The sequence below is a fragment of the Cryptomeria japonica genome, chromosome 5, assembly GCF_030272615.1.
Source record: "Cryptomeria japonica chromosome 5, Sugi_1.0, whole genome shotgun sequence".
Lineage (NCBI taxonomy): Eukaryota > Viridiplantae > Streptophyta > Pinopsida > Cupressales > Cupressaceae > Cryptomeria > Cryptomeria japonica.
Window position 1 is genome coordinate 785,108,203 of NC_081409.1, and position 144,179 is coordinate 785,252,381.

A 144,179-nucleotide genomic window follows, 5' to 3' on the forward strand; every position below is an offset into this window, starting at 1 on the left:
GAAGTCACAATCAATTCCATGGCTATGATATATTAGCTACCACACCCATTCTGTGACACGATTGGATTAAAATATGGCAAATGTTTCAGTTGTTAAATAATTGGTTGCATGACAGTATTAACATTTGCATGTAAATTTTGCACTATTTCTATCACGACAATTGCATATTAGTGTTGCACGTTAAAATTCAAAATTGCATCCCTTGGCTATTTCCTTCTCCTCCACACTTATTAGCTACCACATCCATTGGCTATGTCAATAGGTGGAAATGAACTTGATGAAGGAATGACAGTTTCTACACACTTGAAGTTTCTTAATGACTCAGATAAGTCTCTCGACAGTATGTTGGTGTAAACAGTGTAAGTACTTGCTATGTGAGCAGAAATGTTTTTCTTTCTGCAAATATTGTACTAAATATATAGCTTGCCTCCTCCATTTGGACTAAAAATTTATCATTATTTTTTAAGTATTTGATTTTTTTTTCTGAGGTCGATTTTCAAGATCAGGATTTTGAAAAATGTAACCGAAATTTAAAGAGATATTTTTGTGTATATGAATGGCTGACCTGATTTGAATTATTTCGTCAATTCAGAGGACAATACCCAAAGCAGAATTTGTGGTATTGTAAACACATAACAAATCATATAAAATTTCATTTCATTGAAAATATGTAAGAACCATACAATTTTTGGCACACTCTGTGAAAGAGAGTTGTGTGCCCTTGAATCTATCCCATTTGGGAAAACTCTGTGAAAGAGAGTTGTATGCCTGGAATCTATCCAATTTGAAAAAACTCTGTAAAAGAGAGTTGTATGCCTGAGCCTATACAATCTAGGCAATCTTGTGAAGGAGCGTATGCCTATAACTCTGTAACTCTATAACTCTCCAACTCCTTGCAATTGGATTTGAATTGGGCTTATTTATAATCTTTCAAAGAAGCTGAACAACCACCACATTTATGTCCTCATCGGAAGTTGAAAAGACAATCCACTATTGAAAGGCCATTACATTTATATGAGGACAAAATTTAATTAAAGATTAAAATATTTAATACTCTGATTCATTTATGATCATTACTCCCTTCTTGAAAGGCAATGGGCCCCATTGCTTGATCATCTTCCAAATAAAATTCTACATGTAACTTGAAAGTGCATGGGGAATAATTGCTTCTTCCTGATCTATTGTAGTAGCAGCAACCTGGTCAACTTGAGGCGTAGCAGCTACTAGTTCCTTGGTAGATGCTATAGTAGCTTCCTCGTTTCCTTCTGCTGAAGATGAAGACAAGGAAGAGTTTGGTGTAGTATGGGCAGTGGCTCATTAGCTGTAGATGCACCTACGATCGAAAATGGCTTTGATACCATTGATCTGAATTATTTTGTCAAATCAGAGGACAATACCCAAAGCAGAATTTGTGGTATTGTAAACACATAACAAATCATATAAAATTTTATTTCATTGAAAATATGTAAGAACCATACAATTTTTCACAAACTCTGTGAAAGAGAGTTGTGTGCCCTGGAATCTATCCAATTTGGAGAAACTTTGTAAAAGAGAGTTGTATGCCTGAAATCTATCCAATTTGGGAAAACTCTATAAAAGAGAGTTGTATGCTTGGAATCTATCCAATTTGGGTAAACTCTGTAAAAGAGAGTTGTATGCCCGAGCCTGTACAATTTAGGCAATCTTGTGAAGGAGTGTATGCCTATAACTCTATAACTCTATAACTCTCCAACTCCTTGCACTTGGATTCGAATTGGGCTTATTTATAAGCTTTCAAAGAAGTTGAACAACCACCACATTTATGTCCTCATCAGAAGTCGAAAAGACAATCCAGTATTGAAAGGTTATTACATTTATATGAGGACAAAATTAATTAAAGATTAAAACATTTAATATTCTGACTTATTTATGATCATGACCTTCATAATGTGAGAAGCCTCTTGGTCTAATAATAATAATAAAATTACTTAGATAGAATCCATATCCTACTAGAAGGTTTATATAGTTGTAATTTGAAGCATCATAAATCAATATATGCATCATTAGTCACAATACCAAACTAGGAATAAATAAGATAGAGATTTATAGTGAGTGGTAGTGTATAGAGCAATATATGAGAACAAAACTCTATTAATACAATTGTATTCTGATTATGAATAGATTGTATTGTAATTACCAAAGCAAATGAGTTTGTTTAATTATGCACAAGTATCCCAAATTAGCTCAAGAATCTCCAAGTAGCCAAAATATAGGGTACATATTTATGGGTTCTCATCTAGCCAAGTCATTAAGAAGGAGCACACAATGGAATCTTTGTCGCAAGTGCGCACACAAATATTGTTGGTCATGGAACAAACACCAAGACATGTGAAAGGTGCAGAGTAAGAAGAAGGAAGAATGCAGACAAAGGGAGTATGAATATCTAAAGCATTACACAATGAAAGAGATTGTGCAATGTGCAAGGGTAGAGATCACATGGAGAAGGAGAGTTCTATTGTAGAGATAAACAAGTACATAAGTAAGCCTACACATGAGTGCCAATGCAAGGCATGCTTACTTAGCTTGCATAAATGTGATGGCATAAGGAGGATAGAACAACAAAAGCACAAGATATTGATGATCTTTGAATACAAACAAATTATATGAGATAGTAGTCATTAGAGACTAGATTGACTTTGGATCTCAATGTTAGAAGAGGAAGACAAAAGCAATGAGATTTATATTGTTGATGTATTTTTTTAGGAAACTTCGAACATAGAATAAAATACCAATTATTCTATCCTCTCTTGAACAAATAATCCTCATATGCTAAATAATGTGATCAAATAAGGAAACTCCAATATTTTCAATGTGAACAATTGACTTTATATTCTTGATAGACTCAGTTTCTATGATATGATAATACTAGTAATCACAAAGGCACTTATTCTTTCATGGAACTTGGAATCTAACTTAACTCGCGTGGAAAATAAAAGACATAAGAATAAAGGGGTGAGAAATATAATCTAAACCTAAGGAAAATAATGATAATGAATGATGCTTTGATAAATAGATTCCATAATCAATCCTTGCTTCAACATGGGAAAACAAATACATAAAATCAATGCAATCTTCCAAATGATAACAAAGGATTTTCATATTGTAAGCTTTCATTCAAATACCAAATATTGGAATTGAACTAGACTTGTGTGGTATGCATGGATATGTGTTGTGATAAGGACAAGTAAGAACTAGAGTGTGAAGTGTGATTTGTGGTTAGTGAAGCAATTGGAGCAGAGCTAGAGTGTAGTTAGTTTTGCAGTATTCCTTCACTGGATTTGCTGCAAGCAATCGGTTTGGCAGAGTAGTGCAGTAATCTTTCACTAGTTTGATGCAGGTGTTCGTAGATAGTGACACAAAGATTCTTTACTGGATCTGCTGTAATTTTTGTGTTGAGACCTAAACTTAACTTGAAACTGATTTCATGCATTTAGAGATGCAACTTTTCTCAATTCATTTATATCTTTTGTAGTGAGCATTTTGGTAGTGAGCCATCTAGTAGTGAGCCACCCATATTGTAACCACCATATCAATAGTTATATTATTTTGAGAGTTAACCCTCTCCATGGTTTTTTACATTTGGGTTTTCCACATATAAAATCTGATGTTCAATTTGTGGCTGTGTTTTAATGTTCATTCCTCATTTCCCATTTCATGTTTGATGTGCTTAATTGGTGAATTTGGTATAGCTGTAAAAGGTTTAGAAATTGGAGAAAATTTTAAATATGTAGGAATACTGATTCATCCCCCCTCTTAGTATTCTAGTCCCTTCAACTAATACAACAATAGATATTAGAGCCTTGTTCCCTTGCTTGAAAGATTAACCACTTGAGGGAGATCCTTGTTGGTTGAATCATGACACTTATGTGTATGACTAGAGAATTTCGGTTGCTTGAAGAATTGCAGACAACTCTGGAAGGTCTGAAATGTGTTGAATCAAAGAATGAGGGATTAAAAGAGAATGTGAAAGTAGCGAATGAATGTGTGGGGAAGTTGAGAGAGCGAATTCGGAAATTCATACATTTAATATAAACACAATGATCCTCTTTTCTTCTAACATAACCTAACTTCAATGCAACGTCATGAAACTTTAGGTGGCACATAATAGGTAACTATTTGAGACCATACAGTGATTGATTTAACCTACAAACCAAGTGTTTTTCCTTTTACAACAAAATCATTAGGCTATCACATATAAATATCTTATTAAAGATCCTCATGTAAGAAAATAGTTTTAATACCTATTTTCTTTATCTCAAAATCACAAGCAACATCAGTAGATAAAAGGAATCTAATAGAGGTTAACTTAACAAGAAGAGAATTTTTTTAATGGAAATCAACTCCCTCTCTTTAGGGGTAGCCCTTGGCCACCATTTTGGACTTCTACCACTATATTTACATTAAATCGTCCTTCGTGTGATGAAACCCAACATGCATCACCTCTAGATTTATCAACTAGACGATCTCAAAATAACCATAAATAAAAGAATGTATAACATGATTTTTATATACAATTATTTATATAATAAAAATTATATTACTATTAATATTATCAAAATTAATTAATTTATTAATTAATTAATAATAATAATAAAAATAAATTATTAAAATAATTTTTAAATATTAATTAATAATATATTCAAAATAACTTAAAATTATTTAAAATTAATTATATGTAGAAAGAGTATGGATATTTTATAAATATTGAAACATAAGGGAATCTTTAAAAAAAAAAAATTGCTTATTTGTAGAATTGATATTTTATTAAAAATCAAATATATAAGAACTTTTTAATAACAATCAAGATATAAAACAGAAATGATTGAATTAAAAATCGAGGCAAACATTTATTTATCTCAAGCGTGCAATGCTTGCATCGCCCATTTTAATAGAAGATTACATTAGTTCTAATTAAAGGTCTTAATTTTGAATGATCCAACATTTATTTAACCGTTCTGAATTTACAATTCTTATTCCTGTGTAGCCATGAAAATATCATTCATAATATTCTGAAACGAAGGGAAAATAATTCTTAAACTTTTGCACATCATGAAAGGGAAATAATTCTTGAATAGGACAATATGTTACATAGTTTGTAGTTGCAACATCGTACTTTCTCAAACTAGTGTAATGAAAACACATAAATTGGAATAACTAACAAGCTCAAACAACTACAATTCATAGGTTAAACGCCAAACTAGAATATACATGGGCATTTGAGAATTTACATGATAGATAGGTGGAATTGACAGGAAAGAAGACAAACTTTGAAACTCTCAAACATAAAGGACTAAAACTTGTGGATGGGAGTTAAATAAACATAAAAAATATAGAACTTTGACTGTCGGATGCTAATATTCTTGTTCCTGTGGGATTGGTATTATCCAGGAGTTATGATGTGGTGGCTCTAATTAAATTGGAAGCAGCTGCACTTCCTATCAAAGATGTCTTCAGCCTCTCAAAGGCATTGCCTACATCTATTATGGAAGGCCTTTCTCTTGGTGATTCACTACTACAAAGTAAACCAACATGAATGAAAGAAATAAGACATTTATTGTCTTCTATGTTATTATTCACATCTCTCCATAGCTCGCTGTCAAGAATTTCTGCCAATCTGTCTGGAAAAGCGGACCTTACCCACTTTTGCAGCCTCATGTCTCCCCCAAACATGTCATCGCTTGGCCTCTTCCTTGTAACCATATTTAAGAGCATGTTCCCATGCAGCTGCTTAGTTTATTTTGTTGAGCAGTTGGTCACATGAATATTTTTCTTTGCTGCTTATTTTTAAACAAAACATTTTAATTTCTTATTAATAGTATTAATACTAATTTGTGCACTTAAAATTAAAAAAACAAATAGAAATAAAATCTTAAGAAAAAGAGGGAGAACAAATTGTGGAGCCACGTGGCACTTTTGTTAATAAGCAGTCATACTTATTTCTAGCCCCCCTTTTCTTCCATGGCCTATTTTTAATTCCTAAACAATAGCTGCTCCACCAAAGTAGGGAGTGATTCTAAATTATCCTTTTTAAACAGAAAATAGAGTTAAGCAGCCACATGAGAACATGCCCTTGATAGAAACATTCCCACCCAATCCATACTCTGCAATCAAATTTTATTCATTAAATTATTAAAAAAGCTAATAAAGAAAATGGTAATGTCAATATAAGGAAAACTCAAAAATTTTACCTGGAGCAATATATCCAATAGATCCTCTGAGTGCAAATGTTGTTGTACTCAATGAATCTACGGAGTTTGTAGTAGTTAAACCTGATATACCAAAATCAGTGACAAGGGCTGTCATGTTGGCATCCAAGACCACATTGCTAGGTTTTAAATCGCAGTGCACAATTTGTAGAGGACAATCATGATGTAAATATTCCATACCATGTGCTACATCTACAGCAACGATCAAACTCTCACTCAATCCCAATTTACAAAAGCCTTCATCATCCCTGTCAGGGTGCAAATGTTTTTCCAAGCTTCCATTACATGCAAATTCAAGAACCAAACCTTTCAAGTCAGGGTAGAAAAATGCATTTGTGATTCTGATCAGGTTACGGTGCCGAATCCTCCCTAACAATTTGCACTCTTTCTTAAAACTCTTCTGAGCCTCTTCATTTTGCAAATCAAGAGTCTTGATGGCAACAATCTTACCATCCGTCAAAATGCCTTTGTAGACAGATCCAAAGTTACCCACTCCAAGCAAGTTTGACTCATCAAATCCAGATGTCGCAATGACAAGATCTTGATGAGAGAATTTTGGATAGCCGAGCCTTTGAAAAATAACGCTTGAGGGACTGACTAGTTGCCTTGAAAGTTTATCCCTCCATACAATTCCTAGAATGAAGCAGGATAATACAAATCGGATGCTTCCAAAAACTGATAAGACTACTTTTCTGAGCGAGGAATGTTCTCGCTGGGTCAGATTTGGGCATGGAGGCAATGAATAATATTTTTGGGCCGCATAGTCCAGGGTTCCCCATTAACACTGTTCCAACAGTTCTATTCGAAAATAACCTCCGTTCTGGAATCTGCCCTGACAAATTATTGAAAGAAATATCCACCTCTAGGAGATTTCACAATTTAGAGAGTGACTCTGGTATTTGACCTGCAAAGGAGTTGTGGGACAGATCAATTTATTAGACGCTCTAATACTGTGCAATCTCCTAGAGAAATCGGAATGACGCCAGTAAATCTATTTCCAGATACATCTATGGCTTGAGCCATTACAATTTTACTCATCTCCCATGGCAAAGACCAGTTGCAGAAGTGGTGAAGGGGAGTTCTGCCCGGCAGAGAAGAGGTGTTGTTTGAAATGGTAGCTTTGAATTGCAAGAGCAATTCTTGTTGATGATGATGATGATGAGAGAGAATGAGGAAGAGCCGAGATTGAAAAAATGGAAAGCATTAAATGTAACAAGAAAAGAGCAGCCATGGTAGAGCAAACTAGTGTGAGGCAGGGAAAACACAACAAGGTAAACAATTGAAGAATATGGAATGGAGGACAAATAAATGGACAAGGAAAATCAACAAATACATTATTAAATGAAGATGGTTATTTTCTTTAATTTTGAAGGAGTTATGTTTGTTTTTTAGTGTCAATATTAAATAATTATTATTTTTTATAAGAAGTATGTTAATTTTAAAAAATATTATTAATAGAGATTTTTCATAAAGATTTTTTTTAATGATAATATTATATTAAGTAAAAAATCTATTGCATTAAACAAAAGCAATTTAATTTTTTATTCAAAATTTATCAATTTCAAAAGAAAATATTTTTGATATTTAATAATAATAGAGTTTTGTTTTTAATATATTTGGTTTGTTTTCCCCTCCTTTTTGTAATGTGATGTTACATTATGTGAATAAATAAATAAATGAATGTTTTGAATTTAAATTTATTAGTTTTCTCAATTAAAAATTAAATTAAAATATTTGTTATATTAAATTAAAAAATTAATCTTCAAATTAACAATGCTTTCTTCTATTATTATCATAAAATTTAAATGTATTCTTACGTTAACAAGTTTTACCATAGATAAAAAAGACTAAATGAACTCATATAAGAAATTACCGTCTACATATTGAAATGGGGATCAGTCACTTTCCCAATATGAAACACAAACCAACATAAGGAAGTTCTTGCCAAATGGTGGTAGGATAAAATTAAAAATTATATTAGGGATACAATTAAACAATGTAGACAATAAGATTTTGTTACTGCATATGTAGATAAGTAGAGTAAGGCATCAAATCATTGCCCAGTTTAAGTCCTTGCCAATAAGATGTGAAATGAGTCTAGCTCAATTGTTCTTTAAGGTAAAGATTTAAAAATAAGTTATGTTTGATAGTTTGAAATTTAATGGAATTTGAAACATAATTTAATGGTCATTAATGCATACATACTATTTGGTAATATAGTGATAGTATAAAACAAATGAAAAGAATACAACTTTACACAAATAGAAATGAAAATAAAATAGCAAATATAATAATTAGGCAATGGAATGTGTCAAACAAAATGAATCATACTTGGGTATAAAATCATAGTTATTATGAGAAATAAATGTTACACATATCGATCATGTCAAATAGTTTTTACTTTATAAATTGTAATGGATGATACTTATAATGAAATATATTCACTTGTGAAGTAATATATAAATATACATGTATTGTTAGTACAAAAATGAAAAATATACAACACACTACTACTATAAATGATAATAAAAGGAGAATAAAATGAAAAATTTCTATACATATTTTCCATGTAAAATGATTTATACTCTATTAATTGTAATGGTTGATAATTAAGATGATATGTATTGAAAGTGTAAGTAGTATATGTAAAATTTTGAAATGTTTTGTACTTAAATGGGGAATTATATGAAATTTATTTACACCTTTTGAAATATTTTGCAAGTTTGAAAAACAAGTCAGTAATACCATAAATTTCAATTTTATAATAATTTGATTTATTATTAATATAAATTAAAATACTTATATTATTTATAATATTTAAATTTTAAATTTCATTGAAAAAATTAATTTAAAGGTTTCTTAGTAAAATATTTTAGCATATGATGCATGAAAAGAACAAATGATAATGATTGGAATGTATTGAATTATGATAGTGATTATGATGTTATTGCTTATGTTGATAGTTTAAGTAACTCCATATGACCATATGACCCCTTAAAATACCATATGAGGTCATAGGACACCATATGACCTCTTAGGTTACCATACAACCCATAACGATGCCATATGGTGTCCTAAGTGGTCATAGGACACCATATGACCCCTTAGGACACCATACGACCCATAATGACACCATATGGTATCCTTATGGGTCATAGGACACCATATGACCCCTTAGGACACCATTCAACCCATAACGACACCATATGACCACTTAGGTAGAGGTCATATTGTGTCCTATGACCACTTAGGACACCATATGACCCCTTAGTACACCATATGGTGTTGGTATGGTCCGTATGGTGTCCTATAACACCTTAGAACACTGTATGACCCCCTAGTATAGCATATGGTGTCAGTATGGTCCTATAGTGTCTTATGATCCCTTAGGACACCATATGACCCCATAGGACACCATACGACCCATAATGATAACAAAAGGTATCCTAAGGGGTCATATTATGTCTTAAGGGGTCATAACACACCATATGACCCGTTAGGATACAATGTGATCCCTAACGACACCTAATAGGTCATATGGTGTCCTAAGGGGTCATAGGACACCATATGACCCATTAGGACACCATACGACCCATAACAACAACATATTGTGTCCTAAAGGGTCATGTGGTACCCTATGGGGTCATAGCACACCATATGACCCCTTAGGACACCATATTGTATCCTAAGGGGTCATATGGTGTCTTAAGTGGTCATAGGACAATATTACCCCTTATGGTACTATGACCCTTAACAACCCCATATTGTGTCCTAAGGGGTCATATGGTGTCCTAGGGGGTCATAGGACACTAGATGACCCTTGAGGACACCATATGACCCATATTTAAACCATATGGTGTGCTAAGGAGTCATATGGTGTCATGAGGGGTCATAGGACACCATATGACCCTTTAGAACACAATATGACCCCTAACGACATGTAAGGGGTCATATAGTATCCTAAGGGGTCATAGGACACCATATGACGCCTTAGGACACATATGAACCCTAAAAACATGTAAGGGGTTATATGGTGTCCTAAAGGGTCATACAACACTATATGACCCCTCAGGACACCATATGACCCATCACGACACTATATGGTGTCCTAAGGGGTCACATGGTGTCCTAAGGGGTCATAAGAACCTTAATGACTACTTAGGACACCATACAATCCACAATGGCACCATATGGTGTCCTAAGGGGTCATATCATGTCCTAAAGGGTCATATGTTGTCCTATGACCCCTTAAGACATGATATGGCCCCTTAGGACACCATATGGTGTTATTTTAGGTCATATGGTGTCCTAAGCGGTCATTAGATGTCTTATGACTCCTTATGACACCATGTGGCCCCTTAGGACACCATATAGTTGTGTTATGGGTAATATGATGTCGTAAGGGGTGATATAATATCCTATGACCCCTTAGGAGACCATATAACCCCTTACATGTCATTAGAGTTCATATTGTGTCCTAAGGGGTCATATGGTGTCCCATGACCCCTTAGGACACTATATGATGCCTTAGGACACCATATGGTTTCATTATGTGCCGTATGGTGTCCTAAGTGGTCATTAGGTGTCTTATGACCGCTTAGCACCCCATATGGCCCCTTAGGTATTGTTAGGGGTCATATTGTGTTTTCAAGGGTCATATGGTGTCTTATGAACCCTTTGGACACCATATGACCCCTTAGGTGTTGTTAAAGGTCATATTTTGTCCCGAGGAGCCATAGGGTGTCCTATGACCCCTTAGGACAATATATGATCACATAGGACATGATATGGTATCGTTATGGGTCATATGGTGTCCTAAAGAGTCATATGGTGTGAGATGAAGGACACCATATGGTGTCCTTATGGGTCGTATGGTGTGCTAAGGGGTCATATGGTGTTGTATGACCCCTTAGGACACCATATGGTGTTGTTATGGGCTATATGGTGTTTTAAGGGGTCATATGGTGTCCTATGACCCCCTAAGGGGTCATTAGAGGTCATATTGTCTCCTATGACCCCTTAGGACACCATATGACCCCTTAGGATACAATATGGTGTTGTTATGGGTCGTACGGTGTCCGACGACCCCTTAGTACACCATATGACACCTTAGGATACAATATAGTGTCATTATGGGTTGTATGGTGTCCTAAGGGATCATATGGTGTAGGACACCATATGAGACCTCATATGGTGTTTTTATGGGTTGTATGGTATCCTAAAGGGTCATCTAGTGTCCTCTGACCCCTTAAGATGCCATATGGTGTTAGTATGGGTCTTACGGTGTGCTAAGGGGTCATATCATGTTACATGACCCATTAGGACACCATATGACCCTATAGAACACCATATGGTGTCTTTATAGGTCATATAGAGTGCTAAGGGGTCATATGGTGTCATATAACACCCTAAGGGGTTGTTAGGGGTCATCTTGTCTCTTAAGGGGTCATATTGTGTCCTATGATCCCTTAGGACACCATATGACCCCTTACGACACAATATGATGTTGTTATGCATCATATAGTGTCTTATGATCCCATAGAACACCATATGACCACTTAGGCATCATTGAGTGTCATATTGTGTACTAATGGGTCATATGGTATCCTATGACCCCTTAGGACACCATATGGTGTCATTATGGGTTGTATGGTGTCTTAAGGGGTCATATGGTGTCCTATGATCTCTTAGGACACCATCTGACCCCTTAGGAAACCATATAGTTTTTTTATGGGTCATATGGTGTCCTAAGGGGCCATATAGTGTCCTATGACCCCTTAGGACACCATATAACCCCTTACATGTTGTTAGGGTTCATATTGTGTCCTAAGGGATCATATGGTGTCAATATGGGTCATATGTTGTCCTCAGGGGTAATCTGGTGTCCTATGACCCCTTAGGACACCATATGACCCCTTAGGACACCATACGACCCATAAAGACACGATTTTGTGTCTTAAGGGGTCATATGGTATCCTAAGGGGTCATAGGACACCAGATTACCCCTGAGGACAACATATGACCCATATTGACACCATATGGTGTGCTAAGGGGTCATATGACACCATATAGCCCTTTAGAAAACAATATGATCCCTAGAGACATCTAAGGGGTCATATAGTGTCCTAAGAGGTCATAGGACACCATATGCCCCCTTCGGACACAATGTGAACCCTAACAATATGTAAGGGGTTATATGGTGTCCTAAGGGGTCATAGGATACTATATGACCCCTTAAGACACCATATGACACATAACGACACTATATGGAGTCCTAAGGGGTCACATGGTGTCCTAATGGACCATATGACCCCTTAGGACACCATAAAACCCATAACGACACCATGTGGTGTCCTAAGGGATCATAGAATACCATATAAACCATTAGTACAAAATATGACCCCTAATGACACCTAAGGGGTCATATGGTGTCCTATGGGATCATAGGACACCATATGACCCCTTAGGACACCATACAATACATAACAACACCATATTGTGTCCTAAGGGGTCATATTGTTTCCTAAGGGTCATATGGTGTCATATAACCTCCTAAGGGGTTTTTAGGGGTCATATTGTGTCCTAAGGGGTACCCCTTAGGACACAATATGACCCCTAAAAACCCCTTAGGAGGTTATATGACACCATATGATCCCTTAGCACACTATAAGACCTATAACTACACCATATGGTGTCCTAAGGGGTCATATGGTGTCCTAAGGGGTCATATGGTGTCCTAATGGGTCATATAACACCATAGGACCCCTTAGCACACCATAAGACCCATAATGACACCATATGGCACCCTAAGGGGTCATAGGATGCCATATGAGCTCTCATATGGTGTCCTACACCATATGATTCCTTAGGACACTATATGACCCCTAACGACACCATATTGTATCCTAAGGGTTCATATGGTGCCCTAAGGGGTCAATGGACACCATATGACCCCTTAGGACACCATACGACCCATAACAACACCATATTGTATCCTAAGTAGTCATATGGTGTCCTGAGGGGTCATAGGACATAATATGACCTCTAACAATCCCTTCAGGGGTCATAGGATACCATATGACCCCTTAAAACACCATATAGACCATAACAAAACCATATAGTGTCCTTCATCTAATGCCATATAACTCCTTAGGAGACCATATGACCTATAATAACACCATTTTTAGGTCCCAGTGACAACTAAGAGGCGGGGGGGTGAATCAGTTGTCTTAATAAATTTAAACCAAAAACAACTTAATCAAATTACTGCTTTCTATCAGTGAGACAGTCTGTTATACCAGTGGAAAGATTTAATGGATAAATGCAATACTGGTAAAGATTAATGCATGAAAATAAAAGATAAAGTCATCCACAACACATAACACCAATATTTGTACGTAGAAACCCTGTAAGGGGAAAAACCATGGTGGGAAACCTTACCCACAATTAGATGATACTACTGTAGATAGTAAGTGTACATAAATGGGGTCTGCACATGCAAAAAGGCCAAGCGCGTAGAGCTCATTGCTCAAACACAAATGGGTGTCACACTGACTACAATTGGATGATTAAATCCAATAAGTGTACTGCTCAAAATATCATCTTCATATGCTCGATTCAGTACCGATGTAGTTTTTATATACTATCACAAAAACCTAGCTTCACCTTCAAATGATGTCTGTGTGTATAGCTCTACTTAATCTCACACATACCTTCACAAAATCCTTCTTCACATTCCCTCTATGATCTTACAATTAAGACCTTACATTTATACCATAACCTAAGACCAATTTTAGTAGGTTGGCTCTACAAGATATTACAATAAAATCATTTTACAAATAATACAATATCTAATGAAATAGCCGATTGAACATGTCAGCTTAATGCATTTACAACAATAATTAATCATCTCCATAGCGTGCCATGCTGATTTGGAAAAGATACACCTGCCGGTCTAACCCTGGACCTATTTGGCAGTAACAGGCAAATATGCAAATATGAATATATCAATAACCAATTCTTCAAGACAAGATGTCCACATGATGTCTTCAACATTACCAAGTGTCTTCCATGCCATTCCAAGTGTCAGTGATCATTATATCCTGCCGGTGTACCATATACCAGTGACTGTGCAATAGTTCCTTGCTTGCGGGTGAATGTTACTGGATCTTCAAAGTAGGTGTTGACATCAATGACAAAACCATACCAAAATACCAACAATCTCCCCCTGTGGCATTGATGGCAACACAAGATGGAAAATCCATCAGAGTGCTAAAACAGAAATGCCAAGTATAAAAACTAATAATCTCTCCAAAGTAACAATCTCTCCCCCTAAGAGTAACATGAGTTTCCTTATGATTTTCTATACCAATCTCTTCCAAAAGATAATGTCTTTTTCCATAGATGTCTCTCCCCCTTTGACATCAAATGCCAAAGTTACAACAAAATACCAATTGTTAAATGCATATACAAAATACCAACCAATTACAATATACCAACTACTCCCCCTGAGAAGTAGCTTCCTCATCAAAGCCGGAGTAAAAATATATCTCTATTAATTCTGCCGGTTGATGACAAACATCAACTTTCTAAGTATCTATTGGTGGGGGTATGAGCCCAAGCTATTCTCTAAGATATTCAAAAGTCTCCTTAGGCAAAGGTTTAGTAAAAATATCTGCAAGGTTATTAGAAATAAAGCAAGACTAGTGTGCAAAGGTTTCATTATAGTCAACTCCTTCTTTTTGAGAATATCCCTTACACACTAGTCTTGCTTTATTTCTAATAACCTTACCATCTTCATTAAGTTTGTTTCTAAACACCCATTTTGTTCCAATTACATTTTTATCTTTAGGTCGGGGAACTAATGTCCAAGTCTTGTTTTTCTCAATTTGCTCTAATTCTTCTTCCATAGCTTTAGTCCAATATTTATCTTTACATGCCTCATTAATTGATGATGGTTCAATTTGAGAAATAAGACATACCTCTTCATTTGCCAATCTTCCTCTTGTCATAACTCCTTTGTGCTTGTTTCCAATTATCTGATTCAATCTTACATACCGGGGTGTCTTTGTTTGCTGTTGTTCCTCAATCATAGTGGAATTTTTAGATGATACCGGTGTAATTGGATCTTCATTCTGTACAGATGGATTTGGTGTAGTTTCATTCACAATTTCTGTTGTCGGTTCATAATCTATATACCTTGAAGTTCCTCTAAATTGTTCATCAATCTTTACATTTGTACTCTCAACAATTTTCTGCAATCTCTTGTTAAAACATCTATATGCTTTACTCTTAGATGAATAACTAGGAAATATTCCTTCATCACTTCTAGGATCAAATTTTCCAATATACTCATCTCTTCTAATGTAACATTTGATAGTTTTAATACTTAATATAAGTACAGATCCAATAGCCAACAAGATGAGAGGGGGGGGGGGGGGGGTGAATCATACAAACTAATTCATCCATAAAAACATCAAATTCAACCTCAGTAACATATATCAGTCATAGAATAAAAACTATCAAACATGCAAACTCAAAATCATATGAACAATATAAACCTCATACCACTAGATTTAACGTGGAAACCCAAATAGGGAAAAACCACTGTGGGATTTCGGACCCACTAAGAAATATACTCTTCTAGAGTATGCTCAGTTAAAAGCCAATCCTATTAAAGATTACAAAACACATTGCTAGATGTGAGCTGGTTAAGGGATTTCCCTTAGATCTGTTAGGATCTTCACTTTGTTAGAAGTGACCTTGTCAAAGGATTTCAAACACTCATTTAGAATGTCACCTTGTTAGAGGATTTACTTATAAGACTGCTAAGTCCACTCGGTTAAGAGATTTCCTGTTACTTTCACAAGATAACAGTAATATAATCTATCTGCAACTTTACATCTAAAATGCTAAAGTAGATTCTTATTTGTTCAATACAATCTAGACATAGAACTAATGTTGTCTATCTACTGGGCATCAATACTCTGTTATTCTAACAGGTCTTCAAGCTTCTATGCTCGGTGATCACTATGTAGCATCCCTGTGCATACACTTGCCCACATACACAGTTTATCAACAGTTCCTTATTTATAAACAATCATCTAACCACTTAATCTCCTTGATCACATTTCCCATCATCAGTCATAGCCATCAGATCTTCAATCTTGTCCAAGTTCATTGTATCTTACGATCTGAAAAATATTTTACCCTACCTTGGAACTTGCACAATCATCTTGGAACTTGTGTTAGGGTAATGCGGTTCAATCTGAGCTATAGATCTTCTTGCCAACTTTCTATTGCCTTATATTTGTTAACAAACTTCTTCCACGACTTGGCAATCATTGATCTGCTCCAGCTCATCAGCTTCTTTCATTAAATATCACATGTAATCATTTAATGCATTCTATTATAGCTCGGTTACAACTCGGTGAATACTAAACTTTACTCGGTAGACATTCTATCTTCATTAACCGACTGCGATAACCTTAGGGTTTACCGACTAGGTTCCTTAGGGTTTACCGACTAGATTCTTTGGCTGATAACATAGTGTAGTATTAACCTTTACTTTTTACAACATATGTATGATGTTAAAACAATCTAAAACATCAAGATCTCATCATTGTCTGACTCGGTAGAGTTGCCCATTGAATAACTTATCCTTTTATTCATCATATTCTTTCCTATGTCTTTACCAACTTCTTTATAATCTTCATATCATATTTTTTAAGATATGGGAACATCATACTGAATTAGAAAATCAATTTCTTCACATCAATGAAAAAATAATAATATCAAGATAGTAAAACATCTTTAATCAGTTATGTCCGTAACCATCAACAACCTTCTCAATATCCTTGTTATATTGCCAATAATCTCCCCCTTTGGCATTGATGGCAAAACCAATTGATTTGACCGTTAAGAATTCGGATTGCTGTGATTCTGAAATGCTAAAATGCTCTCCCCCATACATCAGACTTCTCTTCTATTTTTCTCTCAATCTTCTCAGGTCTTCTCCTCCTTTAGTCTTCTCCCCCTTGGGTAGTCTTCTCCCCCTTTAACAACAACACCAAAAAAAGACCTAACATAAGTTGTTTCTGTAAGAAGTTATTCCCTTCTCTTGTGTATTAACTGAGTCTTGGTCAGAGCATCTGTTTACAATTCCTGTCCCCTGTATCATTGTCTATATTATCTCAATATTGTTCCAGTACACTTTCAGAAAAGCATTCTTAAAGTGTATCACTCCAGCATCATCTCCCTAAAAGATATTCAACAAATTCATCGAAGCATGCTTTCACCAAACTCAGTCAATGAGTAAGAGATAGGGGTAGGACCCCTAACTTACTTCTAAGATATTCAAAAGTGTCCTTTGGTAGTGGCTTGGTGAAGATATCAGCTATTTGTTCCTTTGTGTTAACATATTCCAACACCACTTTCTTTTCACAAGCTTCTTCTCTAAGATAATGATATTTGATAGATATGTGCTTTGTCTTAGAGTGCATAACAGGGTTCTTTGAAATATTAATTGCACTAGTATTGTCACAGAATATAGTTACTGGCTCAATAACTTTCTCATTTATACCTTCCAACAATTGTTTGATCCATGCAATGTTGGTACAATTCATTGCTGTAGCAACATATTTAGCTTTGGCTATTGACTGAGAAACACATCCTTGTTTCTTGCTAAGCCAACTCACTAGTCTTTCTCCTAAGAAGAAAGATTCTCCACTTGTGCTTTTTCTGTCATCAATGTTGCCTACCCAATCAACATCAGTATAGACTTTCAAATCAAAATCATTTCCTTTCTAATATACTAAGCCATAATCTTCAGTGCCTTTCAAGTATCTGAAAATTCTTTTGATTGTTGTCATGTGTATTTCCTTAGGATCTACAGAGAATCGTGCAACAATACCTACTACATGTGCTATATTAGGCCTCCTGTGAACAACATATTGTAGTTTTCCAATCATGGATCGGTAGAGTGTCTCATCAACAGATGCAGATTCATCATTCTTTGATAGTTTATAGTTTGTAGTCATAGGAGTACTTACTGGCTTTGATTCCTCCATTCCAAATTTCTTCAAGATTTCCTTTATGTATTTGGATTGAGTAATGAAAATTTTATTTTTCATTTGCAGTATCTGTAAACCTATAAAATACTTTATCTCACCGATCAATGACATCTCAAATTCTTTGCTCATTTCATTTCCAAAGTTCTTGCATAGAGAGTCATTTCCACAAAATATAATATCATCAACAAATATGGCTGAGATTAGTATTCCATTTTCATCATTCTTCATGTACATGTTGTTGTTCTCACTTGTCCTTATAAAACCAATCTTAATCACATAAGAGTGTATTCTTTCATACCATGCTCTAGGTGCTTCTTTCAGACCATATAAAGCTTTGTTCAATTTACATACCTGATCTTTATTATTGTCTTCAACAAATCCTTCAGGTTGTTCAATGAAAACTTCTTCTAATATTCCATTCAGAAATGCAGATTTGACATCCATTTGATATACCTTGAAGTTTTTGAAAGTAGCATATGCCAATAGTGTTCTAACTCCTTCAAGTTTGGCAACAGGTGAAAAAGTCTCACCATAATCAATTCCTTCTTCTTGGGCATAACCTTTGCAAACCAATCTTTCTTTGTTCCGAATGACCTCTCCTTTCTCATTTAGCTTGTTTCTGAAGATCCACTTTGTACCGATTACATTTTTGTCCTTAGGTCTTGGGACTAAAATCCATGTGTCATTCTTCTTGATTTGATTAATCTCTTCAGTCATAGCATTTATCCAATCTTCACTATTGAATGCCTCTTTCACTATTCTTGGTTCAAATTTAGATATCAAACATGTGCTCTGTCTCAGTTTGTTCCTTGTCATCACTGGATCATCCTTATCTCCTATAATTTTACTTGGTGCATGATTTCTTTTGACATATTTGGCTAATACATGCTCGGTAGGCTCTGTATGATCCTCTTCATCACTCGGTAACTAGATATCTTCCTCATTTCATTCAACAATTATCTCGGTAGGACTTTTCAGTTGCACATAGACAAATTCATCATAGTCTTCTGGTTCTTTGGAATTCCTGTCATCAGTTCTTTCTACAAATTCATCAATTTTCACATTTGCATTTTCTACTATTTTGTTAGATGATTTGATCAGACATTTAAATGCTTTGCTTCTAGAGGAATATCCTAGAAATGTTCCTTCTTCACTTTTCTGATCAAACTTACCATTTCTATCATCTTTATGAACATAGCATTTGCTTCGAAAGATCTTAAAATAACTTACATTAGGTTTCTTGCCATACCAGATTTCATAAGGTGTCTTCAAAGTACCTTTCTTCAATTGAGCTTGGTTAAAGGTGTAAACAGCTGTGCTTATTGCTTCTCTCCAAAATGTTTGTGGAACCTTCTTCTCAATCATCAGTGTTCTAGCACAATCCACAATAGATCTATTTCTTCTTTCAGCTATTCCATTCTGCTATGGAGTCCTCGGTGTAGAGACTTGTCTTTTAATACCATGATCATTGTAAAATAGGTTGAACTCATCAGATGTGAACTCTCCTCCTCTATCTGATCTAAGACATTTCAGTTGTCTTCCTATTTCATTTTCAACTCTTGCCTTGTACCATTTAAACATTTTAAAAGCTTCCGATTTTTCTTTTAAAAACATTACTAACATCATCCTTGAATAATCATCCACAAATAATATGAAATACTTATCACCATAATAACTTTTAACTTTCATAGGACCACAAAGATCAGTGTGCACAAGATCTAAAATTCCCTTACAAGTGTAGGACTTACTTGTAAAGCTAGATCTTGTCATCTTGCCCATTTGGCATCCTCGGCATATAGAATTCTTAGGTTTTTCAAGACTCGGTAGACCTCTTACTCTGTGCTTCTTACTTATCTTGATCAGATTATCAAAATTAACATGACAAAACCTTTTATGCCATAACCAGGTGTTATCAATCTTTGCATGCAAGCACTTGTTGTGAGTAGAGTCAAGGTGAAATGTATTACCTTTTGTTTGTGTCCCGATAGCAGCTAACTTTCCATTTTTGTCATGAACTTTGACAATTCCTTTCTGAAATTCTATTCGGTAACTTGTGTTGTTTAGCTGTGCTACACTCAATAAATTATATTTCAAACCTTCAACCCAATAAACATCATTGAATCTTACTTTATCAAGAAGTGTTATGGATCCTTTACCTCTTACTGGACATGGTGCATCATTACCAAATCTAACATAGCCTCCGTCATAATCTTCTAACATAACAAACTTGTGTTTATCTCCTGTCATATGATGTGAGCATCCACTATCTATAATCCAATAATCATTAGTTTTTATGTGAGATATTAGGGTTATTTGTTCATATCTTTCTTCATCTGATCCATCCTTGATAGCCACATAAACAACTTCCTTTGTATCAGTCTCATCTAAATTTATCATCTTCAGATTCCTCATCAACAATTAAGCAGGTCTTTCTATCTCTTCTTTTGAAGTCTCGGTGACCTCTGAAATCATTATCTTTTTGTCTGTCATCTCTGTAATCTCTCTTTTCAATGAAATCTTTGTCAAGATAGTTAGAAGCCATATGTCTAATCTTATCACAATTGAAACATTTCAAGGGTAGTTTTCCCTTATACTTACCTTTGCCTCTTGGTAACCTTTTGGCCAATAGTGCTTCAAACTCTTCTTGCTTTCTGATTTCTTCATACAGCTTGTGTACCTCCTCCATGTTCTTCTGAAATCTTTCACTTGCTCCACTATGATCTCCTCTAGAGTACTTATACTTTCTTTCATTGTAATCATTAGATTCATTCAGATGAAAAGAACTAAATGCAAATTCAACTTTATTTACCAATGACCCACTGTTATCAAAATTACTTAACTCAAATGCATGTAGCTTACCAATAGTAGCATCCAAGGAAACTGACATATTTGGTATAGATCTCAATTCATTGATTGCAGAGACTCGGATTGCATAAGTAGGTAGAAGGGTTCTTAACAACTTACTTCTAACATCCTTTTCTTCAACAATTCCTCCTACTCCCTTGTTTTGATTTACAATCTCCTTTAGTCTTGTACTGTACTGGGTTATGTTCTCACCTTCATTCATCCTCATAGATTCAAGTTGTCCTCTTAGACTATCAACTTTTTCTCTTTGAACATGTTCATCTCCTCCATATACAGATATGAGCTTAGTCCACATAGCCTTTGCATCATTGCAGCCTTCTAGATCATTAAACTTAGAATCGGTCAATGCAGATGTTATTTCAATCATTGCTTGAATGTGTTCTTGCTTTGCCTTTATCTCTTCCATAGTCAATGGATAGGTGCTCGGTGTAACAAAATCATTCTCCAGATAGTATATAGCATATTCTCCAACTCATGATAGATGTAGCTTCATCCTTTTCTGCCATGTAGAGAAACTTGACTTATTTAGCTTAGGTGCATCCCTCTTATACATCTTTGGATCTTTAACTCAAGTGCCTTTAAACTTTCCTTTCGGAGTCCAAAGCTCTGATAGCAATTGATAGTTCTGATACTTAATATAAGTATAGATCCAATAGCCAACAAGACGAGAGGGGGGGGGGGGGTGAATCATACAAACTTATTCATCCATAAAAATATTAGATTCAACCTCGGTAACATATATCAGTCATAGAATAAAAACTGTCAAACATGCAAACTCAAAAGCATATGAATAATATAAACCTCATAACACCAGATTTAACGTGGAAACCCAAATAGGGAAAAACCACTGTAGGATTTTGGACCCACTAAGAAATATACTCTTCTAGAGTATGTTCGGTTAAAAGCCAATCCTATTAAAGATTACAAAACACATTGCTAGATGTGAGCCGGTTAAGGGATTTCCCTTAGATCTATTAGGAACTTCACTTTGTTAGAAGTGACCTTGTCAAAGGATTTCAAACACTCATTTAGAATGTCACCTTGTTAGAGGATTTACTTATAAGACTGCTAAGTCCACTCGGTTAAGAGATTTCCTGTTACTTTCACAAGCTAACAGTAATACAATCTATCTAAAACCTTACATCTAAAATGTTAAAGCAGATTCTTATTTGTTCAATACAATCTAGACATAGAACTAATCTTGTCTATCTGATGGGCATCAATACTCTATTATTATAATAGGTCTTCAAGCTTCTATGCTTGGTGATCACTATGTAGCATCCCTGTGCGTACACTTGCCCACATACACTGTTTATCAGCAGTTCCTTATTTATAAACAATCAACTAACCACTTAATCTCCTTGATCACATCTCCCATGATCAATCATAGCCATCAGATCTTCAATCTTGTCCACGTTCATTGTATCTTATGATCTGAAAAATATTTTACCTTGCATCGGAACTTGCACAATCATCTTGGAACTTGTGTTAGGGTAATGCGGTTCAATCTAAGCTATAGATCTTCTTGCTGACTTTCCATTGCCTTAGATTTGTTAACAAACTTCTTCCATGACTTGCCAATCATTGATCTACTCCAGCTCATTAGCTTCTTTCATTAAATATCATATGTAATCATTTAATGCACTCTGTTATAGCTCGGTTACAACTCGGTGAATACTAAACTTTACTCGGTAGACATTCTGTCTTCATTAACCGACTGTGATAACCTTAGGGTTTACCGACTAGGTTCCTTAGGGTTTACCAACTAGATTCTTTGGCTGATAACATATTGTAGTATTAACCTTTACTTTTTACAACATATATATGATGTTAAAACAATCTGAAACATCAAGATCTCATCATTGTTTGACTCAGTAGAGTTGCCCATTGAATAACTTATCCCTTTATTCATCATATTCTTTCCTGTGTCTTTACCAACTTCTTTATAATCTTCATATCATATTTCTTAAGATATGGCAACATCATACTGAATTAGAAAATCAATTTCTTCACATCAATGACAAAATAATAATATCAAGTCAGTAAAACATCTTTAATTAGTTATGTCTATAATCATCAACAACCTTCTCAATATCCTTGTTATATTGCCAACAACATTTGCTTCCAAATATTCTGAAATATTTAAGTAGGAGTAACACCAAACCATAGTTCATGAGGGGTCTTACCAGTTTCACCTTTGATGCAAACTTTATTGAATGTATAGACTGTTGTACTTACTGCTTCTCTCCAGTATACATGTGGTAAATTTTCTTCTGATAACATACTTCTAGTTGCATCCAAGATAGTTCTATTTTTTCTTTCAACAAGTCCATTCTGCTGAGGTGTTCGAGGTGCTGATAGTTGTCTTCTAATTCCATTTACTTCACATAATGCATTAAGTTCCTTAGATGTAAATTCACCTCCTTGATCTGATCTTAAACATTTGATTTTCTTACCGGTTTCATTTTCAACAATTGCTTTGAATAATTTAAACTTTCCAAGTGCTTCTGATTTTTCTCTAACAAAAGTAACCCAACACATTCTAGAATAGTCATCAATGATTAGCATGAAATATCTATCACCTTGTAAGTTTTAGTTCTAGCTGGACCACATAAATCAGTATGAATTAAATCAAGAGCATTATTAGATTTTTCTAGAATACTTTTGAAACTAGCTCTATAAAAATATTCCTAAATGAATATTTTATGTTCATTTCTCTATTTAATTAAATCCAATTTAATTGAATCACTCACATTCCTGTATTTAATTAAGTAAATTACTCAATTTATTTAAATTAAATTCACTAAACCCCTTTTACCATTTAATGGAATAAATCACTTTAGTCAATTAAATCCTTTCTATCCACTTTTAATTAAATTCAAATTTAATTAATAGTTTACCCTAAATTGAATAAATCTAATTCATTCAATTTCCCCAATTGTAACCAAATTGAATTAAATTTACTTTATTTCAATTAAATCCTATTATCTCTCCATCCACTTGCAAAATCCTACATCTCCCACTTGCCTCCTAAACCCTATTCCTAACCCCCTTCTAGAATCTTCTAATCACTTCTAAATTAGCCTAACCCATCTCCTAAATATTGTCACATCCCTAAGCAAGGGGAAGTCACTTCTCAAACCCTCAAAGCCTTTGAAAACCCTTAAAGGCTTCAACAACTTAACTTTGTGTAAAGCGGAAAATCGCGATCGAACCCTAGTTTTTCTCCCCTCTTCCAACTCCGAGGAGAGAGAAGGGAGGTTCACTAGGATTCAATGGTTTTCACTTAGGGGAGAGACTTTACATTCAAAAGAGGGGTTGAAACCCACTAGATCCAATCCCACGCAACGCAAGATTGGATGCTAAATGTGTTTCAAGGGTTAAGAAAGAAAGGCTACCCTCTTTTGTAAAGAATGTGCATAGGAGAATTAAGCTAGGAATGCATAGAAAGTGACAAAGATTTGCTTATAAACTGAGTTCGGATTATAGGATGAAGCTGCGGACCTGGAATTAGCAGTAAAATGTCGATACGGCGCTGTCCTGCAATTTTGAGCAAAAGTTGTCGGGACGATGGCGCCCGGCGCCATGGTCCTCCGAAAAATCCGCGAAACGAAGGGGGATCTGTTCGTCTCTGCACAAGGATTCCAGATCTTCAATTTCAGCTGCGTACCTGCAACCTACACACAGAAAAGCGAAGATGATTGGGGGGTTAGGGATTAGGGGTTTGCCTTTAGGTCAAACCCCGGTTTTGGAATTAACCAAGAAATGAGCAAGAGCTGTAAATGTAAATGTATGTAAAACAAGTACTAATACCTTGTTCTAAGGATGTTTGTATCCTTATGTGCGAAGGTTTAGATGTTGTATGTTGTATGTTGTATGTAGCATGTAATATGTAATCTCCTCTTCAATGGTTGAATCCTTGTCTTGAATGCAACACTTAGCCTTGAATGGAGACTTGAAATGATCAATTGCTTGAAGGAATGCTTGAATGCTTGAATGCTTGAGTATAGTTTCCACGCCTTTTCCATCATCTTGAATGAAAGAGGAAAATGTAGTTTATATACTTGTCAATTAGGGCTGATAGACTGATTTTCCCGACCTTAGGTTGACTAGGAAAGTTAATTTCCAAATTGCAAACAAAAAGACCTGAGCCCCTTAGGAGACCGGGCCCAAAATAGGACCCAGGGACCAGGGCACTGGGTGCCATGGTCCTGGGGACCAAGGCGCTGGGTGCCATGGTCCTGGGGACCAAGGCGCTGGGCGCCCTGGTCTTGAGGGACCAGGGCACTGGGCGCTCTGGTCCCACCTCCCGGGACAGCAGGGTGCAAGGAGGTTCAGGCCAGGGTGCTTGAAAAATGCAGTTTTCAGTGTCGTGAGCAAGTTTCAGGGTCTCCATTCAGGTTGCGTGTTGCGTCACCATCGTGAAGACCGAAATGCAGTCGAAATTGCAAGTGTCGCAATTTTAGGACGCTACATTTAGCCCCCACTTTAGCGGGAGTATGTATGCTCATACTTCCGGTAAAGTACAAGGAAACAACATTGAAAGACTTTCACCACGTCAAGGAGACAAGATACACCAAGCCCCCAGTGGACTAAGGATCTTACGACTTCGATTGACAAAGTAAAAGGGAAGATCACGAGGGAGAACCATGACTGTCAGTAGTAAGGTTCCCTCACTATGAGTCATGCAAGAAAGATATCAAAAATTTTCAAGGCAAGGCTAAATTTACCAAGAAATTTTCAAGTATCTTGAAAAGATATGAACGGGATGTATGCCCCCCTACATTAAAGCGATCGCACACGCCTCACCGGGGGTGATTGTTTTAACGTAGTGATACACATAAGAAATGAGAAAAGAAAAGGAGCACGTTATCACAAGGATTTAGCCCCCAAGTGTGAGATAAACCTAGGGATAATAGACACAAAACACAAAGCACGAGGTGACTTCGCTTTCCTCGGGGTCTGTATGCTATATGATAATTCATGTATATCATATGTATGTATGCATAATTGTTCTTCATTCCCCAATCAAGGAAGGTCACCTAGAAGAAGGGAACACATGTGTCTTTTGAGTCAACATGAGAAATCGAGAGATCTCAATGCTTTGCATCGTCCTCAAGTAGACAACACTAAGGACAACAAATAGAAGAATGAGAATAACGTATAGAAGAAGTGACAAAAGAGAGGAGGAGAGAATCTGCTATGCTAATGTAACTAGTCTAGCACGTCATCTACCCCCCGATCTTGCTGATCAACGTTTCGGGAAGGCAGGGAACACGCTAGAGGAGGAACATCCAACACAGCAGATGGAGCTATCACAAGATCCAAACAAGGGCTATGTTCATGTTCCAAGCCACATTGTTCTTGTCTAGGAGCTAGGATAAGTGCTTTAGAAAATTCATTAGATAATAGGAGAAGGAGAAGGTCTCTTCTCTCTATAAAAAGAAGGAGGAGGAACTGCTCCATATAAAGGAGGAATTTTTGGTTTAGGAAGGAGAAGACCAAGTCCATCATGACGAGGAGGTATAGGTCTACTCTTAGGAAGTTTATTAGGCATAGACATAGTCACATCCATAGGATGGGTTGGGAATCTTCTTGAGGAAAGACATTAGTTTTATCTTTCAAAGGAAGAACTTCCTTCTCAAGAATGATAGGAATGTCAAGTTTAGGTGTTCTAGGTTCACTTAGAGATAAGATCATATCTGTTTTCCACTTTTGATAAGATTTGAAAAGATGATCACTTCACGGAGGAAGAGATTGGAATTGTTTAGGCCAAAAGTAATCAATAGGAACGCTAGAAGTTCTTTCAGCTGGTTTAAAGAGACTATGATTGACAGTAACAACTTCACCATTATGGGGAAATCTCAAACACTTGTGAATAGGAGAAGCAATAGCTTTCATGGAAGATAGCCAAGGATAGCCAAGCTTCACACGAAATTGTTCGGAAGATGGAATAATAGAAAAGTTCACATCAAGAGATTTGTTATGGACCTCAATAGGCAATGTAATAGAACCAATTGTAGGAGAAGAAAATGCATCAAATAGTTTCACAATCACATCTGTTTTGTCATAGATCACTTGATTCAATTGCAAAGTAAAAAGGAATTCTTCAGTAATAACATTAATCATGCACGAAGGATCAATAAGCACTCCACGGCAAGGTGTATTCTTGACTTTTGCAACTATGTATAAAGGACCATCAGGTGCCCTAATGGTTTCATTGGAATCAAATGTGATGGAAGGTTCTTTAGGGATTTCTTGCTGCTCTACAAAGTTAATCACATTCGGAGTCATAGACACAAGACCATCAGATAAGAGAGAGGAATCATTAGCCTCAATTGTATTAGAGGTATGAGAAGGCAATGGATCAGTGAAAATTTGAAGATTTTGGTTAGGAGGAGCTACAGATGTGTTGCCTTTATCATTCACTCCAGAAACAAAGATAGTATTGTTATCAATCAAATCTTGAATTTTACCCTTTAAAGAAAAACATTTTTCAGTATCATGCCCAGGCTGACGGTGAAATTGACAAAAAGATTTGTTATCAAAATAAGGTGAAGTAATCTTTGCAGGATCAATTTGTCTTATAGGAGGAAGAGTAAGCACATTTTGTTCCAATAATTTATTCATAATACTATGCAATGATTCATTCAAAGGAGTATACTTTCTTTCTTTCTTGAAAAATTTAGAAATAGGAGGCACACCTAATGCTGCATTCACATTGTTGTTGATGATGTTTTCATTGAATTTGATGGAATCTCTGTTTGGTTTAAACTTCCCAAATGGTTGTTGACTGCTATCACCCTTATCACTCGGAGCCATAGGATGTGATTGTTCCATTTGACTCACAGTCAGTTGATAATTGTGAAGAGTTGCACACAACTGTTGGAAAGAAGTAAACTCAGAAAAAAGAAGTTTGTCTTGAATATCTTTTTGTAAATTAGAAATAAAGATTCTTTGAATATCATTGTCAGGCACTGGAAAAGAAATTTGAGCATACAAATGCTTATATCTACCAATGAAATCAGTCACTTTTTCTTTAACACCTTGTTTACAATGCATTAAATCAATCAAAGTAACCTTAGGACTTATATTGTTTTGAAATTGTTGAATGAAAGCATTTGCAAGTTGTTTGAAAGAAGTAATAGAATAGGAAGGCAACGAGCAATACCATTGTAGGGCTTTGTCTCTTAATGTTCTAGTAAACAGTTTTGCAAGCAACCTTTGGTCATAAGCAAAATCAGTACAAATTGTTTGAAAAGTCTTAACATGTGTTAGAGGATCTCCTTTACCATTATAAAGTTCCAAATGTGGGATTTCAACATGTTTAGGAGGGATAGCTCGAACAATGTCAAGAGAAAGTGGGCTCGCAACATCAAATGTGGGCACACTAAACTTAGATTGATTCATAGAGGCAATTTGTTGCTATAAAGAAGAGACAGTTTGTGCTAGATTGTTAATGGTCGCTTCAATCGAAGAATTCATATTGGATGTGTTAGATTGAGATGGAGGTGTTATGTTATTGAAAGAGGGTAAAGAGTAAGGTGGTGGGACCCTATGATAATTAGTCATAGGAGATGATTGGGCAGGAGGAACACTACAAGGAGGAATGGATTGGTTAAACGAATTGCCCCCTTGCATCATGTTCATTTGTGGTGATATAATAGGCACACTCATTGAAGGAATGAATGAAGAAGTCAGATTTAATGAAGGAAGAGGGTTAATTGAAGAAGAAGGGTTTGCCCCCATGACTAGTGATCATAGGAGGAATATCTTGTGTTGAAGTAGTCATTATGTTTGATGTAGAGGTAGGTATTCTAGCAATAGGAGTCATCAAAGGAATAGAATGATTGACTTGAGTAGGAGGTTGTGTATAACCTAAAGTTTTGGCACAACTCTTCATAGGCATCACATTCGAATCCACGATGTGTGCAATACCACGCAAAATATCAATTCCATTCTTATCACTTTGAAGCATATGTTTTAGACCCTCAATTAAAGGAAGAGCTTGACTATCAGGGTATTCTTGAGACATCCATTGTCGAAAATCGTTAAATTGGTTATCCAATTTCGAAAGTTGTTCTTCAGAAACCTCATGGAGAGCTTCTTCATCATTAAGAGGATTAGAGGAATTACCCATGTCCTCGTTAAAAAGGCTATTCAAATTAGGTTCCATCTCCTCAGTAGTTAAACTTCGGAAAGACTTAATTCTACAGCTTCGTCTAACGGGAATAGTGTAAGTAGGGCTTATTGTTGTAAAACTCATGCACTAGAGAAGGAGAGAAAATTTTGAATTTAGAGGTAGCAATTTTCAGTAAAATCAGCCAATCTTCTGGATTTAAGCTGTTAAATGCAATCACGACAGTCTCCCGAAATTTCGGAAAAAATGTCTGGGACCGTGGTGCTCGGAGTGCAACACGGTCCTTGCAACTTTTTTCAAAATTTGCAGGGATGAAAGTTATGATGATTTTAGAGCTAATCTGAAAAAATTGAGTGATTTTACGATCTATAGATAGGCCAAATTAAAGTTGCAATCTCAAAATTGAACCCTACCCAGATTGTTGAAAAATGCAAAATTTGAATTTTGAAAAAGAGAGGGAAACTGAAATTTTGAATTTTATGATTTTAGAGGGAATGTCAAGAGCAATGCAAATTTTGAAATTTAAAAGTTGACTCAATTTCACGCAAAATTCAATTTTGAAAGCAGAAATCAAAGTTGTTGTAATTAAGCACTTAATTTCAAAAGTCACAAAATGCAAGAATTTGAATAAAGCACTGAAATTTCGAATGAATGCAAACACACTTTTCAGATTTAGGACAGTAAGAACACAATTTTGACACAAAATTTCAATTTCAATGATTTTTGAATGTTTAAAAGCCTTAATCCAAGCAATCACAAGACCAACTTTGACTGTAATTTTGAAGGTGTTATAATTGATAAAATCAGCCAAAATTCTGGATTTTAGCAGAAAAATATAGTAAGATCTCGCTCCCAAAATTTCGGAAAAAATGTCGGGGACGATGGCGCTCGGCGCCACGGTCCTCGCAACTTTTTTCCAAATTTTCAGGGATGAAAGATGTTGTCATTTTATTGCGGAATCCAAAGTTACAGCTGATTTGGAGATGTTTTGATCAGTGAAATTGTCGAACAAAGGTTGAATCACGAGGGTTTCAAAAATTAGGGTTTTGACACTTAACCACTTAATTTTCAAAATTAAAGCACAAATATGAATTGATAATTTGTAATAGAAGGGCAGATCTGAAACAAGCATTAACATTTAGACATTTCGCAAGCTTAATTACTAAAAAGAAATTTTAGGGTTTTTATGCAATCACCTCTAAAATTTTGCAAAAGATCAAACATGGAAATGTAATCAATTTTTTCAGATCTAAGCATGAAAAATCAGAAAGGATGTTCACGTCGGGTTCACCAAAATGTAAAGCGGAAAATCGCGATCGAACCCTAGTTGTTCTCCCCTCTTCCAACTCCGAGGAGAGAGAAGGGAGGTTCGCTAGGATTCGATGGTTTTCACTTAGGGGAGAGACTTTACATTCAAAAGAGGGGTTGAAACCCACTAGATCCAATCCCACGCAACGCAAGATTGGATGCTAAATGTGTTTCAAGGGTTAAGAAAGCAAGGCTACCCTCTTTTGTAAAGAATGTGCATAGGAGAATTAAGCTAGGAATGCATAGAAAGTGACAAAGATTTGCTTATAAACTGAGTTCAGATTATAGGATGAAGCTGCGGACCTGGAATTAGCAGTAAAATGTCGATACAGCGCTGTCCTGCAATTTCGAGCAAAATTTGTTAGGACGATGGCGCCCGGCGCCACGGTCCTCCGAAAAATCCGCGAAACGAAGGGGGATCTGTTCGTCTCTGCACAAGGATTCCAGATCTTCAATTTCAGCCGCGTACCTGCAACCTACACACAGAAAAGCGAAGACGATTGGGGGGTTAGGGATTAGGGGTTTGCCTTTAGGTCAAACCCCGGTTTTGGAATTAACCAAGAAATGAGCAAGAGCTGTAAATGTAAATGTATGTAAAACAAGTACTAATACCTTGTTCTAAGGATGTTTGTATCCTTATGTGCGAAGGTTTAGATGTTGTATGTTGTATGTTGTATGTAGCATGTAATATGTGATGTTCTCTTCAATGGTTGAATCCTTGTCTTGAATGCAACACTTAGCCTTGAATGGAGACTTGAAATGATCAATTGCTTGAAGGAATGCTTGAATTCTTGAATGCTTGAGTATAGTTTCCACGCCTTTTCCATCATCTCGAATGAAAGAGGAAAATGTAGTTTATATACTTGTCAATTAGGGCTGATAGACTGATTTTCCCGACCTTAGGCCGACTAGGAAAGTTAATTTCCAAATTGCAAACAAAAAGACCCGAGCCCCTTAGGAGACCGGGCCCAAAATAGGACCCAGGGACCAGGGCGCTGGGCGCCATGGTCCTGGGGACCAGGGCGCTGGGCGCCTTGGTCCTGAGGGACCAGGGCGCTGGGTGCTCTGGTCCCACCTCCCGGGATAGTAGGGTGCAAGGAGGTTCAGGCCAGGGTGCTTGAAAAATGCAGTTTTCAGTGTCGTGAGCAAGTTTCAGGGTCTCCATTTAGGTTGCGTGTTGCGTCGCCATCGTGAAGACCGAAATGCAGTCGAAATTGCAAGTGTCACAATTTTAGGACGCTACACTTTGAAAGTCTCCCAAACCATTAAAGGTTAACTCAACCATCTAGCATGATTAAAAAATTTCTCTAAACTCAACCTCCATGTAACCCAAGGATCTTATCAAGCATTTATTGCTTTGACCATGGTTATTCCTTAATCCTTTACATAAGAGTTTATCCTTTGGGTAAAAGCTTTATCCAATGGGTAATCCTAACCTAACCTTAACCCTTATCCCCTAAGGTAACCATAAGGTATTCTCAAGCATTTAATGCTTCTTACATCTCCTCTCAACCAACCCTATGTTGCCAATTGTCACCATTTTATTTGTGAAAATTGTGAACATGGATTGAGCAACTTTCAAACTCAGCCCTTGATTATCTCTTTCAATCCTGGCCATCCATTGCCCTATTTTTGCTATAAACAGAGCTCTCATTCCTCCATTTTTATATGCAAGTTCTTAGTACCATACTTATGCTCAATTTTTAACACATCTAGTCTCTCTTTGCAAATAAGAATTAATCTAATACTCATTTTAGATTGCTTCTTTTATCAAAAGTTTAAACATATAGCTAGTATATCATGTTAGGATAGTATTGCTACTAATCTTGTCATCTTATAATCTAGTTCATTTCATTTGTAGGATCATGCATAGATAGGTTGCATTTTCATGTTAAAATCAATCAAAGGATCCCTTGTTCTTACATTTGTCATCGCTAAACCACTTTGCTCAATGATCTGAGAGTAGATAAATTAGTTTGAGGGACCTTGTGAGATAGAGAACTATGGAACCAACCTTGGGAAGCTGAGTCATCCTTCATGACTCCATAGCTTGCACCAAGAAGTCATATGGGTGTGTTGACAAGTCTCCTAGAGCTTCATTTTTCACATTTTAAGTTCTATTGACCTGCATTTCCAGTATACATTTCTGGTGCCCACCGTGGGGCATGTCCCCAAAAATAACATCATTTTTCATGCAGGTAGAAGACAACAATCACACCAAAATACCAGATTAGTGCATCCGAAACTTTCTCTAGTGCATTTGTGCTAAACCTTAGCGCATCCATGGCACACATTAGTGCATAGAAACCATCTTTTAACGCACTTGATCTTTCTTTTAGCGCATATCCCTCTCTGTTATTTCAGCGCATAAGAGTACTATTTTAGCACATTCAGGCCACATAATAGCACATAGGTGCTTTTTCTTAGCGCACAAACATCATTTCTTAGCATATCTGTGCAATACTTTAGTGCATAAAGCTGGCAGAGACAAAAGTTTGTAGCAGAGTCAAAAATTAGGCTTGTGGGAGGCAGAATATATATGGAATATAACATTTCGTCTTCTCTTTTCTCTTTCTTATACTTTAAGTTATATTCCATATATATTGTCAGGTTGTTTGAGAGTGGTTTTGGACCTTTAGGAGTTATAATGCAAAATCTAGTTTTTGGAAGATCCTCCAAATTTTAGACTTAGTCAAATTTTAGGGCATTTCAGGATCTGGATTGTAAAATTTGTAACCAAGATCGGAATTTAGGCTTGTGTAAGCCCACACTAACATTTCATCATTGACTATGTGCAGGTTCTAATCTTTTTTATGCAAGGGAAGGAGTTAGTTAAGAGGCTTTAAGTTCCTTTTTTTTACTTTCTTTCAACAAAAGTTGGTTAAAAATAATCCACTCTCCTTTTTTTCAAAAGTTAAAATAAACCTCATCATTTCATTTGGATGCATAAAATGAACTTCATGCCTTCCTTTTTGGTGTTTTAAAATAAAAATTCATCTTTTCCTTATTGCATGGTAAAAAGAACAACAAAGAAAACCTTTCATTCCTGCAAGTTAGGAAAAACTATTCATTTTGGAAGCTCTAAAAAGAACAAGCAAATTTACTTTTAGCAAGGTTAAAACAAACTTCACCTTCCTTTGGTGCCTAAAAGGATCAATCTCAATTCATTGCAAAAGGAAAAAGAACCTCATCTTCATTTTATGCAAAGCAAAGAGGGAAAACTTTCCCCTATCGACTTTAATTTTGTTGACCAACATCACGATTTACTTTGTTGACCAGACTTATTTTTCAAAGGTTTTGGAAATACACACTTTGCTATGAAAGGGTAAAAAGAGCACCATGCTTTTTGAAGCAACATCTCCAAATAGAAGTTAGGAAATCATTGTCTTGAAACCTAAAAAGAAACTTGATTGCCTTGTCTTGAAAGTGGAAGGTATATGCTCTCCCCTTAACTGGGTGATAAAAAAGCAAAACCACTCTTATGCTTTTTGTACTTCAAGTAATAAATCCTTTAGCAGGCCTGCCTTCCCGAGGGGTTGAAAACTCTTAAAGCCATTCTTTGGTCAGTGTGAAGGGAACGACCTAAGTGGGGAATGATTTTGAAGCCAAGTGTTCCAACCCACTATAATCAAAAGTGGAAAGTGATGAAAGTCCTTTTCAACGGTTGCATGCAATAATTAGCCTTCCCCCAGTATCCTTGAGATACATAAAGCCTTTATTTTAAATGTTGGGAAGCCTCCTAAGGGAGTTTATCATTGACGGTTGAACAGGAAGCCTGATTAATATCCTTAGCATTAGAAACTTTGAACTGAGTCAGTCGCCAAACATTGGCAATATCATAGTGCAAGGGTGGGGAAGAATCCGCCCCCAAGATTACTCACCATATATCTCCCAAGATAACTACTCAATTGTGAAGAAATTCACTTTGAGTTAATTTCTGGCAAAAGGCAAAAAAATGGGTACCGCCTAGGAGGTGACAAGGCTGTTTGAGCTGACGAAGTATCGAGACTAGTGGGCTATGATATTGTCAATGACCTTTGAATAAAGAGTTTATCTGATTTGTCTTTTGTTGTAAATCAAACCAGTGATAACATCGGAGATTTGAAAACATCCTCAAAAGAACATACACTCAATGTTTAGCATTAGGATGACCATTGTCTTCATGTGTGCTATGTATTCTTGTCACAAATGTTAAAATATCTTGCAAAGTATCCAACAATCAAACTCAAAAGTTAGTTCAAACAAGGAAAAATCATAGTGGGGAAGATTTCCAAATCCAACAAAGCATCTTTTGAGATGGTTATCAACATTTCAACTATCTTTAAGAAAGACATTCATCCAACAAGATTAGGGGAATATCAAACCAAGTGATCAAGATTTTATCTATTCAACTTAGTAAGCTTGAGTATCCAAAACAAAATCATCCATCAAAATTACAAAGTGTTAAAAATTCAAAAAATCGCAAAAAAACAACCAAGTCAAAATATATCAGGGTAGTTTAGTGCATGAGAGAAACTTCTTAGCACGTAGGGACCATCTTTTAGCGCATTAGACCTTCACCCTAGCACATTAAGTCTTAACATTAATACTTCATAGAAATCCAATTCTAGTAGTTTCAAGTAGCATGTTTTGAAAATAGTTTAGCGCATTGAAGCATTAGCTTAGCACGTGGAAGCCAAACTTTAGCACATAGGGTTTAACAATTAGCGCATTGGCGACCCATATTGGTGCATGACCTTTTTGAACCAAGGGAAAATCAAAATAAACTAGTTAGCATGTATCAGGGGGTAGTGTAGCGTGTGGAGTCTTTTCTCTAGCACGTTGAGAATTTTTTTTTAGCACATCTAGTCTCTGGCTTAGCACATGGTCAAAACTCAGAAAACCAGAGAGCAAAACAAGCCTTTTTGGAAAAAGTTTTCAAACTTCTTGAGTATCCTTTCAAGTCCAATATCAAAAGTGGTCATAAGAAATCAAATCAAAACACAAGAGAAATCATTTCCAAATCAAACAAATCAGTCTTAGAACAAAAGCTGTCAAATCCAAAACTAGCTAAAGGTAACACTTTTTCCTATCTAAATCAGGTTACATCATTACATTGATCAAAGGTTCTACCATCTAATAGATTCTATCAAACAAACAACATACCAAGTTTAAACCTTAAGTTGTCAAATCAAGTTTCCATATCGGGAGACTTTATCCATATCATTTGACACACTTTGTCATGAGGGGGCATCTAAACCTTCATTTGATAAAAGTAGACTTAACTTTCCAAATGAAGTATCTCAATCCAAACAGCGAAGGAAACCATTGATCATTTGTGTATGACCACTCCTCATATTTTGAGAAGAACAAGTCTTCATCACAAAACTAAGTTAAAGAAGAGACAACCTAGTCCTAGGGCCCTTATCAAAAGGGGTAAATTTCTCTACATCAACCGATCAAAAACATCAAATTTGATCATTTGTATGACCATTCATCATCAAACCAAGAAAAATAAAACTCACTCAAAGGAAATGAGTCCTAACATAAATCAAGATCACAATATCATGACTTCCCAATCTAATACCATTTTTTATCAAGATCCCACCTATCAAGAATCTTATGATGATCCCCTAAGATTTTGCTATTCCATCCACAATGATCCCCTTTTATCTCAAGAGAAGAGTCCCATTCAACATCCACCTCCTAAGCAAGAGCATGATATCCCTTCCATCTCCTCCACTAGTCTAATTCCAAATCAAGAGGAAAGTACAAAGTCAAATGTTCCTACTCCAAGTCAAGATCAAGATCAAGAAATATCTTCATCCTCCAAATCTATCTTAGGTCCTTTCATTCCAAAGTCAATCTCTTCATCCTCCAAATCTATCTGTTATCACTGATTAAAAATGGGTTTTTCTCTTCCCATGATTGGTTATGGTTTGTTAAAATTTTGAATAGGGTGCAGTTTCAAATGCTTCAGCTTTGTTTTAGACCTCAAGGGTTTAAGGGTTATTGATTTTAGATCCTCTTGTGTTTGTTTTAAACCCTCTGGTTTCTAATCTTTCGTTACTTTATTCACTTAAGTAATGGGTCATGGGGTCGTAGGAAGTGTCCCCCCTTGTTGTTTGCCTAGGCGGTTATGTTAATTTATCAAAAAATTTATGTCTTATATGTTTTTCTCTTAAAAGTTGTCGGGCCTAGTAACTAGTGTGCATCTCGTGGGTGGATCCACAGCTTGCGTTATTTCGCTAGGCAAAGTTGCACGTAATTTAAAACCAACGAAGTTGCAAAAATGACATGGCATGCCACATAGACGGTCCAGCTAGTTGATGATAGCGAGTAAAATGGCGACATGCGGTAGAAGTCACAATGGTCAGTGGGTCAGGATTAAAGGCTAAAAGGCGGGCCCTAGAGGTGAGTCAGGTCGCAGTTAGGAGATGACCTGGCAAGTACAACTGTCAATATTTTACTAGAGCCAAGTGGCTTTCTCTCAGCAAATAAAAAAGTGAAAAGTCAAGCTCTGAAGGTGACTGGATGCCAGGTGTTCATAGTGAGTTAGCAGGCCCACCCCTCCCGAAAGCCTTTTCAGATGGTTAACAGCCGATAAATTTAAAAGATGATCGGACGGCCTGTGCTATTTCGCAGGGGTAAGATGCTTGTCCTTTATACCCCGCGAAATAGCGAGAGTGAATGAGAGCCGTCCACGTGTCATGATGGCAGACCTGGAGGATACAGCTGTCAAGAGTTTGTTGGGGCCCCATGGTTTTCTTTCAGTGTATTAAAAGGTGACAAGTCAGCTCTGAAGGTGATTAGATGCCAGGTGTTCATAGTGAGTTAGCGGGCCCACCCCTCTCGAAAGCCTTTTTAGATGGTTAACTGTCGATCAATTCAAAAGATGATCGGACGGCCCACGCTATTTCGCAGGGGTAAGATGCTCGTCGTTTATACCCCATGAAATAGCGAGAGTGAATGAGAGCCGTCCACATGTCCGGTGACACGTGGTCTTTGAAGAAAGTTGTGGGCCCGCCAAGGTGGAACCGACGGTATAAAAGAAAGACATGCAGCTAGTATCAAATGGAATGCAAAGGAAATTTCAAGGCCAATGGTTGGGCACCACGTGGTATCATGTAGCCAATAGAAAAGCGGGACCCAAAGTGGAGCCAAAGCTGTTAGTTAATCTAACGCTCGATCAAGTTTCTTTTGATCAGACGGTCTGTGCTATTTCGCAGGATCAAGCTGCCCGATAGTTATGCTTCGCGAAGTTGCGAAAGAGCAAAATGAAACACTTGCAGGAACATTATGACCCATTGGAGTGAAAAATATGAACTCTCATATGAATTCAATTTTGAAGGGATGACCGAAGCATGCGGAATCAATGTTGTAGTTAAGACCCTGAGTACAATATTTGATTTCCTATCAACCGGGTGAAGATATCTTTTAAAGAATTTTGCAGAAGAGTGGATGCAAAGTTATTTTCTTCAGGTATAGAGCAAGTCGGTTCAGTTGCAGAGCAAATTCCTTCAAGTGAAGAATAGGTTCTCTCGTATTCTTGTGTAGCAATTCCTGTGTAGTGTTTTAGATAAGATAATTGATTCATCACAGAATTGTTTAAGAGTGGTATTCTTTTCTTACGTTTTCAAAATGGCTCCTAAAAGAGAATTTTCTGGCAAAGTTAACTATTCAGAAAGGAGTGTATGTGATGATTTTTTAGAACAGTTGACATTGTCAACTAATTAGGCATCAAAGGCAAAAGAATTAGTGTCTAGAGCTCCCCATTTAAAGATAGGAGAAGGACTGTATGACAAGGGTAATTGGTTGAGAGACCCATAGGTTGGATTGTTTGGGTTGGGGTTATTTAAGATTGGATTTGGAATGAGAAATTCCCCGGCCTCGCTAAACAGTATTTGGGAATTAGATGTTGGGAAATTGGTAGTCCCAGGGGTATTTATGGACATAGATTTGTTGACCCAAATTGCGCTCAACTATGATCCAGTCACAAGAAGTATTCAGGATATAAATGGGAAAACCCTTGTTGAGATTAATAATAAAGAATTCAGGAAAGATTTTGGGCTTAACGAGTTCACCAATTTTCTAGAACCTATAAATTTCACATCGTTAGCCCACATTTATGGTGCATAAGGAGTCATCTCAGGAACGGGCCTCTCAAGGAGTTTTTTGTGAAGATAGGAGGGTTAACAGTTGTAGGACCCAACACGCAAGAGCCCTTTTCATTAAGTATGTTCACCCTAAGGGATAAAGGAATGTATTGGGCACTTTGCCAAGTTTTGGGAGAAGATGCTGAAGCAAATATGCCAAATCATTACTTGTTAATGATTGCTCAGATTTTGAATCCTTCTCTTACAATTACATTTGATTATGCCTCTTTTATTGCTGATGCTATCCATGGAGGGTTAACAGGAATCAAGATATGCCTTTCGGATGGTACTCACTCCTGATGCATCTTTTTCTCTTCAAAGGTGGTGATTACTTTGCCAGTGGACTAGACCTTTTTAAGGAGAAAGAAGGAGAAAAAATGCCTGTACAATTATGGAGTACTATGTTATCATGGGATAGAGAGGATGCCAGTTTCTCGAAGTTTGCCAAATACTTCTCACCAAAGATCAGGACTCTCCTTTGCTCAGAGAACCCAATAATCCAAAAATTTCTTCTGGAATTCATAAGACCAAAATAATTTGCGGAGAACATAAAAATTGTTCATAACTGGGGTGACATTTACTTGTATCCAGTCTCCACAGTTTTCAAAGTGTTTTGTTTTATAGGCGCCCCATTTTTGCTACCTTACCAGGTCCCTCTAAAAGTGGGAATTGTAGAGAAGCTTAGACAAATTGGTGGTTTACAAGAGGCAGAGTTGATAGGTAGGGGTAAAGGGACTATTTTCCCTGCAGCTACCATAGCGCACCAATTTGTAATAACAAAGGGAGGCTGGAATTGCTCTGAGGATTTCCTCAAGCCTTATCATTTGTCCACTGCAGTGTCTAGGTGTGCTGATCCAAAAGACTTCTTCAATGGTATGTTTAGAAAGAAGGTAGCATGTAGAGGTAGGCCTCATCAATTCTAGTTTCCTGAAGACCTCATTAGAAATGAGTTTTATCTAGATGAGCAGGAGTTAAGGAAAGAGAAGTGGAAGGCTTATAAGAAAGCCTTGGATTTTGTGCTTCAGTTTGATGCCAGCTATGACCCATTGTCTAGCTTTTTCCCTCTGGAGGAGAAAATAAAGTTTTTGATTGTTTGCTTTGAAGATGTGATGCAGACCCTGTAAGGAGAAGAGGGAAGCTATAATCAAAAGCAACCCTTAGAAGACAAGAATGATCCTAAGTAGGTTTGGTTCCAGCAAAGCAATCCCTCCTGGTGATTATACATTGCATAAGAAATCTAGTTATAGTGTGTTGATGCCTACAATAGGGGAGCCCTCTACCTCCAAAGGAAAGAGGAAGATACAAGATGTCATTGACATCCAAGATAGCCGAAAGAAGCAAAGGGTGGGGAAAGAAGTACAATCAGATACACCTTTGTATTCCCCATCCCAATCCCCTATCCATATAGGAAATGAGCAAGCAGCACCTGAGCAAGTCCTACAGTTAGGTAGTCTAGGGGAAATTGCCTACACTTATGATGAAGTGGAGGAAGGAATGCCAGAAGAACCCATTGCTACTGAAATTGATATCACTACCACGAAAACTCAAAGGCCAGGAGTTGGATCCTGAGATAAAACAGGCAAGTAATGCCTTCTTAGCTGATAACAATTTTGTCACATCAAAAGCATTTATGCAGTTTATATGGAAATAGCACACAGATAAATATAATGCTAGATGTGAAAATAGAAAGGTTGAGCAGCCTAATAAAGATCCAACCTTGGTAGAAGAGGAAATAAAGCAAGAGATGATGGAAGAATTCAAAACCATCACCCCTGAGTAGGGAAGAGATATGGTAGCACAAGTTGGAGTGCTTATTTTACCCAAATGGGATATAGCAGATGCCCTAGTACTAGATGTAGTAAGAAAAGAGACTAAACCCATGGAGGGGATTACTTTCAATAAGGATAATGCTACACTCATCATGTGGTCTCTCAAGAGAAATGAGAGTAAGAAAAGAAAAGACACCCTAGGGTCAAGTTATGTTGGTGGGATGATGGTGAAGAGAGTGCAGAATACAAGGATAGTGGAGGCTGCTAGCACTGTGTTAGAGACTGCAAAATTTAGTGTTGCAGTTGTAGAGAAGGAAGCTAAAGAGAAGGAGGCCCTCCAAGTCAAGTTGGAAACTGTTTTAAAGGCCTATAACAATGCCAAGGAGGAGGTAAGAGGTAAGGATAGCATCATTGCCAAGCTATAGAGCCAGATGACTGGACAATACCATCAAGGTGAGTCTTCAACACTGATGATCTCCTCTTCTCCTACAAGACCTCCACCTACTAGCCCTATCATTGAGTTTCCACCATCTCTAGAACCCTCCAACTCTCAAATGGTTGAAATTACTCCTCAAGAATTAGAAAACTTGAAATAGGCTCAGGCCTTATATGCAAAGAAGTATGAGGAGAGAGTAAGGGCTACAATTTCCAGTTTTGCAGATACAATAAATGCCTCATTGCTCTACAACAATGTAGGTAAAATTATGGATATATGGAATGAGCTCAGGAGAGACAAGGCCATTTTGACACCTATTTTTGACAAATGGAGGCCTACGGGGCAGGATTTAGAGTTTATGTGTGTATCCTGTGATGAAGCAAGGGCCAATCCCATCATCAAATCCACTTTTGATGTCGCTAAAGTCTTAGTACAATTAGTAATAGAGGTGGATAATGTTGATAGGAAGGTTAATTTATGCAAAAAGGAGTACACTAATCAAGTTTTTGAGTTGCTCCCAAGAGTTTTTACTAGCTTGGATCAATTAAAGGACAAACAAATGTGGTTTAAGGAGATAGAAGCTAAATTGTCAGCAAGAGTTAAAGGAATTATTGATCTAGATGATGCTTCTTTCTTTGTTTTGACAATATAAGAGATAGAGAAAATTAAGTCACATTATGGTTTTCTCAATTCAGAAGTCAACAAAATGAGAAATTCTTGGAAAAGGTTGACTAAGACCAAGGATAAAGTTATTAATTTCTCATGGCCGATAGAAGAGGTATATGGTGAGTGGACAACAAATTATGCCACTCATGATATAGAGCTGTTGGAGAGTGCCCCTGAAAAGGTGGAAGAGGTTGCAACCGAATAGCTTGTTGAAGAAACTGCAGAGGCCGAAAAGAGCTTGTAACTGTTTCTGTGAAAAGATTGTAACCTCATTATTTTGAAAGAAATGATTGTAACAAACTCTCCTCGAGAAGTCTGAAGCTTTGTGCATCCATGTTGTTAAAAATGGATACCAGGACTAGAGGAAGGGGATCGCAAAAAATTGTAAGAAAACGCTGCAAAAATTTATCTGAGCTTTTCTAAGTTTAATGGAGAAAATTCAAAAAACTTCTTGTAATATTTTTTGACCTTGATATCAATATACAGACCATCGGTTTCGAGTGAAGCTTTGTGTTGTCTTCAAGTCTATTTACAATTTGTTTACTATTTTCATTCTAAATAATCCAGGGTTATTTTGTCTGAATGGGATTGCAAGGCAATTTTCAATAGGAGTGTTCATTAGCTTTTCTCTTTAGGAGGGAAATTAAAGATGCGGGGATCACTCATACCAGTAAATTCTTTGGGAGAGACTTTTAATTTTGATGATCATAGTTTAATTTGGAATCCATAAATTCTTGTATGTGTCAGGCATATATAGGAACTAATATAAATCAAACCAATGGGATGCGTAAAGATATTTTGTTCGAGGAGTATTATTTGATTTTTAGGTGACTCTGTGACCTTGGATAGGGCACTAGTATTGATTGAAGTTGTTTATTGCATGTTTTGTTGATCAAAATGCTAAATCTAAGTATAACTCCATTCTTTGTTTTTAGTTAATTTCAAGGTGAATAGATCCACTAGTTTTCTGGGCTGGTTTGCTGTGGGTTTATATTTAAAAGTGTGAATTTAATTCACAAAGGTATACCCGCTTGGGCTCTAAGTTAGTCCGAAGTGTAGAAGGTTCAATCCAAACCTTGTCATATGTTGTCTTGAGAATTTCCTTATCTTTGATGTCTTTTCTGCACCAAGTTCAAATCATATTAATATAAGGATGTTTAGAGAGAATCAGATTTTGAAGACAACAAAAGTGGCGACTCTGCTGGGGAGAGTTACGATAAAGATATAGACACAGATCTGTGTTGAGGTTTATAGAGAAAATTGTTGTGTGTTTGTGGATTAGATTGCTTGTTTTCCAAATTCCCATAGTTTTGTGGGTGGCGACTCTATTGCTTTTGAACTAGTCCCAGTGAGATATAAATATTTCTGAAAGGAAGACAAGCAAGATGCAAGGAGCAAAAAATACGAGGTCATTCATGAAGAAACATCCTTGTGAAACCTTGCAAGAAGGTCTGCCAGAATAGTCACGGAGAGGCCAGAAAAGATCTATGTTATAGGAGCCATCAAATGCTGCTTGGGTGCAAAAAAACAACAATACTGGTAAGATGCCTAATCGACCTATTTATGCAAAGTCTAGTTCATCTTCCAGAGATTCAGAACATGATATCTTAGGTTTACATTCGGGATTGTTTGGAAATATTGATAATACACCCATTTTGAATCAAGATCTATCTCATGTTAGTGCTTTTGCAAGAGATAGAACTAGTTTCAATGAAATTAGATACTCTATTCCTAGAACAATTGATGGGAACATTAGTTTGATTGACATAGATCAAGTTAATGCATCAGACTCTGAAGAAAACTTCCCTGATGAAGATAAAGTGTCTCAAAAGATTGAAGACTTAAATAGGAGAGTCCATCACTTAATCTCCCTAAGAGCCCAAAAGGAGGCAAATAAGGAGAAGGAAGTTAAAGCCAAATTAATGGAGAGGTATAGGCTCCTTAGACAGATAGCTAATCTTAAAATACTCGCTAAGGAGAAAGAAAAAAGTGATGAGGAAGGCCCTGTGATTAGAGAAATTCTAATCCCCAAAACTAAACAAGCCTGTAAGTCAGTAGCTCAGCCAACTAGGGAAGTATTTAATGATTCCCAGCTTCCTAAAGATAATGCTGACAAAGGAAAATAGAAATGCGTAGATGATGGAATATAATCTAAAGCTACAGAAGAGATCTCTCATAGGCTTTTAGCACATGAGATACAAATGGAAAAGATGAGGAAGGAAAAGGAAGATCTCCAAATGGAATTGGAAAAGGCTGAGTTAGAAGTAGCGAATTAGGAAGTGAAAAGAAAGATTAATTACTTAAAGGCTCCCCCTATTACATTCCCATCAGAAGATCTTAGCAAGCCTACTCCCCAACATGTTTCCTTTCCTCAGGCTACTACTCAACCTACAGTACAAGCTAATATTGCCTCTGTAAGTCAAATTCCTATGAACAAACAATACACCCAAGTACCTCAATCTCCAATCCCAAAAGTTAAAATAACCATGGGAAATAATAGTGCTATTACCCCTTTTCAAAGAAGGCCAATCAATCTAGAACAATATAGACAATTGTTTTTTGATGGGATCCCGGGATATCCAAATCATGTTCTCACTGAGCTAAGAGATAGGCTCCATAAATTTGTTGGGAACAATGCAATTAGTGCTGAGGAACATCTAAAATCTTTTGGGGATCTAATAAATGATTATGAGATAGCAGATGAAGATGTTATTATGAAACTGTTTGTTCAATCCCTGGTTGATGATGCAAGAGATTGCTACAGAGGTCTTCCAGTCAATAGCATAGGGTCACGGGAAGATTTTAAAAATTGCTTCCAAGAGTAGTATGGTGACAAGACTAATGTGAGTTTCATGCTAAATGAATTCAATAATATTAGAAAATATGAAAATGAAATGGTCACTGATTTCAATGCCAGATTCTAGAAGGCCATGCACAGATTGTATCAAGTGATGAGGCTAGATGATAACATGTGTCTTAATAAATATTACAATGCATTTGATTCCAAAATGGCCTATATCTTGAGAGATAAAAATCCCCATAACTTGAGAGATGCTTTTAGGATTGCCATAAATGTAGAAAGTAACAGAAAAGCATCTAGAAAATTAGGAAGAAGGACAAATGGTAGATTATGGCAGGAAACCGAGCAGCAACCTAATAAATTTGCTAAAGAGGATGATAAGATAGAGAAATTGGTTACTGCTATGAAAGATTTGACTACCAAGGTTAACAAGAATGATAAACCTCATTATAACTGGCAAGATAGACCCCTTAGATTACATGATATGCCATATAATACCAATTGGAAGGATGGTAAACCCCAAATTGAGAAGCCTAAAATTACCCAAAGTCAAGATACACCAGATCCCTTGAAAGGGAAAACTGTTCACAATATAGAAAATACTCCTTGGTGTATTGCTTGTGATGGACCACATTCTCCTCATCAGTGTGCATTGGCTCAAGCTCTTGAAGAATCTATGAGACCAAAAGTAGAGCCTGACATTAATATGTTTGAAACCATCATAGAAAGTGATGAGGAATCTGTGCAAAGTGAATACAGTGATGTGCTGGATAATGAAAAGCTAGTGCAAGGACAGTTAGCCTTAGGTTGGCATCCTACATTGAATGTAGTAACAATTGAAGATGAAGAGTTTCATCTTAGGAGGCCCAGTGAGGAAGAAGTTAGAAATCTAACTAATGCTATAATTGCCAAAGCAAAACATAACTATAATCTAAGAAGCACTAAGAGAGACACTGATCAGGGTGAGCTAGGTTCTATGTTTGTAAAGGAAGTTACAAAAAGGGGGAAATCAAGTAGTGCTACTATTGTTCCTAAGGTCGGTCAAGAAAAAGGGGAACAAGTTAAGGATGTACATAAAGGCAAAGATGATAAAAATGCTAGTGATGTACAAGGGGCAGAGACAGTGAAAAGGGCAAGTCAATTCAAAACATAAAAAGTTAGGGTTAATACTGAAAAATGCAATAGTTCTACATTTGATATGGCCCAAGCTTTAACTCAAATGAAGGTCACTGTTCCATTAGTAGAATTGCTAAAGATTAAAGAACATAAGGATGCAACTTTGTCTTTATTCTCTAGTATATCTGATAGTGACACAATATTACCCACCAGTTTAGCTGAAGTTGGAAAGGATCAAGGGTTCCAAACCCCAGAGGTTTATGTTGGAACCACTATCACACAGGAGCCTTCTCAGGTAGATCCCTTCTATGTTACCTTGTTAGTCAATAACCGGTTGATTAAAAACTGCATGATAGATTCAGGAGCTGTTGCTAATGTAATGCCCTATGGTGTTATGAAAGAGTTAGGGTTATCAGTAACCATTGTGTATGGGAAGTGCTATGCCATGGATAACAGAGAGGTGCCTGTGATAGGTATGATGAGAGATATAGAAGTCAAAATAGCAGCATTCCCTGAAGCCACTTACAAAATGGATGTTATTGTTACTGACACTAAACCCCACTATGGTATGTTACTTTCCAGACAATGGGCAGCAGTAGTAGGGGGAAATGTTCAACTAGACTTATCTTATGCCACCATTCCTATTAATGGTAATCAGGTCAAATTATACAGAGAGCCACGAGCTCCTAGGGTAATTGAAAATGTAGACCCTAGCATGCTTAATTGTATGATCGATGTAGATTTGGATAACTTTAGACTTCAACCAATTTCACCTCAATTGAAGAATACTGACCCTATTGTGGTTGAGCTACAAGCACAACAGTATGGATTGTGGTAGATGTATTTTGATGGAGCTTGCTCTAAAGAAGGATCTGGAGCAAGGGTCCTTTTTGTGTCCCCATCAGGTATAACTTTTAAGTACTCATTTTTATTGGCATTCAAGTGCACAAATAATACTGCAGAGTATGAAGCCCTGTTATTAGGACTTGAGGTTGCAAAAAGGCATGGAATCCAACTATTGAAAGTAATGGGCGATTCAGAATTGGTTGTTTCTCAGATTAAATCTAAATATGCATCCAAGAATGATAGATTAAAGTAGTATAAGCATGCTGTTTGGGATGTTATTGAACATTTTGATGCATTTTCTATTAATTGGATAGAGCGAGCAAAAAATATTATGGCAAATTTCCTAGCCAATGTCGCTTTGAAAAATGATGATGCAACACTAACTGGTATTTGCACTATGGAAATAAAATCTAGGCCTGCTATTCCTGATCATGTGTACAATTTGCAATTTTTTGTTGATGATGAAGACATTCTTGGGTTTATCCAATGTGTTGATGATTATGATGGACAAAAGATTGATTGTAATGCACTGGTGGAAGTGGTAGACAATAGAGAAACAGTGTTTGGAAATGATGTTGTCCAGTTAGAAATCAATGAGATACCTAGAGAGCTGGTGGAGCTGGAGAGCATGTTTAGTTATAATGATAGTCATTTACATCAGCAGTCTACCACCAAGTTGGAAGAGTTAGAGGAGGTAAACCTAGGGACAAAATCATCCCCTAAGTTGGTATATATTGGAAAGAAACTACCCCCTCATGTCAAGACTAACCTTATTAATTTATTGAAAAGGTATAAGCATGTCTTTGCTTGGTCTTATGAAGACCTAAAGGCGTATATACAAGATATTTTTCAGCATGAAGTTCCTTTACTTCCAGATGCTAAGCCTTTCAGACAGAAATAGAGGCCTATCAATCCCTTGTTAGAAACTAAAATGCAACAAGAGTTGACCAAATTGAGAGAAGGGGGAATTATCAAACCAATAAGGCATTCTTCATGGGTCTCCAATTTGGTCCCAGTGAGGAAGAAGAATGGAGACATCAGATTGTGTGTAGATTTTAGGAATTTAAATGTTGCTTCCTTGAAAGATAATTACTCATCCCCAAATATGGAAGCCATGCTACAGAGAGTGACAGGATGTGATCTTTTATCCATGATGGATGGTTTCTTAGGATATAATCAAGTGTTGGTAAAAGAGTCGGAACAATTTAAGACAACTTTCACTACTCCATGGGGAACTTATGTATATGTGAGAATGCCATTTGGATTAAAAAATGCAGGAGCTACATTTCAGAGAGCTATGGATGTAGCTTTCAAAGAATTCATAAACATCATCATGGTGGTTTATCAAGATGATCTAACTTGTTTCTCTAAGAAAGTTGATGATCATTGTGGACATCTAGAGAAGGTGTTCAATAAAGCCTTGGAATTTGGTGTATCACTAAATCCCAAGAAATGTCATTTTGGGGTCACTGAGGGAAAGCTACTGGGACACATAGTTTCCAAGGAGGGGGTAAGAATAGACCATGAGAGAATTGAAGCAATAAATAAGGTGTCTGAACCTAAAAATGTGAAAGGTATCCAATCCTTTTTAGGTAAAGTAAATTTTGTCAGGAGATTCATTGCAAACTTCGTAGAGATACTGAAGCCTATCGTCAAATTGCTTAGGAAGGATACAAAATTTTATTGGGATTAAGAAGCTTCAAAAGATTTTGCTGAGATTAAGAAGGCAATCCAGGAGGCACCAATGTTGAAATCCCCTGATTATAGTAAGCCTTTTTCTCTGTTTTCTTTTGCTTCATACCATACAGTGGCTGCAGTATTATTACAAAAGGAGGACAATGAAGGATATGAACATCCCATAGCCTTCTACAGTAAGTCTCTGTAGGTGGCAAAACTGAAATATGAGACCATGGAGAAACAAGCTTATGCCCTAGTTAAAGCTGTTAAGGCTTTTAGGCCATATTTAGTGAATGCAAATATCATTGCCTATGTCCCACATGCTGCAGTTAAGAATATCCTGTCTCAATCTGAGGTTACTGGGAAGAGATGTAGATGGATCAACAGAATTCAGGAATTCAACTTGGAGATAAAGATCACCAAATTGGTGAGAGGTTTAGGTTTGGCTAAGCTCATGACTGAGTCGAATCTCATGAATATAGAAATACACAATGTTGAGGTTAGAGATTCTTTGGTCACTAGTATTGACAGGCAACCCTGGTACACAGAGATAATCCAAATTTTGAGAGGTGATACACTCCTAGAAGAAATGGCATATAATCAGAAAAGAACTCTGTAACTCAAGTCACAAAAATATGTGCTCATTCAGGGTGATCTTTTCTGGAGGAAAAGAGATGGAGAGTTACTAATGTGTTTGGATGAATTTCAAGCTAAATAGGTGTTGACTGAAATGCATGATGGAGTATGTGGAGGTCACTATTCTGCTAAGACTATTGCTAGTAAGATAATCCAGGCTGGGTACTATTGGCCCACCTTATTTAAAGATACTCATGCATATGTTCGAAGATGTGACCCATGTCAGAGATTCTCATCCAAGCTCAAGTATGAAGGAGCCTTACCCCTAAATCCAGTCTCTGTAGAAGCTCCTTTTGTCCAATGGGGCATTGATTTTATTAGAGAGATTGTTGAGAGATCAGGGAGAGGTCATGGATGGATCATAGTGGCTATTGACTATTTCACCAAATGGATAGAAGCCATCCCTACAAGAAGAGCTACTAGTAAAGTTGTCATTGATTTCCTGATGGATAATATTGTAACTAGATTAGGAATACCTACAAAATTGGTGATGGATAATGCCATTTGTTTCAGATCAGAAGAATTTGTAGGCTTTTGTACTAGTCACAGTATAGTCATGTCATACTCTTCACCTTATCACCCTCAGGGGAATGGACAATCAGAATCTAGCAATAAAAGCCTGTTGAATATCATCAAGAAAATCCTAGAAGAGAATAAAAGATCTTGGGATCAAAAACTGAAGTTAGCTCTGTGGGTAGATAGAATAACAGTTAAGAAATCCATTGGAATGTCACCTTTTGAATTAGTCTATGGTGCCCAAGCCAGGTTGCTAGTAAATAACCTTCTTCCAGTATATAAGTTTTTACAAAATGAGGACATGGAGGTATCTGAACCAATGGAAAACAGAATGATCCAAATTGTAGAAATGGAGGAGCTTAGGACTTCTGCCCATAAGAGAAATTAGAAGATCCAGTTGCAGTCAAAGTATCTTTTTGATAAAAGGACATCACTAAGGATGTTTCAAATTGATGACATGGTTCTTCAGTGGAATGCAAAAGGACAGGATAAGGGAAAGCATAAGAAATTTGAATCACTATGGATCGGCCCTTTTGTGGTTTATGACTTAAATGGTAAGGATTCATATTTCTTGAAGAATATGGATGATGAAATGCAGGAATTTCCAGTGCATGGACAATTCCTGAAGCATTATTTCTCTTAATGTCCATGCACGGTAGGTCCTTTGTTTGTACATATTTTGTTCCTTTCCTGTTTCTCTATTTTGGTCTGTGTTTTGGTCTGTGTTTTGGTCTATGTTTTGGTCTATTTCTCCAGAGTTTTTCAAGTTTTCTTGTGTTGACCTTGTGATAAAAAAATCCCCAGTCAGAGCCGCTATTATCACTGATTAAAAATGGGTTTTTCTCTTCCCATGATTGGTTATGGTTTGTTAAAATTTTGAATAGGGTGCAGTTTCAAATGCTTCAGCTTTGTTTTAGACCTCAAGGGTTTAAGGGTTTTTGATTTTAGATCCTCTTGTGTTTTTTTTAAACCCTCTAGTTTCTAATCTTTCATTACTTTATTCACTTAAGTAATGGGTCATGGGGTCATAGGAAGTGTCCCCCCTTGTTTTTTGCCTAGGCGGTTATGTTAATTTATCAAAAAATTTATGCCTTATATGTTTTTCTCTTAAAAGTTGTCGGGCCCAGTAACTAGTGCGCATCTCGTGGGTGGATCCATGGCTCGTGTTATTTCGCTAGGTGAAGTTGCGCGTAATTTAAAATAAGGGAAGTTGCGAAAATGACATGGCATGCCACATAGATGGTCTAGCTAGTTGATGATAGCGAGTAAAATGGCGGCACACGGCATAAGTCACAACCATTAGTGGGTCAGGATTAAAGGCTAAAAGGTGGGCCCCAGAGGTGAGTCAGGTTGTAGTTAGGAGATGACCTGGTGGGTACAGCTGTCAATATTTTATTGGAGCCCAATGGCTTTCTCTTAGCAAATAAAAAAGTGAAAAGTCAGCTCTGAAGGTGACTGGATGCCAAGTGTTCATAGTGAGTCAATGGGCCCACCCCTCCTGAAAGCCTTTTTAGATGGCCCACGCTATTTTGCAGGGGTAAGATGCTCATCCTTTATACCCCACAAAATAGCAAGAGTGAATGAGAGCCGTCCACGTGTCATGATGGCAGACCTGGAGGATACAGCTGTCAAGAGTTTGTTGGGGCCCCATGGTTTTCTTTCGGTGTATTGAAAGGTGACAAGTCAGCTCTGAAGGTGATTAGATGCTAGGTGTTCACAGTGAGTCAGCGGGCCCACCCCTCTCGAAAGCCTTTTCAGATGGTTAACTGCCGATCAATTCAAAAGATGATCGGATGGCCCGCACTATTTTGTAGGGGTAAGATGCTCGTCCTTTATACCCCATGAAATAGCGAGAGTGAATGAGAGCTGTCCACGTGTCTGGTGACAGGTGGTCTTTGAAGAAAGTTGTGGGCCTGCCAAGGTGGAACCGGTGGTATAAAAGAAAGACATGCAACTAGTATCAAGTGGAATGTGAAGGAAATTTCAAGGCCAATGGTTGGGTGCCATGTGGTATCATGTAGCGAATAGAAAAGTGGGACCCAACGTGGAGCCAAATCTGTTAGTTAATCTAACGCTCGATCAAGTTTCTTTTGATTAGATGGTCGATGCTATTTCACAGGATCAAGTTGCCCGATAGTTATGCTTCGTGAAGTTGCGAAAGAGAAAATTGAAACACTTGCAGGAATGTTGTGACCCATTGGAGCGAAAAATACAAATTCTCATATGAATTCAATTTTGAAGGGATGGCCAAAGCATGCGGAATCAATGTTGTAGTTAAGACCCTGATTACAATATTTGATTTCCTATCAACTGGGTGAAGATATCTTTTAAAGAATTTTGCAGAAGAGCGGATGCAGAGTTATTTTCTTTAGGTACAAAGCAAGTCAGTTCAGTTGCAGAGTAAATTCCTTCAAGTGAAGAATAGGTTCTCTCGTATTCTTGTGTAGCAATTCCTGTGTAGTGTTTTAGATAAGATAATTGATTCATCAAAGAATTGTTTAAGAGTGGTATTCTTTTCTTACGTTTTCAAAATGGCTCCTAAAAGAGAATTTTCTGGCAAAGTTAACTATTCAGAAAGGAGTGTATGTGATGATTTTTTAGAACAGTTGATGTTGTCAACTAATCAGGCATCAAAGGCAAAAGAATTAGTGCCTAGAGCTCCTTGTTTAAAGATAGGAGAAGGACTGTATGATAAGGGTAACTGGTTGAGAGACCCATAAGTTGGATTGTCTGGGTTGGGGTTATTTAAGATTGGATCTGGAATGAGAAATTCCCCGGCCCCGCAAAACAGTATTTGTGAATTAGATGTTGGGAAATTGGTAGTCATAGAGGTATTTATGGACATAGATTTGTTGACAAAAAATGGGCTCAACTATGATCCAGTCACAAGAAGTATTCAAGATATAAATGGGAAAACCCTTGTTGAGATTAATGCTAAAGAATTTAGGAAAGCTTTTGGGCTTAACGAGTTCACCAATTTTCTAGAACCTATAAATTTCACATCGTTAGCCCAAATTTATGGTCCACAGAGGAGTCATCTCAGGAACGGGCCTCTCAAGGAGTTTTTTGTGAAGATAGGAGGGTTAACAGTTGTAGGACCCAACACACAAGAGCCCTTTTCATTAAGTATGTTCACCCTGAGGGCTAAAGGAATGTATTGGGCACTTTGCCAAGTTTTTGGAGAAGATGGTGAAGCAAATATGCCAAATCATTACTTGTTAATGATTGCTCAGATTTTGAATCCTTCTCTTGCAATTACATTTGATTATGCCTCTTTTATTGCTGATGCTATCCATGGAGGGTTAACAAGAAACAAGAATGGAAAGGTGGATAGGTCTTTTGGATGGTACTCACTCCTGATGCATCTTTTTCTCTTCAAAGGTGGTGATTACTTTGCCAGTGGACTGGACCTTGTTAAGGAGAAAGAAGGAGAAAAAATGTTGGTACAATTATGGAGTACTATGTTATCATGGCATAGAGAGGATGCCAGTTTCTTGAAGTTTGACAAAGACTTTGCATCCAAGATCAGGACTTTGCTCTGCTCAGAGAACCCAAGAATCCCCAAATTTCTTCTAGAATTCATAAGACCAAAAGAATTCGTAGAGAACATAAAAATTGTTCATAACTGGGGTGACATTTACTTGTATCCAGTCTCCATAGTTTTCAGAGTGTTTGGTTTCAGAGGCACCCCATTTTTGCTACTTTACCAGGTCCCTGTCAAAGTGGGAATTGCAAAGATCCTTAGACAAATCAGTGGTTTACAAGAGGCAGAGTTGATAGGCAGGGGTAAAGGGACTATTTTCCCTGCAGCTATCATAGCCCACCAATTTGTAATAACAAAGGGAGGCTGGAATTGCTTTGAGGATTTCCTCAAGCCTTATCATTTGTCCACTACAGTGTCCAGGTGTGCTGATCTAGAAAACTTCTTCAATGGTATGTTTAGAAAGAAGGTAGCATGCAGAGGTAGGCCTCATCAATTCTAGTTTCCTGAAGACCTCATCAGAAATGAGTTTGATCTAGATGAGCAGGAGTTAAGGAAAGAGAAGTGGGTGGCTTATAAGAAAGCCTTGGATTTTGTGCATTAGTTTGATGCCAGCTATGACCCATTATCTAGCTTTTTCCCTCTAGAGGAGAAAATAAGTTTTTGATTGTTTGCTTTGAAGATGTGATGCAGACCCTGAAGGGAAAGAGGGAAGTTGTAATCAAAAGCAACCCTGAGAAGGCAAGAATGATCCTAAGTAGGTCAGCTTCCAGCAAAGCAATCCCTCCTGGTGATTATACACTGCATAAGAAATCCAGTTATAGTGTGTTGATGCCTACAATAGGGGAGCCCTCTACCTCTAAAGGAAAGAGGAAGATACAAGATGTCATTGACATCCAAGATAGCCCAAAGAAGAAATATAATGCTAGATGTGAAAATAGAAAGGTTGAGTAGCCTAATAAAGATCCAGCCCTAGTAGAAGAGGAAATAAAGCAAGAGATGATGGAAGAATTCAAAACCATCACCCCTGAGTAGGGAAGAGATATGGTAGCACAAGCTGGAGTGCTTATTTTACCCAAATGGGATATAGCAGATGCCCTGGTACTAGATGTAGTAAGAAAAGAGACTAAACCCATGGAGGGGATTACTTTCAATAAGGATAATGCTACACTCGTCATGTGGTCTCTCAAGAGAAATGAGAGTAAGAAAAGCAAAGACACCCTAGGGTCAAGTTACCTTGGTGGGATGATGGTGAAGAGAGTGCAAAATACAGGGGTAGTGGAGGCTGCTAGCACTGTGTTAGAGACTACAAAATTTAGTGTTGTAGTATCTAAGTGTAGCATCATAAATTGTATGCACTTGCTAGGGTGGTACAATTTCACACCTAGTTTAGCACCCGCCTTGGTGCATTTTGCATTTTGCATTGCATTTCCCCTTTAGCACTTAATTAGGTCTAAGGTTCAATTTTTATCATCTCCCATATCATAAAATTGGGTCCTTTTCATTAAAGTGTGCCCCTTTCATTTTATTCTTCCAATACATCATTTAATCAAAAACCCTAATTAGGTCATATTTTGAACTTCGGGGCCTGATTTCAGGGGTCAAAACATCTCAAAATCACCTGTAACTTCGGGATTCTCTCTAAAATCATCACATCTGACGGCCCTAAAAATTTGGTGAAAAGTTGTCAGGACCATGGCGCCCGGAGAGGACCATGGCGCCCGGAGTGCACATGCTCCGAGACATTTTTCCCAAAATTTTAGGAGTGCGATCCAATCATAAAATAAAGCTTAACCCCAAGAAATTGGTGGTAGATTCAATCTCTAGGTTAGCCAAAAGTTGAAATTAAGACCTAGGGTTTCATATATAAGAGCTCTCTTTCTTCATTTGAAAGGATCCGAAACTTTGGCTTTCAAGGACCTTCTATGCAGCGAAAGAGTAGATCTTTGGAGACTTCAACAACATTCAACATCCATCCATCAAGCATTCATCAATTTCATTCATCCATTTAGGGCTTTGAAGGCATTGAAGAGCAATAAGGGATCACCGACTGAAGATTGGCTTGTACCCCTCCCTTGGGGCTGGGTATGATTTCATGTTGTTTTCATGTCTTTGCATAAGCCTCATTATATCATTTGTATTCATGCTTTAGATCACTTTACATCTTGATTTGGAGCATTTACATTATCATTTACAAGCAATTAGGGTTTACTTTCTAGGTTGCTCTAGTTTGCTTACTTGCATTTTAGGATCTTGCACACACACAAGATCTGCACACACAATATTATTACAATACAACTTGGCTATTCATGGAGGTGGAAATCACCAAAGTGGGGGTTTGACTAAGGCAAAACCCTATATAGCCGCCCACCACACCTTTTCAGATATTAGTGCAGGTTTCGAGATTCGGACGATGCTGCAAGTTGCAGATCCGACGGAAGCAGACCGGGACAGACTCTCACACCAAATTTCAGAATAGAATACCAGGACAGGGGCGTGGGGTGCCCTGGTCCTGCCAGGACAGGGGCGCTAGGCGCCCTGGTCCCTCTGTCAGACAACAATTTTCAGCATTTTTGACAGCTTTTCAGGTTGCAAAACAGTAGTTTCTGGAGCAGTTTTAGGGGCAGAATCAGGACAGTGGCGCCCGCGCCCCCATTCTGAACATTTTCATTCCGATTTTGACTCCAGGTACATGTCTGCATTCTTGTCTTGTCCTTGTGTTTACAGCTTTCCATTGTTTAAGTTCAATTCTGCAATCTTGTTATTAGTTCATACTTGCACTTTAGGGTTAGGGATTGAACTTGCATCATTTTATCTTTCAATTACAACAAAGGAATAGAAATCCTAATAGGTAGCTCATGGCTCTCTCTTCCACAAAAGGAAGTAGCCAATTGTGTGATACCTCTAGGCTCTTTCGTATTCTGCAAGTGTGTGGTTGAAAGTGAGATTAGGGCATGTTTGCTTAGTGTCACTTTTTCCCCCACACATTTTGGTGAACCCGACGTGAACTCCAATCTTCTCTAATTCTGATTTATGTTTTCAAATTTGAGTTTTTATGCTATTTCAAATTCAAATTTGTATTTACAAGTTTTAATTTCTTGCAAGATTCAAAAATTTAGAGGAAATTTTTGCTAAAACCCTAATTTTGTTGAACTTGTGGATAGCTTAATTGGGATCGATAATTTCAAATTTGATTTAGGAACTCATTTGAATCATAAATTTCATTTTCTAAATCTACATTCTAAGTGCTTGCATTGGTTACAATTAAACATTTCCTTCTATTTTGCATGTGTTATCATTTGAAAAAGGAAAATTGTTGTCATGATGCATTCATTTCATAGATGTGATAATGGGTTAGCTTCCCTTTTTTCAATTTTTCCTTCTCCTAAAGAACCTCCCCCCATCTATAACAAAATTTTAGTGCCTAAAAGAGTTGCTACGAATCCCTTTGAGACTCTCCCATGCTCTAAGGATGAATACTTTGAGAGTGATCTTGACAATTCTCCTAAAATGTGCCCTTCCTATTTAGCTATCCTAGAGGAAGAGAATGATATCATAAACACCTTTCTTAATGTTCCTTCACCTTCCCTACATGATGCCTCTCTAAGTGAAAAGGTATTGATGGACATTGACTTATTTTCTCCTAAAGTTGGTCCTTCCAATGGGGGCATGTTAGTGCAACAAGAGGTTATGAACACTTCTTTCAAAGATCTCCTTCCTAAGCATCAATCTTTGGAGAAATATGTTCATGTTCCTCCTAAAAAACACTCCATTCATGAGGATCCTTTTGTGAAAGAAGATGACATTATCCCTACATTTCCTAGTGATGGCATTTCCTTTTCCAACAAAAATCCCACTAGAGATGATGAATTATTGATAAATGCTTACCCTTTTCCTAAAGTTTGTCTTACTCATAAGCATCCCTTAGAGAAAGAAGATGAAATAATAAGAAATTTCCTTAATTCTCTCTCCCCTAAAGATCATATTGAACATATTTTGAGGAAAGAGGATGAGTTTAACACATCTATTGATCCTCTCCCTCCTAAGGATGAGGAATTAATAAACAATGTTATCTTCTCTCCCGAAATTAACAATACTTCAAACATTCCTTTCAACAACTTCACTATTTGGGATGAACCATTAGAAGAAGGTGTAGATTATTCTCTCTCCCTTGATAATTTCTCACCTTCCTTGAATCTCAATTATTCTCCCTCTAAAAATAAAGCATCTCCCTCTCCTCAACTTGTTTCTACTCATAAGGAAACCCTAGTTCAAAGCAAGATGGTTAACATCTCTTTCAAAGATCTCCCTCTCAAAAGTGAGACTTTAGAGAGTAATGTTGATCCTTCTCCTAGAGAGTTTATTCCCCATGTAGATCCTTTGATGATAAAGGATGATATGACCTTTCCTAGTATTATTCTTCCTACTAGCACATCAACCTTATCACTGTCCAACCTCTCTTCACTGTCCAAGGTTCTTGTCCTTCTCAAAATTCTCAACCTTTAAATAAGCCTATCTTAGTGGTTCAAGGTGGTTATGCTAATGATTCTTTTTGCACTCCTAAGAAACCTATTATTACTGTGCAAGGACGTTATTCTACTAAGAGCCCTTATGAGTATGCTAAGCAACTGACTAGTGAGAGTTATCATGCGGTTGCTCATACCTATAACACAAGAAACAATAGGCAACCTAATCCTCCTCCAGTTAGCCCAACTTCACTTCCTCCTTCCCAATCTATTCTTCCGCAAGCTCCGCGTATTTCACAAGTTCTCGGTAAGGAATATGATCTCATAGAACAACTTAAAGATACCCCTGCTAAGATATCCCTTTGGGATTTGATCCAAACTTCTTCCACTCATCATGGAATGTTACAAGATGCCTTGAAAGATTTGAATGTTCCTCCACCTAATACATCTAGTAATATACTGTCTTTGGTTAACTCTATGATGAATCCTAAAGCTCAAATTGTGTTTACTCAAGATGAATTGCCTACTAGTGAAATTCAACATCAATATGATCCCTTGATGATTGTGGTTATCATAAATGACACTGCTATAAGATGAACACTGGTAGATAATGGCTCTGGCCTTAATGTATGTAGCATTAATCTATTGCATAATATGAATGTGGATACATCCCTTATTGAGCTTGACTCTCATCCCATTCGAGGCTTTGATAATGTGGCTAAGTCTTCATTAAGTATTATCACCTTACCCATCACAGTGGGACCTATTACTTTGCCTACTCCTATCCATGTTATGTCGGGAAATCTAACATACAACTTGTTATTAGGGAGACCTTGGATTCACAATATGCAAGCTGTCCCCTCTACATTGCATAGACAAGTTAAATTTATTTATAACAATAAGACATATACCTTGATAGGTGATACTAATCTTCAGGCTTGTTTGCAAACATCTACTTCCAAAGGGAGTGCTTCTAAATCTTCCTCTTCTAATGATGACTCTTTAAACAAGATACCTATGAACAAATCATCATCCTCTGATAGTCAAAATTCTTTGGATGAGCCTGAAGTTCTTGAAGAAGATTCTTCTCAACTTGAATCTACACATGAAAAGGCTTTTGATCCTGAGAAAGTTCTCGCAGAAGACGATTGGAGATCTCTTGATTTTAATCCCACCTTTGTAGGTGAGTATAGGGTTCCTCCTAGAGAGCTTAAAGTTAAAAAGAAGGAAGAAACTAGAGATCAATCAGTCTTACTTGAACCTATGAGCAATAATTTTGTGGCCGCTTCTCAAACTTCTTCTCCTCACACCTCTAGTTCTGAGGAATTTGATTCTTCATCTTATGAAAAACCACCTTCTCTTTCTGAAATGGCTAATCGTTATGGTCGTGGTTTTCATATTTTGGCTAAGAGTGGCTATAGTGGAAATGGTTGTGGCACAAATGAACAAGGAATTAAAGTTCCTTTAGAACATAACATGCATGAATATTCATTTGGACTTGGATATAATCTTTCTAAGCCCACCAAAGCATCTAAAAGACCATCTCTCAATGTGAATGCTATATTTAGTAGTGATGATGATCTCACTTCAACTAAATCATCTTCTACTTCTATCAACTCTCATTCCCCTCATAAGGAAATCTTGGCGGTGAACAAATCTCTTTATGAATCCCTTCAAATTTCTAAATCCACTTATGAATCTTTATCTCCTATTCATCATAAAGTACTTTCCTCCAGGGATAAGGCTCTAATAAATTACACTCATCTTTCTTCTAAGATTTCTCGTAACTTTCCTACTTCAAACTTTATCATTTTATACATGTTTTTGATCTCACTTATAGTTGAGCATTCAGCATGTCATATTCAAATACCCCATTCAATTTATCATGTCTTTAAATAACATTAATGGCTATTATGTTGCTCATCATTATGTGACATTAGTAGCTCATTTACTGGGGGCTCATTGTCATTCATGATGGTACAATTTCAAGTGCAATCATATTTTTGAAGCAACATAATAGCCTAATTTTCTTGTTCCTATGTGGACAAGAGTGATTTCATACATCTCTTCTTTTTATGATTAAAATTTCCCTTTGGGGTAATAGTGTGGAAATATTGATCATCTGTGCCTTAGAATTCTCTTTTCCTAGATATGGGAGAAGATGTGTATTCTCTTTCTTATCCTACCCACTTCTTGTGGGGAGCATTTTACATACACTAATGTCTTGCTTGCATGAACCCATGTGAGTATGTAGTACATTTTTCTTATGTCTAAATCTCTCCCTGGAAGATCGTGTAAGTCCTTCTCATTGTCCTTACCCTTGGGAGGCAATGATCTTTCCTTATTTTTCTCTAAGGATCCACTTTTTCCTATTTCGTGGATGGTGTGAATTTTATTACTTGATGTAATTCCTTGTATGCATTTGTTGTTGTTTGTTCAAGAATTCTCTCTTACAAGAGGTGTAAGTCCTTGACTACAACCTCTTTTGCACTTGGTAAAATACATCCATATTGAATTCACTCTCCCAATTGGGTTAAAAAGAGCGTCATCCTTCATTAAGAATCACTTTCACCTCACAAAAGAAGGAAGTATTGCATTCTTATTCTCTTCTTTGTCTTATTCTAGAAGATGTTATATTTGTCTAAGACAAATCCTCTCAAGGATAGTTGTCTTTTGTACAAAGATCTCTTCTCCTCTAAGGATCTCCTTTACACATACTACAAGATATCCCTTTTCAACTATCTTATCCTTGCTTAAAGAGTGCAAAAACTCCCTTGCTTGGGTCTATGACATTGTTGCATTTTTGGGATATCTTCTTTTGTGATGAAGGTAGGTATCCTTGTTCTACTTTTCTTATGACATAAACATTACACTTTTTGAGAAATGGGGTCATTCTCGGAACCAGAGCACAGACTCTTAGAGCGAGATGTCTCCATTTTTCTTTTACGCAAGGTGATTATTCTCGGAACCAGCGCATAGGCTCTTAGAGCAAGATGTCACGCTTTTGTACTATACATATATAGGTTGTAGCATACTCGGGCATAGACTCCTATGAGGTGCTTCTAACCTCACTTACACACAGATGCATGAGGTTGAGTGGAACTAGCGGCATAAGGCTAGACTTTTTCACTCTCCTCCCTTACATGGATCACCTAGACAGACTCTAGGGGCTAGTTTTCCATGTCCTTTTTCCCATGGATCACCTAGACAAGATCTAGGGGCAAGAAGTCCATGTTTTCTCTCTCACTATTCTTCTCATGGATCACCAATGCGTGTATTCATGTTTTTTTCCTTTCTTTTCTTCTCTTTGCATTTTGTTTCCATTTACATCCTTCATCTTGTGTTAGAGAACTCTCAAATCCTCACACTCTTTGTTGTGTTGGAATTGAGATTTAGTCCTCTTTCTTACCAAATGATTCTCCATTAGCTTTTGATCTCATATCAAATCTTCTTGTGATCATTTGTCATCAATATTCTTTAACAATTTGAAGTGGTAAACATGATACCCTGTTTCAACTCACTAAAATTAGCAAGCCGAAACAGGGGGGGGCATATAGCTACCCTCGAATTTTCATCACCTTCCTTAGTAAGCATTAGGTGATTTTGTGATTTAACGTGTGTTTTGTAGGGTGCGGTTCCTAACTGTGTACTGCAGATACCACTGGGGGCTTCGTTCGACAGACTTATGGATATATCCTTTTTCAAATAATGTTTACTTTTCTGTACTTTAGCTTGCATATGCACGTAGTGTTCATATGACTGCTAAAGTGGGGGCTAAATGTAGCGTCGTAAATTGTACGCACTTGCTAGGGTGGTACAATTTCACACCTAGTTTAGCACCCGCCTTGGCGCATTTTTGCATTTTGCATTGCATTTCCCCTTTAGCACTTAATTAGGTCTAAGGTTCTATTTTTATCATCTCCCATATCATAAAATTGGGGCCTTTTCATTAAAGTGTGCCCCTTTCATTTTATTCTTCCAATATATCATTTAATCAAAAACCCTAATTAGGTCCTATTTTGAACTTGGGGGCTTGATTTCAGGGGTCAAAACATCTCAAAATCACCTGTAACTTCAGGATTCTCTCTAAAATCATCATATCCGATGGCCCTAAAAATTTGGTGAAAAGTTGTCGGGACCATGGTGCCCGGAGAGGACCATGGCGCCCGGAGTGCACATGCTCCGAGACATTTTTCCCAAAATTTTAGGAGCACGATCCAATCATAAAATAAAGCTTAACCCCAAGAAATTGGTGGGAGATTCAATCTCTAGGTCGGCCAAAAGTTGAAATTAAGACCTAGGGTTTCATATATAAGAGCTCTCTTTCTTCATTTGAAAGGATCCGAACTTTGGCTTTCAAGGACCTTCTATGCAGTGAAAGAGTAGATCTTTGAAGACTTCAACAACATTCAACATCCATCCATCAAGCATTCATCAATTTCATTGATCCATTTAGGGTTTTGAAGGCATTGAAGAGCAATAAGGGATCACCGACTGAAGATTGGCTTGTACCCCTCCCTTGGGATTGGGTATAATTTCATGTTGTTTTCATGTCTTTGCATAAGCCTCATTATATCATTTGTATTCATGCTTTAGATCACTTTGCATCTTGATTTGGAGCATTTACATTATCATTTACAAGCAATTAGGGTTTACCTTCTAGGTTGCTCTAGTTTGCTTACTTGCATTTTAGGATCTTGCACACACACAAGATCTGCACACACAATATTATTACAATACAACTTGGCTATTCATGGAGGTGGAAATCACCAAAGTGGGGGTTTGACTAAGGCAAAACCCTATATAGCCGCCCACCACACCTTTTCAGATATTAGTGCAGGTTTCAAGATTTGGATGACACTACAAGCTGCAGATCCGATGGAAGTAGACCGAGACAGACTCTCACATCAAATTTCAAAACAGAAGACCAGGATAGGGGTGTGGGGCACCCTAGTCCTGCCAGGACAGGGGCACTGGGTGCCCTGGTCCCTCGGACAGGGGTGCTAGGTGCCCTGGTCCCTCTGTCAGACAACAATTTTCAACATTTTGGACAGTTTTTTAGGTTGCAGAACAGCAGTTTTCGAAGCAGTTTCAGGGGCAGAATTAGGATAGTGGCGCCCGCACCCCTGTCCCGAACATTTTCATTCTGATTTTGACTCTGTGTACGTATCTACATTCTTGTTTGGTCCTTGTGTTTATAGCTTTCCATTGTTTAAGTTCAATTCTGCAATCTTGTTATTAGTTCATACTTGCACTTTGGGGTTAGGGATTGAACTTGCATCATTTTATCTTTCAATTACAACAAAGGAATAGAAATCCTAATAGGTAGCCCGTGGCTCTCTCTTCCACAAAAAGAAGTAGCCAATTGTGTGTTACCTCTAGGCTCTTTCGTATTCCGCAAGTGTGTGGTTGAAAGTGAGATTAGGGCATGTTTGCTTAGTGTCACTTTTTCGCCCACACACAAGGAAGGAAGCCAAAGAGAAGGAGGCCCTCCAAGTCAAGTTGGAAACAGTTTTGAAGGCCTATAACAATGCCAAGGAGGAGGTAAGAGGTAAGGATAGCATCATTGCCAAGCTACAGAGCCAGTTGACTGGACAATACCATCAAGGTGAGTCTTCAACACTAATGGTCTCCTCTTCTCCTGCAAGACCTCCACCTACTAGCCCTATCATTGAGTTTCCACCATCTCCAACACCCTCCAGCTCTCAAATGGTTGAAATTACTCCTCAAGAATTAGAAAACTTGAAATAGGCTTAGGCCTTATATGCAAAGAAGTATGAGGAGAGAGTAAGGGCTATAATTTCTAGTTTTGCAGATACAATAAATGCCTCATTTCTCTACAAAAATGTAGGTAAAATTATGGATATATGGAATGAGCTCAGGAGAGACAAGGCCATTTTGACACCTATTTTTGACAAATGGAGGCCTACGGAGCAGGATTTAGAGTTTATGTGTGTATCCTGTGATGAAGCAAGGGCCAATCCCATCATCAAATCCACTTCTGATGTCGTTAAAGTCTTAGTACAATTAGTAGCAGAGGTGGATAATGTTGATAGGAAGGTTAATTTGTGCAAAAAGGAGTACACTGGTCAAGTTTTTGAGTTGCTCCCAAGAGTTTTTGCTAGCCCGGATCAATTAAAGGACAAACAAATGTGGCTTAAGGAGATAGAAGCTAAATTGTTAGCAAGAGTTAAAGGAATTATTGATCTAGATGATGCTTCTTTCTTTGTTTTGACAATACAAGAGGTAGAGAAAATTAAGTCACATTATGGTTTTCTCAATTCAGAAGTCGACAAAATGAGAAATTCTTGGAAAAGGTTGACTAAGACCAAGGATAAAGTCATTAATTTCTCATGGCCGATAGAAGAGGTGTATGGTGAGTGGACAAAAAAGTATGCCACTCATGATATGGAGCAGTTGGAGAGTGCCCCTGAAAAGGTGGAAGAGGTTGCAACCGAACAACCTGTTGAAGAAACTATAGAGGCCGAAAAGAGCTTGTAACTGTTTCTGCGAAAAGATTGTAACCTCTTTATTTTGAAAGAAATGATTGTAACAAACTCTCCTCGAGAAGTCCAAAGCTTTGTGCATCCATGTTGTTATAAATGGATACTAGGACTAGAGGAAGGGGATCGCAAAAAATTGTAAGAAAACACTGTAGAAATTTATTTGAGCTTTTCTAAGTCTAATGGAGAAAGTTCAAAAAACTTCTTGTAATATTTTTTGAACTTGATATCAATATATAGACCATCAGTTTCAAGTGAAGCTTTGTGTTGTCTTCAAGTCTATTTACAATTTGATTACTTTTTTCATTCTGAATAATCCAGGGTTATTTTGTCTGAATGGGATTGCAAGGCAATTTTCAGTAGGAGTGTTAGCTTTTCTCTTTTGGAGGGAAATTAAAGATGCGGGGATCACTCATACTAGTAAATTCTTTGGGAGAGACTTTGAATTTTGATGATCATAGTTTAATTTGGAATGCATAAATTCTTGTATGTGTCAGGCATATATAGGAACTAATATAAATCAAACCAATGGGATGCGTAAAGATATTTTGTTTGAGGAGTATTATTTGAGTTTTAGGTGACTCTGTGACCTTGGATAAGGCACTGGTATTGATTGAAGTTGTTTATTGCATGTTTTGTTGATCAAAATGTTGAATCTAAGTATAACTCCATTCTTTGTTTTTAGTTAATTTCAAGGTGAATAGATCCACTGGTTTTCTGGGCTAGTTTGCTGTGGGTTTATATTTAAAAGTGTGAATTTAATTCACAAAGGTATACCCGCCTGGGCTCTAAGTTAGTCCGAAGTGTAGAAGGTTCAATCCAAACCTTGTCATATGTTGTCTTGAGAATTTCCTTATCTTTGATGTCTTTTCTGCACCAAGTTCAAATCATATTATTATAAGGATGTTTAGAGAGAATCAGATTTTGAAGACAATACTATCTTAGGTCCTTTCATTCCATAATCAAAATCTCCATCCCTTCCATCCATCTTGGGTCCTTACCTTCATCCATCCACCAATCCATCACCTCAAAAGATCCATAAGAAAGATCAACAAAGGAACACATCTTTGAACTTCTTTCAACCCTCTATCTAAACATCTTTCCAAAACTATTCTTCTATCATTTTCTTTATCTATTTTGGGTCCTTATGTCCCAAAATTCATTTTTCCTCCATCTCTTCATCACTTCTCAAGTTGTGTACCAACACTCATCCTGAATACATTTTCATCTATCCTCGTACAAATCTTCAAACATTCTATCTATTATCCAACACCTTTTTTTCATCCTTCCATCCCTATCATTCAATCCTTCACATAAATTCATCATCTGTGATGTAGGTGTTTGTGTCATTTTGTCACATACTTGCCCATGCTCAAATCTAATGTTTAGTCATTTTCTTAGATATCTATTCATGAAACGCTTCTTAATCTGAGGTTGTTCCTCTTTAATATTTTCTTTTGGTTGGGATACACACTCAATACAGAAAAGAACCACTTATTGTATCCTGGTACTAACATCTTTTCATTCCTATATCTCATACGCTTAATAGATTTCTCTAAATCATTGTGATCTCTTAAATTGAACACATGGCTAGTGAAAAATCTAAAATCTTGCTTTAGCGCCACAGTAATTATTAGACCCATGTAAGTTTCATCACTTACAAGCCAATACAAGAAAAATAAAGAGCAAAAAAATAAATAAATATGAAAAGCATGAGCAAGAAAATGAATATCAAGAAAAGAAAAATGCAATGAAATGCAATATCAAAATTATTGGCTATGGGAACATGCAAGTAACTCCATCAGGGATATGGACATCTGGCTGGCAGTGGAGCAATATTTGTGAGATTACAATGATAACCTCATCGGGGCTATGGATGCTTGCTTGCAATGAGGCTCTATCCAAGATGCTTTTGAAGTCAAGGTAACTCATGTAGCTAGCCATGCTGGATTCTGAAGATTACAATGATCATATGAGCCGGAATGAACCCACTTTCACACACATGGATAATCAAAGACTAAGTACCTTGATCCAGTTTGGGATTCTTCCTCCCTTTTAAGTCTACTTCCCAATTACTAGAAATGTCGAGTTGAATTTTCCAGAGGTTCCAAGTGTGGATTGGGTCTCTATCTTTGAAAAGTTCAAGAACACTTATTTAGATGGTGCAAAATGTTGTGACAATCTTACATATCAACTCTTTGCAAATGGAAACCTCTATGCTTGGGGGAGAAATTCATCCACTCTATTCTTGCTTCAATTCATCCACATCCTCTAATCCATATCCCTTACCCTATCTATTCATATCTTCTATCATCCAATTCTTTCTATAATCTTGCTTTGCTATCCTATCTATTCATTTCTTCTATCATCTAGTGATATCTATGATCTTGCTGTACCTGATCCATATCCTCTAATCCATATCCCTTATCATATCTATTCATTGCTTCTATCATCCAATGATATCTATGATCTTTCTTCAACTGATCCATATCCTCTAATCCATATCCCTTATCATATCTATTCATTTATTCTATCATCCAATGATATCTACAATCTTTCTTCACCTAATCCATATCCTCTAATCCATATCCCTTATCCTATCTACTCATTACTTCTATCATCCAGTGCTATCTACAATCTTGCTTCACCTCATCCATATCCTAAATCCATATCTCTTATCCTATCTATTCTTTGCTTCTATCATCCAATGCTATCTATAATCTTGCTTCACTTCATCCATATCCTCTAAATCCATATCCCTTATCTTATATATTCATATCTTCTATCATCTAATTCTTTCTACAATCTTGTTTTGCTATCCTATCTATTCATTTCTTCTATCATCCAGTGATATCTATGATTTTGCTTCACCTAATCCATATCCTCTAATCCATATCCCTTATAATATCTATTCATTGCTTCTATCATCCAATGATATCTACAATCTTGCTTCACCTGATCCATATCCCTTATCCTATCTATTCATTTCTTCTATCATCTAGTGCTATCTACAATCTTGCTTCACCTCATCCATATCCTAAATCTATATCTCTTATCCTATCTATTCTTTGCTTTTATCATCCAGTGCTATCTATAATCTTGCTTCACTTCATCCATATCCTCTAAATCCATACCATCTATCCTATCTTTTCATTTCTTTCATCATCCAGTGCTATCTATATCCTATCTCTATCCATATCCTGTTTTCCATCCTTGATTTTGATCAAAACTAAGGACAACAAATCCATTTCCACCTCAATGGTTTAGTCATCCATTCATAATATTCCTTGTCTTTCTATACATTAGGGCAACCAAATACATCTTTCTTCTAATCCAAAAAAGTAAATCAAAAAAATTGAAATATTCAAAAAATAAAAACTCAAAAAAAAATCAAAATATCCAAAAACTAAAAATAAAAAAATTGACAAAATCAAATAAAAATTAAAAATCAAAGCATGAAAGAATGTACCATCCATCAAATCAGATCAACAATGAGAAAACTCTCAAAGTCTGCAATCAAATTGATCACATGTCTTGTTAATCAATTCATTACTTGAAATCAACATCAACATCAAACATTTCTTATACAGGGATAGGTACACTTGAAAACAAACAGATCAGTCTTATACGCGGTACTCACTCTTTGAAACTAGACATTCCTATCAATCATCGAACAAATCAAAACAATGACATAGATCAGTATGAATACTATATTTTATTCTAGTTAGCCTTATCTTTATCAATTGATGGTGGTACATGTTTCACAAGTCATATTGTTCATATCATATCCACCCATCTGAGACATCACCATAAATTCGCAAATGCTTATCAATCCTGGACATACTTAGCATAGTCACTATCCTTGGTTTATTTGAATCAACTATCCAAATCATATCCCACCTGGCTTGGTGATCAATGTACATATCCATATCGAAGTAGTATCAATAGCAAGGGGCAAAATCTTGACCTCGTTGGGGGAATTTTGCCTTTAGGGTTTTCAACATCAGACCAAAAACATAGCAAGACAACAAGGATCAAAACAACCAACAAATGACAAACGACAATGCAAGAAGGATAGACATCACAAACTTGAACTGATTTCAACTAAACAAAGATCTATTTGTGAGATGTTTTAATTGACGAGAATACATTCCAAATAGCATGCATGCTTACTTACTTATGGTTCTTATTTTTTGCTTATCATATCTCCTAAGTGCCTTCGGGATGTCTTACAACTAGAGAAGCAAGGAAGGAATGTGATGTTTTATTTGTCTTCTATGTATGAGTGAAGTCTTTTACCATGCAAATTTGTCCTACAAAGCAATTAGGTGGCATATCGCTGAGGACATTTTAGATTTGTATGGGACAAAGGTTAACTCTTGTCTATTTTACGCAAGCAACACTCAAGTCATCTTGGTTCAATTATACCTTGATGCTTGTGTCATCTTGCAATATCAAAATCCATGTAAGTTATACTCAGGTCGTTATGGTTAAAATATACCATGATGCTTGTATCAACTTTCAACAAGTCAAGGCTCGATGAGGAAAACAAAGGAAGCACTGGCACTTTGATGACAATAGATGGCAACATTGAGAATGAGAATGTATATTAGGCTTTGCATTAAGTTGCACATCATTATCATCTTAATCTTGTATTAGGTTGCACATCATTTTTAATCTTGCATTTAGTTGCACATCATTATCATTATCATACATCTCATTTTCAAGATACATGCTGTGATGGAATAATCTATCACATCTCACATCTCATTTTCATCATTGCATCCCTCACATGCATATCTATCACATCATCATGGAATCTTTCTTCACTTTCATATCTTCATCATTCTTCCAAACTATCTTCTATCATGTCTTATATAGGATGTATCTTTACTGAAACCAAATGTTTTGATCAGTTCTTATATAGGATATATCATTCCAGAAACCAGATGTTTTGATCAGCTCTTATACAGGATATATCGTTCCTGAAACCAGGTGTTTTGATTGGTCTTATACAAGATATATCATTCTTGAAACTAGATGCTCTATCATCCATGTCTTATACAGGCGGTATCATTCTTGAAACCAGATGCTTGATCATCCATGTCTTATATAGGCGGTATCATTCCTGAATCTAGATGCTTGATCATCCATGTCTTATATAGGAGGTGTCATACATGAAACCAGACTTGATCTTAATCTGATCAATCTTAATCTCAATCCAATCAATCTAATCAATCTTATCAAACTCATGCATGTCATCACTATCCACTCTTCTATCTTTCAAATAGCATTCTTCTTCTTTCAAGAGATCATTCATACCTTTTGTGCATGAACGATCTCCCAAGGGGGCATTATCATATCAAATCTCGACATCAATTTCATATCAGTTTCATATCAAATATTCATATAAAATCAATTCTTCCTATCTGGAGCATCATCAATATCATTCATCAAATATGGGGCATCATATCGACATTTGAACACAAGCATCATATCCGGCAAGATTTTCTTTGAATCAACATGTGGTCACACGTTAACTCAAAGAGGGGCAAAATGTAGACACCTAAAAGTTGCACAATCAATTAGGTCAATTTTATTCATTTAATTATATTTACTTCTTCCAATTAATATACCCTTCTTCTATCTAAGTCACTTAATTAAATTCACATTTAATTAAATCCCCCTTCTAACCCATTTAATTAAATTTACATTTAATTAAAATCCCCCTTCTAGCCCATTTAATTAAATCCCCCAACTTGCAAAATCCTAAAAATGCAAGTTGCAAACACAATTGAAATAAATTAATTTTATTTTAATTAAATTCCCCTCCACCCACTTGCAAAATCCTACATCTCTCACTTGCCTCTCTAAACCCCCTTCTAGATTCTTCTAATCACTTCTAAATTAGCCTAACCCATCTCCTAAATATTGTCACATCCCTAAGCAAAGGGAAGTCACTTCTCATACCCTCAAAGTCTTTGAAAACCATTAAAGGCTTTATGTCTCAAACAAGTTAACCTTAAAATTATTCCAAACCTTAAATGGTTAACTCAACCCTCTAGCATGATTAGAGACTTTTTCTTTTAACTCAACCTCCATCTAACCCAAGGGTCTCATCAAGCATTCATTGCTTTGACCATGATTATCCCTTTAACCCTTGCACAAGAGTTTATCCTTTGGGTAAAAGTTTTATCCAATGGATAACCCTTACCTCCTAGGGTAATCATGAGGTCTTCTCAAGCATTTAATGCTTCTTTCATCTCCTCTCAAGCAACCTCTTGTTGACAATTGTCACCATTTCATTGGTGAGAATTGTGAACATGGATTGATTAACTTTCAATCCTGGTCCTTGTTAAGATTATCCAATCTTGACCATCCATTGCCCTATTTTCCCTATAAATAGAGCCCATTCCTTCTTCAAAAAAGATAAAGTCTTTGTGCATCAAACTTATAGTCTCATAACATTAAGCATATTATCTCTCTTTGATAGAGTAGCAATTTAGATCATTTTTAATAGCATTATAATCTTAGATATATCATGTTAATCTCATATCATGTTAGCTTCATCTTAGTATCATTTTCATACTAGTTTAAGCTTCATATCAATATCTTGCATCCTATCATCATCTAGTTTCATATCTAAATCATCACTAGGATCTTGGTTGCATTCCATTTAGATCTTAGAATCATTTAAATCTCGTTCTTTAGGTTGTCATCTTAAAGAATCAAGTGCTCTTCTAAGCTGAGAGCCACCTTGAATCTTGAAGATCCTTGGAGATAGAGGAGCATGGAATGATTTTAAAGAGTTTAGATTATTTATATTTCTTTGTTTGGATTTCTAACCTTTAATGCAATGCTTCATGTGTGTGTTTGAATTGTTTCCTCCTATTGTAGGTTGATACCACATTTCAGCAATATGAGGGGAAGCCCATCATTCACAAGAAGACAACATTTATAGCAGTAGCTCATATTCAAGCACCAATATCTAAAAATGTAGAAACATCTCCTGATACCATTAGTGCTCCCCAAGGAAGAACAGTATATGAGCAAATACAAAAGGTAGAAGTAGGATCCAACATAGAATTAGAGAAAACTATCAAACTGGTATCAATCATCAAGGACCTATTCTCACCATACACCATACCAGTTCACAACACTAATAGAATATGGGATGATACTTCTAAAACCGATTCCAATGAATATGAATGGGGCAGTTGTTCTAATATTCCTGATGATATTGCAGAAAATAGCAGTCATACACCGATTTCTAAAGAAACATGCAGCACAGAATATCGACCACTTGAATTTGGTCCACAAAATATCTATTATGCCACGACAAATGAGCAGTGACATTATGAGCAAGTCTATAGGGAAAATGATACCATCAAAGACCTCGATGAAATCCTTGGCTTCTTTAAAACCAAAATCAATCATGATGAAACCTCTATCTTGACACTTACAATAGCAGAACTTGATCCACCAAATGATCCCTTACCACTTTTCTTTCCTGACCTCATCGACTAGGACGAACCCAAAATACATGATATACCAATTTTCCCAAGCGATGAATCTATTATCCACTACCTATGTACTGTTAACCCAGAAACAGGCTCTACTAGTGAACAAAGTAACAATGTTTGCATCCCAGAGAGTGTCAAGTCTCTCAGTCATAAAAATGAACCAACTAAAAGATTTATGGCTGAAAACCAATCAATGGCAGCTATGGATCACAAAAAAGTAAAAATAAAGGACGCATCTAAGGGTGAAAACTTTTTTAAGGCACCTAAAGATGGGAGACTTGACACTCTTCCTAAACATTTTCATGAGCGATCACCCATATTGATTGAGCCCACTCAATCAATCAACATTGGTAATACAGAAGCAACCAAAAACATACACCTGGCAGAATCTTTGACAGAGGCAGAAAGTTTAGCATTTATCACCTTTTTTAAAGAAAAGCAAATCAAATTTGCTTGGTCATATGCAGATATGCCCGGAATTGATCCACACTTAATCATGCATCACTTGTCCATTTCTCCACAAGTTAAGCTAGTCAAGCAAAAACTACGAAAGATGAATCCACAGGTGGCACTCATTGTCAAAGCTGAACTAAAGAAACTATTAGATGTTGAATTCATTCAACCCATCGACTATGCAAAATGGATTTCCAACATAGTACTAGTATCAAAACCAGATGGCAGTATTAGAATATGTACTGACTTCAGGGATGTCAACAAAGCCTATCCAAAGGATGACTTTCCTTTACCTAGCATCGACATAATTGTAGACCTCATAGCGGGCCATGCAATGCTCTCACTAATGGATGGTTTTTCAGGCTATAATCAAATAAAGATAGCCCTAGAAGATCAAGATAGAATAGTGTTTACCTATCCTTGGGGAATGTACTATTGGAATGTTATACCTTTTGGCTTAAAGAATGTAGGAGCTACTTATCAATGAGCAATGACAACAATCTTTCATGACATGATGCATACCTTCATGGAAGACTATGTGGATGATTTACTAGGTAAATCCTTCACTAGAGCAGAACACCTCAGCATCTTAGCAAAGATTTTTGATCGATTGGAGAAATTCCAAGTCAAGCTCAACCCTAAGAAGTGTGTCTTTGGGGTTACATCAGGCAAGTTACTAGGCTACATAGTCTCAGCTAAAGGTATTGAAGTGGATCCAACAAAGGTACAAGCAATTATGGAGATGCCACCACCAAAGAATATTAGTCAGCTCCAATCTCTACAAGGATGACTTCAATCAATCAGGTGATTCATCGCTCAACTAGCCAATAAAAGTACCATTTAATCACTTGCTACATAAGAATGTACCGTTCAGATGGAAAGCCAAGTATGCATAATCTTTTTATCAAATCAAATAGTATCTAATGAACCCACCAATTCTAGTACCACCAATAGCAGGAAAGCCACTCATTTTATACATTTCAACAACAGATATATCACTGGGGGCACTATTGGAATAAGAAGATCAACAAGGAAAGGAACAAGCTATATACTACATCAACAAGACATTGAATGGATATGAACTCAACTATACATTCATTGAGAAGGCTTGTCTCATAGTATTCTTTGCTTCTCAAAAGTTTTGATATTATATGCTAGCACATATAATCAAGCTAGTGGCAAAAATTGATCCTCTCAAATATCTACTCAGCAAGGCAGCTCTTACAGGCAGATTGGCTAAATGGGTCATGATTCTCAGTGAATTTGATATCCACTAAAGAATTGCAGATCAACTAGCTGAAGCACCACTACTGGGAGAACAAACTATGAAGATTGAATTTTCGGATAGGGGCATTCTTGCTATTTCTACCAAACAATGGACCCTATACTTTGACGGATCCTACACACAACATGGTTCAGGTGTTGGCATTTTATTCATCACTCCTGAAGGGCACACTATACCAGGATCATATAGGCTTATGTTTCCATGCACAAATAATGTGGCTGAATATGAGCCATTGGTTATAGGCATCAAAATGGCTGTAGAATGGAAAATCACAGAGTTAAAGGTCTACAGAGACTCACAACTAGTCATCAATCAAATCAACAATGACTATCAGACAAAGGATGATAAGCTGCTATCCTACAAGTGAATGATGGATGACTTCAAGCAATATTTTATACACATCACCTTTGAGCAAATACCAAGGTTGAACAACAAAGCAACTGATGCAAAGGCTACTATCACTTCATTACTACAAATTCTAGAGCAACAGAGTCGTTACGAGTTTCTGGTAGAGAAATTGTTCTCCCCAACCTATGACCACTCTAAATCCCATGTTATCTATGCCTTGACTAGTTCAGATTCTCCATTGTATGGACTGATATACAATTATCTAAAAAACAACATCCTACCCATTGACCTATCTCAAAACCAAAAACGTAATTTTATCTGACAAGCCACCCATTATACCCTTACTTCTGATACTTTGTACCATCGAGGTCAAGATGGTACTCTTCTTCGTTGCCTTGATCGTAATGAATCTGACTCTGCTTTACATGAGCTTCACAAAGGTATTTGTGGCACACATTCAAGTGCGACTACTCTTGCTAAAAAGCTTCTAAGAATGGGATATTACTAGCCAACAATGGAAAAAGACTCTTATCACTTTACAAAAAAGTGTCCTAAGTGCCACATCCATGGCAATCTTATTCATGCACCATCACAGGAACTGCAGCCATTCACAACATCCTGGCCCTTTTTTCAGTGGGTACTAGACATGGTCGGCAAAATTCATCCTTCATCTTCAAATGGACACAAGTTCATTATAACTGCAACAAAATACTTTACCAAGTGGATAGAAGCAGTCCCCATGACCATAGTGACTGGAAAATAAATTGCCTCTTTTATACTAAACTATCTGATCTACTGATATGGTATTCCAAGCTCCATCATCACCGATAATGGATGACCTTTCAAAAACCAAGATGTCCAAGAACTATGTGAAAAATTCAAAATACAACATCGTTTCTCTACACCATACTACTCACAGGGGAATGGTCAAGTAGAAGCATCCAATAAGACAATATTGAAAATCCTAAAGAAAATAGTGAATCATGCAGGCAAATATTGGCATGTACAACTCAATCTAGCACTTTGGGCATACAGAACTAGCATCCACACACCTACAGGTGTGACACCTTTCTCATTGGTATATGGATCAGAAGCTATTTTACCCCTGGAGGTAGAAATTCTATCTCTCCGTCTCTCTAAAAGGCTTAATCTCAGATGAAGAGTATCGAGTCAACCGACTACAAGAACTTGAACTATTAGATGAAAGACATCAACATGCTTATAATCATCTCAAAGCATATCAACAATGCAAGTGCAGAAGCTACAACCACAAGGTCATTCCTAGGAATTTTAAAGTTGGTGACCTAGTACTCAAAGAAAATTCTAGAATTTAGCAAGATCGAGAAAAGAAAGGGAAATTTGAACCTAACTGGTTAGGTCCCTATGTCATCATATCAATCTATGGATCAGGTGCTTATCAGCTAACAACTTCAGAAGGAGATGTGCTCGATGAACCAACTAACAACATCCATTTGAAGAAATACTACACTTGAGTAGTCTAATACATGGAAAACAATCAAACAATCAAAAAAATCAAAAAATCAAGGAAAATCAAATAAAAAGGTACAATAGAAGCAACTAGTGAAAACCTAGTAATAGGCGCTATTGTGAGAGGATGACTCCTCTATCTATATCCATATCCTTATCTCCACAGTAAAGCACTATCGGCCATTGCCCGACACTTAACTGATATCCATTTAGGACATACTTAGCATAGTCACTATCCTGATTTATCCATCTAGGCCTTTCACCACATCTCACCATGACTTGGTAATCACTGTACATACCCACATCAAGAGATACACTTAGCTAGGGGCAATAACCATTAAAACTTACAGCAATGTTCAAATCATCAAGACTATTTGCCAAAACTCAGAACATCATATCCAACAACCAAAAACTTACACAATCACAAAGTAAAACATCGATCACTAAACCAAGATTCACAAGAGCAAAACAATGGATGATTTTCTAAAGTATCAAATGTCACATTTTGCATAAATTTTTTACTATTCTTGCATTTGAACTTTTTGAATTATTGGATTCTTTATATTTCTCCACAATGCTTCAAAGCTAGAGAAACATTGAGAAAATCCAATATTTTCTTAGTCTTTTGTTTGTGAGGCGATCATTTGTACCATGTAGATACTTGTCTTGAGATGTGATTCACAAGATATCATAAATACATGATTCCACTCTATGCATACAAATGGTTTAATCTTGTCTGTTTATACGCAATCCGCACTCTGGTCATCCTGGTTCAATTATACATTGACACTTGTGCTATCTTGCAAAATCAAACATCATGTAAATTTTTCGCAAGTCATCATGGTTCAATTATACCATTATGCTTGTATAAATTTTCAACATATCCAAAGATCAATAACTGCTCCATGATGATACATATGTCAAAAGCAAATAATATGTGGCTATATCGGGATGACAAATGTAGAATGAGGATTCTCAATTACAATTAGTTACATATCATATATTACATCTCATTTTCAAGATACATCTCATAGCATATCATATCATACATCTCATTTTCAAAATAGATCTCACAGCATATCATATCATACATCTCATTTTCAAGATACATCTCACAACATATCATATCATACATCTCATTTTCAAGATACATCTCACTGCATATCATATCATACATGTCATTTTCAAGATACATCTAACATCTCATAACATCATGCATTTACATCTATCTAAGCATTGCATCATCATAAAATAAGCACAAGCATATAGAAAGCATAAATCCATAACACATCACATGATCAAAGAAAATGGTGTCATTTATATATCTCAAATGATCAACATACAATATCTGTCATGTCTATGCCCAGTACAACAAAAACAATGATAAAAAATATAATGGAGACAACGTCTCTCAATTATGACTATCTCCTGAAGGAGACGGTCTTGCCACAGATGTCCCAACCCCTGGATCTCCAAGTGGATCATGTCTTGAAGGCCCTATCATGGCTCTGCTCTTTGACCACGACCCAGTCTCTTGAGATCGACTAAATCTTGACTGCGTAAAACTCTGCACTTGGCACTCCCTAGGCATCGCATCCTCATAATGTCACTGGTAATACTCTGCCTCCTTAGCTCTCAAAGCTAGCTCTCTCAAGGTGTCTCTCATCGGACCACCTGTTGCCACTCTCTGCAAACTCGCTACGAGCTCCTCTGCTCAACCCCGCCACTCTATCTCAGTATCACGCTCTAGGGTAAGCTGAGTAATCTGACGCTGATGCACCAACAATTGTGCCTGCAACTGCTGCACTGACAATTGTAACAATCTGATCTGTGCATCCTCCACATGTGTTAGGATCTACATCTGTAAGGGTACCTGTGAAGGGGTACCCCGTATCCCTCTACTTGTCATCAGTGCAGGTGGAGGTAGTACATCTGACCTCCTCCTCTGGGTCGGTCTCCGCACATACTCATATCCTCCCACTGTTGCTATCACCTCCTCCACCTTCTCCTCCTCTCTAGCTCTGATAGCTAAACCCCCTCTCCCTCTATCCAAGGCCACCCGCTCGACAGTTCTCTTTGCCGGTATTCCCCTCCCACCCCCATCTCCACGCCTATCTCTTCTCCTCCGTAGCTCCAATCTCCCTCTATTGGCACACAGAACTCTCCCACCTCCTTTATCATTTCCTCCATCTCCTCCTCCTCCATCACCCCCTCCCTCATCTATCTCCTCATCATCATTGTATACTAGAATCATCTCCATTGGATCCAATATCCTAGCTACTGCCCGTGCTGTGAAGAGTCCTGCAAACTCATGAGTCATCCCTGCATCCACGATCTCAGGGGCATAATCCTAAATCTAGCTAGCTAACTGAAAGAACTCATCTACGACTACTGTTCTATCAATCATAGGACCCCAATCTGGGATATCCTATCTCCATCAAGCATATAGGAATGCTCCCTATGGAATGCCATGCTACTGCCTATACTGCTGCAACACCCGATTGTGCAAAAACCTCTTTATCATGAAGGGCATCTGCCCTATCAAATATCGGGACATGAAGACATGTGGCATCTCCATCCCATCCTCCACCCAAACCTCACAACCTGTATATGGTCACTTGACGATTGTAACAATATCATTTAACACCCTCCTCCAATGCTCTAGTTTGCCCAGCTTACGTTGGACAACTAATCCTCTGTACCCATATGCGTAAGGACATCCAACAGGCCTATCTCTGTCTACCAATGGCCTAGCCACAAGAATATGCTCCCATGCCCATACTTGGAGGAGTGTCACACCGGCTGATAGACTATCGTATCGAAGGTATACTACCTCATGAAGATCCCTATATAAATGGGCCAACATCACTAATCCCCATGCAAAACGATGACCCTACATTACCATGTCCTCCAGCACTAACCCCCATCCAATAGACAGTCCCTTTGACCTATAGTTGGGACATAGAAGACCACCAATGAAACCTACTAGAACTGATGGCAGAGGAGCGTAATCTAGATCCCAAAACTCCTACCGTGGGATCTCATGCTCGTAGATGGTATCATCCTGAAATATCTGATGCAGTGCCTCAGTCCCCCACTCCTCTGTCTACTCATATGGTAGTAGTGCACCTACTATAGGAATCTGCAAAATCTTGTAACAATCCTCAAGTGTCACTGTCATCTCACCTGTGGCTAAATGAAAGGTGTTCATATCACTATGCCACCTCTTTGCCAACGCTATCAACAAACCCCGGTTTACATTAAACTAAGGCATCTCTAGTAAGGAGGTCAAACCACACCTATCAATAATATCCCTGTCACCCTGTGTTAATCGTGGTATCAATGACCACGGTCTCGTAAATTGCTCATGCGACTGCACCACACCAAGACGCTCCTATCCAAAACAATGCAAGTCCAATATCAGTTCCCTCATCAACACATGGATATCAAAATCAAAATCATCTCAAAAACTTGTAACACAACTCAAGTTTCACAAATCATATCAACTTGTAACACAACTCAAGTTTCACAAATCATATCAACTTGTAACATAACTCAAGTTTCACAAATCACATCAAACTTGTAAAACAACTCAAGTTCCATATCAACTTGTAACACAACTCAAGTTCCATATCTGCTTGTAACACAACTCAGGCTCCACAAACTCATATCAATCATTCATATCCAAAACTTGAAAACATTTGAACACATTTAAATCAAGTTCCACAAAATATCAAAAATCAAATGAAAATCACTATCAACTTGCAACATTGCAAAACAAATCAAGTTCTATAGGAACTCATATTGGACACATCAAAGACAACAGACATAGCAAATGGCAAAAATTCACTTATCCCAGTAAACTTGACGTCAGCCTAGAAATTTTTTCTCAAAAATCAAAATTTTCTCTATGTGCTAACCTACCCCATCCACGTGCCAAACTGCATCTCATGCACTATGCGATTTTGTCTACACGCTACCTGATCCACCCTATGCGCTAAGAAAACTCTATGTGCTATCCTTTTAGCCACATGCGCCCTCTAAAGTACCTTATGCACTAAGACATTCTATGCACTATGCTATTCTGTCTACACACTACGAGTTCACCCCTATGCGCTAGGTTACATCTATGCACTATCCTACCCTCCTTATGTGACCTCCAAGAAGCCCTATGTGCTAGGTTTTTCCTACGCACTACGTGACTTACCATCTGTGCTATCCTATACCCCCGATGCACTAACTTAATTTGACGTGCTAACCTAGTCTACCTATGCACTACCCTAATTCTTTTGGACACTACCTAAATTCAATAACCCCTACGTGCTATGAAATTTTTCATATGCGCTAACCTTTCAACCCAACATGCTAAAATGTGAAATCCACATGACAAATTGTAAAAATTGACTAAAAATGACAAAATCAACAATTCAAAAAGGGTCCAAAATGTTCACTTACCAATGGTCCATATGCGGTGGGCCTCCGATACCTCCTCACGCACTCAAATTGATGAGTAGAATATGGAATCAACATGTTGACTTCTCTCTGAATGTCAATATCTCCAAAGTCAACAAACACAAATGAGACAAAAGGAATCACTTTTTCCCTTTTATAGGGTAAATCAAAATTAGGGTTCTATCAAGGACTCGCTCAAGGTGTCTCATATAAACTTATCCAATATCATTATTAAGAGATGAATCAAATAAACGCATTCAACATAGACCAAAATTCAAAATGCTATTATCAAAATGAATCAAATTTTCAAAATTTTGATTCATCTCCCGAGGGGGCATTATCAACATCAATTATCAAAACTGGGGCATGGTATATCTCAAAACGACATAAAATTTTTATTTGATCATAAATCACGATGACACATCATTTTCTTTGAATTAACATGTGCACACACGTCACTTCAAAGAGGGGCAAAATGTAGACATATAAAAATGACAATATTCCTAAATGAATATTTTATGTTCATTTCTCTATTTAATTCACTAGTACATTCGGGTCAAAAATTTGATGGCAAATCGTCAGAATTCCGATGCAATTTCATCGCACTACCGATAAAAAAAGCCATCAAAAACTTTTTGTCAGAAGTTCTGACTATCCTTGTGGTTGTCGCAATTCTAACATCAGCTCCAACCTTTCCAATAGCTGCCATGGATGCTCATACCGAGAAAGAATACCATCGCGATCTCAGCCTACCATCAGAATTCTGACATCAAAGGGTAAAAATTTTGATAGAGGAGTGTCCTCGGATGCACAACATCCTCGTCGGAACTCTCCTAGAGGCCATCGTAATTTTAACCCTTTTGTGTCAGAATTATGACAACCTCCAGGAGAATTCCGACGAGGATACTGTGCATCCGACGGCACTCCTTTGTTGGAATTTTTACCCTTTGATGTCAGAATTCCTACGGTAGGCCGATTTTTCGGATAATTTTTTTTTATAGAAAAATATTGAAAATTGTATCTCTCTTCTATCTCTCTTCTCTATCTCTCTCTACTATCTCTCTTCTCTCCCCTCTCTAGGTCTCTTTCTCCATCCCTCTCTTCTTCTCTCCCTCTCTACTTCTCTTTCTCTACCCTCTCTAGGTCATTATCTCTTCCTCTCACCCTCTCTCTCTCTCTCACCTCTATAGGTCTCACCTTCCATTCCTCCATCATTACCCATGTTGTCAAGCTGCAAGATATTACCCAAAGTACTTGGTTGCTAGCGTTGATTTGCTTAAGTGTTGGAGTCAGAGTTAGATGAGACCTGCATGATTAAGCTGTATTAAGTGATCAAATCACCAAGATCTCAATTGTAAACATGACTAGGTTGTAGGGTTTTATGGTAGCATAGGTCAAGATTGAGGTATGGTGGTCAAGAATTACCTTCCAATGTATAAAAGACATCAAAATGATGAAGAATGAAGGTGATGAACTCATAGACAGTTGTTTGCTCAAATTATTGAAATTATTCATCTTACAAGTGAAATCCAGTGTTTGCTTTTGGATAGTTCTGTAATGACGTTAGTAAATTATTTGATTGCTTTGAAGGGTTCCTCTGGAGATGAGGAGTTCCACTGGTTTGTTTGCCAACTTTGCCTATTCATAACAATGTGCAAAAGTTATGTCGGTGCTTAGCACTGATACTATTCTAATATTATATAACCTCCTGCTGGTCACTCCCTTCTTTTGCATTCCTTTGATCGCAAGGAGTGAGCGTTCTTCTATCTCTAGTCCCCTAATGCCAAAGTGGAGGGCTAAAGCTTAATAATGCGAAGGGCTTTACATTCACTATCCATAATGAGTCCTCCACTTCCTGTAATACCTAGGTTGTCCTTTGGAGCAATGTCAAAATTGAATTTGAATCTACCTTTCTGTTGTGGAACACATTTTCTATAGGCTTCTTTGTTAGAGTTCTTTTTCATATTCTAAGCTTTAGGCTCATTCCAAGTTTTATTAAGGTTTTTAAAGCCTTAATTTATTCAAAGGTGTCACATTTGTTTTATGGTAATACTGTCAAAAACTTTAAAGTGGGGAGCTAAACTTTCATCAAAAGAGAAATAAAAACTTACATGGCCTTATAATTGATGAGTTTAAGTTTGAGTTTAACATTTTGGAGGTAATTTTCTTAGACTATTCAATGCCCATTCTAACTAAGGTCAATCAAAATTCAAGATAAACCTGTGGTAAAGATGAGGATCTCGAGTTCATTGGTAGAGGACTCCACTTTTGATGGGAGAAAACCCTAGTATTCAATTTGGTAAGCTCTAGTCGAAGGTGCAGTATGACAGCCACGTAGAAGGAGAACCATGACATGTTGCAAAATTAGAAGGGAAATTCTAACAAAGAGTAGCTACGTGTCTGGAACATTCAAAGCATTTCATGTTTGGGCTAGCTATCTTCTTTACTCTAGTCTAGGATTTCACATTTTTGAGAAAGCATGATTTGTATGGATGGTTTGTTTGTTTCAAATGAAGTATAGTCCAGCTTCCACCAAAATAACAATGATAGTAAGGACTAGTAGAGTAGTCTGTTAGAAGGTTTAGACATTGATAATAGTGTCTAGGTGTTCCCAAATTCTTGAATAGCATTAATAGATAATCATAAGTATAGCAAGGAATAGATTACTTAGAGCTTGTAATGAAGAAGGGTTTTGAATTAAAAAGACAATGATAAGAGTTTTTTTATGGTTCAAAACACAAAGACAATCACAACAGAAAATTACAAGTTATAGGGTTACATTGAAATAGAAAGGTGGATTTTAGAATTTTTGTAGTAACATTCACTATTATAGCCACATGAAGAGCTCATAGGACTTGTAACAATCAACATGGATAAGAAATGGAAATCCTCTTCTTAGAGAATGGGATCATTGTCAACTTTAGAAGAAGCTCCTTCTTTATTTGAGTAGGTTTGATTGATTATTGAAAAATTTATTGTGTTTCTCTATCAATAAATAAGAGGTCTCAAGAAGCTAAAGACAATGAAAACTAATTGATGGGCAACCTTTTGACTATCAAGAAGTGATTGCCTCATATGAAAGTAGTGATAAATGTCACTATCAACAAAAGAACAACCAATAAATGATAAACTTGTAGTGAGATCATAGTGCCTAAATTAGTCTAAAAGATTATAAGGATCAGAACCAAGCCATATAAGCTTCAAGAACAATTTGAGAGCATCAAAGTCATCTACCAGACATTAGAAATTGTCAAATAAATGACACATAGCAGCCTCATTACAGTCTTATGTTGTATTAAATAGCAAAAGCCAAGTCTAAGATAGTGTTAGAAGGTGTGTGATAGTCTTCAACATGGATAACTGATAGGTATAACACTAAGAGCAGCAATATATGAGATTTGATGAATGACAATGGCCATGAAATGGAGATGACAGTGTCAAGTATCACTATCAAAGCATGAATAGAGGTCTTAATCTGAGTCTTTTCAAGAGAGAACAATAAATATGAAGCACCAAGGTCTATAGTCAGATTAGAGACAACCATCTAGCAGCCCAAAATAGAATCAAAATGTTGTGAAAGGTCAAAATCATAGTATTTCCATAGCCCATGAAGTTCTAGAAGATGTGCAAGGGTAGTTCATAGTGCAAGGTCATAGGTATTTAGTGTCATAATTATTTTCTTCACCCCCAGATATTGGTGAAAGATAAAAGGATGCCATGACACAAAGTGAAAAGTCTATAGCACTGATAAATAGGTTAGCATTATGTCATATGCATACAAGACATCATGAAGTAGATTTGATAGTAATAAAGTTGCAGCAGTCATCAACTCAAGCATAATGAAGGCATGGACACTGAGCATGCAAAAATATAATTGATAACAGTGGTGAAATGATTAATGTTGTATCACAATTTGATATCAAACTATCTATGAAGATGGTTGTTGAAAGGTTTAGTGTTGGTTTTAAAGGTGGAAACATTGCATGAGGTCTACCACCATAAAGGAAATACAAAGCTACAAAGAACTATCAAAGAAACTATAGGCCAATGAAGAATCAAGAGACAACAAGCCTAAGTGTAGTCTCAGATATTTGAAAATGTCATTATGGATAGTTAAGAAAAATAAATCCATTCATGATATTTGCAGTCAACAAAAGATAAGGGTTTGTATTCATCAAAGACTAGTTGAAACACTTGTGAGAGAGAGATCAATATCCATCAAGCCATAAATAAGATAATCACCATTACAAATCACGATGAGTCAAAAAGGCAATCAAGAATTATCAGTTCAAAGGATCAATAGGTGAATCTTCTCTTGTTGATAATCTCTAGTGATGGTGTATAGGATCCTTGTTCCAATCTCAATGTGCCAAAGCTTAATGAGAAGTCATGGATTAGAAGTTACAAATGCCTTAAACAGTTTTCTATTGAGAGAAGCCATATAGTCAAATCAAGACTCAAATCCACAATGGTAAGATACAAACAATGATGATAGTCAAGGAGTCATTCATTGTAGGGTTTTCATAAAATTTTAGAATATGGTATGAGCAGTCCAAAGAACTATGACACTTCACTGAAAGGAGCAGCATATCAGTCCTTATTGGCATCAAATTATACAAATGAAAACTGGGGATGAAGCTACAGGAGACAATCATTGTCTTAGTTTAAGACCCTAGAACAATATAGCCCCAATGGAGAAAGCCCCAATGGAGAAAGCAAAAATTAAAACATAGGAGAAGTCCTAGAATCCCACTAAAATCTTATTTGCGGTCGTAGAGTTGCAAGATCAAAAGCATATAATGGTAAAGATGATGTAGGGTTCTCTTTTTATTATGTAGGATCTCCTACCCTATCTCGTTGAATTCATTCCTACACCAAGTGACTATGAACAAAAGCGTAGGTATTTAACAACAATCACATGGTCCATGGACTAGTGATCCTCCTCTTGATACTCCATCTACAAATGAGAACATCTCTTGTACACATTGCTACTTCAGAATTGAAAGTTTCTTCTTCTAGAACTTTCCATGATTCTTTGCAATAGGATTATATGTCTTCTAGATTCACCCCACTAGGACAAATTCATATCAAGCATCTTTACTTTTTTGAAAAGTAGACCACATTTCAGATCTAGATGACACCATAATGACTTTGATTTCCTCTTGCAAGATATTCCTCCATCATGTATTGCTTCATCAAAGTTCAAATTTGCTTCTTCAAGGGCTCTCAATGATTCTCTATATAGGATTCTTCGTGTCTATGAGATCCACTTCATTGGGAGGCCTACTTAAACATTTCACATCTATTTGTGGACTCTCACCTTTCAAACATTTCACATCTTATAATTGAGTTTCTCTTTGTTTTGAGAATAGTTTAATATTCTCTACTTAACAAGGCCAACCATGTGAAGGTGGAAGCTCATTTGGCCCCTCCCCCCCCCCCTAACATCACTCTAAATTCCCCGTTAACATCTAACATTCATTCATTCTTTCATCCATTATTAAAATATAACATTCATTCATTATCACATAACGTTCATTAACACATAAAATTCATTAACTTTCATTAAAATGCAACAATCATTTTTTCTTTGTCATGCCTTCCGTCCAATATTTTCCATAATGTCTCTGATATATTCTTTCCAATATGCATTGTATCAAACAAATGCACAATTTGTAGCTGCTCGTAGTAAGGCAACCTATTGAATTGTCTGGGATAACTTTTTAGTCCCTTTGGAAGGTGGCCATCCATGCCTTGATGACCTTTAGTATAATCAATTACATCATCAGTAAACAAAACACGATAGAAAAATTCAAATTCCAAACATAAACCATTAGATGGAATGACATTACCTTGACGATTAATTCTATTATATTCCAACTTCCATAAGTGAGGAGTCATTCTTCATGGCTTTGATGTAGTCTCTTCTTTCCCATTAAAAAGATGTTTTTCAGTATTCCAGTACTGATGATTTTTGTGAAGGAAGTGCCTATACTCATCAAACACCTGCTTTCCTAAACTTTTTGAATGATGGGATTTCATCTTTGGACCACAAACTGGACATGCAAATTTTCCTTTTGTTTGAAGACCTACAAGATAATGTATAATTATATTAAATCTATTAATTTTTATAATTATAATTATCATGCACAACTTGAACACTATAACGTACCACAAAAATGTGTTAGCCCTGGGGCATCATGTATTGTCCATACAAGCATTGCATGGAATTGAAATTGTCTTTGTCCTATTGGTCTAGAGATGTCATACATGGTCACACTATTCCATTACTCTAGCAACTCGTCGATAATAGGCTCAATATATACATTCATATCTTTAACTTGGTACTTGCCTAGTGGAATGAACAAAAACATTACATAATTATTATGACCATTTTACTGTAATATTTATAATTAAATGTAGATGACTATTAAATGATAAAATACCTGGAACAATCATTGCCAACATTATGTGCTCCCTCTTTATTGACATCCATGGAGGAATATTATTGTTGATAACAAAAATAGGCCACACCGAGTAAAGAGATCTCAACTCTCTAAATGGATTGACACCGTCCGCTGCTAATGAAAGCCTAAGATTATGAGGTTCATCTTTAAAGTGTGGCCACTTTTCCTCTATGTCCATAAATGCTAAACCATCCATAGGCATTCGAATAATGTCATCTCAACTTCTATTGTGTGCATGGTAATCCATAAATTGTGCCAAGCTAGTGCACCTAAATAATCGTTGCATACGTGGAATAATGGGAATATAACGAAGAACCTTGCGAGGCACCTTTTTTGTTATTTGATCTATTTGATATCTACTGATATGACATTCAGGGCATTCTGTTCCAAATTCATGTTTTTTATGATATATAATATGATCATTGGGACAAGCATCTATTGTTTGATACTCCATTCCAATATCTTTCATAATGGTAGATAATTCTCAGTATGAGTGAGGTAGAATATTTGATGGTGGTAAGAAAAACTCACCTATCAATATACAACAAAAAAAAGAGTTTGAGGTGTTAATATAAAGAATATTAATAGTACATGATTCACCATTTATTAATTGTAATGACATGTATGACACACCTTAACATACGTGAGATTGTTATGTTGGATAAACCATTCATAACCTTCAAGTTCACTAACAACAATATAGTAGAGAGAAGAGTTGTTTGGGAGCCTTTGTAAAGGGGCTCATATGCCTTCTCAAGAAGAGGTAAATCATGAACATCAAGGTCATCCTGATCATCATGATCAGCTGTGCTAGTACTAAATGTGTCATGGATCAATGTATTTGTACCATCATCTTCAATTGTGTTTTCTGGTGCATGATCATCATCTTCCATGGGATCATTATCTTCAGCTTCGATATTCACACCTCCATGTTCCTCCACTTTGAAAACCATATTCTCAGGGTTTTGTTGATCCATACCATGTGCTCTAGGGTGCTCCACCTATATAAAATTGATATACATAAATAAACCGTGATCATGATCTCATTATCAAGTGATTTCTTATGTATATAAATTGTTAAAATGATATAATGAACAACTTACCAGTGGATGATAATCATGTCCCCATTCAATGTGACCATGCTGCCTACAATGTTTCTTAGTTGTTTTGATTAGAAGTCTTCTGGTCTTTAAGCCCTTACAAATTTTGCAGGGACGATAACATTTCCCATCACCTTTTCTTTTCAAGTTAGAGCATAATCTAGCAATTGTCTCCTTATTTTGTTCTTCGCTGATATTATCTGACATGGTCTTTCTTCACAGTCAAAAAAATCAGGTTATGGAAACTTCAGTGCAAAAGCTTCACAAAAATTGCAAATCGAACCAAAACCATTGAACTTAATAGAGAATGTATTTAATGTAGCTAATTGTGTGAATTTTTGAGCATTGTGTCTGCAAATTCTTACTAAAAGTTTGCTTGTTGTAGACTTTCTGAGAGACATTTTTGTGTATTCTAAGCAAAGCATTTATTTTAACATACATTTATTCATCCACATTGCAGGGATAACAATACAAGGCTCACATATTGGTCTAAGAGGATGCCATGGTCTCATAAAGTAACCAAGAACCATATGAAATGATGGTCTTGAATCCACACACAACTAGGGAGGATCCATATGATTATGTATGACTTCCCCCTTGTTTGTTTAATGGGATTAGCTAGCTCCAAGACATAGCTGTCAATAATCACTAAGAATGTACAAGTGGATCATAGCTACCCATACAACAAACACTTACCCCTATCCTCAAATTTTCCCAATGTTTGATTCCTTATATACACTCATCCAAGGTTATCTATGTCGATCTTGGTGAGGAATCACATCACAAGAAAGAAGGCAACATTTAAAAATAGCAAGAGTTTCAATAAACTACCAAAGATCATAAATATTGAAAGAAAGAAAAAATAGTAACAATAATAAGCAAAATAAATGTGTTCAATTCCAATAGCAAATCAAACATAGCCACAATAACTACACAATAGAGAAAAATCACAATAGTGATTAAACTAATTCAAACAAGATAAAATAAAATTGTTAGCCCATGCAACAAATATGAGAGATCATCAATAATTGAAGGAAACTTCACAATCCTTAAAAGTGCACATTACATAACTATATGACTAGAATTGTGACTAAATAGAGTGAAGATTCATCATGACTCCAATAATAGTCCATCATGTGTGCATTTGTGGCATGAACACAAAAACTCCCACATGGCATGGCCATGTACCTAATGGGGAAGACATGCCTAGGCTACATGCCCAAAAACCATGACTATAATAATAGTCCCTCATGCATGCATTTGTGGCCTACACACTACAAATCCGAACATATCATGGAAATACACCTCATAGAGAAGACACACCTAGGGCGACATTGCACATAGCAACATGCCTCACAAAGATGACATGCATAGGGCACATGCCACGTAGCAATGTGTCTTATGGAAAAATGTGCATGCATGTCACACACCAAAGCTATATGTATACATCATGAGGCACATTCATATGTTATCAAACACAACCTATTGTATCTAACATGAGTTCCTCTCTACATGTGTGCAAATCTTCCAACACTAATCGCCACTAAGAAGGAATAATATAAAATGCATCTTCAAATATTTGTGTGTGTGTGTGGAATTGTGTCTTTGAACCCAAATCGCTACCATCAACAACATGTAACCATCACCTACACTATATCAAAACATAAGTATGGTGTGACATCATATCTATTTGCATAATGTCAAAACACATGCAAACATGAAAATCATCATAGCATGACAAAAATCAATCTCCACATGTTGGAACAAAGATATAAATAAGATAATAGGGTAAGAGGAAACCCATGCCAAGAACCACATACCAACTATCGGCAATGCCATCAAGATAAATGTAGGATAGGATACCACTATGAGCCATCCAATGGTCCATTCTATGAGGAGAACTAGGGGATACTATCTTTGAAAGGTGTGGTCAATAGAGATAATCCCTACTAATGCCACAATATGTCACCATAGCTTCTTGAGTTTTCCATTCTTCTACTTAACACCACATTTATTGAGTTCCTCAATAGCGAGGTTGGTTCTCAATAGGATGCACAAACATGTAAACACACAAGCATGGTTTCATCATACTTGTACAACAATACAAATTCATTTTTCTAGTTAATTACTTAGTGTAAAAATAACTCCATTACATAACATAGGGCGATAATCACCATAAGTTTTCAAATAAACTGTACAAACATCAATTGGAGTTACCCTTTCTAAGGTACAAACATAATTTATTTATAACTTCAAAATTAAAATAATCACAATATATCCAAATAAGTTCAATAGTGCATGGAAATAGACAACATGATCCATAATTAAACCCATAAATTACCCTAATTGGATATGCTAATAAAATGTTGTCTCAAATAATAGAGATTATGTTGGACCTATAGTAGAGATCTGGACTTTGTTTCATCATACACAAGCATGGTTTCATCATACTTGTATCCAAATACACCATCCATAGATAGGTACTCAGTACCACAATCTCATGGGTACCCTTTTAGCTGAATTTACCCTATATTTAGGTGAATCTACCCTTGTATCATTCCTTGATCTAGTATGTCATTCCACCAATCAATAATTTTTCCATATTCTTGGGAGAATACACTATCCCTTAGATGAATATGCCATATCCTTAAATGAATCCTCCTTGTCATCATCCTAAGTACTCTTTTTGTTAAGTCTTATCCCTTCATCTTTAGAAAAATCCACCTATCATTATGTGAATCTACTTTCTCTTAGGTGAATCTATTTAATCCAATTCACCCACTCTCACAATCACAACCTATTTAATCCTATTCCCCACATTCCCCTCCTCAATAACCTCTAAAAACGGAATCACCAATCTCTACCTTAAACCTCATACTACTAATCTCCCTCATTCCCCTCGCATAGACATCCTCGCCTCCCTCCTCGGCCCTCACCCTAACTCTGAGGCGCAGACCCAACTCAAACACCACACACAATCCCGATATCCACCCACCCCTGGTTTCCTTGTCTGGTATCTAGTTTCCATCTATCCTTGGGTAATGGTTTACCCACCTTCTTGTTCATGGATTAGCGGTTTCAGCTTCCATCCATATATGGAATGGCAAGTTTCTCGATTTTGGTTGTACAACTATCAAACTATGGGTAGGGTGGGATAGCAATAGTTTCGAGAAGTAATAGTTGGTTGGACACCCGAACCCGAAGACACAACAACCAATTCCAATCATGGGGTAGCATCAAAGAATAATCGAAGGGGATTTTAATCGCAAAATGGGGTAGCATACACATGACATGTGAACCGTATGATAGAATACCTCAAAGAGATGTCATTTCATGGAATTTTAAGATCACAGGACATGCACAAAATGGATTAATTAAAAAAAAAAACCAGTTGCAAAAAAAAATTAGTTGCCTTCATTGAAAAACAAAGAGTTCTTACCTTGCTTGTGCAGAGATCGCTTCGGCGGGAGGGGCAGGGAGGCAAGACGGCTTCGGTTTGCTTTCAAAATGAAAATGCCTTGTGTTTTTAAAAAAAAAATAAAATGCCCGAGGTTGTTGGAATTCCGACGAACATGGGCATTTTTTTAAATTAAAAAAAATCAAATTTTCACACAATGCTCCTTGTCCGTCGGAAACCTCCATGAAAATTTGACCCCAAATGTATTAGTGATTAAATCCAATTTAATTGAATCACTCACATTCCTCTATTTAATTAAGTAAATTACTCAATTTATTTAAATTAAATTCACTAAACCTCTTTTACCCTTTAATGGAATAAATCACTTTAGTCAATTAAATCCTTTCTATCCACTTTTAATTAAATTCAAATTTAATTAATAGTTTACCCTAAATTGAATAAATCTAATTCATTCAATTTCCCCAATTGCAACCAAATTGAATTAAATTTACTTTATTTCAATTAAAACCTACTATCTCTCCATCCACTTGCAAAATTCTACATCTCCCACTTGCCTCCTAAACCCTATTCCTAACCCCCTTCTAGACTCTTCTAATCACTTCTAAATTAGCCTAACCCATCTCCTAAATATTGTCACATCCCTAAGCAAGGGGCAGTCACTTCTCAAACCCTCAAAGTCTTTGAAAACCCTTAAAGGCTTCAACAACTTAACTTTGAAAGTCTCCCAAACCATTAATGGTTAACTCAACCATCCAACATGATTAAAGAATTTCTCTAAACTCAACCTCCATGTAACCCAAGGGTCTCATCAAGCATTTATTGCTTTGACCATGGTTATTCCTTAATCCTTTACACAAGAATTTATCCTTTGGGTAAAAGCTTTATCCAATGGGTAATCCTAACCTAACCTTAACCCTTACCCCCTAAGGTAACCATGAGGTCTTCTCAAGCATTTAATGCTTCTTACATCTCCTCTCAACCAACCCTATGTTGCCAATTGTCACCATTTCATTGGTGAAAATTGTGAACATGGATTGAGCAACTTTCAAACTCAACCCTTGATTATCTCTTTCAATCCTGGCTATCCATTGCCCTATTTTTCCTATAAATAGAGCTCACATTTCTCCATTTTCATATGTAAGCTCTTAATATCATACTTATGCTCAATTTTTAACACATCTAGTCTCTCTTTGTGAATAAGAATTAATCTAATACTCATTTTAGATTGCTTCTTTTATCAATAGTTTAAACATATATCTAGTATATCATGTTAGGATAGTATTGCTACTAATCTTGTCATCTTATAATCTAGTTCATTTCATTTGTAGGATCATGCATAGATAGGTTGCATTTCCATGTTAAAATCAATCAAAGCATCCCTTGTTCTTACATTTGTCATCCCTGAACCACTTTGCTCAATGATCTGAGAGCAGAGAAATTGGTTTGAGGGACCTTGTGAGATAGAGAACCATGGAACCAACCTTGGGAATCCGAGTCATCCTTCATGACTCCATAGCTTGCACCAAGAAGTCTTGTGGGTGTGTTGACAAGTCTCCTAGAGCTTCATTTTTCATATTTTAAGTTCTATTGACCCGCATTTCTAGCATACACTTTGCATTTTGTATTGTGAGGTTTGATAATTTTAGGTAAATCTCTAACTACCTTAGTAGTACTAATTTTTACTATGCAATCAAAGTTTATATGATAGAGTCTCTTATGCTATAGCCAACTTTCATCTATATGTGTAATCAAGCATGTCTTTTCACTGTTATTTAAATGAAAGATATTACCTCTAGTCTGATTACTGGTTGCAATTTCTAAACCTGTTCTATTCATGATTTTGCATTTTCCATTCTTAAATTGTAACTTAAATCCTTTCTCAACTAATTGACCAACACTTAGAAGATTATGCTTTAAACCTTCAACATAGTAGACATTGTCAGTGTTATGCTTACCATCAAGAGCTATTGAACCCTTACCTTTGATCTGACAAGCTTTGTCATCTCCAAATCTTACTAAGCCTTCATTATATTCTTGAAAGTTCAAGAATTTACCTTTATCTCCTATCATATGATGTGAGCATCTAGAATCAATGATCCATTCATCTTTTACTTCAATTTTAGTTGCTAAGGCCTGTTCTACCGGTTGCAGTGCAGGTGCCAGTTGATCTTCTGTTATAGCAACAAAAACCCATCCATTGTCTACTAGATCTTCATCAGAATCATTAGTCACTCCTTCATCAGCAATATAACAAGATTTGTCCTTATTTTTCTTGAATCTATATCTCTGATATTCAGGATTAGGCTTGGATGTCCTTCTAGCTTCTTCTCTTAGTCTAGCATGTCTATCAGGGCATCTTGAAGCCATATGACCAATCTTATTACAATTAAAACATTTAAAGGGTGCTTTACCTTCATACTTACTTCCAACTGGACCTTTAGGCATTTTCCTTGCAAATAGTGCTTCAAGTTCTTCAAGTTCTTCAAGCTCTTTCCTGCTTTCCTCAAGTTATCTTGCATAAAAGGCTTTCCAATCAGATTTGTCAAATGATGATGCAGATGATGTTGATGCTTTGAAAGCTAAATCTGTCTTTATAGTAGCAACATGACCAAATTCCTCAATTTCAAAGGCTGAAAGTTTTCCAGTCAATGTATCCCTAGTTACTGATGTATTAGGCATTGTTCTTAACTCATTTATAGCAGTAACCTTCATTTTATATGTCGGTGGAAATCCTCTTAAAATTTTTGAAATAATTTCATCTTCACTTAAGGTTCCTCCACAACATTTTATACCCAAAACAATTTCATTTCCTCTTTCCATACAAGCAGAAATTCTTTCATCTTCTTCCATTTTTCAGATTTTCATACCTGACCCGAAAGATTTCAAGTTTTGCAATTTTGACTGTGGAATCTCCTTCATTCAATATTTCCAAATGACCCCAAATAGCTTTAGTAGTTGATCTATCTTATAATCCCATGATTTGTTGATCTATTAATGCACTCAAGAGTGCTTCTCTTGCTTTGCAATCATTCTCCTCATCTTTAGTCAAGTTAGGTGGATTAGGCTGAGTGGTAGTGGCAGTAGTATAGCCATTCTTTGTAACATCCCAGATGTACTTACCAATGCAATTTAGATGTGTCTCCATTCTCATCTTCCATATGCCATAGTTGGTTCAATCAAGTTTAGGACTATCCTTCCTGAAATATTTAGTAGACATTAGATCTCCTTAAGTTGTTAAACCTCTGCAAAAAGAGGACTTAGCTCTGATACCAATTGTTAGGTCCCGGGGACAACTGAGAGGAGGGGGGGGGCTGAATTAGTTGTCTTAATAAATTTAAACCAAAAACAACTTAATCAAATTACTGCTTTCTACCAGTGAGACAGTCTGTTATACTGGTGGACAGATTTAATGGATAAATGCAATACCAGTAAAGATTAATGCATGAAAATAAAAGATAAAGTCATCCACAACACATAACACCAATATTTGTATGTGGAAACCCTACAAGGGGAAAAACCATAGTGGGAAACCTTACCCACAATCAGATGATACTACTGCAGATAGTAAGTGTACATAAATGGGGTCTGCACATGCAGAAAGGCCAAGTGCCTAGAGCTCACTGCTCAAACACAAATGGGAGTCACACTAACTACAATTGGATGGTTAAATCCAATAAAAATGTACTGCTCAAAATAGCATCTTCATATGCTAGATTTAGTACCGGTGTAGTTCTGATATGCTATCACAAAAACCTAGCTTCACTTTCAAATGATGCCTGTTTGTATAGCTCTACTTAATCTCGCATATACCTTCACAAAATCCTTCTTTGCATTCCCTCTACGATCTTACAATTAAGACCTTACATTTATACCATAACCTAAGACCAATTTTAGTAGGTCAACTCTACAAGATATTACAATAAAATCATTTTACAAACAATGCAATATCTAATGCAATAACCAATTGAACAAGTCGACTTAATACATTTATAACAATAATTAATCATCTCCATAGCGTGCCATGCTGATCTGGAAAAGATAAACCCGCCCGTGTAACCCTAGACCTATTTGCCGGTAATAGGCAAATATGCAAATATGAATATATCAATAACCAATTCTTCAAGAAAAGATGTCCACATGATGTCTTTGACATTACCAGGTGTCTTCCATGGCATTCCAAGTGCCGGTGATCATTATATCCTATAGAATGGTAGGGGGCAACTTTCTCCCATAGAATTGTAGGGACAATATTAGCAGCCCTACTATTAGATTATTACGGGCCCCTACCCTTAGAATAGTAGGGCTATGGAGATTGCGAGTGGGAGGCCCTTCAAATAGTAGGGGTTGCGCCCAGTGCAGTGGGAGGGAATTATAGTTCCCAACCCAAATGAAGGTGCGATTGCCCCTTTTCTAATTATTGATATCGAGCCATACCCAATTCCACTCCCGATCAAGTCCCTACCTCGCCGATCCGTGAATTGCCGTGGGAGGGCCCCTACTATTCTATGGGAGGCAGCTGGTGATAGAATGTTTGCCTAAATAAACTATAGGCACCGATGCGGTCAAAGAATAGATCGATCCAGAAGAGGTTGGAATCTGACTGAAACTATAATCGATGGATGAGAAATTGGGGCACTAGAATTGGCCCCCTCCCCGGAACTAAGATCCCCCCCAACCCCCCTACTATTCCAAGGCTAGCCCCCTACTATTCTAAATGGGCTCGCCCTACAATTCTATAGAGCCCCGGTTGGTAGTCGGTATATAGTTGTATAGTTTCGGAGGAATTAAACGAAGTGTTGAATAATCTAATAAAGGGTAGTGCAGAGGTAGATTAGTAGGGGGAGGAGGGCGGCGCAGGCGTGTGTGGGGTTGGGTGGGGGGCATAGTATGGCAGTGGGTGGGCCCCTACTATTCTAAAGGGGCGAGGGGATGCCTAAATAAACAATAGGCACTCGACTATGGCAGGCAATATACGATAATCGATCTCTAAGCAGACGTCGGCCCTATAGTTTCTTATGGCGATGTTTGGTTCTTTTCAATTCGAATTATTCATGTCAGGGGTGGGCCCCTACTATTCTATGGTGGAGGATATAGGATAGGTCGTGTGTTTTTAGTGTGTTTTCCTGTTCTCTTGTTCTCTCGCTGCTTTATATGTATCGGATCATTTGGTTGATTATGTTTGATCCTTATCCCATAATCAGTTTAGTTTACTCATTGACCTTTATGGATTACAAGACAAATAACATTAATCCCTTCTCTCCTCAGTTTGATTGAAACAGATAAAGATGAGATATAGCGGAGAGATTGATGCTCCAATAATAAGGAATCGAGGATATTCTCATTAAGAACATTCTCAATTTCTAGCCGGCCCTACTATTCTATGGGCCCATCTTTTGATACAGCTTCACCCATTGCCATAACCATGGGATGGCAGAAGTCACAGGGGCAATGGATCGAATCGAGATGGAGAACCTACATAGGTAGATCCAGATGGAGATGATCCAGTTTCTCCAATCCCCCTTAGAATAGTAGAGGGGACCTGCGCTATAAATAACCAGGTAGGGGTAGGGCTTCGCTCGATGCCAGATCCAATTTGAGAGACTTCCATATGAAAGCTACCACCTTGCCTAGCATTCCTTTCAATTTGAGTGCTAGAGCTTCCAACTTGATCTCATTCAATTGCCTTTGCAAATTGATCAATAGCTCACCCAGTTCTAGTCGTTTAATCATTTCGCTAATATAGGTAGAGCGAATTTGAACCTTGTCGCTATTTTTTCTATCTCCGTCGACAGGCAGGAAGCACACCAACAGTGTGCATTCACTTCACGTGATTCCACTATGTTTGCACCTAACTGGGTGGACGGTTGACCTTTCTCTTCATTGATCGCCTGCCAGTGCTTGCCCTTCGGTTTCTACCCCGACTGAATGAAATGAGGGTTTAAATAAACAATGAATGAGGAAGATTCAATAATAGGTTACCCCTTCTCTGTTCTATGCAATGCTCATACCTATGGGTGACATAAACTCATATAATTGAATGAGCATGACGTCTTCGAGCACTCCGTAGAGTTCCCGACGCTGTTAGGGGTTAGCACCACTGCTCGGGATTACCGATTACCTTCCCGCTTCGTGCCACAACGCTCAGTGCCAATGTGTCGTTGCGTATCCATATCGAATAGAGAAGCAGGTGGGCTCCCTGTATCTATATGGGGTGGAATTTGCTGGCTTGCGCATAATTCTTTATCGGCGGCACATCCTGAGCAGAAGCATAGGCCCCTGCGGCAGCCCTTTCATTCTCCGAATCATCTTATCACCTATCTATATATGCGAAAAGAGGCGAAGATACCAATGCCCCGATTAGTAGTAAGCCACACCCCATAACATAGTGATGCTAAGTTCCTCTCCGAAGCAGATGGAACACCCAATCCGACAGTAACAGGCTCCCTAACCAGTGGGCAGAAGGTGATATCCTACCTTTGGGGGCTCGAATGACATAATTGAGCTGACCGTGGCCAAGAATCCATATATTAGTTCAGTAGCTAGGAGGTCAATAAATGGTATAGTGGTCATTGGTTGGTCCGTCTCTGTTAGATCTAAGTTTATTTTGTTTGATTAATCCAGCTGTGGGGCAATCGAACTAAGATTCCCGATGAACCACCCGGATAGAGTTTAAATGGCTAATATCCCCCATGCCATAGAATAGTAGGGGCCTACATGCAGAGGTAGATTATCATGACCCCCCAAAGAAATATAGTTTAATCAACCATCTCTCCATTGGCATGTTATGTAGATAATATGAATAATATGAAAGGGGCCCCTACAATAATCTGAAAGGGGGAAGGGGAATCGAATGCCCTTCAGTTTCAATCCACTAAAGTTCGACTTGCCATCCTTCATTCCTTCTCTCTGGGATAGATGCGATAGTTTTTATCATTTCTCCCAGCTACCCAAATTATTAGCGGGGTTTGCCAAACGAATTTAGAAATGGAGAGAAGGTTCGATTTCCCTACTATCTATAGGCAAGATCTCGCATTCATTCTGCATTTTCTCATGTTTCCCGATCCACCTTGAGCCGTACTCTCTACTATGGAAAGGGGTGGGGCTCGCCCTGTATGCCCAACACTGACTACCTTCAATAGCTTAGGCGTTCGACATTGGGCCCACCTTATCGAATTACAACATCCTTGCTTTCAATGCTTAGCCCAGCTGCCAGGTTGAGTGAAGACCAAACCTGAAAGCTTGATCTGGATGCTGTAAAGAGGGCTTGCTGGCTTGGTCATGACCCACTAAATAAGAGCCTACGCGGGTGTGAAACCCAGTCTTGCTGGCAGGTGTGGAAGGAAGTAAAGAAGGAGGAGCCCTATGATCTTAGCTTCAGAGCCTGTCTTGGAAGTAAATCCCCAGGTCATAATGGAATTTAACCCAGTGGTATGTACCTGGAGTTCTAAGTGTGACCTTGGCCTTCCCACCTTCTCCTGTGGGAGCCTTCTGACTCATTAGATACCTGTGAAAGCATAAAGCCAACATGGGGGTAATCCCTCCCATTCAGGCCTTTTATTTATTCCCCTCAAAGTGCAGGTGTTATCATACTAAGGGCAAGGAAATTGGCGATGGATGACATAGGGAGAAGTAAGGATCATGGCAAGGTGACTTGTTAAATACCCTTCTGACCCAATCAGTGTGGGAGTGACTATGTGGAGGGGAGAGAGAGAGAGAGGAAATAGAGAGAAAGGGAGAGTAATAGGTGTAGAGTTTATGGAAGATAAAGAGGTTATAGGAGAGGTAAACAAAGAAGAAAGTTCATAAAGAGAGATGGGTAAGGGGTGATAGATGGAGATGAAGGGAGATAAGTAGAGAGGGAATAAATAGATAGATGAGATATGTAGTGTTTGAGAGAGAGGTTAAATAACTTGATGAGAGAGAAGGGGGGGTCATAGAGATAGGTTCCTAATGAGATATTGATGGATAGGTATATATGTGGAGAGGGAATGAGGAAGAAACCTATAAATTTGAGAGGGAGATATGGTAGGAGGGAGAGGTGACGACCTAGACAATGGAGAAAGGGAATAGATAGAAGAGTAAAGAGATGAGTAAGAGGGGATAGATGGAGAGGTAGACATGGAGGAATTCAAATACCTAAGGAATGATGAAGTAGATAGGTTTAGAGAGAGATAATAGAGGGAGATAGTTCATAAATGGATAGGGGTAAGGGAGAGGGAAATAAAGATGGAGATGGAGGAAGAAAACTATATGGTGGACAATTAGATATGTGAGAAACCTAGAGGGAGGGTGGGAGGTGGATAAAAATATAGGGAGGGAGAGGTAATGTGGTTAATAGGAAGGGAGGGAAAGCCCAAGATATGGAGAGAGAGAGGATAGAAGGGATAGGTAGTGACCAAGAGAATGGAGAGGGAGGGGAGAGAAATAATAAGTGAATGAGAAAGAAGAAGAGAGAGGGAGGGAGTCAAGGATAGATATGGAGTTAAGGAAGGAACAAAAGATAAAGAGGGTGGGATATACCTAAAGAGTGGAGAGGGAAGTGAGAGAGATAGAGAGGGATGGCTAAAGAATGATAATAGGAGCATGTTGATTACTAAAATTTTATATGTTGATTACTGAAATTTGCTTGTCTAAAATTTTATATGATCCTCTAAAAACTAGAATCTACATTATAACTCCTATAGTGTTGAAACCAGTCTCAAACCTCCTGCCAATATATACATGAAATGTAACTTAAAGTACAAGAATCTTATTTCTTATACTTAAATGTTATATTTCATGTATATTCTCCTTTGAAGATAGGTATAACTTGTGCCCAAAATGAGAAATATGCACACTCACAAAACCTTCAAATGAAAAAAATGACTTTTCACATTTGGCGCTCACCAAATGAATAAAATGACTTTTCACATTTGGCAAGCGCCAAATGTGAAAATTCAAAAATTTGAATTTGACGAGCTCCAAATAGGGCGAGCGCCATATTTAGCACTCACCAAATGTTTTGCATGGCAAAATACCAACCCTTTAGGGTGGTTTCTCCTTGGCCATCCAACCTGAAGGTTTGGATGACCTTTTCATGCCAATGATGCATTTTTATGAAAAGGTAAAAAGTGGCACCTTTTTGGTACCACAACTTTGCGCACTTACCCTATCATGGAAACTGGTAGTAATATCTTGTCAAAAAATGATCCTAATGCGATGCGGTCTGGAAGAAAGAAAGATGATCAAGTCTTAAAGTAGAATTCAACTCCATAGGATCTGATGAGCCAAAACCGAGACACACGAAAAAGGAAAATTGAAATTGCAAACAAAAAACAACACAGAAAGAAAAATGTTTTTGGTTGATGCAAGATTGCTATGAACCAGGGATGCTCTTGTATGACAATCACTTAACATTAGCTCAAACATCATGATCATAAAATAGGTTATCTTAACCACAATATCATCAAAATTTTATGAGTAATAGAATCCATCTAGATAAAAAATGCATATAGAGATCATCAAATATGAATCCATCTTCATAATAATAATCACGGATAAATTTCATTGTCCACATAAGCCATCATATATCATATGTCCATTTAGAATGTATAGAATAATCATAACATCTGAAATATATATCATATGTCCATGTAGAATGTATAGCGTCATCATAACACTGCATCCTCCCAAGTCGTCAAAGAATCATCATTTGGATCCCACAAGACCCTTATGTGCTCTATGCCTTGAACTCTAAGGGTCAGCTCTCGATGCTGAAGAATGTGCATGGGCTCCAAAGAAAGCTACCCATATTCTATGTGCAATGAATTCCAATCCAGAACATGTGATACATCAGGATGATAAGGCCTCAAAATAGACACATGAAACACATCATGGATATGAGACAAGATGGTGGCAAGGAAAGCCGATATGCTAGAGGACCAATCCTCTCCAAAATCTTGTATGGTTCTACAAATGAAGATGCCAACTTAGAGCTTTTCCATAATGGATCAGACTCTCTCATGGATGCACTCTCAAAAACACCTTGTCTCCCACCGGAAACTGCCTGTCCACACGATGAGCATCTACATATTTCTTCTATCTATCATGTGCTTCTATCAAATTCTCTCTAATACATGCCACCTGCTGCTCAATATCCTACAACATCTCTGAACCAATAAGCACTTTGTCCTCCAAATGATCCCAACTCAAGGGTGTACGACACAATCAACCATACAATGCTTGAAAAGGGGACATGCAAATCAAACTGTGATTGCCATTATTATATGTAAACTCCACCAAATAGAGGTATTCCTCCCAACAAGACTGTTGATCCATGACATACATCCGCAACATATCCTCCAAAACCTGATTAACCCTCTTAGTCTGACCGTCTATCTCAGGATGATATGTTGAACTAAAGTTCAATTGTGCTCCTAAATCATGCTGAAGGGAAGTCCAAAAAGCTAATATGAACATTAGATCATGATCTGATATAATTCATCGAGGAATACAATCTAATCTCACTACAACCTCTATGAAATTCCAAGGTACTGTCATTGTTGTATATGATGATCTGATTGGAGAAAAGTGTGCCACCTTGGTCAACCTATCCATGATGACCATAATAGCATCATGTCAACATGAAGACATAGGAAATCCAACTATAAAATCCTCAGATATGATGTTCCATTTCAAATCCAAAACTATGTTCGACTGCAACAAACCTGATGGATGTTGGTGCTCTGCCTTCACATGCTCACACTCTAAGAGAAAAGACAAAATTTACTATATCTCTCCTCATGCCTACCCAATGATACAACTATTGCAAATGTGCATTCATATTCTTGACACCTAGATGTGTTGAGTAAGGTACACAATGGGCCTCTAATATTGTCAAAGCTCAAAGACTATATGAGGGTGGAACATAAATAGGTCCCAAATGTAGAAGAAGACCATCGGACTCTAAAGAATAACCTACATATGTGCCATCCAATTCTCTCTCTGAAGAAATCTCTATACTGACCTCTTGGTACCAAGCATAAGAAGGAAGGACACTAAGTATCCTGTTCTTCAAATTGACACTACGAGTCATCACTGAAACCTCATGTCTCCTACGGATCAATGCATTTGATACCACATTCTCCTTACCCTAAATGTATCTCATGTCAAAATCATAATCACAAAAAAGCTCCATCTAGCGTAGTTGCATAGCATTCAAGTTTAGCTATGTGAAGATATATTGCAAACTACGGTGACCACTATGCAACTCAAACTGATGCCCAAGAAGAAAATGTCTTTATTGAACCAAAGCATGAACCACTGCCGCTAGCTCAAAATTATGATTGGGATGATTCAACTCATGATCTTTAAACTTACGTGACTCATATGCTACCACTCTACCATCCTGTATCAAAACTTCTCCAAGACCCTCCAAAGACGCATCTGTGCACACCACAAAATCACTTAAGAGATTTGAAACTACTAAAATAGTTTCACTAGGCTGATGCTCTTTGAGGATCCAAAACATTGTCTCACACAGATCCGACCATAGGAACTTCTTCCCTTTCCTCTAAAGAGGAGTTATAAGATGAGAAATCCTCGAGAAACCCTGAATAAATCTACAATAATATCCTGCAAGACCCATGAACCTACGAACCTCACCCACATTAGTGGGTTCTCACCAATCCATAATAGCTTGAATCTTAGAGGGATCCACTATGATACCCTTTCCTAATTGACATGCCCAAGATATCTAATCTCTATGTGGAAGAACTCGAACTTTGCCATAGTGGTGTAAAACTAATTATCTTGAAGACATTGCAACACCTACCTCATGTGCTCCTCATGCTCCTTCACTGATCTCGAAAAGAGCAAAATATCATCCAAGAATACAAGCACAAACCTGTCAAGATAAGTCCTAAAAAATCCATTCATCAAGATCATGAAAAATGATGGAGCATTAGTGAGACCAAAAGGTACCACTATAAAATCATAATATCCATATCTAGTGCGAATATTGTATGATGAATATCTGCCTCATGTATCATCAACTGGTGATACTTGGACTTAAGATCTATCTTCGAGAAAACATTTGCATCCTTAATCTAATCAAACAAATTATCAATCCTCGACAAGGGATATCAATTCTTGACCATCACCTTATTAAGTTGTCTGTAATTAATACATAGGTGAAGAGAAGCATCCTTCTTCAAAAATAGCACAAGTGCACCCCATGGGGAAACATTAGGACAAATGAATCCCTTAGGCAATAACTCCTCCAATTACAACCTAAACTCACTCACTCATCCAATAGGGAGCCTTAGATATAGGCTCTACTCCTAGAACCAAATCTATCCAAAAATTAATGTCATGCTTAGGCGGTATACCTAGAATCTTACTAGGAAAAACATCTAAAAACTCTTGGAGGATGGGATAATGATGAAAGAGATCATCATGGTTGTCTCCCTCATCAAGGTCATTCACCATCACTGCAAACTATTGGCAACATTGTTGCGCACATCGCTTCAACTGCATGGTGAAAATAATCTGAAGAGAAATAGGTCATTGCACACCCACTATCTCCATATTCTCCCCACCACCATCCAAACATTGAACCCTCTTGCCACGATAATTGATGCTAGCCTGTTTTGCCTCAAGCCAATCCATTCCTAGCACAACACCATACGAACCCAAAGAAAGGACACGAAGATCCACTGAGCTGGTACAAACTCCTAGATCCAACACACAATTATGCACAAGGGAATCAACGACCACCTTGGACCCTGTAGCCAACTCAACCTACCACCTATCAATTTTCTTTTCTACAACAAGCTTGCACCACTCCACTATTGAAGGAGAAATGAAAAAATTTGAAGCACCTGAATCAAATAGCACTTGACAAGATATACCACCCATCTTACCTATGGTTCCAACAACTGTAGCCTTGTGCTCAACCAAGCGGTTGTCAACCACTACAAAGACACGATACAATCTAACTACATCACCAATTGTAGGCTCAGAAGTAGTTGTTCTTTGTCCTAACATTTGTGTAGACCTTTGAGGACAATGAATAGCAATATGGCTTGGTTGACCATAAGAGAATCAATCTAAGCTACCAAAAACTCTGTACACCTGAAGTACATTTCGCTGTTGAACACTACTCATACTGGAAACCTTCTAAGAACTCTATGATGGCTATGAAGGAAAAGATCACCTATCATGCTTCCTACTATGTCTCGTATGAACCTATGATATAGCACTATACACAAATCTCTGACTCTGAGGGTACTTCTTATATCATTGACAACTTTGAAAAGAAGAGGGATAACTCCTGGCAACACTTGAAGACTATGGTTGCGCACCTCTAGCAATTCATCTTGAAAATGGAGCACTAACTGTCTACACACCTAGTACATTGCTTGAAGGCAAAGAAAGATTCTCCTCTACTAAACATGTCTTCTCCACAACTACCTCCATAGTCTTAGGCTTGTGAATACAAACTTCTCCACTAACATGGTCACTAAGACCTCTAACAAAATGCTAAATCAACATCGGCTCATTGTATGCAATCCCAATGTACTACTTAAGTTTAAAGAACTTACGGTTGTACTACTCAACTATCATATTTTTCTATCTCAAATATGAAACTCATCATCCTTCCTCTGCCTCCAATGATCTAATAAAAATAGGATCAAAATCACTCAAGGAACAACTCCCAAGAAACTGTCATAATATCCAGGTGTAGCTTTTGCTCCTCCATATGCCACCACATAGATGTGAAATCTCAAAGATGAATAATCTCACATCTCAACTTATCATTACTACTATACTAATACATAGAAAAATACCTACCCATATCCAACAACCATGTCTCTTCCTACATGCCACTACTAGAACCATCAAAAGTAGGAAGATGAGACCTCAAGAGATCTCTCATGTGACTAGCCATGACTGCATCTTGTTATACAACATCTTCTCTCCTCTGAGGTGAATTTGATTTCTCTCTCTCCTAATGTCTTAAATGGTGAGATTCCTCCTATATATTCTCCACCTATCCCGACCCTAAATAATCAAGAATATTCTAAAGTGCATTCACCAATTGCAAAATCATATCACCACCTTGTTGATCTTGTTGCTTCTCCTCATGGCATAAATATTTAAAAAGCTCAGGGCAAGGATTTCATTGAGTACCCATATGACCACTATGACCATGATCTCTACCTCTAGTAGGTATTTTTCCTAACCAAGATGCAAGGAAACTATAATCTAAATGCTAAGGCAACTAATACAAAAGAACAACTACCTAGGATTAATAGTTGGGCTGCCCCATGCTAAAGTGCTAACACGCATAATGGGATAAAATGAAACCAGAGTACCCAATGTATGAACATGGGCTCTGATACTAGATGTAATTCCCACCAAAATATCATAAAAGAATTAGTAAAATTAACATACTAATAAAAATATTTTTTTTAAAATCCATCATCTAAAGATACACATATAATCAACTACTAAAATACATTAAAAATCCATTAACATGATAAGCACATAACCACATGAACACATTCACATGTATTATCAATGCAAGAAAAAGTATACACAATATCACATTTATTCTCCCTAGGGTATCTCAATGTCATTACATAAAATATCAATATAAGGAATAACATCATAATCACTATCACAATTCAATGCATTCTACTCATTACCATTTGTTATTTCCATGCAACATATGTTAAGTTACTTGTAATCCTCCCATCATGAATGCATACCTCAATAATGCATCTCTAATCAATTTCCTATTAGAATTATTTTGAAAACACCAAAGACAAATGTTCTTAATTCCATTATTTCATTCCTTCTAACATCATTTAATCCATTTCAAATGAAACTAGTCACATTACTAATCCTTTCTTTATTATCTTAACATCCATACAACACTAACTGTGCTACAATTATTCCAATACTATTATTTTCATTAATGAAATAAACTCAAGATATATTATGATACATCATATGATCTCTTACAAATTTCATAACCCATATCCTAAAGCATCATCTACAAGTACATACCCATTATCCAATTACATAAAGAGTATATCTCTCAAGAGAATATTAAAAACATATTAATCTCATGGTATCCACAATAACATTTTCCATTGATCAAATACATCCATCTGCTATTATATCCATCAATAAGTTGAAGATATAAGAATCCACATCCACACATGAAGTATCCAATAAAGAACATCCCAATAGAAGAAGGCGTCAAACCACCTGACCATGTGGAACCAAAGGAACCACCCCCCATGCTAGGAGATGCCACAAGGTCCCACATGCACTCTAGACCTAGGATGACACCTAGTAACCAAAGAGACTTTCCAATACCAATGTTGCAACAAGAGATAACTTGGGCATAAACCATCACATCACATGCTTAATCATAAAAGATAGAAACTCCCAAAGGTGTACAAATCAATCAGGAATAAGATCAATAACCAAGGACCAAGGACACATGTAGGGGTGGAGTGTCATCACATGCTATTCTCACAAAGAAGGGAACCACCCTAATAAACATGTCTTTGCATGCTATCCTCACAAAGAAGGGCATTATCCTAGTAGACATGTGGAGCCAACTCAACCTATGAGATAGAAAGGGAGATTGACTTGCCATGATAATAGCCTTCCCAATCTTGTCCTAAAAAATCCTCCCTAGGACTAAGTCTTGGGGCTCAAAACCATTATTATCTTGATTAGATGAATCCTAATTAACCAACCCTTCTAGTTAATTATTAATATTATCACTTATTTAAATCAAGGAAAGCTTTCAATGTGCCCTGGTGGTCTAGACTCTAAGCATCCCTACTAGGAACCTCCTAGCAACCTATCTCTCATGACCTCAGTCATCACATGAAATCTCACTCCCCCTAACCATGTTCCAAGACCTAAAAACAACAATAATAACAAGGAGGCTCATAAGCAACATCAACAAAGAATCCATATAACATGAACAATTAGTAATGCAAACCAATTGCCAAAATTCCATGCCAATATATACAAACAAGAGCCTCAATAAGATCTTATATAACAAATAGCCAAAAATAGAGTAAAACCCAGCCAAATCACCCACATATAAAAATAAACCCTCAACACCAAGGCTCATCAACTTATTGGAGCAAATCATAATAATAACCTCTACAAAAAGGCATCTCAACTTGCTGGAGCAAATTGTAGACATAACCTCTATAGTAAGGCATCTCAACTTGTTGGAGAAAATCATAACATCTGCTATGACAAGGCTCAATTCAACTTGTCATAGCTATAATAAAATGAAATAATCAATTTTGATCATAGAAAGCTTCAAAAAATCTCTGAAAACATCACAAGCCTCTGGTACAAAGATAAAACTAATAAAATCGACCCAAACTAGCAAAAACCATCAAAACACAATTACATGCAGAATCACACATACAAAGAATAGTGAATCACATTCATGAATTGTTTTAGTGTATTTAATAGACCCTTTAGGACTTTCATTAATTGAAACAACACTTTTATTCATTGTATCAGCGCATACACAAGACATTAACACCTTTAACATTTGTTGCAGTGCATATGAATATTTAAATAGCACATGTACTAATGATATTAGCTCTTATACTAGAAGAAGCAGTGCATATATGGTTTTAGCACTTTTGAAGAAATACTCAAAGATGGAAGCAGAATTTATGGCAAGGCAAATAAAATTATTGAGACTATACATAGTTTTGAAAATACAATCAATAGGAACTCTTAGTCAAATAAGAACCAAGAGAATAGTCTAAACTCAAGAAGAGATCAACATATGGAATAAAATGAAGTTCTTAGTAGAGAGCTTTTGACATAGATAGAAAAATACACAGCTCACATAGAGTAATATAAATTCTCAAAATGACAAATGTGGTTCTAAATCAAGGTAATAAAATGGAAGCTTGAATAAGAAATATAGAAACCAAAAGAAATAAAAATTTACTAGGGACCACCCATTCAAAGATGGATTCTAGGCCCAGACTATAGCCCATGGGAATAATGGCACTCACCACTTTTTAACTGGCTCCAATGAATGCTCCAATTCCAACCCCCATGCAACAACTAGGGAGTATGTATCCATATTTGTTCTATAATGGTGCTCTACAAACCCAATCCTCTATCCCATCAATCTCTAGATGCATTTTAGTAGAATTTCATCTCTGTGTAAAAACATCCCATTCAATCTTCATTATATGAATGACCCAAGAAATGGGCAGAGCTTCTTTTTGGCCTTCACTGTGAAGTTAGTCTCCATCTCTACCAGAACTGCCAAAGTCACCACCACTTAGAACTAGAAAAAAAAAAAGAACCTCTATCAACATAAGCAATAAGCACAATTCAATACATTCTAATCATTATAGAAGGAATATAAGTAACTTAGCATATGTTGCATGGAAAGAACAAATGATAATGATTAGAATGTATTGAATTGTGATAGTGATTATGATTTTATTGCTTATGTTGATAGTTTAAGTAATGATGTTGAGATACCCTAGGGAGAACAAATGTGATATTGTGTTTATTTCTGCTTGTATTGATAATACATGTGAATGTGTTCATGTAGTTATGTGCTTATCACGTTAATGAATGTTTAATGTATTTGAGTAGTTGATTATATGTGTATCTTTAGATGATGTTTAAAAAAATAAAAAATCTCTATTAGTATGTTAACTTGCTTTATTTTTCTATGATATTTTGGCGGGGATTACATCTAGTATCAGAGCCCATGTTCATACATTGGGTACTCTGGTTTCATGTGAGCCCATTATGCGTGTTAGCACTTTAGCATGGGGTGTCCCAACTATTTATCCCTGTTAGTTTTTCTTTTCTTTTGCATTAGTTGCCTTATCATTTAGATTATAGTTTCCTTGTGTCTTGGTTAGACAAGTTGCTTGCTAGAGGTAGAGGTCATGGTCATGGTGGTCATATGGGTACTCGACGGAATCCCTGTCCTGAGATTTCTAAAGAGTCATGGTATGAGGAGAAGCAATGAGATCAGAAGGTGGTGATGGGATTCTACACTTGGTGAATGCACTTCATAATATTCTTGATCATTTAGGACTGGGATAGGTGGAGAATTGATAGGAGGCATCTCAACATTCAAGACGTCAGTAGTGAGAGTGATCACATTCACCTTGGAGGAAAGAATATGTTGTTGTAGATCAAGACGCAATCATGGCTAGTCACATGAGAGATCTCTTGAGGTCTCATCCTCCTACTTTTGATGGTTCTAGTAGTGGCATGGAGGTAGAGACTTGGTTGTTGGATATGGGTAGGTGTTTTTCTTTGTATTTATATAGCAGTAATGCTAAGGCGAGATGTGTGATTATGCATCTTCGAGATTTCACATCTATGTGGTGGCATATAGAGGAGCAAATGTTGCACTTGGATATTATGACAGTTTCTTGGGAGTTGTTCCTTAAGTGATTTTGATCCCATTTTCTATCAGATCATTGGAGGCAAACGAAGGTCGATGAGTTTCATAATTTGAGATAGAGGAATATGATAATTGAGTAGTACATTGTGATTGCATACAATGAGTTGATGTTGATTCAACATTTTGTTAGAGGTCTTAGTTACCGTATCAGTGGAGAGGTTTAGATTCAGGAGCCTAAGACTATGGAGGTAGCTATGGAGAAGGTGCATTTAGTAGAGGAGAATCTTTCTTTGGCCCCAGGCAATGCACTAGGTTTGCAGGCAGTTAGTGTTCCAATTTCAAGATCAGTTGCTAGAGATGCACAACCACAATCTTCAGGTGCTACCAAGAGTTATCCCTCTTGTTTTCAGAGTGGTCAATGGTATAAGAAGAAGTACCCTCAGAGTCAAAGCTTTGTGTTTGGTGCACGATCACAGGGTGATATGAGTCATAGTAGGCAGCGTGATAGATGATCTTTTCCTTCATAGCCAACACTTCTTAACAGGTTTCCAGTAGAGGTAGTGTTCAGTAGCCCAATGTACCTCAGGTGAGCAAAGGTTTTGGTAGGGGAGATTACTTCTCTTATGGTCAGCCACAACATATTGCTATTCATTGTCCTCAAAGGACTACGCAGATGTCAGGACAAAGACCAACTACTTCTGAGCCTACAGTTGGTGATGCAATTAGATCCCATCATGTCTTTATAGCTGTTGACAACCGTCAGGCTAAAAACCAAGCTAAAATTGTTGAGACTATAGGTAAGATGGGTGGTATATCTTGTTCAGTGCTATTTGATTCAGGTGCTTCAGATTTTTTCATTTCTCCTTCGATAGTAAAGTGATGTGAGCTTGTTGTGGAAAAGCAAGGTGATAGGTGATAGGTTGTATTGGTTACGGGGTCCAAGGTGGTAGTTGATTCCCTTGTGCATAATTGTGTATTGGATCTAGGAGTTTGTAACACCTCAGTGGATCTTTGTGTCCTTTATTTGGGTTCCTATGGTGTTCTGCTAGGCACGGATTGGCTTGAGGCACATCAGGCTAGCATTGATTGTCGTAGCAAGAGGGTGCGAGTTTTGAAGATGCTGGGGAGAATGTGGAGATAATGGGTATGCAATGACCTATTTCTCTTCACATGATTCTCGTCATGTAGTTGAAGCGATGTGCACAGAAAGGTTGCTAGTTGTTTGCAATGACGGTGAATGACCTAGATGAGGGAGAGAATCATGATGATCTCTTTCATCGCTATCCCCTCCTCCAAGAGTTTTCAAATGTTTTTCCTAGCAAGATTCCAGGTTTACCATGTAAGCATGACATTGATTTTTGGATAGATTTTATTCCAGGAACAAAGCCTATGTCTAATGCTCCCTATTGGATGACTACTCAAGACTTGAGTGAGTTGAGATTGCAATTGGAGGATTTTTTTCCTAAGGGATTCATTTGTCCTTGTATTTCTCCATGGAATGAACTTGTGTTGTTTGTGAAGAAGCAGGATGGATCTCTTCACCTATGCATTGATTACAGACAACTTAATAAGGTGATGGTGAAGAACCGATATCCCTTGTTGAGGATTGATGATTTAATTAGTCAGATTAAGGATGTAAAGGTTTTCTGAAAGATAGATCTTAAGTCCAGGTATCACCAGTTGAGGATTCATGAGGCAGATATTCATCATACAATATTCCACACTAGATATGGACATTATGATTTTATAGTGGCACCTTTTGGTCTCACTAATGCTCAATCAGTTTTCATGAGCTTGATGAATGGAGTTTTTAGGAGTTATCTCGATAGGTTTGTTCTTTTATTCTTGGATGATATTTTTGTATTTTTGAGATTAGTGAAGGATCATGAGGAGCACATGAGGTAGGTGTTGTAGTGTCTTTATGAGAACTAGTTTTACACCACTATGGCGAAGTGCAAGTTCTTCTAGATAGAGGTTAGATATCTTGGGCATGTCATGTCAGGAGAGGGTATCCTAGTGGATCCCTCTAAGATACTGGCTATTGTGGATTGGTTAGCACCCACTAATGTGGGTGAGGTTCGCAACTGCATGGGTCTTGTAGGATATTATTGTAGATTTTTTCAGGGTTTCTTGAGGATTGCTCATCTTATAACTTCTCTTTAGAGAAAAGGGAAGAAGTTAATATGGTTCGATCAGCATGAGACAACTTTTGGAATCCTTAAGGAGCATCTGACTAGTGCAACTATTCTAGAAGTGCTAGATCCCTTGAGTGATTTTGTGGTCTACACGGATGCATCTTTGGAGGGTCTTGGAGGAGTATTGATGTAGGATAGTAGAGTGATAGCATATGAGTCATGTAAACTCAAAGACCATGAGTTGAATTATCCCACTCACAATTTTGAGCTAGAAACAATGGCTCACGCTTTGGTTCAATAAAGACATTTTATTTTTGGGCATCGATTTCAGCTACATAGTGATCATCGTAGTTTGTATTACATATTCACGCAACTGAATGTGAATGCTAGACAATAGCGCTAGATGTAGTTTTTGTGTGACTGTGATTTTGAGGTGCGATACATTCAAGGTAAGGAGAATGTGGTAGCAAATTCGTTGAGCCGTAGGAGACATGTGGTTTCAGTGATGACTCTTAGTGTGGATTTGAGGAGAAGGATACTTAGCGCCCTTCCTTCCGATTCTTGGTACCAGGAGGTTAGTGCAGAGATTGCTTCAAGGAGAGAATTGGATGGCAGATATGTACATTATTCTTTAGAGTTTGATGGCCTTCTTTGATATTTGGGAAGTATTTATGTTTTACCCTCTAATGGTATTTGAGGTTTGATCTTATCAGAGGTCCATTGTGCACCTTATTTGACACATCCAAGTGTTAAGAATATGCATGAAGATTTATGATAGTTGTATCATTGGGCGGGCATGAGGAGAGATATAGCAGATTTTGTGTCTTGTTCCTTAGAGTGTTAGCATGTGAAGGAAGAGAACCAACAACCAGCAAGTTTGTTGCAGTTGAACCTAGTTTTAGATTAGAAATTGGATACCATATCTATGGATTCTATAGTTGGATTGCCTAGGTGTTCATGTCGACATGATGCTATTATGGTCACCATGGATAGGCTGACCAAGGTGGCACACTATTCTCTAGTAAGATCATCATATACAACAACGATAGTAGCTTGGATTCACATAAAGGGTGTAGTGAGATTACATGGTATTCCTCAACAAATTATATCAGATCATGATCCGATGTTCATATTGGCTTTTTTTATTGCCCTTCAACATGAATTAGGAGTGCAACTAAACTGTAGTTCAACATATCATCCCGAGATAGATGGTCAGACTAAGAGGGTTAATTAGGTTTTGGAGGATATGTTGTGGATGTATGTCATAGATCAACAGTCTCATTGGGAGGATTACCTATATTTGGTGGATTTTGCATATAATAATGGAAATCATAGTTTGATTGGCATGTCCCCTTTTTAGGCATGGTTCAGTCAATCATTTCATACACCCTTGAGTTGGGATCATTTGGAGGACAGAGTACTTATTGGTTCAGAGATGTTGTAGGATATGGAGTAGTAGGTGGCATGCATTAAAGAGAATTTGATAGTAGCACATGACACAGAGAAGAAATATGTAGATGATCATCGTGTAGATAGGCAGTTTTCGGTGGGAGATGAGTTTTTTTTGATAGTGCATCCATGAAAGAGTCCAATTCATTATGGAAAAGGCTCTAAGTTGGCACATCGATTTGTAGAACCATTCAAGATTCTAGAGAGGATTGGTCCTATAGCATATTGTCTTGCCTTACTGCCATCTTGTCCCATATCCATGATGTGTTTCATGTGTCTATTTTGAGGCCTTATTATCCTAATGTATCACATGATTTGGATTGGAATTCATTGCACGTAGAGGATGGGCATCTTTCTTAGAAGCTCGTGCACATTATTCAATGTCAAGAGATGAACCTCAGAGGTTAGGGCATAGAGAAGGCAAGGGTCCTATGGTATCCTAGTGATGATTCTTCAGCGACTTGGGAGGATACAGTATGGATGAGAGAGCTTTACCCCTTTTTATTCTTAGGGTTCCAAGAGTAAGCCTAAGGAAAGAGGGGGAGGATGTAGTGTCCCTCATTGACTTATCTTTTGATCTATGCATTGATGGACTTATCTAGACTGTTATTTGATGTTTTGACTTATGCTTATGACTCTATATATATTTCACATGTTATGAAGATGCTATACATTCTACATGGACATATCATATATGATGGCTTATGTGGATGATGCCATTTATCATTGATTATTATTGTGATGATGGATTCATATTTGATGATCACTATATACATTTGTAATCTACATGGATTCTATAACTCATGAGAGTTTGATAATATTGTGGTTAAACTAACCTATTTTATGATCTTGATGTTTGAGCTAATGCAAAGTGATTGTGATTGTTTTCTAGTGTCTTCAGGATAGGGACGATGTCATATCACTCATTGTAAGAAAGATACATCATTGCAATTCTCTGTCACTTGCTTGTGTCTTTATATTTATAGTTGTAAATGTCATATCATGCATTGGTGGTTGCAGGATTATAAGTACTAGACATCAACTCTACTTAGCTTCACAGGTCTAAGTGTGTCTTAATCCCAATGGCAAGTTGATGTAGATGGCATGAGTTCCCTCTACACACTCTAGGCTTAAGTTGTTATCCTTTTTTAGTTAGTTGTCTTGGCGCAATTTATTGTGCTAGCATGTTGAGTTGTGGTGTTTTTGTGGCATTGTGAGTTTTTCGTTATTTATTTAATTAATGCATGATTAATATAGTTTATTAATGTTAATTTAATTTATTATTATAGTTGGTTGATTAAATGTTATTGGATGATTTACTATTATTTGATTAATGACTTATGGATTTAATAGTTGGTATTTATTTACTTATCTATTTGGTTTATTGATTTATTGTTTAATTAATTAATTGTTATTTATTTATTGTTTAGTTATTTATTTGATATTTATTTATTGTTTAAATTATTTTTGTCTTTTATTTAATTATGAGTTTATATTTTATTTGTGACTTTTAATTTATTATTAGCCCCTAGCTTTATTTTATTGGGCTTGGTTATTTTTTGTTCATTGGCTTTTATATTATTATATTATATCTCTTGTAACTACATGTGGGTAATAAATATTATATAACTTACCTACCCTTTATGATTATTGGCTGAAATCCTTGGAAAAATAAAATATCATATTTGGGCAAGATAGATAGATTATATTGTATTTTGGAATATTTTGATTGGCCAACAATTGACTATAGTTTTTGAATGAATCTTTATGTATTTAGCTGCCTATGCATTTTTTTGGGTTAGCATTTCTAGAGTTTCTTCTACATTTTGATTTATTGGCTGGAGATTTTGGTTGGTTGGCTTGCTTGGATTTGGATTGCGGATTGTGCTTCATCAACCTCATTTTCCATTGCTTTTGATTTCCAAGTTGGTTGATCTTTTCCTCTGTAGTTTTATTTTCTGAAAAGGACTATTCACACTGTTTATTTTTGAAAGATTGTATTTGGGAGATTGGGATAAAACTATTGAAATAAATTAATATAATATTATATTATACAGTTTTGGTGGAATTATTTATGGATCTGAGATTTTTTGTGTGTGGTTCTGACTTTGCTTCTATATGTCTGTGCATTTCCTTTGGTTTCTAAATTGCTTGTTCAAGCTTGCATTTTATTGCCTCAATTTAGAAGCACATTTATCATTTGGAGAATTTATATTACTCTCTGTGAGATGTCTTTTTTCTTGTCTTTTTTCAAAGCTCAATTCTGAGAACTTCATTTTATTCCATATGTTGATCTTTTCTTGAGTTTAGACTATTTCATTGGTTTTTATTTGACTGAGTATTCCTATTGATTGTATTTCTAGAATTGTGTATAATCTTGATTATTTTATTTGCCTTGTAATAAATTCACCTTCCATCTTTGAGTATTTCTACAAAAATGCTAAAACTATATAAAACAACTTCATCTATTATAAGCTCTAATATTGTTAATATATATGTTATTTAAATATTCATATGCATTGTAACAAATGTTAGAAGCGCTAATCTCTTGTATATGCACTAATACAATGAATAAAGGTATCATTTCATTTCATGAAAGTGCTAAAGGGATTGTTAAATGTGCTAAAACATGTAATGAAAGTGCTGCACTATTTTGTGTTTGTGTGATTCCGCCTGTAACTATGTTTTGATGTTTTTGTTAGTCTAGGTCAATTTTTTTAGTTCTATATTTGTACCAAAGGCTTGTGATATTGTTTTTTGAGATTTTTGAATGTTGTTTATGATCAGAATTGATTATTTCAATGTATTATACCTTTGGCAAGTTAAATTGATCTTTATTGCAAACGATGTTATGATTTTCTCCTACAACTTGAGATGCCTTGCTGTAAAGGTTATGTTTATTATTTTCTCCACCAAGTTGAGATGCCTTGTTGTAGAGGTTATGGTTATGATTTACTACAATGAGTTGATGAGCCTCGGTGTTGAGGGTTTATTTTTGTATATGGGTGATTTGGATGGTTTCATGCTCTATTTTTGGCTACTTGTTGTATGAGATCTTATTGAGGCTCTTGTTTGTATATGTTGGCATTTTGGCAATCGGGTTGCATTACTGATTGTTCATGTTATATGGATTCTTTATTGATTTTGCATATGAGACTCCTTGTTATTATTGTTGTTTTGAGGTCTTGAAACATGGTTTGTGGGAGTGGGCTTTCATGTGATGACCGAAGTCATGAAAGATAGGCTACTAGGAGGTTCCTAGTAAGGTTGCCTAGAGTCTAGATGACTAGGGCATATTGAATGTTTTCCTTGATTTAAATAATAGATAACATTAATAATTAACTAGATGGGTTGGGTAATTAGGATTCATTTAATCAAGGTAATAATGGTTGTGAGCCCCAAGACTTGGTCCTAGGGAGGATGTTTTAGGATAAGCTTGGGAATGCTATTGTGATGGCAAGTCAATCTCTCTTGTTCTCTTATAGGTTGAGATGGCTCGACATGTATATCAAGATGATGCCCTTCTTTGTGAGGATATCATACAGAGACATGTCTATCAGGGTTGTTCCCTTCTTTGTGAGTATAGAATGTGATGACACTCCGCCCCTATATGTGTCCTTGATCCTTGATTATTGTTCTTATTCATCATTGATTTGTATTCATCTAGGAGTTTCTATATTTTATGATTAGCCATGTGAAGTGTTGACTTATGCTTGAGTTATCTCTTGTTGTGATATTGGTATAGTTGAGTCTCTTTGGTTTCTAGGTGTCAGCCTAGGTGTAGAGTGTGTGTGGAACCTTGTGTCATCTCCTAGCATAGGGTATTGTTCCTTTGGTTCCACATGGTTAGGTGGTTTGATGCCTTCTTCCATTGGGGTGTTCTTCATTGGTATCTTCATGCGTGGATGTGGATTGTTGTATCTTTAGCTTATTGATGGATATTATAGCGGATGGATATTATAGCAGGTGGATATATTTTATTAATGGCAAATGTTATTGTGGATACCATGAGATTAAGGTGTTTGTAATTTTCTCTTGAGAGCTATGCTATTGATGTAATTAGATAATGGATATGTATTTCTAGATGATGTTTTAGGATATGGTTTATGATATTTATAAGAGATCATATTATGTATCATAATGTATCTTGATTTTGTTTCATTAATTGAAATAACAGTATTGGAATAATTATAGTGTACCTAGCATTGTATGGATGTTAAGATAATTTAAAAAGGATTAGTAGTGTGATTAGTTTCATTTGAAATGGATTAAATGATATTAGAAAGAATGAATTAATGAAAGTAGGAACATTTTGATTTGGTGTTCTTAAAATCAATCTAATAGGAAATTGATTAGAGTTGTATTATTAAGGTATGCATTCATGATATAAGGATTAGAAGTAACTTAACACATGTTGCATGGAAAGAAAAAATGATAATGATTAGAATGCATTGAATTGTGATAGTGACTATGATGTTATTTCTTATGTTGATAGGTTAAGAAATGACGTTGAGATACCCTAGGGAGAATAAGTGTGATATTGTGTTGATGACTTTTCAATGATGTATATAACATTCTTATGTTATTTAATGTAAAGTCAACATATTATGTAATTTAGGCACATAAGATAGCTCTTTTATATTATGTATTAAAAAATTTCTTCTTTTCTTTAAGGATTAGTGACAATGTCTAGGATTGAATATGATTTTAGTTCCTAAAAATATACTTTTTATATTAAATGGAATTTTACAACTTCCACATTGTAAAATTTATTAAAATTTAGTGAAACTTCCAATAAAATGTTGATTTACTTCTTGGTTTTCTACCATCTACGTCTTTTTTTTGTATTTATGTATGTATGTATGTATGTATAAGCTTTAGAAAATATATCAAATTGTTCTATTGTTCAATTTTTATAAATAAAAAATAAATATGTTTAATTGTTTTCATAATGATTTTGTAATATGAATGTTCAATGATACACAATTTTTTAAAAAAAAAAATCACAAAAATTAGGTATGGACTAGAAAATTATTCTTTTCCACCAAATATATTTAAAAAATACTTTAAAATGTCGACGATCAAGCATAAAGAAGCTAATAGGATAACGAAACTTGTGGTGGATAATGGGGATCTAATCAAGGAGGATGAAATTAGGAACAAAGCTAAAAGGTATTTCTCAGATCTACTCAAAAGGGATCACAGATTGGATGCTAGAGCTCAATCTTCTTTTCTTCATAACATCCCTTGTCTCATTGATGATCAAATGAATGTCTCCCTCTCCTCCATTCCTTTGAACCTGGAAATTAAAAATGTTGTCTTTTCCTTTGATGGTAACAAAGCGCCTAGTCCAAATGGCTTCCCCATGTTCCTTTTCAAGATTTTTGGGATATTATTAGGAAAGAGGTTTCAAATGGGGTCAAAGAATTTTTGGGGGCTAGAAATTTTTTGAAAGAAATCAATGGAACTTTTATTGCTCTCATCCCCAAATCCCAAGATGTTGACTCTTTGGACATGTTTAGACCTATCAGTCTTTGCAATTCTTTTTATAAGATCATCTCCAAGGTTCTTACTTCCAGAATTTTGGCTCTTCTTTTAGCTTTAATTAATCACCAGCAAAATGTTTTTTTCCCTGGAAGACAAATTCTTGACTCTATTATAACTATCCATGAGAACATCCATTCTCTTGTTAGAGCTAAGAAGCAGGGCCTCATCCTCAAGCTTGATCTTTCCAAAGCCTATGATAGGGTTGATTGACCTTTTCTTCAAAAGGTGCTTAGGTCTTTTGGTTTCTCCTCGAGAATTATTGACCTCCTTGCCCAAATCATCACCTCTACCTCCTTTGTTGTCCTTGTCAATGGTTCCCCCTTCACCCTTCTTCCAAGCTTCTAGAGGTCTAAGGAAAGGGGATCCTATTTCCCCCATCCTCTTCATAATAATGGCAGAATATTTTGAAAGGACTATAGAAAATATGATTTTGCAAGGCTCCTTTAAGGGACTCTAACCTTCTTCTGCTAACCTTATCTATTCCCACCAATAGTTTATTGAGGATACTATTATCATGGGGGAATCTAGTATATCTGAAGCTAAAATCTTGAAGAGTACTCTCTATAAGTTTGCCTCTGCTTCTGGTTAGCATATTAACTAGGTCAAAAGCAAAGTTTTTTTCATCAATACTCCTGAGAGAAGACAACAGAGAATCAACAGAATCCTAGATTGTAGGATTGTTGATCTTCATGCGACCTATCTTGTTCTCCCCATGGGCACTACACCTCCCGATCCCTTCTAGAGTTATCTAGTGGATAAATTTCATAAAACACTAGCTAGCTAGAAAGGAGCCCTCTTAAGTCAGGCTGGAAAGCTCCAACTACTTAAAGCTTCTCTTCAAAGTATTTTGATTTATGCTCTAAGTATTTTCACAATTCCAGTTAAGTATGTTGACACAATTGAGAAAATTCAAGGAAGATTCCTATGGTCTAGGGTTGAGGACAAGAAAAGAATGTCTTTGGTGGCTTGGGACCAGGTCTGTAGACCTAGAAATAAAGATGGTTTGGGACTGAGGAGAATTCGAACCTTAAATGAAGCTCTCCTATCCAAATAGGTCTAGAGAATGTTTTATTCAGACACTGAATGGTGTAAAATCTAGTGAAGTAAGTACTCTCTTCTATCCTCCTCTCTTTCTTCTTTTATCAACTTGGATATCAGTATTAATGGATCCCACATATGGAATCATGCCTCTAAATGTAAAGAAAGCATAGCCAAAGGTGTGATCTAGAAAGTAGGAAATGGTAGGAAAGTTAAACTCTAGGAGGATCCCTGGCTTTTTGATAAACCTTTGACTGAAATCAATGAATGGGCCCTCCATGGTCCCTCCTTTATTAGAACTTTTGGCATCTTAGTTGCTGAGTATTGGAATGGTAACAAATGGTAGAACATTGAAAGCATCCATCCCAGCCTTTCTAAGCTCAAGATCCATCTATCTATGGTCTGGTTGAATAAAGAGGAAGACTCCCTGATTTGGAAACATGAACCTAAAGGCACTTTAACTATTTCCTCTATGTATTGTATCCTTTCCTCCTCTCCTTTTGGAAATATTTACTGGTCTAAAGCCTGGATTAAGGGTCTTACCCTTAAAATTAATTTTTTCTTCTGGACCATCCTCCAAAATAAGATATTGACCCTAGACAACCTAAAGGGCAGAGGCTCTGCCTTCCCTAATAGATGTGCTCTGTGCCTTCAGGAGGAAGAGTCCATGGACCACCTTGCCATCCACTATTCCTTCATAGCCTCTGTTAGGGTTCCCACAGATATTGAGAGGAGGGGTGAATCAGTATCTGACTGGTAATGAGATTTTCTTAAAATTGAATATGCAAAACATAAAGTGACAGTATATCAGTATGTAAGAATTAATGTAAATAACAGAATTAATAACATCCACATGAAAGAAACACCATGACACAAGATGTTTAACAAGGAAACCCGGTGTGGGAAAAACCTTGGTGGGATTTGTGACCCACAATATTCACTTACTGGCCAATAAGAGAATATTACTTACAATAGGGGCCTGCACATGCAGGAAGGCCAACTGCCTAGAGCACACTACTCAATAAGAAGTCACACTGACTTACAATGAGGATTTACACAAATCCAATAATTTGTACTACTTTACAATAACATCTTCAATGCTAGATTTAGTACCGATTCTTGCTTTGTTCTTTACGTATACCCTTGACCTATATTTCGCACATTAGGTCTGCCTTATAATTTTCTTTTAGCTTCCTATCCATATCCTACAAATGTCTACAATGATCTCTTTTATTTACAAGAGTCATTTTACAATTTGCCAAGTCAGCTTACAATAAATAAACAAAATATTTCATATCAAAAATCCCATTGGCTTGTGTGTCGGTATACATATTTTCTTCTGTGCCGGTGCCGGTGTAGAGTGATCTTGCTGATGCCGATGCATTGTCTTGCCAATGCCATATGATTGCAAGGTTGCCTGTGTAATGCTTTGCCAGTATAATATCTTGCTAGTGCCATAGGATTTTAAGGTTTCCATCAATGACAAAACCTTCAATCACACACAATGTCTCATTGGAGTGTCCATATGCCAACAGCCTCAGTTTGGGAAATATTTCTTAAAAGCTTTAGCATTGATTGGGTGCTTCCTAACACTATCAGTGATCTATTTTCCTCCTCGAACTTTCTTTGGACTAACTCCTTTTTGAGATCTTTGTGGCAGCTATCTCTACCTCATATCCTGTGGGGTCTATGGAAAGAAAGAAATAATCGCATCTTCAGGGATGTCTCCCTCAATTAGGATATTGTGTTCTAGAAAATTCAATGGGTGATTGTGAAAAATATTGGGATCATTGAGGGTCCTTGTTTCTCGAACAACCCTCTGGAATCAAATATCTTAAATGCATGGAATTTGAAGATTACTGACAGTTTTGACCCCAATTGCAATAAAAGACTTAAAGCTAGATGGCAAACCCCCCCTTATGGTTGGTTTAAAGTTAATTTTGATCGTGCTACAAAAGGTAACCTAGGTCCTTCAGGATGTGGAGCTATTCTAAGAGATGATAAAGGAATTTGCAAGGAAATGCTTGTTGTCCCACTTGGAACCCAAACAAACCACAAAGCTGAAGCAATGATAGCTCTCCAAGGCATTCTTCTTGCTAAAAAATGGAATTGCCCCAACCTATGGATTGAAGGGGACTAAAACAATATCATAAAATTTCTTAAGGGAATCTCAAAGCCCTCATGGTCGATCAAAAATATCATCAATATTGATATAGACCTTATTAGCACTTTTAAAAAAAGTTACATATCCTACATTTCTTGGGAGGCAAATGGCTCTACTGACTGGGTTGCCAATGCAACGGTTAACAAAGAAGAAATGATTACGTGGATGGGAGAACAAGGATTCCCCAAAAATGTCAAGCAAATCATTTTCAATGATTGATATAGAAGTACCCCAAAGATCTTTGATGGACAGGTTAATAATGAAAAGGACTAATTGGAGTACTTTGAGTCATTATAATAATGAGAGCCTCATTTATTATAATACCTATTTCATTAATTCCCATGCTTCTTGGGTAACTTTGATAGTTCCGATAAACTTTCTAGATAATTTACTTTCCAAGTTTCATAACTCGGCTCTGAATAGTGAGAACATGGGTGGTAACAAGTGGCGATATGAACCAAGTAGCTGCAAGGAATGCAAATAGAAGGAGGAGGTCTAGAGCATCCTGCAGAAGGGTGGTTTTTCAAAACTCATGGAGAGACTCCACAGACAAGATGGCATGGTCACCAATTTTTTCTGCAAAAACTGGAGAAAGGCTATACTGAAAATGGGAGACCAGACTGTTGAAATTCATGAAGATATTATCGCCCAAGCTACGGGCCTCTCTAGAGAAGGTTGCAACTTCTACAGAGATAGGAAAGTTAGTAAGGAGGCTATTGAGAGATCTCTGGAAACCGAGAAGGAGAAAAATGATTGGTAAAGTTGAGCAAAACCTACTACCCTCCTAGGGCCTTTGTTAAACCCTGGTGGGAGGTCGTCTTAGGGCCTTTGTTAAACCCTGGCGGGAGGTCCTCTTTGTTTTAATGCACTACATTACATTAGATGGTAGGTTTACAAAAGTTTATGGTTATCATTTCATCCTGCTGAATCATTTTAGGCATAATGAGAAGGTTAATTTTCTTTATTTTCTGCTCTGCTCGATGAATGCCACTATTAAGGCCTACAAACATAACCCAATGGGGGATACTGCCATGCATCAAGCCCTTATGGTCCTTATTTATGACCATCTCAAGGCCAATCAAATATCCCGTATGCAGCCTTCTATTGATTCTAAGGAAGAGGGGTCTGATTCTACTTTCTTAGCGGAGGAGGATTCTGACAGTGACCCCTCGAGTGATTCTGAGGAGAGTATGGATGTTTCGGATTATGAAACTGGTAAGAAGAGGAAACACATCAAAACAAGACGTTCTTCATCTAAGGGTAAAAATCCTAAAGGTAAAATCCACCAGATTAGCCTTTCCTTGGAGGAGGAGGTCTCAGAAGACTCAGAGGAGGAGAACCCTCAAGGGTTACTGATAAAGAAGGTAAAATCTCACACCCAGACTAGAAAGAAGAACAAGAGGAAGGAAGAGAATGTTAAGGAGCTGGAAGTCTATAAGCAGGTAAGGACCTTGGAAGCTTAACATAATCCGGAGAAGGTGACCATGGATGAGGCTATTAGGGTTAATGACACAACTCCTATCCGGGATACCCCAAAAAAGGAATAGTATATCCCTGGTAAGGCTGATCCCCCTAACCCTCCTCCAGAGGGTATGAAAGGTTTCATGGATACTATGGAGTGGCTTATAACTGGTTACAAGAAAGCTGTGGATGACAACAAAAAACTCTATAACAGAATTCTGATTTTGGAAACCGTCAATACTGGGGAAGGGAAGACCATGGCTAATTACATTGAGGACCTAAAAAGTACCATTGCTAAAGCCGAAGACATAAAAGATGCCTTCAACCCCAGGTTTGAGAAAATAGAGAAAGATCTGCTGGAAAGGAAAAATATTCCCAATGCTAATAACCAAACTATCTCGGATATTGTCAGTAAAGTTGGCCGAATTGAGGAGTGTCTGAAGAGCATTGCTGAAGAGAGTTTAAGTATCCTAAAGATTTCTGCTAGCAACACTAACAGTCTCATCAACAAACTAGATGAAGAGAAGGAAATCCTGGATATTGACCTGGACACTGAAGGAACTGGGGAAGCTCAAGGTCCCAGAACCCATACTAGAGGCAAAAATAAGGAAAAGAAACCTAACAAGGACCTGGAAGATCTCAAAGTGGTTGGGGCCACCTATGACCAATTGGTGAAAAAGGCGGAGGACCTGTTGAAGACTATAGCTGTGTAGCGCCTTTCTTGTTTCTTTGCTGTAGTTTTTCTTTGGTTTCTTTTTTGGTTTGTTGGCCTTTTGGCCAGTCATTTTGTAAGCGGTTCTTATGCTTTGGACTTTTGGTGTCTTATCTTATTCTCCTTTGTTAAAGGTTTCAGGTACTGAAAACCTATTTTTCTAATTAATCAAAACAAATACTTTAAAATAATGAAAAAACATAGTGGGGTGCATGATAAGTCCATTATATTATATTTTAGTGATTTTATATTTAACTATTTCTAAAACTCTTTAGTAGTTTTGAGATGAGCTGAAGTATCATATATTAATTTATTTATCCAATCTCATGTTTATCCATTCCAAAAATAAATGGCTACTTTTGATTGTTATTTTGTTCAGCATTTCCATGCACTTAAACGATGCCATATATTTATAAGATATAAAAATTTGATAGTAGCTACAACATTTTGATGCGACACATGTATATTACAAAAAATGTGAAATTGGAAAGAATGTACATAAAAAATACAATATAGATTATATATTAAAATATGTAGCATAATTATTTAAAAAAAAAATATGTAACATAATTTTTAAATAATTAATTATACTGATTTTATTTATTATTTATATTATAAAATAGAGATTATTTTTATTGATTATATCTAAATTATTTAATTAAAAATAATTTATAATTACAATAAATTATTGAATTGAATTTTTTAAATATTGAACAACTATGTATTCATGTAAAAATAATTAACTCTAACTTACTCTTAATTATTTAACCTAATACATAAAATGTAGAAAGAGTACTGATATTTATTAAAAGTCTAAATATGAAAGATTTCCTTATAAAATTAAAGATAGAACCATTAAACTCAAAATGTAAAAAAAATCAATACAAGTTGAATATAAAACTCACTCTTGTCCATGATGTCTCATTTATTTAACTGTTATAAGTATTTTCGATAATTCAGAAAATTAATAGCATTAACTATATGTAGAATTTTGATAACAACAATAATGGAGCAGGGCAGAGAGGAGAAGGGGACCGGTTAGGCCCAAAATTCAAAGATTTTGGGCAGGAGAACTAGTTCAGCAATAGGACAGTATGCAATACGAGATTCAGGGAGCCCTTTAGAAGGGGAGAGCTTAGATGGTAAGGAACCTGATGTTCGTATGGACTTGGGGGACCCAGATCACAAGAGGAGAAAATAGCAACAAGCAAGGGGATCGGTCAAGTTCAAAATTTAAATTAGGGAGGTGGTAAAACTAAAGCAGTTCCAAGTCAGCATGCGGAAAGCGGTTCAGAGGACACAGTGGAAGGAAAATAATCTAGTGGGAAGGATCTCGAGAACCTACTAAATTCAAGAGATCTAAAAGGGGGACCTAGATCAACTGGACACATGGGCAAATGGTCTTCTCTATTTGGGTTTAAACCTAAAGGTAAGTCATCCTTTCCCCTGGTTAAAAATACCTCGAATGTGTCTCAGGGTAAGTTTTCCATTTATGTTCCTGACCAAATCATAGATTATAACATTGCTCGAATGGAAAATACTTTGATTGGCAAATTTTTTGGGACGAGACTGAACATTGAGGTCATTCATGGGTTTGTTGAGTGAAAATGGAACTTGAAAGGTCAAGTTGATGTGGTCTCTATGAACAAAGGATGCTTTTCCTTTTCTTTCTCTTGTGAGGAGGATTGCAGAAATACCCTTTGCAACAGTAATTGGGCGATAGGCAAATATTTAATGTATTTCCAGAAATGGCACCCTAATGCAGGAAGAGAGGATAATTTTATGGTTCACGTTCCAGTTTGGATAAAGTTACTTGGGTTCCCAATGGAATATTGGGAGGAAGATGTTTTTGCAGGAATAACCAATCCTTTCAGAGAGCTTATTGCAATTGATCCAGTCATGGCATCTAGAAGAAGACTTATTTATGCCAGAATCTATGTAGGAGTTGGGCCCAAAATGGATATGCCAGAGGAAATAGAGATAGAATCAAAACTTGGCAAATGGAAGCAAAATATTGTTAATGAAACAATCTCTTTTGCATGCTTTTACTATAAGAAAGTAGGGCACTCGGCTAAAAATTGCCCAAGTAATGTGGTCAAATCTCAATCCCAAACTAAAGTATAGAAAAAGGTTGACAACTCTTTGAAAGCATCACCTTCTGATTGTTTGGATCAGGAGAAACAATCACAGGTTGGAAGGACAAAGGTAGTGTTAGTCAGAGAGTTGGGAAATGAAATGAAGAAAGGAGATAATGAAAAGATCACTCGTCAAGAAAAGGAGTAGAGTGGCAAGGATTTAGATGATGGAGAAAGAGAGTCACAAGTCAGCAGCCAAAGTAAGGAAAAGGAAAAGGATAAGGCAAAATAAAACTCAAATAAGATTGGGAATAGAAATAACGGTCAAAAGAATAAGGAAGATAATCAATCCAAAGACAATAAAGAGGAAGGAGATAATTTTTATTCAGTATCAAATTCTTTTGAGTCAAAAAATGGAGTAGGCTGGATCCAAGATGCACAACCAAATAATATCCTTGATCAAGGGCTATCAGAGATTTCATTAGCCTTTCTAGCTCGAGTAAAGTTGACTTTTACGGAAGAAAATGAGCCAAAATGGGGAGATGAGGAAGATATCAAAAAGGCATTGGGAAAGAGTGAGTCAAAGAACGAAGAAGAAGAAGTAATGGAGGATAAAAGAAAGATTAAGAACAAAAAAAAAATAATAACAACAACAATAGTAATACATTAACCAGAAATACCAGAAGTAGACATGGGGATGTGGGAGCTCAGCATACTTCTCTAGGAAGATACTCAAATGCAAAGAAGAGGACTATTGAAACAAGAAAGAACGTAGTAGACGAGACTCAAAGAACCATCTTTGAGGTAGGTATTTCTAAAAAACCATGAAGATCATCTCCTGGAATATTCAAAGATTGAATAATCCTCACAAACATGATTTAATTAAAAGTACGATTAGAGACAAAAACCCAGATATTTTTTTGATTCAAGAAACCAAAATGTCAAAGGAAAATGTTGAAGGATTGAAAATTTTTAGTAATGGATGAGTTAGCAGTGGTAGTTCAAAAGGAGCCTCGCGAGGTATTGTTACTTTCTGGAATAAAAACATTGTAGAGGGAGAAGTGCTGATTCAGGACAACAATCTAGCTTGTGTCGGATTTAAGCATTTGAAAGAGAGCACCTCATGGGTCTTAACTAATGTGTATGATCCTAACACTAAGATTGGTAGAAGTGATTTTTGGAAAAAATTAATCTTGTTAAGAAGTAGGTTTGTTGAAGATGGGTGGATGATTATAGGGGACTTCAATACCCCTTTGAAGGAAAACAAGAAAAAGGGAGGGAGCCAAACCAATCTGGAGAGTAGATTGGATTTAATGGACTTCATTAATAATAATGCTCTCCATGACCTAGATTTGCAAGGAGTTAAATACACTTGGACTAATAGAAGGAGCAGTGAGGACTTAATTCAGGTCAAACTTGATAGAGCTCTTATTTCTCTGGATTGTTTTAACTTTTAATTTTTTTCTTTATCTGCTCACATAAGGGAAGGATCAGATCTTTATCCTATATCGTTCATGGTTGATGCCAAGAATAGAAGAAGACACTTCCCATACAAATTTGAGAGAATGTGAACTAAACACTCAGATATGGAAAGTAATTTCAAGGAATGGTGGCAGGTTAGAATTGAAGGTAATGCTATGTATAAAGTGGTCAAAAAGTTGAAGTTTGTGAAAGATAATGTTAAAAGGTGGAATAAGGAATTCTTTGGGAACATCATTACTTCAAAAGCCACCATTCTTTCAAATCTAAAAGATATTTAGGATGAGATTTAGAATAATGGATATACTAATGCTTCAAGAGATGCTGAAGCTGATATTCTTATGAGATATCATGACATAATAGCAAAAGAAGAAACTTTCTGGAAACAAAGGTCAAGAAATGTTTGGTTGAAGGAAGGGGACAAAAAAACTAGATATTTTCATATGTCCACTTTAAAACATAAGGTCATCAATAGGATATCACAGATTAAAGTTAATGGTAGAATTGTTGAAGAGGAAGAATCTATGAGTAAGGCTGCCATGGAGTTTTTCTCCAATCTCCTTGCTAAGAATCAGAATTTGGATCTGTAATCTCAAAAGAATATTATGGATTGTATCCCTTCCATCCTAAAGGTAGATCAAAACTCTTATCTGACTGCTATCCCTTCCAATAATGAGATCTTGAAGCTGTCAATTCTTTTCAAGGTAACAAAGCTCTGAGCCTAGATGGTTTTCCCATGTTCTTTTTTCAAATGTACTAGCATATTGTTTGAGATGATGTTTTCAGAGCTGTAAAAGAGTTTTTTGGTGCTAGAAGAATTTTGAAAGAGATAAATGGCACTTTTATTTCTCTTATTTCCAAAAAGATGGGAGCTGATTCTATGGATCTATTCAGACCTATAAGCCTTTGTAACTCTCTATACAAGATCATCTCTAAGGTTTTGACTTCTAGAATCTTGAAGCTGCTTCCTTCTATCATTTCACCTCAGCAAAGTGGTTTTGTCCCTGGAAGACAAATCTTGGATTCGATAATTTTGGGTCATGAAAATATTCATTCTTTGTCTAGTGCTTAAAAAGAAGGATTTCTTCTGAAGCTTGATTTATCCAAAGCCTACGACAGCTTTTGATTTTTGTTCTAGAAGTATTAATCTTATTAGGTAATTAGTCTCTTCTGCTTATTTTTTTGTTTTAATTAGTGGGTCTCCTTCCCTCTTTTTCAAGTCCTCAAGGGGACTCAGACAGGGAGATCCTCGATCTCCAATTATTTTTATTATTATGGCGGAATGTATAGGGAGATGCATTGGAAAGTTGGTTGAGAACAAAGAGTTTTGTGGATTGAAACCATCTTTAGCTGATCAAGTTTGCTCCCATCAACAGTTTGTGGATGATTCTATAATTATGGGGAAGGCTTTAGTGCAGGATTCTAGGAGTTTAAAGAAATCTTTGGATAGTATTGGGTTAGCTACTGGGCAACTTATTGATTGGTCTAAAAGTTTTGTTTACTTCATCAATACTCCAAAAAGAAGAAAGTTCAAAATAAGCAATATTTTGGGGTGTCAATTGGGGAGTCTTCCTGCTTCCTTTATGCCAAGATCCTCCTGAAACTTTCTGGGGAGCTTTGGTGGACAAATTTTAGAGGAAGTTAGTAGGTTGGAAAGGTTCTCTTCTTAGCCAAGCTAGTAAGGTTTAGCTTTTGAAATCTACTCTTCAAAGTATTGCTCTTTATGTCATCAGCCTTTTCAGAATTCTTGCCAAGTTTGTGGAGGCTATTGAAAAAATTCAAAGAACATTTTGTGGACAGGGGTCGAGGAGAAGAAGAGAATGAATTTGATTGCCTGGGATAAGATTTGTAAACCAATAAGAAAGGGAGGTCTGGGTCTAAGAAGAATAAGAGACATGAATGAATTTTTTATGGCCAAGAAGATTTGGAGAGGGTATAATAACCAGGGAGAATGGAAACTGATATGGGACAACAAGTATAAAGGCAATACCCTACACTTCTAAGTTTCCTCAATGCGGAAGATATCCGAATTGGATCCAATATCTGGAAAAATGTTTCAAGAACAAGAGATCTAATTGCCAAAGGTGTGAAATGGAAGATGGGGAAAGGAAACCTTATCAAATTCTGGGAAGGCTCCTGGTTGCGCGAGTCCCCCTTGAGTGACAGTCCTGATTGAAATAGATTTCAGAACTAGTGCAAGGAAAAATATGGCTCTATGGTGGGTGACTATTGGAAAGATGGACAGTGGAAGGATTTATCCCAAGTTGATGCTTCCCTGAGAAGTCTAAACAAAATAATGAACTCCATGGTGGTGGTGGAGATCAATTAATCTAGAAACTCACAACAAATGGTAAATTTACTGTGGCCTCTCTTTATTATCAACAGTTTTCTAAAATGGATAGTCCTTGTTGGGCTAAGGCTTGGGTGAAAGGCCTAACTCCTAAAATTAATATTTTTTTCTGGACAGCCCTTCAAGATAAAATTATAACTATTTATAACCTTAGAAAAAGAGGTATTTGTATGCCTAGTGTTTGTTTTCTTTGTATGCAAAATGAGGAGACCATTAACCACATGCTCTTTCATTGTCACTTCTCTACTGATATCTAGGAAAGATGTCTGGATCACTTCAATATTAGTTGGAGTTTTCCAGAATCAGTTCAAGAGGTTTTAATTCTTGGTAGCACCCATCAAGGAATAAGTCTACATTTTTGTTATGAAAATTGGCCTTACCCCATATATGCTGGGGTATATGGAAAGAGAGACATGAAAGAATGTTCAGAGAGACGGGTCCTATTGTGTTTGAGAAAATAAAAAGAAACATATTGGAAAATATTATTATCATAAGTGGTATTGCTAACCCTCAAGACAAGGATGATCAAATAATCTTCAAGAAGTGGAGATTAAAAGGACAAGATTACTTTTAGACTAATCCTAGATAGGGTGTGAAAAGGGAATTCTCTCCCAATGGTTGGATGAAAATCAACTTTGATGGAGCTTCAAAGGGTAACCCTGGTAATGCGGGATGTGGTGTGGTCCTAAGGGACAAATGGGAAAAATGCAAAATCATTAAATGCATACCTATAGGAAATCAAACTAATCATGTTGTTGAGGCTATAGTAGCTTATCATGGGATGGTCCTAGCAAAGGAAGCCAACTGCACTAGAGTCTGGTGTGAAGGAGACTCTTTGAATATTTTGAACAAAAAGTTTCCGCCATCTTGGTCAATAAACAATTCTATTAATGCAACGAAGAAAATAAGTGATACATTTGAAATGTGTGTTTTCACACATGTGTACAGGGAAGCTAATTTGTGTGTTGTTTGGGCCGCCAACCTGGCCTGCTGAACTAAGGAAATCATTACTATTAATGGTGAGAGCGATCTTGCATGTGAAGGGAAATCCTTGTTCGATCTGGATTGTATCCAGATGAGGCAACATGGCATCATCAACCATAATTTCTAAATGCTTCTTCCACTTATTTCGATGAAGGCTTACAGCGGTGGTGATGAGCATTTATTTAAGTATCTTTTCACAATTGCTTGGCATGGATTCAGGGCTATTTTTTAGGGCAACAATAGAAACAAGAGAAAAAGAATTGGAGTCAAGAGTAGGAAATTCAGTGATTGTGAAGGAAAAATGGGAGGGAACAAAAGAAGGTTCGAACCTACCTCTTGTTTGAAATGGAGGAAGAACAGAGAGGTCTGGGATATTCTTCAGGAGGGGGGTTTAAGTGTGTTTATGGAGAGGCTTAGTGGGAAAGATCCAACGGTCACTAAGCATTTTATCAAGAATTGGAAGAATGGAAAAGTTTTGGTGGGGACCCAGATGATGATTATGGATGAGGAGATTATTGCTGAAGCCACAAGGATGATGATAGAGGGCATGAAATTCTATAGAGATCGTAGCATCTCTGATAAGGTAGCAGACAAATTTCTTGTCATGGAAGGTGAGAATAAGAAAATGGTAAAGGTTGACAACTCCTATCACTCCCCAAAATGTATATGCAGGCCATGGAGGTTCGTTTTGTTTGCTACAATTACCTATATAATGTTGGATAGTAGATTTATGAGAGCTTATGGGCACCACTTTGTGTTGCTCAACCATTTCCACCATGGGGAAAAGTTAGCCTGCCATACTATCTTGCATGTTCCGTGGACCATACTATCCGAGAGATATAGAAAGACCCCAAGGGCGACCATGCTCTTCATTAGGGTCTTATGGCTCTTGTGTATAAATTGCTAAAAGGGAAATGCTTTCAAAAACCTATTAAAGGTAAAAATGCAAGGGATGAGGAAATGGAGAGTAAGGTTAGTGGTTTTAACTTCGACTCGGAAACTGAAGGCGAGTTGGAGGAGCTAAGTAAAAAGCGGAGGAACAAGGGAAAGAGGAAGAGGATAGTGGTGGATTCAGATATTTCAGAGTTTGAGGTCAAGTCCTTCAAAGGTAAATTTATCAAAAGCAAGAAAGGTAAAGGTACCAGAAAGAAAACCCAGATGAAGAAGAACATCAGCAGAGGAGGTAACAAATATATTAATCAAATTTTGATTGATTCTGATCAGGAGGCAGAGGATAATAATAATGATAATGGGCAGGGTAAGGAGGGGGATGATATCCCAGTTGTGGGCAGCAATGAGGATTTGAATACTCAAGGTCTGTAGAAAGAGGATCAAGAGGATAAAAGGGGCAAATCTAGTGAGTGTGTTGCAGAAAATGAGAGTATTAAGGGTTTATGTGATACTGTCAGCATAATGGTGAAAGGCATAGGCAACCTGAAGAAGGATATAAATGTTGTCAAAATAACCACGATAGGCGACAAACCTACGTATGAAAATGTCAAAGAATTGGTGGAGGCAATTAATAAAGTTGAAGCCATTGAAAACATGGTGATTAAAATTAGTGAAACTAAAAAAAAGGTTAAGGAGATGGAAGGAAATAAAGAGGTGAAAGGGATGAAAATTGCTATGAACAATCTGGGCAGCAGAGTTTACAGGATGAAACTCATAGTTAAGAAGATAGCTGAACAAAACTTCGAGATTGTCAAAGCCTCGTTGGACAATATGAACATTTTGATTAACGTATTTGATAACAACAAAGACAAATAGGGTGACAAGGATTAGGTGGACAAAAAAGGTCACGAGAAGAGGACTAGAGCCAACACCAGGAATAAGGGCGACATCAAGGGTCGAGAGCTGGATGAGTTAAAGATCTTTGCAAACAACATGATGTAGATGGTGTTCCACGCTGAAGATATCATGAAAAATATCTAGTTGTCTCGGTCTCAATCTCTATCTTAGTCTTTTGCAGTCTTTTTGCTTTCCTTTTATTGTCTTTTTGTGGTTCTTCTTGTTAAGTGTGTTGAGATCCCTATTTGTCTGGGCGGGATCAGTTTTTGTTGCTAGAGTGATCAGCCACAGTTCTTTCGAGCTCTATTGCTCTCCTGATTTGTAAAAGGTTTGGGTTCCTTTCAAAAACCTTTTTTTACTTAATCAAAACTATATGAAGAAAGCATAAGGATATTTTATAAAAATTTAAATATATATTTTTTTTAATAAAAATAAGATAAAACGTAAATGATTAAATTAAAAATCAAAGTAAACAGAATTATTTCAGTTGTACAATGCGTGGAAACAATATATCATCTATTTTAATGGAGAATTATATTAAAGATCATAATTTTAAATGAATTTCGTAAGAAGCTCCATGATCCTATCATTTATTTAACCGTTCTAAATTTTCAAATCTTATTCATACTTTCTCCTGTGTAGCCATGAAAATATCATTCTTGATATGGCATCGAAATTGGTCTTTCATATTCTGAAATGAACGTAAAATAATTCTTAAACTTTTGCGCATTATGAAATGGAAATAATTCTTAAATAGGACGCTATGTCACATAGTTTGTATGGACAACATCATACTTTCTCAAACTAGTGTAATGAAAGCACATGAATTGGAACAACTTACAAGCTCAAAGAACTACAATTTACAGCAAAGACTCCAAAGTTTGTTAAATGATTTGAGAATTTACAGGATAGATAGGTGGAATTGAGTGGAAAGAAGACAAACTTGAAACTGTCAAACATAAAGGACTAAAACTTCTTAATGGAAGTTATAAACATCTAAAATGAGGAACTTTGACTGTCAGATGCCATTGTTCCTGTGGGATTGTTATTCTCAAAGAGTTCTGATATGGTGGCTATTAAATTGGAAGCAGTTGCACTTCCCATCAAAGATACCTTCAAGCTCTCCAAGGCATTGCCTACATCTCTTATGGAATGTCTTTCTCTTGGTGATTCGCTACTACAATGCAAACCAATGTGAATGAATGAAATAAGACATTTGTTGTCTTCTATGTTTTCATTCATACCTCTCCATAGTCGGCCATCCACAATCTCTGCCAGTCTGTTTGGAAAAGCTGATCTCACCCACTTTTGCAAGGTCATGTCTCCCACAAACATGTCATCACTTGGACTCATCCTTATTACCATCTCGAATATCAGAATTCCATAACTGTAAACATCTCCCTGAATAGAAACATTCCCACTGAATCCATACTCTGCAATCAATTTTATTCGTTAAAAACTTGAAAAGCTAATAAAGAAAATGATTATGTGATCTATCTGAAGAAAAATTTAGTTTTACCCGGAGCAATATATCCAATAGATCATTTTAGTGCAAGTGTTGTTGTACTCAATGAATCTATGGAATTTGTAGTAGTTAAACGGGATATACCAAAATCAGTCACAAGGGCTGTCATGTTGGCATCCAAGAGCACATTACTAGGTTTTAAATCACAGTGCACAATTTGTAGAGGAGAATCATGATGTAAATGTTCGATGCCATGTGCTACATCTACAACAATGCTTAAACACTCGCTCAATCCCAATTCACAAAAGCCTTCATCATCCCGGTCATGGTGCAAATGTTTTTCCAAGCTCCCACATTAGATGCAAATTCAAGAACCAGACCTTTCATGTCAGGGTGAAAAATACACTTATGATTCTGACGAGGTTACAGTGCCGAATCCTCCCTAACAATTTGCACTCTCTATTAAAACTCTTAAGAGCTTCTTCATTTAGTAATTTAAGAACCTTAATGGCAACAATCTTACCATCCCTCAAAATGCCTTTGTAGACTGATCCAAAGTTACCCACTCCAAGTAAGTTTGACTCATCAAATCCAGATGTGGCAACAACAAGATCTTGACGAGAGAATTTTAGATACCCGAGCCTTTGAAAAGTAAAGCTTGAGGTTCCGACTAGTTGCCTTGAAAGTTTATGTCTTCATAGAATTCCTATAATGAAGCATCATAATACAAATCCAATGGTTCCAACAAATGATAGGACTACTTTTTTGAGTAGGGAATGTTTTCGCTGGATCAGATTTGGGCAGGGAGGCAATGAATAATTTATTGGGCCACATAGTCCAGGGTTCCCCATTAACAATATTCCAACAATTCTATTTGGAAAAAGCCCTCCATCTGGAATCTGCCCTGTCAAATTATTGAAAGAAAGATCCATATCTAGGAGATTTTTTAATTTGGAGAGTGAATCTGGTATTGGACCTACAAAGGCATTGTGGGACAGATTTAGACGCTCTAATGCTATGCAGTCTCCTACAGATTTTGGAATGACCCCACTAAGTTGATTCCCAGAGATATCTATGGCTTGAGCCGTTACAATTTTACTCATCTCTTGTGGCAAAGACCCTTCCAGAGAATTCCATGAAAGATTCAGGTAGAATGCTAGGTTTTTAAGGCTTGCAATCACTTCACCACGTATCCTTCTCGCTAGATTATGGTAAGATAAGTCAAGGACCTCAAACTTCTGACATCCCTCCAAACTAAGGGGGATCTCCCGTCCTGATAACTTGTTGTGGTGAAGAGAGAGACGTCTCAACTGCTGTGAGTGACAAAAAGAATCTGGTATTTTTCTAGATAACTGATTGTGATAAAAGAGATAAGGCTCCGAGATGTTGCATTTGACCTATCTCACTTGGAATGGCTCCTTCTAAATTGTTCCTATACAAATACAATTCTTCCAACACATGGAATCTGTTAATTCGAGAAGGAATATTGCCGCTGAAAAGATTAGTGCCTAAATTTAAGTACGTTAAGTTTGTCAGATTGACAATCTGTTGTGGTATGCTTCCACTTATCATGTTGTCTGGTAAATTCAACTCGTAGAGATTGGAAGACAGTTGGCCTATGGATAGGGGCAATACACCAATGAGAGTATTGTTTGCCATATCTATTTCTTGCAAGTGGGAGCAATTTGTGAGAGCAGTGAGAAAGGCCAATGTATTACTGCTGTCGCTAACAAGTTGATTGGTGTGCAGATAAAGCTTCGTTAGAAGGTTCAACTTAGCTAGCTCCATTGGAACCGTTCCACTCAGTCTGTTAATAGGTAAAAAAAGTTCTTGGAGAAGGGAACAATTTCCCAAGGAGTTTGGTATGTTTCCTCTAAGCTGATTTCCCCATAAACTAAGGATTACTAAATTGGAGAGCTTGGTACCAATTTCCCAAGGAATATTTCCACTTATTTGATTTTCAGATAAATCTAACACTTTCAATTTTGAGAAATTTGCTAAAGAGTTGGGAATGGTGCCTGATAATTCATTTTCGCTCAAATCTAATTGAACAAAGGCGGACAAGTTTCCGAAAGAGGGCGGAATGGTACTTGTGACACTGTTAACACCTAAGTGGAGGTACTTCAAACTTGTGAGAAGGCTGAACTCAGGCGGAACGCTGCCATGCAGTTGGTTGTAGGAGAGTGCCAGGTAATACAAACTGCGGCAAGCGGAGAGAGTGGGCAGAATGGTTCCTTGTAATTGATTGTGGTCCAGCATGAGTATCCATAGATTTGGGAGTTGCACGAGTTGAGGCGGAATGGTACCTGTGTGCGGGAAAAGCAGGTCAATTAAACTTAAAATGTGTAAAATATGTTAATGTGTAAACGGACTTGTCCACACACCCACAAGACTTCTTGGTGCAAGTTATGGAGTCATGAAGAATGGCTCAACTTCCCAAGGTAGGTTCCATGGTTCTCTATCTCACAAGGTCCCTCAAACCAATGCCTTTGCTCTGAGATCATCACTAAGCAAAGTGACTTAGGGATGATGAATGCAAGAAAAAGGGATGCTTTAGATTAATGTATCTTGAAATGCATCCTATCTATGCATGATTATACAAATGAAGTAAACAAGATTATAAGATGACACGGTTAGCAGCAATACTATCCTTACATGATATACTAGCTAATGATTTAAGCTAATGATAAAGGAAATACTCTAAAATGTTTGTTAGATTAATTCCTATTACAAAGAGAAGCTATATGTATTGATAAATTTGAGCTTAAATGAGATACTAAAAGCTTGGATGATCTTTGAAATGGAGGAATGAGAGCTCTATTTATAGTGAAAATAGGGCAATGGAAGGTCAGGATTGAAGGAGTTAATCAAGGGTCTGGATTGGAAGTTATCAATCCATGTTTGCAATTTTCACCAATGAAATGGTGACAATTGTCAACATAAGATTACTTGAGAGGAGATGTAAGAAGCATTAAATGCTTGAGAAGACCTCATGGTTACCTTAGAGGGTAAGGGTTAAGGTTAGGTTAGGGTTATCCAAGGGATAAAGCTTTTACCCAATGGGTAAACTCTTGTGCAAGGATTAAAGGGATAACCATGGTGAAAGCAATGAATGCTTGATGAGACCTTTTGGTTAGATGAAGGTTAAGTTAGGCAAAAAAGTCTCTAACCATGTAAGAAGGTTGAGTTAAACATTAATGGTTTGAAAGACTTTCAAGGTTAACTTGTTGAAGACATAAAGCCTTTAATGGTTTTCAAAGACTTTGAGGGTTTGAGAAGTGACTTCCATTTGTTTAGGGATGTGACGATATTTAGGAAATGGGTTAGGCTAATTTAGAAGTGATTAGAAGAATCTAGAAGGGGGTTTAGAGAGGCAAGTGGGAGATGTAGGAAAATGCAAGTGGGTGGGGAAAATAGAAAAATAAAATTAATTTATTTCAATTGTGGTTGCAAATTGGGGATTTAAGTAAATTAGATTGATTTAATTAGGGGAAACTATTTAATTAAATGTAAATTTAATTTAAAAGTATAGAAAAGAGATTTAATTAAATAAAATAATTTATTCAATTAAATGATGTAAAAGGGTTTAAGTGAATTTAAATAAATAAATTGAATAATTTATTTAATTAAATAGAAGAATGTAGGTGATTTAAATAAATTAGATTTAACTAAAATAGAAGAATGAGAATAAAATGAATATTAAATATTCATTTAGGAATATGGTCATTTTTATACGTCTACATTTTGCCCCTCTTTGAAGTGACTTGTGTGCACGTGTTAATTCAAAGAAAATGACGTGTTGTCATGATTTGGTTATGATCAGTGTGATGTTTTGTTGAAATGTTCATGTTGTGCCCCAAATTGGATAAACGATGCCCCATATTTGATAAATGATGTCATGATTTGTTTTGATAATTTTGATTGCATTTTAAATTTTTGCCTATGTTGAATGTGTTTTGTTGATTCATCTCCTGATAATGATGTTTGCAATGTTTATAGATGAGACCACAAGCAATTTACCTGTCGTCCATGTAACCCTAATTTTCATTTACCCTATAAAAAGGTAAAAGTGATTTATTTTGTCTCATTTGTGCTTGTTGACCTTTGGAGAAAGTGACACTTGGAGAAAAAACAAAATGCCAATTCCTTTTGCTTCTCATCGATTCGAGTGCATTCGGAGGTATTAGAGGCCTGCCACATATGGACCACCAGTAAGTCATCATTTTTAGCCCCTTTTTTATTTTTATTTTGTCATTTTTAGGCATGTTTTTCAAAATTTTCACACGGGTTTGACGGGTTAGCGCGTCCGGTAAAAACCGTTGCACATACGATGAGTAGGTTAGTGCATAGGGTTTTATAAACTAGGGTAGCGTCTGGGTAGATTTAGATAGCACCGAGGTGGGTTAGGTTAGCGCATTGGGGATACAGGGTAGTGCAAAGGAGAAAATGGGTGGCACGTAGGAAATACCTAGCACATAGGCTTAGCCAGGGTTCGCATGGGTAGTATAGGATAGCTTGTAGGTATACCCTAACACATAGGGTTAGGTTTGTAGTGTAGGGCTAGGAGAAGATAGTGCATAGGTGTTTTTAGCACCTAGGGTGGCTTAGGTGGCACATGAATAGGATAGAGTAGCGCATAGTTAATTTTTAGCACATAGGGTAAATGGTGTAGTGCGTTGAGAGGACAAGGTAGCACATAACCAGTAGTTTAGCGTGTAGATAAGGTTGTTTAGTGTATGAGAGGAAAATTTTGTGTTAAGTAGTATTTTGGATGAAGAAAGATAGGTGAGTTTTTGCTAGTTTTTGTCGGGATGGGCATGAATTGTCAGTCTGCATGCCTGTTGTCATTATTTTGATAAGTTATCCAATATGAGTTCTGATATAACTTCATTTGATTTGCAATGTTTCAAGTTTATTTTGATCTGATGTTGATTTGATATGGATGTGGTTTTTGATGTGGATGTTTTGATATAAACTTGATTTGATATGCATTTGTTTCAAGTTGATATATATGTGGAACTAGAGTTGTATTACAAGTTGAAATGATTGTGAAACTTGAATTGTTTTTCAAGCTGATATGAATGTGAAACTTGAGTTGTGTTACAAATTGATATGATTTTGGAACTTGAATTGTTTTACAAGTTGATATGATTTGATATGGAAATAGATTTGATATGATGTGGAACTTGATTAGATTTTCAATGTTTCAAGTTGAGGTGAATTTGATTTGGATGAGAAAACTGATATTGGACTTGTTTTGTTTGTGACAGGAGTGACTTGGAGTTGTTCAGTCGCAAGAGAGATTTCTGAGACCATGGCCATTGATACCACAACTAACATAGGCTCATAGAGATATTATTGAGAGTTGTGGCCTATCCTCCTTGTTAGAGATGCCCCAGTTTATCGTTAACCAGGGTTTGTTGATAGCTTTGGCTGAGAGGTGGCATAGTGACACGAACACCTTTCATTTGGTGACAGGTGAGATCATAGTGACACCTTAAGATTGCTACCGGATTCTACGGATTCCTATGGTAGGTGCATTGTTACCCTATGAGCACACGGAGGAGAGCGAGACAGAGGCTCTTCGCCGAATTTTTTGTGATGATGTGATATGTGGATATGAGATCCCTTGGTAGGAGTTCATAGATTTGGATTATGCTCCTCTACCATCAGTTCTGGTAGGATTCATAGGTGGTTTCTTATGTCCCGACCGTAGGTCGAAGGAACTGGTCATAGGATGGGGGTTGGTCCTAGAGGACATGGTGACATAGGGTCACTGATTCACATCAAGTGGTTTACTTGGGGTATAGAAGTTTATCAGCTAGAGTAACACTACTACAGGTATGGGCGTGGGAGCATATTCTTGCAGCCAAGCCACTTGTAGATAGAGATAGGCCTATTGGGTGTGCGTATCCATGTGGATATTGAGGGATAGTTGTTCAGTGTAAGCTGGGAAAACTAGAGCATTGGAGGAGAGTACTAGATGATATTGATACGGTCATCTAGAGACCGTACATGGACTACAAGGTATGGGAAGAGGATGGTATGGAGATGCCCTATGTTTACATGTCCCAATTTTTTATAGGGCAGATGCTCTTTGTTATCAGGAGATTCTTGCATAGCCGGGTGTTGCGGCAGTATGGTCACTAGTAGGGAGTTCCACAGGGAGCATGCTTGTATGCTCGATGAAGACAGGATATACTAGAGTGGGGACCCACTATTGACAGCACAGCAGTAGTTGAGGAGTTCTTTCACTTAGTCGACCAGATATGGGACTATGCCTATGGTGTAGTAGACGTAGGGATGACGGAGGAGTTTTCCACATTGTGTACGGCACATGTTGTTGCTAGGATATTAGATCCAGTGGAGATAATTCCCTCTTTTGACTCTGATGAGGATGATGAGAAGCCTAAAAGGCTAGGGAGATGGAGAGAGAATGGAGAGGAGCTAGATGCGGGAGGTGGGGATGGTGGAGGGTATGATGGTGGTGATGGTAGAGGAGGTGACTGAGATCAGTGAGGGGATAGAGGGAGGAGAGGAGACTAGGGTGGAGATCAAGGGAGGAGAGGAGATAGGGGTGGAGATGGTGGTGATAGAGGGATTCAGGTGGAGAGAGTAGTGCGACGAGCAGTGGTGGATAGAGGGAGAGCAAGTTTGGCTATTGGAGCTTGGGGTAGGAGAGAGTAGGAGAGGTGATAGCAGTGGTGGGAGGGACTAACCAGTTTAGACAGTCGGCTCAGAGGAGGAGGTCTGATATGCTATCCCCACCAACACTGAGGATAGGGGGAGGGATACAGGGTACCACTTCACAGGTACCCCTCCAAATTGGGATTCTGACTCACCAAGAGGATGCATAGATTAGGTCGCTATAGTTATCAGTGCAACACCTATAGACATAGCTACTAGTGCATCAGTGGCAGATTACACTGCTGACCACGGAGTGGGTTACAGAGATAGAGTGTCATGGTCGAGCAGAGACTTTGGAGAGAGTTGTGATAGGTGGCTTGATGAGAGATACCTTGAGAGAGTTGGCTTTGAGAGCTAAGGAGGTAGAGTACTGCAGGAGGCATTATGAGGATGTGGTACCTAGGGAGCACCGAGTTTCGAGTTTTATAACATCAAGAACTAGTCGATCCAGAGAGACTGGGTCAAGGACAGAGAGAAGAGGCGTGACAGGGCCTATTAGATAGGATCCACCTGGGGATCCAGATGCTGGGACATCTACTGCGACATCGTCACCTTTCAGAGATAGTCATACTTGAGAAACGTTGTCTCTATTGTATTTTGATCATTTTGTCATTATAGACATGACATATTTGTGTACATTGATCATTGATGATATATATATATATATATATATATATATATATATATATATATATATATATATATATATATATATATATATATATATATATATATATATATATATATATATATATATATATATATATATATATATATATATATATATATATATGACACCATTTTCCTTGATTCTCATGTGATGTTTTATAGATGATGCTTTCTATATGATTTTGATTATTCTATGATGATGATGCAATGTTTAGATGGTTGTGCTTTGATATTGAATGAATATGATGGGTTAATGCATGATTTTATGAGATGTATCTTGAAGATGAGATGTATGATATGATATGCTATGAGATGTATCTTGAAAATGAGATGTATGATATGATATGGTGTGAGACGTATGTTAAAAATGACATGTATGATATGATATTGATGATGAAATGATACTAATGCAAGATTAAAATGATATGCAACTAATTGTAAAATGATATGCAACTATTTGTAAAATGATATGTAACCATTAGAGCATCCTCATTCTGTATTTTTGTCATTCCTGTATAGTCACATGTTTTTCCTTTCTTTGTAGGTATCATCATTGAGAATTGATTTTTTTGGGATATGTTGAAAATTTATACAAGCATAATGGTATAATTAAACCATAATGACCTAAGAAAAATTTACAAGATTTTTTATTTTGGAAGATAGCACAAGCATCAAGGTATAATTGAACCAGGATGACCAGAGTGCGGATTGCATATAAATAGACAAGAGTAAACCATTTGTATGCACAAAGTGGAATCATGTCTTCAATGATATGCTTTGAATCACATCTTGAGACAAGTATCTGCACAGTACAAATGATTGCCTCATGGACAAAAACCTAAAAAATATAGGACTTCCCATAACTTTCTCTAGCTTGATGCAAACATTTGATAGTTCACAAAATCATCCATCATGCATTGTGAAACTGTTTGAGTGATCAACATTTGTTTCCTTGATTGTTGATTTGGTTTGCTAGATATGATGTTCTGAATTTGCGGCCAGTTTTGATGTCCTGAATGTACTGCAAATTTTGATCAATGCTGCCCCTAGCCGAGTTTTCCTCTTAATACAAATATGTACAGTGATTACCTAGCCATGGTGGGATATGAAAGGATATGTGGATAAACTAGGATAGTGACTATGCTAAGTATGTCTTGGATAGTGTGATAAAAATGTCGGGCGAGGGATGATAGTGCTTGACTGTAGACATAATGGCTTGTTAGGATAGATAGATGGAGGAGCTATCCTCTCACAATAGTACCTGTTGCCAAGTTTTTACCAGTTGCTTTTATTGTACCCTTTTTAAATTTTTTTTCTTTTTCTTGATTTTTTGATTGTTTTTGATATTTTTGACTCTTCTGTGCACTAGACTACTCAAGTGTAGTATTTCTTTAGATGGATGTTGTTAGTGGGTTCATCAAGTACATCTCCTTCTAAAGTTGTTAGTTGATAAGAACCTGATCCATAGGTCGATATGATGACATAGGGACCTAACCAGTTAGGTTCAAATTTCCCTTTCTTTTCTTGATCAAGCTAACTACGAGGATTTTCCTTGAGTACTAGATCACCAATTTTAAAATTTCTAGGAATGACCCTGTGATTATAGCTTCTACACATGCATTGCTGATATGCTTTGAGGTGAGTATAGGGATGTTTGCATTTTTTGTCTAGAAGTTATAGCTCTTGCAGTCGGTTGACTTGATACTCTTCATCTAGAATAAGGCCTTTCAAAGAAACTCTGAGAGATGGAATTTCGACCTCTAGGGGTAAAATTGCTTTTGATCCATATACCAATCAATATGGCATAGCTCCTATTGGTGTCTGGATGCTAGTTCTGTATGCCCAAAGTGCTGGATTGAGTTGTACATGCCAATTTTTGCTTGCATCATTCACTATTTTCTTTAGGATTTTCAATATCATTTTGTTGGATGCTTCCGCTTGACCATTCCCCTATGGGTAGGAAGGTGTAGAGAAACGATGTTGAATTTTGAATTTTTCACATAGTTCTCGCACATCTTCATTCTTGAAAGGTCGTCCATTATCTATTATGATGGAACTTGGAATGCCATATCTACATATCAGATAATTAAGGATAAAAGAGGCGATTTGTTTCCCAGCCACTCTGGTCATGGGGACCACTTCTATCCATTTGGTAAAATATTCTGATGCAATTATAATGAACTTGTCTCCATTTTAAGATGAAGGATGTATTTTGTTGACTAAGTCCAGTCTCCATTAGAAAAAGGGCTAGGATCTTGTGAATGGCTACAATTCCTGTGCTGGTGCATGTATAAGATTGCCATGGATTTGGCATTTAGGACGCTTTTTTGCAAAATGATAAGTCTTTTTCCATTGTTGGTTAGTAATATCCCATTCTTAGAAGTTTTTACACAAGAGTAGGACCACTTGAATGTGTGTCATAGATACCTTCGTGAAGCTCTTGTAAAGTGGAGTCAAATTCATTACGATCAAGGCAACGAAGAAGAGTACCATCTAGACCTCGATGGTACAAAGTATCAGTAGTGAGAGTATAATGGATAGCTTACCGGATAAAGTTGTGTTTTTGGTTTCAGGATATGTCAATGGGTAGGATATTTCTTTTAATATAGTTATATATTGGTCCGTATAATGGAGAGTCAGAACTAGTCAAGGCATAGATAACATGGGATTCAAAATTGTCATAGGCTGGGGAGAACAGTTGCTCTACCAGAAACTCATAACAACTCTATTGCTTTGGAATTTGTAGTAGTGAAGAGATAGTAGCCATTGCATCAGCTACTCAGTTGTCCAACCTTGGTATTTTCTCAAAGGTGATGTGTACAAAATATTGTTTGAAATCATCCACCATTCATTTGTATGGTAGCAACTTGTCATCCTTTGTTTGATAGTCATTTTTTATCTAATTGATGACTAGTTGTGAATCTCTATAGAATTTTAAATCTGTGGTTCTCCATTTCACAACCATTTTGATGGCTATAACTAGTGCCTCATATTCAACAACATTATTTGTGCATGGAAACATAAGCCTATATGATCTTGGTATGGTGTGCCCTTTAGGAGTGATGAATAGAATGCCATCACTTGAACCATGTTGAGTATAGGATCCATCAAAGTATAGGGTCCATTGTTTGGTGGAAATAGCAAGAACATCCCTGTCTAGAAATTTGATCTCCATTGGTTGTTTTCCGGGCAGTGGTGCTTCAACTAATTGATCTGAAATTGCTTGTCCTTTGATAGCTCATCGCTCTGTGTAGTGGATATCAAATTCACTAAGAATCATGACCCATTTAGCCAATCCTCCTGTAAGAGTTGCTTTGCTGAGTAAATATTTGAGAGGATCAATTTTTGCTACGAGCTTGATTGTATGCAGTAGCATGTAGTGTCAGAACTTTTGAGAAGCAAATACCACTATTAGGCAAGCCTTCTCAATGAATGTCTAGTTGAGTTCATATCCATTTAATGTCCTGATGATGTAATAGATAGCTTGTTCATTGCCTTGTTGATCTTCTTGAGCTAATAATGCCCCTAGTGATATATCT

At 36.9% G+C, this 144,179-nt stretch overlaps 2 protein-coding genes across 2 annotated transcripts; both read right to left on the reverse strand.

Annotated features, from left to right (window-relative positions):
• Positions 1 to 6,066: 6,066 nt before the first annotated feature.
• Positions 6,067 to 77,093, reverse strand: LOC131876161 (putative leucine-rich repeat receptor-like serine/threonine-protein kinase At2g24130). Its single transcript, XM_059220980.1, has 3 exons — positions 76,676 to 77,093; positions 6,228 to 6,878; positions 6,067 to 6,140 (listed from the first exon to the last, which is right to left on the reverse strand). The coding sequence occupies exons 1-3, from the start codon at positions 77,091 to 77,093 to the stop codon at positions 6,067 to 6,069; spliced, it is 1,143 nt and encodes a 380-aa protein (XP_059076963.1).
• Positions 77,094 to 132,815: 55,722 nt separating this feature from the next.
• On the reverse strand, positions 132,816 to 135,543 carry LOC131876162 (probable LRR receptor-like serine/threonine-protein kinase At3g47570). Its single transcript, XM_059220981.1, has 2 exons — positions 134,691 to 135,543; positions 132,816 to 133,252 (listed from the first exon to the last, which is right to left on the reverse strand). Exons 1-2 carry the CDS (start codon positions 135,541 to 135,543, stop codon positions 132,816 to 132,818), a joined length of 1,290 nt encoding a protein of 429 aa, XP_059076964.1.
• Positions 135,544 to 144,179: the final 8,636 nt, after the last annotated feature.

Coding starts and splice junctions, on each gene's coding strand:
- LOC131876161 (XM_059220980.1), bottom strand. CDS start 77,093: ATGACTCATGAGTTTGCAGGACTCTTCACAGCACGGGCAGTAGCTAGG. Junction 6,879..76,675: donor TCCACCTGCACTGATGACAA/GTAGAGGGATAC, acceptor GCTTCATTCTAG/GAATTGTATGGAGGGATAAA. Junction 6,141..6,227: donor TATTGGATATATTGCTCCAG/GTAAAATTTTTG, acceptor ATTTGATTGCAG/AGTATGGATTGGGTGGGAAT.
- LOC131876162 (XM_059220981.1), bottom strand. CDS start 135,543: ATGCTGGACCACAATCAATTACAAGGAACCATTCTGCCCACTCTCTCC. Junction 133,253..134,690: donor TTTAGAAGGAGCCATTCCAA/GTGAGATAGGTC, acceptor AATTGATTGCAG/AGTATGGATTCAGTGGGAAT.